This window comes from Micrasema longulum, unplaced genomic scaffold (genome assembly GCF_059751315.1).
Source record: "Micrasema longulum isolate JH-2025_06_02 unplaced genomic scaffold, ASM5975131v1 h1tg001705l, whole genome shotgun sequence".
Lineage (NCBI taxonomy): Eukaryota > Metazoa > Arthropoda > Insecta > Trichoptera > Brachycentridae > Micrasema > Micrasema longulum.
The window spans coordinates 7,544-151,722 of NW_028278883.1; the positions used below are offsets into that span (position 1 = coordinate 7,544).

The 144,179-nt window shown below is 31.6% G+C and overlaps 1 protein-coding gene and 1 non-coding gene across 5 annotated transcripts; both read right to left on the bottom strand.

Moving 5' to 3' along the window:
• Positions 1 to 29,400: 29,400 nt before the first annotated feature.
• Positions 29,401 to 94,190, bottom strand: LOC148274272 (arf-GAP with GTPase, ANK repeat and PH domain-containing protein 3-like). Of its 4 annotated transcripts, XM_088237362.1 has the most exons (4): positions 93,962 to 94,190; positions 77,441 to 77,771; positions 30,837 to 31,069; positions 29,401 to 29,496 (listed from the first exon to the last, which is right to left on the bottom strand). In XM_088237362.1, the coding sequence occupies exons 2-4, from the start codon at positions 77,604 to 77,606 to the stop codon at positions 29,482 to 29,484; spliced, it is 414 nt and encodes a 137-aa protein (XP_088093488.1). In that variant the 5' UTR covers positions 77,607 to 77,771; positions 93,962 to 94,190; the 3' UTR covers positions 29,401 to 29,481. The 4 variants fall into 4 exon arrangements, with proteins under 4 accessions (XP_088093488.1, XP_088093485.1, XP_088093486.1 ...); XM_088237359.1 differs by lacking the exon at positions 29,401 to 29,496 and having other exon boundaries at positions 29,794 to 31,069; XM_088237360.1 differs by lacking the exon at positions 29,401 to 29,496 and having other exon boundaries at positions 29,794 to 31,069; positions 93,868 to 94,190.
• Positions 71,527 to 71,598, bottom strand: TRNAC-ACA (transfer RNA cysteine (anticodon ACA)). The gene has a single exon. It is a non-coding gene; the product is annotated as a tRNA-Cys (tRNA).
• Positions 94,191 to 144,179: the final 49,989 nt, after the last annotated feature.

The window sequence follows — 144,179 nt, forward strand, 5'->3', positions numbered from 1 at the left end:
CAACATTAATTTATAAAATTAGCGTTAAAACTAAAAGAAAACTAAAATAATCCTAATTATTAACGACGTTCTTACAAGGTTACACAAAAACGTTAGAGATGGGACAAATTGATCAATGTAAATTGATCGAGTAAAAAAATAATTCATTTCATGTTGTTCGTGAAAAAAGTATAAATGTCTAATTTTTTGTTGAATAATTGTGTTAAACACACTAAAACAGGCTTGTTTTTGCGTTTTTCATATAAATTTTCGGAAACAGAGTTTCATGATTGCATGAAATAACTGATAAAATCGATTTGATCAGTGATCAGTAATTTCCCATCACTAATAAAATTAGTTTGACAGCTGTCATTCTAATCAATCTATATTATAAGAAACGTCATTTTTATCTTAAACAGTAAAATATTTTGCTATGACTTAGGGTATTGCAAAATACTGCATAACTTTTGCGTTTTAAGAGAAATTTATTGTAAACATATGCTTTATTTGTACATTCAAATTTTATTAATACTTAATGAAAGTGAAACTTAAATTTTTTTGTTGCGTTTGCATACAAATATCATGTTTATACTGGGAAAGCGAGTGTCTAATACAATGTAAGTATAGATACTCGTTCGTATATACATTTTTTGTTGACTGTGAAAAAATTCGTGTAGTTAATGAATATGTGATAAGGGCATTACGATTGCTATTTTTTTTAAATGGAATCAACATATTACTAAAATACGTAAAAGATTAAGGACAGTTATAGGCAGCATGTCTAGAATAAAATATTTTGTTCCAATAAAAACATGAAGACTTATTTTATTTATTTTATTTTATTCAGAAAAACATACAGTCATACAAAATAAGTATTAAAAACAACAATTTTTTAACATAAAAAGACCAATTAAGTTTTCATAAATTAAAAATATATAAACATTTAATGTGACAAAAAAATAAAAAATAAATAAGAATTTTAAGTGAGAAAAGAATAATTGTTGACATTTGCGTTTTTCCGTGGAGGTAATAAATTAAAATAAATAAAAATACCGAATGTACACTTCGAGCCATCCACGAACGCACATGAACGCACATATAAAACATACACAAACATATACATTACATGCGGCATATATACATAGCATAAACCACTCAAGATGCACATTCAGCAACTATCCCAAATAATCGACCCCATGAAGAAATTTTCTGTACAAATGCAACGTGCAGTTAAAAATGTCTACATCACTACTGAGTCCGTTATAATTATCAATCATTATCGGAATCAATTATTAGGTATGGTATTACCAGTTAGGATCTTTTTTTGTAAAAACCAATATTAAAATGACTCAATTAATCAATTATTAGGTATGGTATTACCAGTTGGAGCCTTTCTTGTAAAATCAATATAAAAAAAATTAAATTATACAAAACTCAGCTCTAAAATTAATCAACAGATCAACTAGAATTGCTAAGGAAGAGGTACCTGAACTTTTTAAAAAGCAAGGGTGCCTGTCCGTAAATGCTATTTTCTGGTTCAAATTGTTTCTATGTATCGGTTTGACAGTACCTACAAGAAAATGTATATAAGTATATGTTTATAAGAATCCCTTAAATTAAATATGTGTTTATTTATGTTTTTACTTTTTTTTTAAAAATGTTATTACTATTTGATTTTATTTTTACATCTGAGCATGTTTTTCATTCTTTATTTCAATTCTTAATTTTTAATTACTCTTACAAATTTTCTTCATTTTTAATATTATTTCCATTTGCAAATACTCACTACAAACTACAAACTTTAAAATATCTTTTTTTCACTTAAATTTTAATTTTTTAACAACTTTCATTTATGTTTTTCTTTTTCCTTCTCTTTCTTATAATTTCATAATTAACCTTACATATAATTGCTTCATAATATGGAACCTTCACTGGTCCATTAGAATTAAGTCTAATTGTGTAAAATATTAAACTTTGTAACTGTACTGTATGTTTCCTAAATAAAAGAAAATAAATAAAAATATATACATAATACAAGGCTAGCACAACGTAAAGGCTTGTCAGTACCGAGGTTTTTAAACAGACATGGTCAAAGAACAATTCACTATACAATTCCTAAAATTTTCTATAAGATTCCTAAGCAGATTTTAAAAGAAAACGTTGAAAAAACATCTAAGAAAAAAATAATTCAATGGCTAATATGTAACAAGGCTTTATATTGATTATTATTTTATGTCAACTTATTATTACTTATTACGTATTATTTTATTCAACTATCTAATTTTTTGTAAATTGTGAAAATTGTGAAAAATACGTATGCCTATCTTTTAGTTCTTAATAATGTGTATATGACTTTTTAAATTTATATAATTTCGTACACTTTTTTCTTTGTAAAGGAAAAATAAGAAACCTGCTGGCAAGCCGGTTTCGCGGTTTAGTGGGTTTTATTATTTTTTCTTTTCAATTTTCTGTTCATGTACACCTTAAACAAAAATAAATAATAAAAAAAGTGTTTTTTTATACCCAAGCAAAAAAACTGTACTTGTCAAACTCAAATTGATATTTTAATTGTATGTTTTACAAATCATGCGAATGTTGGAATCGAATTGCGTAATGTAAGAAAACAAAATATGACATTTGATTCTAGAAAAATGGCGTCGTTTCTGCTTGCATAATATTATTTTTAGTGGTCTTAATTAGCGCACGGAAATTTCTCTCTTCTGTGAAGACTCTCTAAAGATAATATTTGCATGGCTGGCGAAATACCCGGCAAGAATGTGTGCAGAACGTGTAAACATTAAAATGAAATTGAAACTTGGCGCCGCCATTATGCACTCGTTATCAGACGCTTAGCCGGATCATTTCATTACAAATGAGTGCTGAAGACACGGCCATTATGGCGTACACTTGCTTATAATTATTTACAGAGTCATTATGATACTTGACTGTAGTGCCCATTAAAAAAGATAAATAAAGCCGTCAATTCTGTAATCATTAAACTGAATGGATGCGGAGAAGCAAAATTGATTGAGATTACAAACTATGTATAAACTATTATCTATAACTCAATAAAAACTTAGAGATCAACGCTAGTATAATTTAATATTAACGTACTCGTATTATGTATATAAGAACACAACGCATTTTAAAAATTCAGTAGAATTGGAAAAGAAAGTAAATTATGATATTGGAGATAAAACCGAATATAAAACCGAAATAATCTCATCGTCGGCCTCGTGGTGTAATGGTCAGCGCGTTTGCGTACCATGCGAGAGGTCTCAGGTTCGATTCTCGACATGGTTGATATAAAATATTTATTTAAAGGGTGTTTTCACACCAGAATATTATATAGCCCCTGGACTGGTACCTGAAGCGTAGGACTGATCATCTTACCTTCATGTAACAAAAAATTATCAAGATGCGCTACGGTTGGTGTATTAATGCAGTGCCCTATGCACCATTAGGTGTAGAAAGTGGATGATGATAGATTAAACCGGTTAGTTGCCATAAGCGCGTTAACGCGCTCTCCGTTTCTGTGCTCGAAGACCGGCCATACAAAAACAGCGCGTAAAGACGCGCGACTTTGTAGGCGCTTATTCAAGTTTTCCGAACGATTTTAGATTTCGTACACTCGATGATGTCCGTTAGAAGCTTGACAAGATAAATTATTCAAACTATCGACACGACAGCGGTTCAAGCGACAGTTTTTTAAAATTGCCTAAAATTTCGCGGCCTGTCGGGAACTGCCATAGCGATACCTAGCGACACAGAAAATGTTGAAATCAACATCAAAATGCACTCGATAACTTTACTAATCAGAGAAGACATAACAAATCGACCTAGTGATATGTTTATACAACCCTAACTAAAATTATAAATAAATGAATAAAAAAATAAAACAACATGTAAAAATAACATTGTGATTAGTAAACTAATATCAAACAAGAAAATATATTGTAAAAACACAATAATTGAAAAACAGAATTTGTCTATCAACAGTTTGAAGAACGGAAGGTATAGAACGGTAAAGAAGTTTAAATAAAAACAGAATGGTGAATGTTACACAGTGTGTAAAGTGGCCGCCTAAACTAACCAATAATAGGTCATAAGCCCTGTAAATGCCTAAACATTTATGTTCACTTTTCTCGAATGTTATCAATGACTGGTGATATACTTTTGTCGTAATAACTCGCTAAGGGGTTCTTCCAAATCAAGTTTTTGTCTATAAACTTTTAGACAAACTAAAAATATCGTTGATTAAACCAGCTAGTACAAGAAGAAGTATAAAAAATGTTTTTTTTATTTGTTGATTTGCAGGAATTAATTAAAACTTCAAGTACGTACCTACAATTATATCGGAATTGCATTTTTTATTTAAGATACGAAATGTTTTATATTTTATAACCTACGTAATATAATATATCTTATCGTAAAGGGTTAGTTATATAATCTAAAGTAGGTTAAACGCGGAGTAATTTCTAAGTAAATTGGTAAGGGACGAAGGGAGGGAAAATTCTACAGCGAGTACAATTATTAAGTCACGATACGATTTATAAAGTATGATAGCGGCTTATCGATAGACTAGACGGCGCGACTTGCGAGGACTTGGGAACGGTAATAACAGTCCACAATAAACGCGAATGAGGGAAACAATGTATGAAACTAAATTTCTAAGATTTCCTCCAAAGGCACACGCAACCAAAAACCAATGACACAACGCGTTTTATACAGATCAAATGCATAAAAATACAAAATCTCGAAATTGTCAAATATATGGTGAGATGCTTAAAAGAATAAAAATTATATTACAATATTTGAGTTTGTCCATATGTTCGTCGACAAAAGACTGGATTTCACCCCCTCGGGAGTCATTAAGATTAACAAATTACAACAGGGATAAAGAATACCCTTAATAAGGGAATATGGAAGTCAAGGCATTTACAGGGCTTATGACCTGTCATTGGCTGGTTTAAGTGGCCACTTTACACACTGTGTAACATTCACCATTTTGCCTATGTTTGAACATCCATATTTCTTCAATTATCCATTTGTTGATTTTAGTGAAGTTCAAGAGCTGAAACCTTTATTGTTGTGAAGAGATTCATCTGACTGAATTATTTCAGCTGACAACCTAAATAAATACGAACTAACCCCACTTTCGGACAAAGGGATTTTAAGTATTGTGAAATTAAAATCTATAACCGACTTCCACTGTCAATTAATACAATTAGTTACGGGAAAATGTTTTAAAAGGCTATAATAAAATATAAAATGGATGGTGGAGTTGGGTAGAAGTAAAATGGATTGTCTCATTCGCCTAAACCAATATTGAATGACCTGCTCCACAAATGTATAGTTTATGTTTTGTTTTTTTCTTTTATTGCGCGTTTTATAATATAAATAATAAAGGGATACATAATTAAATATAAACATAAATACATAGTGTTTAAAACTGTCTGAACATTTTGTCATTTCTCTCTGTATATTAAGCCTTCTTTGTATATTCTCACATGTAAAAATATATTTAAAAATAAATATTGTTAAGTGTTCTCGGCACGGGTAAACCCCAGTGAGGTCACATTGTTTGTATTATTAATCATTGTTTATAATGTGAAAAAAAAAAAAAAAAACATAATCCTTTTTTAAAAATTGTTTCCAATATCTAGAGATCCATAAGAAAAAACTCAGTGTACAACTCATATGACACTTATATGACACATACAGGTTTTATGCTTTAGAAACAATTGACATAATGTGCTTTTAACTATAATTACTTACAGTTTTTTTTTATTTCCATAAAGCTGATAAATACTAAAAAGTGTCATATCTCAAAATACGCCTTTAACAAATAACTGCCTTTTTGCTTTTGGCGGCAATATAAACCTTTAGCGTAGTAGTTGGGTAAAAACCTATGAATAATAATAAAATATTATGTTTTTATAGTAGGTATGATCGAAACCGATAGGGCGACCCTAGGTCTTTAAAACGGTTTTCGGGTATGAGGACGAAGTACTTTCACTGTTGTTTCTGTGAAGTTAAAGAGTTGAAACCTTTATTGATGCGGATGAGATTCATCTGAATTAATTATTACATCTACACACTAGGCACGCCTGAAATCCGAAACTAGTTCTTGTCTGCAAACATTTGGAAAAAACAAAATATTATATATTTATTTATTTTATTTTATTAATTTTTCACGCCCATAAGGCTTTTACTTACATGGAAGTTATATAAAACATGAGTATGTAAACAACATAAAATTCAAAAAATACAATATAATATAGTAAGCAATAAAAGATAGAACATCGTTAGATCATATAAAGTTGGTACAAAAAAAGCTATTGAAGCAATGTAAATGTAAAGATAGCGCAAATATTATTTTTTTTACCTGCAATGTTATATAAACTAACTAAATGAATAAATAAAAAAGTAACTCATATTTATAAATAAACTTGCGATGTTGCAATAAACCCACAGGTCGGAGTTTTCACTGCGTGCGAATTGCGAACAACACGCGACACAAAACGCAAAAAAAACCGCGCAAATCTATGAATTTTAACAGTTTTAATATTTGTTTAATCAGTTTTAAATTATTGCAGCTACAAACCGGGTTGCTTCGGTTATTTTTTTTACTTCTATAAAAGAATGCGACCTATAGCAGGCTGCACCACAATATGTAAGAATAATCTTAACATTGTTAGGTCCTTAGAGAACAGAACGAGTAAACTTAGTGAACACGTTGAGAATGTTGAAAATTCCTAAACGAATACGTGCAGGGAGAAAGTTTTTGTTTGTGGACAGATAATGCAATTATATGCTCCAAGGATGAATAATATAGTAAGAAACTACTGCTTTATTTTCCTTAAAGTGTTTTGTTGTTTATTTGTTTCACTACGTTTATTATTACTATTTAGTTACACCACATTTTACTATGAAGGTTGCTATCAACTCACCCACCGAGGGAACCATCGAGGGACATCTGGTTAAACCTGAAGATGTTAGATAGCTCTACCTAATAGCCCGATACTTTATGGATCTGGGCTTGGAGGGCGAGAAGTAATTTACGGGGAATCGTCACAATAGATCTCCACAGGTCGCAGTGACGTCATAAGCTTATATAATACTGACCCCCATTTCAAAGAATAAGAATAATCTAATAAGATTTGTGCTGAAATAAGGTAATCCAGAAGTACACAATATGTACCTCATTGGATTTAGAAAAAGAGAGAAGTGAATTCGTCACTGACTGGGATTAAAGTTAAATGGACATGATCAATTCGCCGAAATGATTACAAAACTGTTTAAAAGCCTTACAATTTCTTTTGAAAGCCTGCAGATCTGCATATTCAACAGGATCGACCCATATAACAGGGCCACGGGTACTTGCGAGAAGCACCATTTGGTATTCATAGAGAGGGCGAATGGGACAAGACCTAACAGCGAAAAGCGAAGAAGCGAGAAGACCTAATAAGCGAGCTTAACAGCTAGAAGAATTCGAACAATACGGTGGAGGAACCCAGTATAAGGTGAGTGTCTGTTGTCATTTTGTCTTGGAATTCAATGTTGACCCAGAACGTATGAACATGCGAACCAGCGACCTGTTAATTGGCGCCACAAAAATCAACACATGGAAAAATTGAAGGAATATGGATGTTTAAACAAAAGCAGAACGGTGAATGTTACACAATGTGTGTTATGCCGCCAGCCAATGACAGGTCATAAGATCTGTAATAATGTATAAATGGACTTTCATATTACCTTCTCTTAGAGTAATTTTGTCGGTCGTACCTTAAAAGTGTATTCATGGAAAACATAAGTTAATTCAAATCCTTTTTGGTATCGAAGCCAAATGGAAACGCATTTTTAAATCTGTTCGATTTTAGCTTCACCGGTAAACACATTCACAAACAGAATGGGGAAGATTTAATAGGTCTCATAGCATTGGCGCCCATGCAACATTAAGGGAAAGACACTTAAACAGTAATACGATGCTATATACAATTAAATAAGAATTTTTTTAAATTATTTAATACGAACAATACACAATTTTATTATACAAACGTTCCGTGTTTAGTCGGGATTCTTTTATACTAAAATCATTACATTTTCAAATGTTATGACACATCAACACACAATATGACAGTCAACTTCGGGGTGCAGTGGTTAGCGCGTTTGCCTACCACGCAAGAGGTCTCGGGTTCGATTCCTGGCATGCTTGACGAGAAATATTTTTAAAAAAGGTGTTTTTTCACTATAATATTTCATAGTACCTAGACTGGCACCTCAAGAGTAAGACTGATCATCTTACCTTCATGTGACAAAAATGATCAAGATAAGCTGTGATTGGTGTACCAATGCAGTGCCCTATGCACTATTAAGTGCGAAAAGCGTATGATGATGAAGCATTTACAGGGCTTATGACCTATCATTTGCTGGTTTAAGTGGCCACTATACACATTGTGTAAAATTCACCATTCTGAGTATATTTAAATATTTACTGTTCCATCTGTCGATTTTAAAATGAAAAAGATCTTAAAGCCTCTGTTGATGTAGGTGAGATTCATCTGGCTTAATTATTTTCCCTACTAGGCAACCCAAAGCTTGGAAACAGATGTTCAATTTTATTGATAAATCTTTAGAGAGGAAATCTATCTTGTCTACCAACATTTGGACGTACTCAAAACATTTTTGATTTAACTAACTAATATAAAATTGAAAAACTCTTTTCAGGCAATGCCTATTAGGTGAAATAATTCAGCTAGATGGATCACACCTACATCAATAAAGGTTTTAGCTATTTTACTTTTAAAAAGTCAGCATATGGAAAAGTCGAGAAAACGTAGATGTTTAAACACAGGCATGGTGAATTTTACACAGTGTGTAAAGTGGCCATTTAAACCAGCCGATGAAAAATCATACACCCTGTAAATGTCTAGACATCCATATTTCCTTTTCAATGATGTTTTCCCTCTTTGTTGCAAGAAATTTAGATATCAATAACTCCCTAGGGAATCCAGCCTGTCTACAAAAATTCAGACAAACTCAAAGCACTGTTGGTTAGTTTATTTATTCATAAAAAAATGAGTATGAAGAAAACTGACAGAAAAACCCTGGGTTCACTATTTCTTCATCATTAGATTTCCGCACCTAATAGTGCATAGGGCACTGCATTGGTACACTAATCGCTGGTATATTGATCCTTATTTCATTGTTACATAAATGTAAGACGATTAGTCTTACACTCCATATGGCAGTCCTGGGACTATAATATATTATTGTGTAAAACATAATTTCAAATTAATATTTTATGTCAGTCATCTCGAGAATCTAACTCGAGATTACTTGCATGGTAGGCAAACGCGCTAACCATTAGACCACGAGGCGGACACTATTTACGAGGCTTTTATTATTTATTTAAACACTTTATATACATATACAGTTTACAAACATATGCATAAGGGCGGGCATATTGCCTTAAGGCTATTTCTTCCTACCTACCCAAACGGTTTAATTTGAGAAAATGAGTGGTATATGAACATGATGTAATAACTTATATTTACATATAAGTTATTAATTTAAAAAATACTTGGTACACTTTATAACTTAATAATTTAAATGAAATAAGTATATGAACACATGGTTGGTTTATTAATAATTTAACTGATTTTTTTTGTTGATAAAATGCATATTTTTTAAGAAGTAAAAATTGACAAAATATCTACACTACACTATGAAGAAAGGAGGAGCTAAAGAGGGAAAGAAAGAGTGACATTTTATACATGATTAGAATGTAAGAAAAAAAGGGGCATCTCTGACATTAGTGGGTAGATTATTCTATAACCGAGTAGCTACTACTGTAAATTGTATTACTTATGAATCAAGGAAAATAAATATTTACGTACATTTTAAAACACTTTTTCAGTGAAAAAACCATAAAATGAATACTAATTTATTTAAAAAATCATATAAACAAGGTATTTTAATGGTATGATTGTTGATACAATAAAAAGCAAACATGTGTATAATGCTTTTATACTTAATATAAAAAAAAGCGCACGATGTTTTTTTCTGTTTAACGGATAAATAAAGTACTTATACAGAATACATTATAATGTAAAAGCTTCGAGAGTGGTTTTGCACCACAAGAAGCTAACTTTTGATGTCAGGATTATTTCAATTTTATAGTATTTGAGAGCCACAGTAACAGCTATGGTGCCGCCCGACGCCGCGGCGCCAACCCTTATTCCTACAGGGGTAATTTCTGCCAAGGGAGGAGGAAAGTTTTTTAAGGGTAGTTTCATGTGAAAATTGTATGGGATGGGCTATTATGTGAACAAGAGGGAGCATACTTCACTCCTCATACAATATGACCCTCAGAAAGCTTTCAATACACTAACGTGTACGTATACTTTTTTATACGTATATATCTATTCAAATATGCAAAGGTGTCTGTATACTATTAATTCACCCTTATGATATTTTTACGTACATGAAAACACACATACTACATACGTACAAATATGCACATATATGCCGAAAAGTTTATTCAAACATGTAAAATTTATGTAAATCAATATTAGACATAATTCACTCGTAATTTATGATTTTTTTAAATTTTTTTTTTCACTACAACAGACCAGGAAGCCCAATTACAGTGGTGAATTACAGCACAGAACACCCAGGCTTGAGAAAATCACATTTAATTTTTGTGTTCTCACCGGGAATCGAACCCGGAACCTTCCGTTGGTGAGTCAAGCGTATTGACCACTACACCACGGAGGCCGCCAATGTATTTTGTAACTATTTTTTTTTATAAAAGCATGGCAATGGGTTAATCGCACTCTTTTTATTGGGCAAGATTGAGGACAACGTGGACCTGGCAGAAGGCATACCGTCGTGGCTGCGCAATGTAATAGCCTGGACCGGAAAAAAGATGTGTGGAAGAGTTTTTTCGGCAGGGCAATCTAAAAAGGGGCTTTTTTAGATGTCGGTGACACCTGATTGGGCACAAAAAGAAGAAGTGATTTAATTGCGTATTTATTTTGTGTAAAATCACTAAATTAAGACATTGGTAGAGCCCTACAAAAGCTTTCCTGACATTGTAGCGCGAGTGGGATGTTTGCCGCAGCTAGATTTCCTCACTGTGATGGACTGCTGCGATACCGGATAGCAGGCCTCAGAGAACGGCTGGGGAAAAGCCATTACATAGTAATCAGCCTTCAAAAAGGGAATTAAGGTTGTGGCAGCATTCGAACAGAGCACTTAACTACCATTCTACTTAATTTTGTTACCCATTCTACTCAATTTTAGAATATTTTTAGTTTAATTTATTTATTAATTTCACATAAAAAAAAATATTTTTTATTTTCTATATGAACACCTTCTTGGGCATAACCCGTGTCAAGGCATTATTTAATAAATGAATTTTTTTAACACTCAAAGTACGAAAAATAAGTTCTTTGGCGGACTTATTGGTTAAAGCAATATCTACCAGCCAACCAAAAAACAGACTGGTCAAAAGAAGCGTTGGTCGAATTTTTTTTACAAAAAAACATACAACATATATAAAAAGATACATTCATAAAATAAATAATAACCTAATTAATCAAAACTAACAGCTGTTTTTAAATTGGGAGAAAAGACTTGCACAAATGAACTTTTAAAGTACATAATGTTATACATATTAAATTATGAGGAATGTGGAATCAGATAATGAGTTTGGAAGGAGAGAGAAAGAGGAACCAAGGAAAGAAAAGGGAATAAAAAAATATATCAAAAATAAAAAAAACAGTAAAAATTCGGGGAGTTCAGGTATCTGGAGATATATAATATTGTTTCAGGCGTTTCTTAAAGGTGGCTAAAATAAGGTGCATTTTTATATGAAGAGGTAGCTCATTTCAAAGAGTAGCAGCTGGAACAGAAAAGGAATAGTTGAAAAATGATGTACTATACCGAGGAACGGTAAGTGTTCTCTCCTGAGGAGAGCGAAGCGAAACACCATGATCAGAAAGGTAAATGAAATTCTCAGCAAGATATTTTAAAGCGCAAGGATTGTGAAGAATACTCGTATTATGAAGAAATGAGATGAATTGAAAGTTTATGCGCTGATAAAAATGAAACCTTTGGTAATATTTTATTTTACGCCTTTACAAAGGAACCGGTTGGCATATATATTTCTACTGAGTGATTTTACAAAAAGTGAACAAGTATAAATAAAACAGTAAAATTATTCAAAAACGATACGCCAAATAATAAAAATTATTAGGATAGAAATGTCAGGAAAGTTAAAGGTCTTCCGAATAATCCGGCAAATATAAAATATGTCGGTTACATTATAACATCTTACTTCTGTGCATGTTTCCATCATTTTCCATGCATACGTGACAAGCAGCAGCGATTTGACGAGGGTAGTTTTCCTTTGAACTTTCTGTCAAAGTAATATAGACAGCGCATAGAGAAATAACAGACAGGTCTTATTCAATACCGACCCAATTGAAACATTGGCGGTAGATTATATGCCACTCTCTTGTCTCTACATGGCACCATTTAAATAAAATATGTACGTCGAATATCAAAACATATTGAAAACGAAATAACGATACAAATAAACAATGTAATTTATTGAAATAACTCCAATTAAGAACTTACACGAGGTATTTTGAGTAAAACGTTAATAGTTGATTTCGAAACAAATAAATAAATTTCTGAAACAAAGAATAAAATATAATCTTATTAAAAGTTAATAATTTATATAAAAAATGTATTGAGTATGTTAAAATATCTGTAGACAGGCTGGAGTCCTCCCTAGGGAGTTATTTATTTATTTATTAACGGACATTGTCCATGTATACAATTAATAAGGTTTAAATATTACAATAAAAGAATAGTTTAAAACATTAAAAAAAAAAAAAAGAAAAGAAGCATTGACAAACATAAGGGACATCGAGACAAGATCTGGACTATTTATTTAGTGCTCGTTTAAATCGTTGTAAACTTAAACTAAAAAAGTCCAGATTTTGTCTTGAGTTAACAATACGACAACGGCAGGTCATTGGAGAATTTAGGCCATAGTTTGTTCTATGCTGATCGATGAACAGTACTTCATTGTTTCTCAATCTACGAGTCGGAATATTGAATGTTACTTGTCCCAGTAATAATGGAACATCGATTATACCATTTAGTATGCCGAACATATTTATGGAGTCAATATTAGTTCTACGTTTTTGTAGACTAGAAATATTTAACATTTATTAAGATATATATTATTGCAGCAAAGAGGAAAAACATTTTGGAGAGGGGAAGGCATTGCCCAGTAGGTGAAATTATTCAGCCACATAAATCTCACCCACATCTATAAAGGTTTCAGCTCTTATACTTCATAAAAGACAACAGATGGAAGTTGAGGAAATATGGATGTTTAAACATAAGCAGAATGGTGAATATGAAATAGTGAGTAAAGTGGCCACTTAAACCAGCCAATTATAGGTCACAAGCCCTACAAATGCCTAGTTTTCCATATTCCCTTTTTCAAAATATTTTCATTCTCTGTTGCAATAAATTAAGAATAATGTATATGTTCCGAATAGCCAAAAGCGAGATCTCAAACACTATTTTACGCTCCCAGAAGTCGTGCGAATCACCCAGTCAGATTTCACCCATTAATAGGGCAATTCTGCATATATTTTTTTCTGTTGATATAGGTAGTTTAGTAACTTCCCCTTTTAAAAAAAAATTATAGTCTTAATTGAATTTTTTTTTTTAAATCATAAAGTATTAAAAACATGTTTGTCCCGACAATAATAAACCGATGAACTATTAAATAATAAATTGTCATCAGGTGCTCAGGCATTAGTTTTAATTAAGATTCCAATAAAAGAGTACAGACGTAATATTGTACACTTAATATTGAACCTGTATTTATTTGTTTTTTTATGCTTTGGAAAAAAATAGTATAAAGAACAAAGAAAAAAAAAGCTCTAGAAACCCAAATAATTTTTTTTCAAGTATTGAATGAATGATAAGTAGAAAAATGAATAGGAAAAATACAATTAAATTAAAGAATAAACCTATCTACAGTTGAATATATTTAAAATTAAAAAAAAAATGTGGGTGCTCATAAATGCAACCAAAAAAAGATTTAAAAGAAAATAAGACAAAATAAATCAAAAAATTCAATTTGAATCTACAAAACAAGAATTAAAATTAAAAGCACATTTAATATTATTAAGATACAGAATATGTAAATAAAATAGGTAAGAGAAAAAGGAAAGGTTAAAAAAATAATGTAATAAAAGTGTATTTAAATGTATTTACGAGATATAAAAATAGAGTTTCTTAAATGAAAGTTTCACGTAAAAAATATATCAGTTCATTAGTAAAATACGATTTGGTAATGTTATTCTTTCCGAAATAAACAGTTTACATTACTAAATATTTAATCGAAATATATGGATCTAATAAGTTGTTCTCGAGATTTACAGGTATCTACATTTAAAAAAAACTGCAATGGTGACAAAGAAATTAATATTAACATAATAAATAGAAGTAAAATTATTGACAATTCAAGTATAGCTTTTCAAATTCGTTTATTGAAAAAAAACATTATGACAATAATGACACACGAGAAAATATATATCTTCAAATTAATGTGGTCTATGTTAATGGCGCACAATGTTACTAATCAATTAGTTAATTTAAATTAATATATTTTGAATATGAATACACACACACAATAGAACCTTGCACACAAAATGGGCGATAGTTGAATATAGCTTGCATTGTGCCTAATATTATTGCATAGAATTACGAAAAAACTATAACAAAGAATACTATTATCATAGAATTGAGGTTATCAAGAGAGGTCTTGGAATAATTTTTAGTATTGAACAATAATATTACGATAGTGAATAATTTTGTATGAAAACTTTAAATACTATACGCTATTATCTAACCTATACCGAATGATATGATGCATGTTCCCATTACAACACAATAAAATCAGAATTGATATTATCTTGTAGGTGAAATGATAAATATTGTAATAAAATAAATGCACAAGAACTTCGTTTTTAACCACTTTATTTTCTACCGAGCGGTTACAATTCGTATCCATCTCACTCCACACCTCCCATCTTTACAATGAGAAAAACATGACTACAAGACTTGACTTATTAGATCCAAATTTTTCGATTTAATATTTGGTAATCACTGTTAAAATAAATAAGGATAAGATTCATTTGTTAATTATATCTTGATAAAGAAGCTTTTATAGTTTTGAAACCGGCCGGTAGAAAAAAAAGGGGTTAAAAACAAAGTTGTTATAAACTTATTTTATTATAATGAATAACTACAAAATTAGTGCTTCAAGTATACATTTTATAGATGAGTATTGTATCTACTTTGATTAAATTAAGGTATGTTTTTAGCAAATTATGAACATTTTCCATGAACAATTGTTTTTAAATTTTGGTCCAGCAAAAGTCGTTATGATTTTTTTTTTTAAATACTCAGATTTTTTGTATCTTATAAAATATTCATTAATTTTTTTGTATAATTCGTACATTGGCGGGCTAGTTGCCAAATGACAATTTCTTTAAACCAACCAACAAAATGAAAATTGTTATTTATATAATTTTAGTTTCCTAACCCATGCGAGAAAAAAAGAACTGACAAAATGCGTATTTAAATTAATTAATATCCATACTAGTATTCAGTGGGAACAGAGAAAAGGAGAGAAGAAAAGATGAGAAATTAAGGAAGAGAAAGGAGGTGTTTCTTCAGGTGTAATTAAAAGAGATTTTTTGGAGATAAGTTTTACAAATATATATATCTGTACCTTAGAAGCAGACGGATGCAAATCCAAACGTCAAATGTTCAACACAAGCCTAAAGAATCTACTTTCTGTAAGTGATTTCTAATACTTTATAACATTAATTTGTATTTTTAGTATGTCAAAACATTGCTTCTGTCATTGATCATAAACTGGATACGAAGATCGAAATGTCCTTTCATCAAATTCTGGATTTGCATCCGTATGCCTCTGAGGTACAGATATATATATATTTATGGTGCGGCAATATGCTACCAAAAACATCTTCAAACTAATCATGTGCATTTTATGCACCATTCGGTGTGGAAAGGGAATGATGATGATGATGATGATGATGTGAATTCGTTTATAATTTAAAAAAAAAAGAACTGCTACTGTCAATTCTTAATAAAACTACCAAATATCACATTTGATATAACAATCACATAGCGACGCGTTTTAAGACAATATTAAAATATTTTTAAATTTTATTTCAGTGATTTGAACTCTCACATGGGATAATTTGAAATTTATATTCAGATTTTTTCTAATCTCCCTTATTCATAACTCAATATATTAAACCACCCGATGTGGAACTTAAGGGATAATTAATGGCAAATTCGAAATTTTCAAATGAGAACTTTTTTAACGAAAAATAAAATTATGGGATCTAAGTCTTATTGGCCACCCAATAAAGATACAGTGTGGCCAACCATAACAGCCTTGTCAATACAATAGCGTCAAGGCAAATAGTTATATTAACAAAACGTATGTATGAAAAAACTCAAGTTGTACTCCATGACCTTTACATTTTCTAATTCCACTGAACTGGGGTAGAAATTCATTTGGAGCAGTACTAAAAAGATCTGAATTACACGAACCTTTGGGAAGACTTATCCATTCCGATATTAAACTTTCTCGGTACTTTTCTCCGCCAATAAAATATTTTATTATTCCCATTTCGACGGTACCTAAGAAAAACATTCTACGTGTAATTTTGTTATTTTGTGGCTATGAATTTTGTAACATTTTCGGTGACGTGGAATAAATTTTAGTACGAAGGTTAATTTTTCTTGTCTGTCAATTAGAACCAGCATCTTAGACAAATGCTTTCAACTCGATGCCCGCTCTCAGGTAAAAATCCTGACTAACGAACTCGAGTGGAGATAAGTCCGCCTCTTTGTGTAGTGGTAGACGTTTTCGCCTACCATTCTTAAGGTCCTGGGTTCGATTTCTGGCAGGGTGGACATAAAATATTGATTTAAAGGGTTTTTTTAATGCAATATTTCATTGTTTCTGGACTGGAACCTGAACCGTAAAACTGATCATTTTATTTACAAAACAGCTCAACTGCCAATTATAATGTACACATAAGTAGGTATTTACAAAAACACATAAAAAAGTGCAAGATGTAGGCCATAAAAACTATGATAAACAATGAAAACTAAATCGCTAGTACACATTACGATACGTAGTTACAGAGTAAAAGTCTAAAACTGGTAATCCTAGCATGGAAAAGATGCACCTCTCTCCGTAGGTAATATTTTTTATAGAATAGAATCCTCCTTTACAGTGTATCGCCAACATACGTTTTCAATAACTTTGTTCAACTCTATTTTATTGAAATACTATGTATCAGGGGCGAATGCTCCTTATAATCGATTACATGCAGCTTACAAATATTCCTACACTTAAGATAATATTTAGTTTTATTTATTAGTTTATTCAGATATTACAACCAAATAAATTGTTTTATATACATTCGATACATATATTTACAGTAATATTTGCCATTACGTAAAAGAAAAAAAACATTCTTGTGCACATAATGGGAAATAATTTAATTAATGTTTTTTGTGCATATTTCTTGATAGAACTCCATAGTTAATGATTTAGATAAATTTTTAAATAAAATTATCAACAAAACTTCTTGGTTTAGTTTCACTTTTACTTATTTTTGACCAACGAGCGCTTTCGCCTAAGCCATCTTCAGGACTAGTAAATTGTAAAAAGGTGAAAACAATTTACCAGTCCTGAAGATGCATTCTTGGGCGAAAGCGCTCGTTGGTCAAAATTAAACAAAAGTGAAACCAAACCAATAAGTTTTATTGATAATTTTATTTAAAATTTTATCTAAATCATTGCAATATTTATTTTATTTTATTTTTAATTATACATAAAGATCATTACACTAAATAATATTTACCAATATGAAGACCCAATTAGAGGGCGAAAGCGCTTATTAGTCAAACAAATAAGTGGAAATGTACCAAGCATTTTTAATTTGTAACTTATATTAAAATTTAAGTAATTACTTAAAAAAATTTCAATAAAATAAAGTTATTAAAAAAACCGCATTTTAGTAAGTATTTAAATCATTTGTGGGCTAAAATCTTGATGTTACTGCATGGATAGGTATTTAAAATTTGATACACTTACGGCTAATTAAATGTTGACTAGGTACGAATTAATGAATAACTCAAAAACGACAAAATGTGAGTTGAAGCGGTTTAAGTAACAGTAAAGATTGAAAGATACACTCACCTATGCAATATCTTCATACTCCATAACTGAGAAATACAGGACAAACACGCATAATTATTTATAAGGGAAATAGATACCCAATTTTACAAGCCCATTCCTGGAATTTATCGATTCACGGTTATAAAAACATTTATGAGTACAATAGTTAGAAAAATGATTTATATTTGAATAAATCATTTTAAAATTGTTATCTTATCGACGCGATAAAATTGATGGCATACAGTCTAGCCAACATAACGTAGTGATAAAATAAATAAATAAACGAATACATTTATGATACTGCATGACTTGATGAAAAAAAATAATCACAAATTACATGATTTATTATAGGAAAAAATATTCTAAGTAGGTACTAGATATTGCTATTACAGCGCATATTTAGACCAAAACAATGGCTCTGGCAACACATTTTTTTTACGATTTTCGGGTTCACTTCGAAAAAACTTGTATACCATAAACAAACTGCCATGTTTGCGTCTTTGAAAATTCATCAAATGTCTTCCGAGAGAGTTGTGGTCTTATTCTGTAACTAATTCGTTTCGTAGATTCATCGTATCGTATAAGAGGGAACGAAAGCGAATTACGATTTGATTGCGTTAGAGTGAGTCGGATATACATATGACGAAAGAACGAACTTACGAAACGAAAATGTGACCGAATAAGCCTGTTGTTTTCACTTAACATTAAAGCTTAAGATTTCATTAATTTTTTTGCTATATAAATAATAATAATTATTGTTTATTTATTTATTTTTACTAAAGTATTACAACAGAGATGGAGAACATTTATACGAAGAAAATATGATTATGTAGACATGAAAATATGAAATATATTTTATCATCAAACCTTCTTGCGCACCCGGTGGTGCATAGGACACTGCATTTTTTAAATCAATTGGAGTGTATCTCAATCGTCTGTTACATGAAGGTTAAGTGATCAGTCTTATGCTTCAGGAGCCCAGTTCAGGGACAATGAAATACTTCAGTGGAAAACTAAATTTTTTTTTAAATATTTCATGTCAACCATCACAGAAATCTTTTCTTTTTTCCTTTTCAGGATTTTTACCTGGGAGCAACCATCGAATCTAAAACACTCGTTCGGAATTCTAGTTCCATTTCACACAGAGAACGGTATTATTCATACGCCCGGACACAGGTAAGTATTACAAAAATATTTCATTCATCTTCATACTAAAAAGTTTTTTACCCCCCCAACCGTTGTTTTAAAGCAACTTTAAATATTTGTAAAAAAAAAAAAACAAAGATTCCAGTACACATAAATATATGGTTTTTATTTATTGAATCTATAAAAAATCAAAAGGATAAGAAACGGTTCATTAGAAATTATTAATTTATTCGGTATCGTGGTATTAATACAACAAACTGAAAAAGTTTTTTTTTTATATAAAAGAGAAATATGTAAGACATTATTTACTCAAAAATTTATATTTTTAGACCATTACCTATACGTACTAATAGTAGATAGAATTAAGTAAGTAATAACTTCTGCTGGAAAAATGGAAATCGAGTTGTGGTAGAGTAGGATTTAAACATCTGACCTTTGACCCGAGAGTCCACAATACCATCACGGGACCACAACCCGATACATGTTTATAATGCTTACCACCATAATTAAACGTTTAATCGCCTTAGTGATAACGGAAAGTCTTGTGCCAAATTTTATTGCATGAATTTTCCACGGATTTTTAAATGATATACAAAGACTTTTATCTCAATTTCGACAATAAAGCAGTGTTGGTTTTCTGTGATTAAAGATAAAACAAAGCAATGTAATAAAATAATATAACAAAACAATGAGCTGCTGCGGAATTAAAATGTTATAAACATTGCGCGAAGGAATTTAAATCTGATTCCCAAGACATTGTGAGGTGACTTGGTAAACGATACGCCATATTCTTTGATGCTTATTCTTAACATACCCACTCACACAATGTGGGAAAAATTCTCAATTTTAAGTTTTATTATTTGAGTATTCATAACCAAGGCGAATTCAGCGACATTTCTTTCCTCAAGAGCAAGGGCATGTGTACCTTACGTATGTACCTACATAAATATGAATTTATTATTTAAAGTTGAGCATTTAAATGCACAATGTAGATTTTGAATACATTTTGTACGTTACGACAAGGGCGCTTTAAAAATGCATCCTTATACTCGGTCCGCCGATTTTCAAATATCTCTTCAATTTTTACAATACAATGGCATTTACATTATTAAATATTTAACGTAACATAACATATACGTTTAATAAACGTACATGATCTGTTGTTGGGAGAAGTATACTGCTCTCATAGGCAAAAAGACAGCTTCGACAAACAAAAATCACAAATTAAAATAAATTTGAGGTAGTATTTTTCGAGGTGGAGTTATCTCCTCTAGACTTTTTTTGGGATTTTATTTGAGAGTCAAAAACTAATCGAAGTATTAACTTTGGTATGAGATATTTCTACAGGGATAAATAGCAAAGGATCAAAGAGTGCTCTATCAACTTGCGGAAGTGAGAACTGAAAAGAAAAGAAAATGATCCAAGTCCTTAACTCGTGACTGAAGGGCCCTTCGTCTCAGTATATCCTGTGGAAGGATCACAGGAAACGAGTATTTGTCATTTCATGGAGAAACTGAGTCAGGACATTTATAAAACAATTTAATCGAATGAATCATTTTAAATTTAAAAAACTGTGTTTAAGTTAACACTTACATTTTATTAATTTCAGTTTCAAGCCAAAGCAATAATTTAGCTCATTTTCTTTTGATTTAAGAAAAAAATGATTATCAATGCAAAATAGTAAATTAAGAACTAAGAAAGTTTTTATTGCATATTATAGTAAAAGGTGAGGTGATTCAATTTTTTTTAAATTTTTCTTTAGACTTACATACATATAATATACGAGTATTTATGAAACATTTACGTCCTTGGAGTTGGACTTTAATTTTTGTTTGATTGTTATCTTTAAGTATTTGATATATGTAAAAATACATATTTCAAATACTTAATTAAAGGCCATAAAACTGTAGTAAAACATCGTTGGGTTTTTGGTACAAGTAACATTTTATAAGTTGTGAGATATTGCACCTTTAAAATTAAAAGCTCACCCCAAATCAAACCAAAGTAGAAAATTATGAAATATTATTTTTTGTATTTATAAAAAACGAAATATTTTAATTCACTTTTTAAACAAAGATTATTTGATTCCATTTATAAAGACATCTCATTTTTCTAAAAATTGTAGTCACCAACTTGCGCCAGGAACCCGACGATATCTGGTTAGTAAACAAAATGAAAAAGACAGACTGATGCTGAGAAAATAAGGATTTAAAAACTAAAGCAGATTTTTAAGAGCCAAAAAGAAAAAGAAAAAGGCGATAACAAATGCTGGACAGTCAAAAATACAAAGGAATTAACATTACATTAAATTACCATACATCTTTAAAAAGTATATCGGAGACAAATTGATGAAAATATAATTTTATTTATTTAAATATTTTCGATAAATTTTAATCGATTTTTTCTATTTGATGTAGGTACCATTATAACTACTTTGTACCATAATTATTAGAATTATTAAATATTATAATTTAAAAAGCAGTGAGATAATGCAACTCGTTAATTATATAATAAACGTGTTTAGGCAGCAGAGGTAAAAAAATTCAAATAATGAGGAAATTTTAAATAAACGACGATGCCAAGCCAAAAAGTAGAATGATAAAATGATAAAAATAATTATGGATAACTTATATAGCGCCATTTTCGTAATATAATACCTCAAGGGCGCTTTACAAAGTGATTATATAAAGATATAAATTTAATTTTAACATTTTAATTTAAGAAAAATAATGTACTTTTTCATATTACTTTTCCACCACATGCTAAGAATTTATTCAAATGATTAGAGAACAAGTGGGTTTTAAGTTTCTTCCGAAATATCACTTCACTCTCACAGTTTCGAATTTCTGCTGGGAGAGCATTCCATGCCGTAGGGCATGCGACCGCAAATGCACGTTCGCCGAATTTAGTGCGCTGTTTGCGTAGAGGTATAAAACGAACATATATAAAACAATGGAGTACTAAAGGCGATAATTCGAAACTGATAGTTAATATTTTAGTGAAAATAGTAGTCAACAAATTTATGAAAAAAGAAAAAGCGGTCACAGTTGAATAATATGAGTATACTGATTCTGGAAAAAAGGGGTAGACAGAAAAAGTGCAGAACGGTACTTATACCAAATACCACAAACAGTTATACAAATATAAAACACGATAAAAGTGGAATTTCTATACACTACGGTGGGGGTAGGGAGGTTTATTTAAAGCAGTGATTCCCAAAAATCGACCCCCAGGGGTCTATGACAACCTGCAAGGGGTCTACGTCAACGAAAAAAAATTTGGGGGTTCATGAAATTAAAATGGGGGTCCACGATAGTGGATCTCAACATACACTGATAGTACTTCTGTACTTCTGGCTGCAAAAAAACATACCCGTTACTTATCCTGTATTATGGAATATAGCGAGCAAATTTTTAATTTCCTTTCCATCGTCATACCTAGTGGAAAGGGAGTTCAGCGCTGTTGCCAATCTTCAAACGAAAAAAAGAAACAGACTGGACATCATTGGCCGAGGAGATTTAAGATTAAACCTGACAAAATTGACGCCAAATGTTGATAATTTATTATTAAAGCATTAGGTTCATCCTTCTCACTAAAAACATTTACTTATTGCTTAGTTTATTTTATGTTACGTTTATTTTATATTACAGATACAAAATTTTATTTTGAGTGGTTTTAATTTAAAATCAATTAATAAATGTATAAAACTTAACATTTGTTTTAACTTTAAGTTTTTAACACTAAACTTCACTACAGTTAGAAATTTATGAAAAATCAATATCAGGTAAGTAGAAGTAGGGGGTCTACCAAAAACGGAAAAACATGGCAAGATCACGCTCAGCCACCGTACGGGCTGGGCGTGAAATATAGTTCCTCCCCAACCGTAGCTTATAATCTTATAATAAATCTGAAAATAAGTTGTTATATGTTAGAAAACAATGAGTTTATGTTTATAAATCATTAGTGTGTAGTAGTGTAGTCATGTTTCAACAAACAGTGGAAAAAAGAAGACTATTTATTTAATAGCATTGTTTTATACTTTATTCTTAACAAAATATGTGACAAATAGTGAACAATGGAAACTTACAAAAATAGTGCGTCTGTAACCTTAAAATCATAAAATTTTATATGAATCCTTTAAAACCGTTTAAGAATGCATCAGTTTTTGACGCGAAAGTACCTAAATTTTGCTATTTAGAACACTACACCCATAATTAAAAAATTACAACAGTGCTACTAAAAGTGAACTGACATTTATTGATAAATACATAATATTTCAAATATCTGCCTTCTAATAATATACAAAATTATAAATCAAACCGCTTATACACGCGTTTGTGTAATATTCATGTAAAGAAGTGAATTTGAACAGGAATGTTGCGTCTCATAAAACGAAATAATACGGACCAAAATGGACACCAAGTCGTTGGAACAATAGGCGTAATCCTGGGGTCTACACACGTGCGTTTCCAGAAATTCTCCAGCAGCCTAGTGGACCACATGGTGACGATATCTACCTACTGTCTACAAAAGATTCTCTTCGGACATCTGTCTCCCTTTGTTAACCATGGAGTTGATACAGTGCTTTATTTATTTAGTTTTTTATTGCTTACTTCTTGGTATGAACACTTGACCAATTTACTACTATACTCTATTTTTTATAGATTTATTGATATTGTTTTAACTTTGCTGGAATTCCTCTCATCCATGCGCTTTGTAGCTGCACGATGATTGGTTATCTAGCTTTCATATTTCAACTTTAAAATACCTTAATTTTGTAAACGGGGTCTAGAATTCCAATCGTCTATGCGCTTAGTAGCAGCAAGGCGTGTTGTAATCTTACTCCTTTTTACTATTCATATTATTATTATTTTGTAATACACTAAATTTATTTGTCAATTTTTAAAATGTGTAAATGGGGGCTAAATTTCTAACTGTCTATGCGCTCTGTAGCTGCAAGACGTCCTGTAATCTAGCTCCTATCTATTATAATTTTTGATTGATCTTAATTGAAAACGAGGAACTAGAATCCCAACCGTCCATGCGCTCTGTAGCTGCAAGACGTACTGGGATATTTATTAATTGTACAGCGCCCTTGAGGTGATTTTCACAAAAATGGCGCTTTATAAATTATCCAACTATATATATAAGGGGTCTACGACACAAAAGTTTGGGAACCTCTGATTTAAAGGGATGAAAATAGCACGAATCTCGATCACTCTTCATCCTCTGGTACGGGGAGTGTGGGCGACATATAAAAATCAGGCATTTTAAAGGGTGAAATCGGAAAAGGCTATTGACCTGTTGAAAAACATCCATAAAACTATAAAAGGAAAATTTAAAATCCTAAAATAGATGTGTAGGGCGGTAAAATTGCTTATCGTTACCACGAATATTTAGCTATCTGCGCTTTTGATAAATATGAAGTGTTAGAATTTAGAATAAATTAATGAATTCAAATAAAAGGCAAGAATAATATCTAATTTAGCGTTTTTGTACAAGATATTAAATGTTTAGTTTCGATGTTCCTGATTTGATCAACTGCATTAGTTTCAACGTACCTAGCAGGAAAACGAAGCGTCATATTCATGTAGATATTATTTCTTTGTTCCCATGACGTCACTTTTTTGGGGAAAAAAATAATATGGATATCAATTTATTTAACGTGACTTTTAAAATTTAAGGCAATTTAAAAAGGAACTTTTTTAATTTTTGTTGGAAATTTATTAAAGTTATGATATGAGTAGTTTTGAATAAAAACTAGCCTATCTTGTTCAATTATTAGATAGATTTTTTATGTATTTTAAAAAATAAATATATTTCTTGTAGATTACCTATCTGTGCAATATTGCTGTTAAAATCACACATTCGAATGAATTTTTCATGTCGACTTTGCCGGGAATTAAACCTAGAACAGCAGCCATGGCAGCCAAAGCACTAACGGTACACCGTGGGCGTGGGGCGGACAAATTTTTGGTAGATTTTATTTTTCAAAATTTTTAGCACAGAGTTATTAACATTCGTCTAAAGTTTTAGTTACGTTCCATACACAGTTTCTACACCACATCTCATCACATAACAGTTTCTACATCAAAACACTTTATATTATAAAATAAATAGCCAACCATCAAAAACGCATGTGCTGATTTGAAAACTAAGAGAACAGAGTTGCATTGAAAGCTAATTATATAATTTTGCTAAGTGGAAACAAAGGGTTAGAGGAAAAAAAATCTTTGTAACGTTAATTAATCCTACGTTTTGTATACAATGTTCAAGAACACAATTTGTACCGTAAAAAAGGCACAATGAAAACTTTGTCATCAGTGTCAATAAAACCAAAATTGGATTAGATTTATATCACTTACCGGATTCAAAAATAATTAGTGAGATATGAAATAGGCGTTGATTCATTTTTCGCATTGAATTTGATTGTGATGATAATATTTTTTTAATTAATTGGTGAAGATTTGTAGATTATTATTTGATAATAATCAATGCGTAGAAATAAGACGTCAGGTTTACTCATGATTACAACAAAGAGATAGTAAAACAACGTCACCTTGTGATACCTACTTACGGTAAACATACAAGGTAATATATATTTTTTTAATAAAATACAGAGGGGGAGGAGCGTTTAAGACTGGATTTTAGAATAGGTACTCGTATAAATAAGTTACATATACAAAAAAAACACTATTACATTAACTCCCACAAAAAATCTCACAATAGGCAATTGGATTTTTTAAAATGTAAATCCAACGTTTGTCGTTTATTGTTCTTTTTATATTGATGTGCTTTGTGGTTATACTTATATTTTATTCGTTTTTAAAATAGATATTTACGTTCTTATGATTTATAAACACATTCTGTTTTGGGACCATTTTCTTTAAGTCGTAGATAACCGTGTTAAAAAATGGAAGACGAGTTGTAGTAGAGCCGGATTCGAACCTCGAACCTTCTGATCCAGAGTCAGCGACAAACTGTCTCTATGATGTTTTGTTAAACTTTGTGTTTGTAGTATATTATTATTCCCCACTAATCACAGGACTTGGGAGTCACATGGGATTTACGACCTATGTAAATGAATACGAATAAATTATTTGTGAATGTATAAAAAATAATATATTAGGATTTGGAAAATGTACTTTCAAAACTTTTGAAAATACCAATATGAAAAAGGAAATGGATTTGTTAAAGGAAATTTATTTAATCTTTTTAATATTTTTTTAATGTTAACCTATTTTCATGAAGAGATTTTTAATTTTTTAAAAATGATTAACCAGCTAAACCTCTAATTTGGAGGCTTGTCAGCAGGTGGGAAAGAGGGGATATGGAGAGAGGTAATGAAAAATACACCACAACACCCAGACAAATCAAGAAAAAAATCTTTCTTGAATTATTTTCTTGCAACTGGCGGGAATCGAACCCGCGACGCCAGTTTCACAGTTAGCCGTCTAACCAACTGCGCTACGACGCCTGTCATGGTATTATCAAATCTTGGTAGTGATTTAAAATTAAAAACAGCTCTTTTCAATATTAAGGCCCAAAACAATACATTTTTTCAACAAGATATGTACAAAAAGCAATATGCAATTTAGGTAGCGATATTTGCTTCATAAAAAGTACTGTTGGTTGAACTACATTTTATTTGTATGTTTAAAAATTAGAAGCACATTTAAAAAAAATTCTACGTAAAAAATATAGCGTATCAGTGGGATACTTGGTCGTATTGTTAACTCAAGACAATATCTGGACTTTTTTGGTTAAGTTTACAACGATTTTAACGAGCACTAAATAAATAGTACGGATCTTGTCTTGATGTCCCTTATGTTTGCCAATGCTACTTTTTTTTTAAAAAAAATTAACTATTTTTTTATTGTAATATTAATACTCTGTGAATGGTATAAATTGACAATGTCCGTTAATAAATAAATAAATACTGAAAATAATTCCGGAAGAAAATTCCACACCCTCACTAATTAGGACTATTTTCATAAGTGTGTCTGCAATGCTAATGGTAAAAAAGCTGAGGGAATATGTAGGTACTTCGTACATAAAGTGAAAACGCGAACGTGAGCCTTATTTCGAGAACCGCAAAGAATACAATGGAAAATCCCAGAGATCGTAATATGACGTTATGTAAAATTATATATCACGCAAGATGAGTGCTGTTTCATACAAACGCAAGTTCTATATTTTTTTATTATTAAAATAGCGCAGGTAACAAACACTACTGTAAACAAAAACTTTACCTACATATCACTATTTTTAATAATCGAAAATTTATGATTTCTTATCTTAAATCATGAAGTAAACAAATGACCTAACGTATAAATTATAAAGACTACGCTTTTCAAATAAATTTAATAGTAATATTTGAGTTTGTCCAAATGTTCGTAGACAAAAGACTGGATTTCACCCCCTCGGGAGCCATTAAGATTAACAAATTACAACAGGGATGGAGAAAACCTTAAATAAGGGAATATGGAAGTCAAAATGGTGAATGTTACACAGTGTGTAAAGTGGCCACATAAACCAGCCAATGACAGATCATAAGCCATGTAAATGCCTTAACTTCCATATTCCCTAATTTAAGGTATTCTCCATCCCTGTTGTAATTTGTTAATCTTAATGACTCCCGAGGGGGTGAGATCCAGTCTTTTGTCTACGAACATTTGGACAAACTCAAATATTGTAACGAAACCAACTGGTCCAAGAAGAAGTGTAAAAATTGAAAATTTGTTTTCAGGCGTTGCCTAGTAAGTGAAATAATTCAGTCAGTTGAATCTCTTCACAACAATAAAGGTTTCAGCTCTGTAACTTCACTAAAATCAACAAATGGAACAATTGAAGAAATATGGATGTTCAAACATAGGCAAAATGGTGAATGTTACACAGTGTGTAAAGTGGCCACTTGAACCAGCCAATGACAGGTCATTAGCCCTGTAAATGCCTTGACTTCCATATTCTCTTATTTAAGGTATTCTCCATCCCTGTTGTAATTTGTTAAATTTAATAGTGTTTTAAAACAAAAATTTTCGTACAAAGAGATAGAGATATACATGCAGATATTTTCAAAACGATGTTTATATTAAAATGTAATTGCCTAGCTTGGAACGGGGTATGTACCCTTGTTAGCTGGGCAAAGTGAATATGGAAATGTATTTTGATAAAGAGTGTGAATAAATAAATAAATAAATAAATTAATTAATGTTTTCGCCATTTCAGATTGATTTCTGTTAATAGGCATATATTTTAAACGCATTTCCGTGGAAATGTGGCACGTCACAGATCCCAAGAAATCTCGTGTGAGATTCGATCTCCGCTTCACAACAAGTACTATTATATACATATCACACGATAATGATGGCAGAAACATTTTAATGTTTATTAGAATTAAAAAAAAGGTATTAAAAAAAACGGTTATTTACACTGCTCTTATGCCTACATAATGATGTGTGCCTGTTAGGAGTAAAGAATATATAAATAATTAAAATTAACGTAAGTTTATAAACAAATAATGGTGGTTGAGTAAATCAATGTGAAAAACTCTTTCATGAAACATTTAAAAACCTTTTTTAAATTGCAATTTAAGCTGTAGGATTTATCTTTTTTTCTGCGTTGAAATGATATTCAATGGCGTTTTCCAGTATGTACTTTAGGGGACAATACAATGCACGGACATAAGTGGCGGGGGTTGATGCAGAGAGGATTTCACACGCACGTGGTGATGCCTCCCAGCCCCCAGCCCCCAGCTCACCACCTTCCATCCTCCCGGGCGAGACCCGGAGTGTGACTGACTAGTGCCAGGGGTTCAGTAATGAGAAGCCAAGAGAGTGGGGGGGGTACTTCTCCATATTTAAAATGCAATCAACGACAAAAATGCACACTTTGTATATGCATATGTATGGTCGGGGTCTACGTTAAAGGCGCACGGGAGGAATGCGGTAGTGCGTTGTGACATTCTTGAATATCGAAGGACCAATTTTTATCGAAAGGCTTCTCCATAATGATGAGTTACTTCATTACGCAGTACTGCACTAAAAACACCCATTTCGAAAACGTAAGAAATAAAAATAAAAAATGAAAAAACATTAGGGGTTTAAAGTATGATATAACTTGTAGACCCGAAATCAACACACAGTAATAATTTATCTAAAGGTGTGAGAAAATTAATTTAAAGAAATTTGATCACCATATAGCACCTGTAAAAAACAGCGCTATATAAATCATCATTAATGATAACATGAGCAAGGACAATAAAACTGTAACCTTTATATAAAAAAAGTATACATTGTTTGCAGTGCTTTTTTTTAAAACTTTTTCTAGGTTTATGATTTTTTTTTTATTTTGAAGGAATAACGCGCTTAGCTTCAATTTTAGAGGTTTTGCAGCAGGTGAAAAGGAGAAGATAAAGAAGGAAAATTTGAAAAATACAACGACACTTAGAATAATTAATAAAAAAATCTTTTTTTTAAAGCTGGCGGGAGTCGAACCCGTTTTTAAAAACGGAGTTTTTTAAGGTGAAAAATCAAAATAAAAATAATGCAACGCTACGTAAGCTAGTCCTGTCATAAATTCTGTTACACGAGTTTGAAAATTCATAAAATTAATGTAAACAATAGCAGTTAAGAGATCTATAACCTCTTTTCAGGTAATGTCCCATCCTTTGTGATGTTATAATAATTAATCAGTCATTGAACGGTGCAAAGTAAACATAGGGTCGAACGATAAAAAAAAACCGAATCCCACAATTCGGTTTTGCTAGTTTGTGTTTCGAACTATCAATCGGTTTAAGAATATTCAGAGAGTTGAAGATCGACAGTGAAGAGGTCGTCTTCAAACTGTGCAGACATCGGAAGCTATCAAGACTGTTAGCAGAAGTCATAGAAATCCGCTCCGGGAAGAATAAATCTTGTCCAGGGAGATGGCTTTTTCGACTCCAAGTATGTAGTATGTCTTACAGCATTAAATACGACCTTACGATAGGAACCTACCGAAGAAGTACTGTTCATTTGCTCACTTCATCTTAATGGGACATTAGAAACCACATAGTAAAACAACTAATTTACCGATACGCAACCAATTTGCATCGTAAGATTCTATTTTCTGATAAAAAAATATTCAACATCGAAAAAAACTTCAACAAGCAAAATGACCGGGCTCAAGGCTCCCAAGAAAAAATATATTAAAGAAAAGAGGAAAAGAAGAAAATAAAACACTGAGTATACTATTATATTTACTGTTTATACTATACAGGTACCTAAAGCGTAAGACCGGTCATTTTACATTCATGTAAAAAAAAAAAAATTGCATTGCGACCAATGCAGTGCAGGGGATGATGATGATGATACTATTATATTAAGGGGGATTTCTCTACCTGCAATTCTGGGGGTCCACCTTCGTCCCTGATAAGGAGCAGGTAGCTCTGGTTGTCAACCTGGACTTCCTTCTTGAACCTTCCTCCTTCGGGACTCTCCTCCTGCATGTATGCTCCAGTCAGGTACCTGTGCACCAGAGCTGATTTTCCGCTGGACAGGGATCCAACTATACCCAGCCGCAAGTCCGGCACAGCCCTCGACATGGTCCATTCTTGGCTGTTGACGAAGGAATCTGAAAATAATAAAAAATAAATTATTATTATGTATCTTACAACACAGTGTGTAATACGGCAGGATTTTGTTAAAATATTACTATTTTTAAAAGACGTAATGTCTTTTGTGTCTTGTCTGTATATGTGAATGTCTTTCATATAAACTCGAAAGATGATAAGTGACCAATAGATGAACTGCAAATAAGCAGTTCAATGGCCTTATTCTGTAACTAATTTGTTTCGTAAATTCATTCGTACCGTATAAGAGGGAAAGAGAGCGATTTTGATTGCGTTAGAGCGCGATAGATAAATTAATAAACAAAATAAATGACTAACGAACGAACTGACGAAACGAAATTGTGACAGAATAAGCCTGTAGACCCCGTACCACGTCATGCCTTCGTTTCTAAAGTTTGTTAGTTTCCCAATTATCTATCTCACTCAAACGCAATAAAAATCTATTTTTGCTCTCATTTCACTCTGTTACGCTTATAGGACAGGTTATAAATTGATAAAATGTAAAAAAAATATATTCTTATTTTTTAAAATTAATTATAAAGGTAAATAAACACAAACAAAATTAACTGACGCATGTTCAACAATAGGCAGTATGGTGAATGTATCTTTCTACACACAATATAAAGTGAATCAAACTCAAACTCAAACCCGCCTATGATGGGATAAAAGGTTTGTAAATAATGCCTAGATTTCTATATTATTTCTCAAAAATAACATCCTTGATATCATGTACATATTATTATAAAAATTATGTTCAAAACTTTTTCAATTACGTGTTTATTTTGTGAAATCACAGAAATCAATTTTATAAGCCGATTATTTTCAGAACACAACTCCTTTTTAACAACTTTCTTTTGCAGCAGTTCATGTTCGGATATGGTGGTGTTTGCATCCCTTTTAACTCCGCATGTAGTTTTTTTTTTTGTTAATACTATGTATACTACGGAGACGAAGTGGTGAATAGTCATACATATTTATTAACATTATTTTTTTTTAATGTTTCAGTTTATTAGTGTTTTGAAACCGATTGTCACAAAAAACATGCAATAGTATTTTTTTACAGAGAATTCATAAGCCGCTAAATAATTCAAATGAAAACCTTAAACGTTTGAGCTTCAAATTTTAGCTTATATAACTATTTGTCCAATTCGATCGACTAATCCACAACTTAAAAAGTATGATTTTTGTGGTTTATCTCAATCTAAAAAGAGCCATAACAGTCTAATACAGGCTGGCTGGTTTTTTAATAAAGAAATATGGATTTTGTAAAAAAAAGCTACTTAATTTATTTGCATTTGGGTATAAGAAGGAAGTCAAGTGTAGTTGGTCGGCCTCGTATTTTAGTGGTTGGCTTATTCGGCTACCATTCTTATGGTCCCAGGTTCCATTCCTGGTAGGGTTTATGTAAAATATTCAAACATTTGTTAGTGTCATAAGTTTATGTTCTTTTAAATATGTTTATTTTATTTTATAAAAATTTTGAATTGGTCAAATATTATGAAAATCCATCTCTTCCACTCCTCTACTCTATTTTCTCATCCCTTAACCTTCTTACGAGCTCTTTTTTTCTCATGTCTTATATGATATATTATTTTTCTCTTTATTGTGTAACATGTTCTCTCATTATATCTGTGAAAAACTTTAACTGGATATATGTACTTTTTTTAAATATTTTGTATTCTTATATGTATTTATTATTTTTGTATATTCTGTTGTTTTTCATTAATAAATAAAAATAAAATAAAAAGGTGATTTAACACTGCAAGACTGACCTTAGATGCATATGATAAATGATCAAAGAACGATGTGTTTAATGTTTCGATGTAGAGCCCTATGCACCAACGGGTGCGGATAGGAGGGTACGATGATGATGATTGAATTACTTTTACTTATTAATTAAAATATATATTAATGAGTGGTATAACTATTAACTGTCTTTTGTATGCGGATGATGCCGTGCTTCTTGCTAGCAGCAAAAAAAAACCTGCAATTCTTTGCAACAAAAGTCTACGATGTATGCAAGAAAAGAGATTTGCTTATGAATGTTGATAAATCGAAAGTGATGGTTTTTGAAAGGGATGAAAATATAACTTAATGTTAGATCAGTGTGAACGGAGATATTCTGAATCAGATAGAAGAATTTGTGTATCTGGGAAGAATGTTTACTAGGGATGGAAAGACCGAGAAAGATATTGAAAGGAGGGTGAGTGCCGGGAACAGGGTGAACGGTACACTGAAATCTACTTAGGTAAACAAATGTTTATCGCAGGAGGCTAAACTAGCAGTTCACAACGGATTTCTAGTGCCAACTCTAATGTATGGGAGCAAAGTATGGAATTGGAAAAATGATGATGAAAGTAGGTTGAATGCTGTCGAAATGCGATACCTCAGGCAAATATGTGGTAAAACGATGTATGATAGGTGCACAAATGTCGAGATCCGTGAAGTGTGTAAGGCTGAGACATGCATTATCGACAGAATCAAGAAAGGGGTGCTGCGTTGGTTTGGACATGTAGAGTGAATGGACAGCGAAAGAACGGCTGAAATAATCTACAATCCGAATGTTGATGGATGCAGAAAACGAGGAAGACCGAGAAAGACATGGCACGATCAAGTCCATCAAATACTTTAAGATGGACATGTCAAAAGTAGGAACAATCGGCGTGCGTACATGCGAAGATGTATGAATGTAGAGGAAGCGAGGTCTGTATGCAAAAAATATAGTGATATGGCGTTATATCTTATCTGCCTACCCCTACGGGGAAACGGCGTGGCGGTTTGTTTTCTTATTTTTTTTGTTATATTTCTTGTATTTTTTTCATAAATTTAGGTACATTTTAGTGTCCAAGTTTATTAAGCACTGCGTGAAATCGCTTATTACTCAATCAATCTTGAATTGAAATTAATTTCTAAAGTAACTCATACGTATGGTAATATCACGCTTCAAGAGCTAGAATAATTGAATCTTTGATAGAAACGCAACACGATTAGGATTGGAAGATAATTTGGATAAGTGGAAAACGACATGGCAGCATAGTGGTATAAATTTTTGTAGATGATATGCAGTTATGATCATTTTAAAATATATAAAATCATCTAGTTTACAACATACAAAACTTAACAAATAAATAGTGAAAATATTCATGTTTTAGCGGAAAACTTTAGACTTTAAGAATGGCGAGAACCAATGGTTATCGTGTTTGAGTTTGAAACATTATTATGTTATTAGAATTATTACTTTGTATACTTTTAGAGAGTTATTTTTTAATTATTTTTTTCGTTAAAATTTTAAAGAAAATACATGTCCATAAGTTATTTATTACAGGAGTTTTCATTACAGTTTTTAATATTATGATTGTAGAATGTTATGTACGTAAAATCATATCAAAATTACGATGTTTTGAGTTCGGCCAAATGTTTGTAGACAAAATATTGGATTTCACCCCTTAAAAAGTCATTAAGATTAACAAATTAACTGAATGTTACACAGTGTAAAAAGTGGCTACTTAAGCCAGCCAATGATAGGTCATAAGCCCTGTAAATAACTAGACTTCCATATTTCCTTCTCAATGTTCTCCATCTCTCTTGTGATTTGTTAATATAAAAATTAGTCAAAAAACGTGAATACGTCGTGTACATTTTCTTAAGCAATCAATATTGTCCAAGAAAAAATCTCAAACAAATTAAACCAATTTTTAAAGCTTTGGAATGAAGTGACTGCTTTAGAATATTCAATAGTTTAAATTTTTATCTATTCTATCCCACGAGATATGTAAAATATGGACATTACTGATAGAATCGAACATTGATCCAAGTAATATAATGACGCTAAACCATCACGTGCCTTACAAATATATACATTCATTGTGTGATGGGGAATCACGCTAGGCAAGAACTAGGGGGCGGTATTTAATAGAAAAGTTTATGTCTTGAAAGAAAGAAGTTTCATTTTAGGCTAAACCTCACTTTACATATTTGTTGCACTAGTATGGTTATATTACTGAATTTAAATTTAAAAAAATATTACCAAAATGATTTTGATTGTGTTTGTCATTGTGTATTTTTTTCTGACTAAAAGGACATCCCGAGTTTTTGGGGAATAGTTGCAACAGTAAACAAAGGGTAAGTTCAACTAGACCCCTAATACAGGACCGGGTGTCTAAACGGTCGATCGGCCATAACAATAAAACAGAGAAACTTTAATTAAACTTGAAATCGGACACTGATTACACGAGGGGGACAAGGGGAACAGAATGAGAAAGAAAATTATATTACCCCCTTAAGTCTTGCATATAAAATAACATGCAATATCAAAACATTTTACATCAACAATTTATTAATTACCAGATACCCCTCGAACTCCGCCTCGATTTCAAGTTAGATTTCAGAAAACAATTTGTTTTGTTGAGAATTTTGTATTCTACCGAATTCAGTGAAAACACAAGACAATAAATAGTTCTTACAGATAATCAAAAATAAATCATTTCCTTCTATCTACCGATGTATTTTATGCATATATAACTTTCCAAACATACCTCACATGACGGAATCACATTATTTCTAAACACAGAAATTACCAATAATATTAATATTACTACAATTAAGTTTTACTACTCAAATGCAGTTCATATAAGTTTATCTAAAATTAAAAAATATTTACAACCTTCACTTCACATCGTTTACCGTCTCCGGATAGTAAAGTTTTCACAAACAAATTACAAGAATTCATTAGAGATACTGTTTTTTGGGATTTTATTTGTTATTATTTTAAGACTTTATTCAATTGAATACACATGTCATTATAATTATTAATACATTATGAGAAATAAAATAATAGTCTGTCTTCGGGTGCTCAGACATTAGTTTTTATTAAGATTTAAATAAAAGAGTACAAACATAATATTGTATAAATATAAAATAATGAACATATATTTATTGAACAATGCTATGAGTTTATCCTATTTTTTTGTAGACAAGGACTGGATTCAACTCCCACAGAAGCTGTTAATATGAACAAATTACAACAAACGCGAAGAACATTTTACAGAAGGGAATGACTTCTATATTCTCTTCTGTAAAATGTTCTTCAAAATAAAAATAATGAAAAACCTATTAAATTGAAGAATAAACACTGTACCTCAGAGGCAGACGGATGCAAATTCAGAATTTGATGAAATGACATATCGATTTTTGTATCCTGTTTATGATCATGTCCATTGATTTCGAAGAAATCTAAGTCTTATAATGAAAGAACCATTGTATTAAGATATTAAAAATACATATTAATGCTATAAAGTATAAGACATCACTTAGGGAAAGTAGATTCTCTAGGCTTTGGTTGAACATTTGAAGTTTGGATTTGCATCCGTCTGCCTCTGAGGTACAGAACATATAAATAAATATATTTAAAACTTTATTTAAAAAAATATTAAGTAGTGGGTGTTCATAAATGCAACCAAAACAAAAATTAAAAGAACCAATTAAAATTCAGATCTAAAATATGTAAACAAATAAGAAAAGAAAAGGAATTGATTTTTTTGTTGTTATTTTAGGTTTTTTTTTTGTTTCTTATAGAAAAATATTATTACTGTGTATTTTTATTGTGTACGTGCTGTAACGTAAAACGAATAAAATCATGTATACACTCACACACAGGTTGCCGATGTGGTATTTTTATTCTTATTATTTTATTCTGTTTTATGGTTTGTATGTATCTTTAAAAAAATATATTCAAAAAATCCGAATAGAGATTGTTCAACTAATTCGAAATAAAGCACTTTATTTTGATCGACACTGCTAATTGCGGTTAGCTGTATAAAAATTCGCTAAGACAAATGAGCTACCGAGAATCAGAACGCGTTAGAGGATGTGTTGATAAGTAGGCAGGTTGTTTCTCGAGGTTTGTGGAACACAAACGAATACACGACTACGAAAAGTTATCGGAAACAAAAAATGAGGTAAGAACAAAATAATGTATCCAGGTGTTATTGTACACGGGTAATTCATTTGATACACTCTTCGTGGTCATTTCTCACGTTCCACTCATTAGAAACACAATAAAATAATGTATATTAACGCCCGTAATAAATATTTCTCCGTGAATGCGTATCTATGAACACGAAGAGATCTCGTCTTTGACCTCAAAAAGAGTAGACTCAATTAAAATTGAGCTTTAAAAGTAACTCATACTCGTTATAGCTTGGGAGTACTCATATTATATATATTTTTTTATTTTTTTTTATTTTATTTTTTTATTTGAAAATTTATTTATAAACCCTTACGGATTATAACATTCATTTTACATAAAATAATATATACATTTTTCATTTATACTCTGTTCTTCAAAATAATTTTTTTTACATCTTTTGTAAAGTTTGTCTGAGTCTTTTGTTTAGTTTTGTCTGGTAGTTTATTGTATAATTTCAGTCCCTGGTTCATTAGTCTTGATTGTCCTTGTCTTGTTTTAGAAAGTTGTATATGGTATTTGTCTGATATTCTCGTATTATGTCCATGTTGACTACAATTTTTTATTAGTTTTAGTTCTTCGTCTACAATTACATTAGTGGCTAATTTATGGATAAATTTTAATGATTCTAGTTGAAAGAGTTCAGTCATATTTAATTGCTTAGTTTGTTTAAAAAGTTCTCTAGTTGCAGTTAAATAGGGAAGGTCATATACTAACTTTAATATTTTATTTTGTTGTCTTTGTAGTCTGTTTATGTCATTTTGATATCCTGCTCCCCATAATAGTTGCGTATAACATATTTTAGTTTTTACATAGGCTTCATACATTAGAATTTTTTCCGTTTTTGGAACATAGTTTTTGATTTTTAAAAAAAGACTCGATAATGTCGCCACTTTGCTAATTAAATTGTTGATATGAATTGTCCATGTTAATTGTCTGTCTATTGTTAGTCCTAAGTATTTAACATGTTCAATTTCAGTAAGTCGTTCATTATTTATGTAAGCATCTACTTTATGACATTTTTTTCTAGTTTCAAAATGGATAATATTGCATTTTTTTTCATTAAGTGTAAGTAAGTTTGTGTTTGTCCATTTAGTCAACATAGTTATTTATTTTATTTAGTCTTAAAATAGTACAAACATAATAAATGAATGTCTTAATATTACTTTGATCTAATTTTGGGTTTGTCTGAAGTACGAATGCGTTAATTCATTCGAATGAATAAAAGAATGAACTAAAAATGCTACCCAAATACTAGATTCGGAGATAGTGCTTTTGCCGTTGCCGGCCCTATATACTCTAAACATTGAATTATTCTGTCTAACGGAAGAGATCATTGCAAAATTTAATAAAAATCTGGACGACACGTTTAGTAATAAATAAATCAATGCAATGTCTCGCAGCAGTCTCCTGCAATGGTTCTTAGACAAAATCCAACTTCGTACACTTCTCCAGAAAATGGCAAACGTTTTGGAGAACTTAATATGTTCATCCAGGATATTGAACACCCTTGGGGCCACAAAAGAGAAATTTCTTTGAGCAAAAGTCGTTCGTATTTTTGGTATAAAATAATTCAAATTATAGGAAAACCTCGTACTAGCAAACGTAATGTTATGTTTTTGTACAAAAAGTATTGACATAATAATGTTATTATTCATATTTCTGTTCTGTAGAACACTCGCTATTGCATAGTGCTTATTTACCGTATTAGTGTTACGAATTATGCAATCATATGGTTATTCTACCTGTAAAGGTGCTAAGAAGTAGTAGTTCTCATCAGAATGGCTCCATTCTTCCTGTTTCCGTAGATTCCGGAAGTTGGAGTCACGTGCCTGTTACATCGCACACGTGCTACTTCCGCTATGATATAAGACATAATTAAGATACCAAAATGGATAAGTGATTTGAAACAGGATTTGTAAAAATTACATCCTTTAAGGGAAACATGCATTGGTCAATCAAGTTTTTTGGTTGAATTTTTCTAAAATAAACGCAATAGTCTCGTTTTCTAGTTAATATAAATATTTACGTTCTTATGACTTACTCAAATGTATAAATTTTCAGACCATTTCCGAAAAGTCGTAAATAATTTGTGCTGGAAAAATGGGAATAGAGTTATGGTACAATTGGACTTGAATCATGGACCGTGGATTTCCGAGTCCGCAACAATACCACGGGACCACAGCTCGCTTAAAAAATATACGTATGTTAATAATAATAATGTTTCTAATTTATATATATTTTAAATACTATTTTTCAACGGCAAGGGAATTGTCATGTGATAATTTGAGATTTAAGAGTATCTATAAAAACTTGCATAAATATAAGCTGTTAAGTTCGTTAAATAACAAAGCTTTAAGTTATTTTGAAACACGAATCATGACATAAAACAAAAATATCTGTTATAAAATTCTATGAAAACAAAATATTTTTTTGTCAGTTTTTCACCTAATAACTATAGCCCATTTGAGGAGATCATTAAAAAAACATGGGACCATGAAATGATATATAATGTGTTTAATTTTTAATATTAAAAAAAATATATTTGGCATTATACAAAAATAGGAATCAAGTTGTGGTAGAGCGGGGATCGAACCTTGGACCTCTTATTCGTGAGCCCGCGACACTAGCCACGGAACTACAATTCAGTTTTTTGCATTGATTTATAAATATAATTATTTCAATAGATTATAACAGAGATGAAGAACATTTTGGAGAAGTTAATATAGAAGTCTAGGCATCTACAAGGTTTATGACCTGTCATTGACTGGTTTAAGTGGTCACTTTACACACTGTGTAACATTCACCATTCTACCCATATTTAAACATCTATATTCCTTCAATTCTTTCATCTGTTGATGTTTGTGAAGTTAAAGAGCTGAAACCTTTATTTATGCGTGTGAGATTCATCTAATTGAATTATTTCACCTACATACTTGGCAACGCTTAAGTAATTTTTTTTTTTTCAATTTCTATACTAATATTCATGGACCAGGTGGATTTATCAACAATATTTAGAGTTTGTCAAATTTTTGTAGACAAGGACTGGATTCAACTCCCTGGGGAGCTGTTGATATTAACATATAACAGAGATAAAGAACATTTTAGATAAATATTGTTGAGAAATCCACCTGGTTTGGGCAGAATGGTGAATGTTACACTTAAACCAGCCAATGACAGGTCATAAGCCCTGTAGATGCCTAGTCTTCTATATTAACTTCTCTGAAATGTTCTTCATCTCTTTTATAATATGATAATGTAAACAGCTCCCCGGGGAGTTAAATCCAGTCCTTGTCTACACAAATTTGGATGAACTCAAAATATTGTTGATATTTATACCGTTTATTTCATGGCAGGAAAACGCAATAACCAGTACACCATGAGGCCGAATAATATCTACTAAATTTCATTTTGAGTGGATTTAACTTAAGAGTAAGCGCTAATAAAAATTGAACAACCCTAATTTTACCGCGTCGCGTCGTGAGGATTTGTACGACCGGTGTGCAATTGGCCTATGAATCAACGCTGTTACCGACTACGATATATTTTATATATATATATATACTTGGATAATTTATATAGCGCCATTTTTGTAAAAATCACCTCAAGGGCGCCATCTACCATCTACCATTTTACCATCTATCGTGCTACGAAAATGGAACCCTAAACATATTTAGTGTAAATTGACTTAAATTACATACAGTACTATACATTGAAGGTCGTCGAAATCTAAAACCTTCAATTGTTGTAATGTTCTCAGGTGATTATCTCAAGATCACTAATAACAAAAACCGTGCGAAGGAGATAACAAAACAGAATAAAGCTTATAAATGGCGTGACAGCCGTGGTCGAAAGAGAAAAACAGAATTTAAAAACGAGCGAAGGTAAAAACGATGAGAAAACGACAACTTTGAGCACAGTTTGGTAGAGTGATTTTACGTTTTGATGATTTGAACTAATCACCAAAACGATTGACCATCACGTCTGGCGGGACGGAAGCGGAGAAGGTTTGCCAAGATAAAGAGTTCGGTATCACGACACGAAACGTCGCCAATACAAAATTAACTAACAATTATTTATGATGGCGTAACTTTTAGCCGATTCGAAAAATGAAGTTTAAATCTTCGAATACAATTGCTTGAAGTTTAAGAAAATATTTGTTTGTACTTAACATAAATCATCTAAAAAATTAAAAGCGCCAAGTTTTATCTGCTGTCTTTGGACGTGCGGTATATAAATATAATTAATATTTTTGAAAAATGCAAAAGGTACTGAAACAGAAAATTTAATTCTGATACTCCTAAAAAAAAAACATAATCGGTTCATTGGGGTGCGGAAGTCGGAAATGCGAGACCTCGATTTTGTCGATTTTAGTTGGGCATAATAATTGGGCATAAACTTTGAAATGTTCTTTCCTATACCCAGGATACATAGGTATGGAAATGAATTAGAACAAATATTTGATATCTTCAATACAAATTTTGTTCATTAATTAAAACGAATTCTCACTCGGTATTTTTTAGAAAAATAGTGGATTTATTTTTAAATATATTATTAAATTTAACTTTGTTTCCTAGAATAGGTGATTTTTTATTTCTTTATTTAACATGTTAGACATAATTTTAAATTGTACATTGGTGGATTTATTGCCAAATGGCAACTTCTTTCAACCAACTGATGATGATGATTTCACTAAATAGAGGTATTATTATTTAGTAATTTAACTTTTTTATTTTTGTTAATTCTCAAAAAACTTATATTTTTTAAGTACCAATGTTGTATTAATTTTTTTATTATTATTATCTAGTTATTCTCAACTTTACTGTGTTATATTTATATTTAGTACGTAAGATTTTCTCATGGTTATTGCTATCTTTATTTAGAAATGTTATGTTTCTTTTTAACTTTTTGTATTATATGTTTACTTAATTGTTAAGTTTTAATTATTCTATTATTTCATACTATATACTGATTACTGTGCACTGCTGTGATTATTTCTGTAAATTATTATTTTTTCGTAAAAGGTTCTCTGAACCGTTGATGTATAAATAAATAAATAATCAGTCTGACGTGCAGTTGCCTTTTTAACACAGTACAGGGGAGGCGTCTGAGAGAAACAGAAAAAGTATGTTTAAATACTTGTACATCAAACTGCTCTTCCACTTCACATCCTGTTAAGTAACCACCATTTGGAAAACATTGCTTTAAAGCGGTTTCCAGTTTGACTTTCGGTGATATTTGAAAAGACGTGCGTGTCGGATTGAAGATATAACCGGGACCAGGAATGACTTGTTTTTTAGAAGATAAACGTTGAACATCATTTTGTGCAGTATTTTTTGAAGATGTTGTTTTGTGGGTACAATTATTCTGTTACGGTACGATGACGACCATTTTACTAAACTAAGGATTTATGTCAGTAATTACGCAATAATTCGAGCGGTTGCGATCAAGATTAATCGCAATATCTTCCGATCTCACCGTCAAATTAAAAATAATTGAAATCAGAGATAAATACCTTTTTATTTGTTGCATCGAAAGATAAAAGTGTTATTGAGTTGTGTAAAACATCTTACAAACATAAGTCTAGAACTTGTCGGGCCTCAATTATAAACCTGGTATTAAGTCACACCTAGGCATAGTGATAATACCATCCTTATTCTACCACTATAATAAGGATGGTATTCACATCCGTATTCTACCGGCCAAGGCATAATTTTATTCTAAGTTTATGAGTAAGGCCTATCATTCTATCATTCTGGGTGACAAAAACGTTGGAACTCTCTGGCAGGCTATGTCTATTTCTTGGACCCCCGACCAGAGAACCAAGGTGCCACCGTGCTCCATCATACCGCTTCCCCTTTTCTAGCTCTCTGTAACACACATTATATACTCATCACATCACACTATTCGTTCACCTTGTCACCCATGCGTTCATTCTATATCGCAATTCTACATTATTGCGTCTTCCTCCACTGTGCGTCCTCTCGATGAATGTAGAGGAAGCGAGGTCTGTATGCAAATACATATTGATATGGCGTTCTATCCTATCTGCCTGCCTTTGCGGGGAAACGGCGTGATGTTTTTTTTTATTTTGGTAATATTCGAAATGTTAAAGTTTCTTTTTAAACGTGACATAAATAGGGCACTATCTTTTTATCTCAATTACACTGTGAATTGATAATTTATTACATTAAAACATTAAGAAAAAATGATCACGTTTCGAATGTCCGTTCAGAAATAATGTAGGAAATATTACACACTTTTGTATAATTTTTTGTCGTGTTTCGAAATAAATCGGCATAATTATTTTTAGTAACAAAGTTATCGAAACGGTAAATTACAAAGTTGGCATATTAAAAACTAGCGTATTTTTCGCAACTTTTCGGTTAAATATCAAATTAACATATAAAGGATGTGAGAATATCGGGGCCCGTTACTATCACAATGGGAAAAACACAGCTATTTTCAATTGTCCATAAAAAAAATATAAAAAATCTGTATAAATAAAAAACATTAAATATTTTTTGAAACGATATGTTCAATCATAAGTTATCGACGAAGATGTTTAATTTTTTTTAGAATGTACCTAAATATCATACAAAAAAATAATTTTACTTTATAGACAGTTAACCTCCCATTTGTAATCGAGGCCCGGATAAAATATCAACATTACGTTGAAGAATTTTTGCAAGTATTTTTTTTATTCTTACTATATTTGTGAAGCTAACACAAAGTCAAACGACATCATTTCAACTCAAGCACTAAGTACTAAAGGGCAATGAGCAGACAAACATTCCAGGTTCTGAGTGCTCTTGATCTTCCAAGTATCTATTGTACGACCAGATACATGGCATCTTAATGTTGCTTTATTCTATAAAGGCAAGAAAAGGTTTCGAGATAAATTAAGAGTAATATTTCTTTGATGCTGAACAACAAACGTTCGGTAAAGAGTAACTTGTATGAGATATTAATGAAGAGTGAAGTATTGTACAAAAAGAAATACAAAATTCACAAAGGAAACAACATGAGAACAACATAACATTTATTTTTAAAGTAAAATATTTTTATTTTCGCGTAGTGCAGCGCTTAATAATTATCAATGGTTTATTCCGTTTTTGACCATTTGAATTTTTCATACAATAGTAAAAGTTTGTACTGCGTTATCAAAAATTCAAGTAACTTATATCTATTGTTGTGTAATGAATACTGTAATTTTTGCCCGTATTTTTTATGTTTTCGTTGGTTGGTCGATTTTAACACAATAGCAAGAAACCTAGATGTGTTCTGGGCCTTACGTATAAACCTGGTATAAAGTAATGCCGAGGCATAGTGGTAGAAAACCTCATATCTTTATAAAATGTTGTATTTATAAATGAACCGGGTTGTGGTCCCGTGGTAGTATAGTGGACTCACATGCCAAAGGTCCGAGGTTCAAATCCCTCTCTACCACAAAGTGATTTCCATTTAGAAAATAGTCTGAAAATTTAAATGTTTGAGAATGGGATTCGAACCACGGACCTTTGAGCCGTGAATTAGCCACGGGACCACAACCCGAATCATTTCAGATAATAATATGGAGTATTCATATAAGTCAATAAATTATGAAGTAAAAGCATATTATGATTAAAACTCCATAATTTCATTACATATTACAAAAAAAAACACAAATGCAAAATTTATTTACAAATATTTCAGTTATTTAAAAAAATATTTTATACTACTAGAAAGTCCAATTATAAATGTGAATCGCAGCACAGAAAATCCAGGCTTGAGAAAAATAACATTAATTTTTTGTGTTCCCATCGGGAATCCATCCGGAGCCTTCCGTGCGTGGGTCAAGCGTCTTAGCCATTACTCCACGGAGGCCACCATGGCATACACAATGTTAAGTCAAACAACCGAAGCGGTGTGGTATATTCTACAAAGAAAATACGATGTAAAAACGTATTAAAACTACCATAACAAATTTAAGTGTTTTCTTCAAATAACACTGAATAAGAATTATCGGTAAAAAATATCAAAACAGATTACAACTTTAATACTTTATGTTGGTGTGTATTTTCATATTTTAATTGGATATGTTTATGTACGATTGTGCATGATAAAAGTATTGTAAACCGCTAATGGTAACAGATGGTCAAAATTCAAAGAAGTATGGGTCGCTTCGGGCACTCTCTCACAAGATGTTCCGGCGTTCCGGGACGCGAGTGGTCATTTACTATTATAACATATGTATATAGAGATGCTCAGAATCAAATATATATATCTGATAGTTTGATTATTTTGGTAACCGAATAAATCAATTATACTTGTAGTCGTATGGGTCAGATAATCCGTTAAGAAACTACGGTTCAGATAATTGGTTAAGTTTATAAAAGTTATACTTATAATCAAAGGTGATTGGCAATATGTATTTTAAAATAGTTAAGAATATGTATTCCTGCAAGTACATAAATTATTACGAGAGCAAAACAATATTCTTAAACTTAATAAAATATAAGCTGTGCTGGAAAGTATGCAAATAACTAATAAGTGATGTAAATAAAAATAAAGTAAAATTTGTTTAAAAAATCTTTTTCTTAAATTCTAAGTTTAGTAAGTAAGAAAAAAAGGGGAAACCAAACTATTTAAAACAGTGCTAAAAAAAGTGTTTGTTTATTATATTTTATATATTTCGGTATCAAAAAAGACTTAATTTACTTGTATTTTTTTTTAAACTTTTGTTTTATTGATATATTTAAAAAATATATATATTACTATGAAAACATTATTATATTGTGTTACCAAAATATTTAAAGAGAAATCCTTGCAAAAAAACTGCCTTTGCAGTTTGGCGGGAATAAAATACTCGTTCAAAAGAATGCTTATGTATAAAAATTTCAACAAAATTATTTATTATTAGTAAATGCAGACGCGATAAAACAAACCCGAAGAATCAAAAAATCTTCATAAAAACGGTCCAAAAAACACTGATTGTCAAATCGTTACTGTTTTCTCATAATAACTGATAATTCTAAAAGAATAACCAATGTTAAATTATTAAATTGTTTTTATAAATCAAGAATGCACAACAATAAGTATTACCATATGCATTAACATAAGGAGGTGTGTTTAAAAAAATACTAAAGAAAAATTATCAGCACAAGAACACGAAAACAAAACCTTTAACAGAAAAATGCGATATAGATTTTAAAAAGGCATTGAAGGCGAGTTGGCGTCGTTGAGATAAAAAGTTTAATGACTTGGACGACGTTCAGGATTTATTGAAAAAGCATTCGAATCATTTAACAGAAAAAACTTGATATAAAATACTTAAGTTGGTATGTAAATGGGAGAGATAACCAAATACTTTTAACAGGAATAAAATTCGAATAATTCAATATATTTTGTATACTATGTTAGAACTAAAATGATGCATGTTAAAATTCCACACAGCAGTCGTAATGAGGCCATTTCTATGTTTCTTGTGATTATTGGAAGTACGGTGCTCGATAAACGGGCATGTTTTGTTGCTGTAAAGGATACGAAGAATGTGGACCAGGAGTCGTGTAGAGATTTTTCCAAATCGATGTGTCGCGTTCTTACAAGACTGTTAGAATATTTAGTTACATTCATGTTGGATTTGAATACTGCATTGGGTTCATCATTCTACAAATTTAATGATAGATTTCATCCATTTTTTAACGAACTCTTGTAATTTTATGCCATAAATTTCTTGTTCTACAATATTATTAATTTTATTTTATTTGGAAAATCAACATTTACTTGTAATATTCGTAGTTTTTGTTTCTTGGGTGAGTTTGAAAGTAAATGAGGCGTTATGTGTGTAATTTTTTTATTATTTGGTAAATTAAGCCCATAAAAAAATAATTTGATACATACATATTTAATAAATTTATTTATTTATTTATTTTTACGGTAATTACCGTCATTTTTGTGTAGTTTGGGTTACAAAAAACATAATGTAAAATTAAATCGTTTTTACTAGTAAGCAGTCATATTTTTTTATTTTCGAATCTACTGAAGCAAATGTTTTAATTATTTTATGGTTAAGTACTGCATGGCCGTTAAAAAAACACACCTATTTTTATAAGCTACTTAAAGCAATTTGCGTATTGATTTATTTTATTTAAATATTTTATTTTATTTTGGATTTTTACGGCAATTGCATAAAATATAAGTAAAATTATATTAACACTTCTAGAGCCAATTGAAAAAATCCACTGTAAATCTAATAAAAGATATGAAAAGAGTTTACATAATTGTATGTGTGCGACGTCTGTATTAATGTGTGTGTATGTGAATATGTGTTTATATGCGTGTGTGAATGAATGTGTGGGGGTGCGTGTGTGTGGGTGCGTAAGCATAAAAATATACATAATTTAAAACGTGTATTAATATTGAAAAAGGTATGGGATTTGTATTGATGTACTGATTGATACAAGGTTTGCATATAAAAAATAAAAATAAAATAGTTTATACCTACTTTAGAAACCTAAAAATCATTAATTGATTTTACCATTTCCCGCACCTAATGGTGCATATGCATTTACACACCAACTACAGCGCATCTTGATCATTTTGGTTACATGAAGGTTATGTGATCAGTCTTATTCTGCAGGTGCCAGTCCAAGGACTACAACATATTATAAAAACAACTTTTTAAATATTTATTTGTGCCACGTTGGGGATCGAACTCGAGATCTCTTGCATTGCCTGCTATCACGTAAATGAAATAGCTATAAAACAAAATTGATATTTTCATTTGACAATGATGTTTTATAAAAATACTACATTATTCATGATAATAAAGTCAACATATTATATATGAATATAACATGAATATGTATAGTATTTGTCATTTAGGAGCCGGGAGAGGGAAATAAATGGGCAAGTCAACAATTGTCCGTCAAAGGGTTGTATAAATCTTAAGTCCGACTGAGCACATGACAATCTCTCAGCCACAAGATCATCTATATAAATTAGGGGAAATCTCTAACAGCATCCCTTGGGCGTACCGAAGTCAGGTCCTTACCCCATTTCTAAACAAACACGATTAACATAATAATCTCCTCGTTTCAATAGCCCGTCCAAATAGCGAAGGTGCCACTTCAAATTAATGTGCGCAAGAAGGCTAATTGCAGAGTTATATCATAAACCAACCCCATTAAAGGTGAGGTAGCCGCGGTATAATTTTATGACTTGGCGAGGTACAGGAAATGTAGCGTGATAAGGGGGTATATGTATAGCTCAACCTTGACCATGGATTGGACGCTGTTTCTTGGTTGCGAAGGCCATTAGATTTAACCCTTACGCTGCTACGCAGTTTTTCAAGAATCTAATCAGAAATCCTCTTATTTATACATTTCAAAAATATTTTATCGAATACGTTGTTTTCCAAACACACTACTGTTTTATCAATTAATAGCAATTCCAAGAAAAGTCTTCCATTTCATAAATATCTAGTTCAAACCCAATGGAGTGAGCAAGATAGAAAATTCGTGCCGCAAATAGACAATTTTCGTACAGCGGTTGTAAACCCTTTCTAAATTGAAAATTAAAACAAACAAAACTGATCTCGTACTGCAATCTTACGGCGCATTGTTATTATTGAAACGAAATAATTGTGATAGTTTTTTTGTTGATTGCGAGGCAAAATGCTCTGTTATATATTATCAAACCTACCACTTCCATAAATGCATGCTAAACAAAAATTGAGTAAAATATATCTTGAAATTTGTTGCAACAGAGAGGGAAAAACATTTTTGCCAAGGGAATATGGAAGTCTAGGCATTTACAGGACTTATGATCTGTCATTGGCTGGTTCAAATGACCACTTTACACACTGCGAAATATTCACTATTCTGGGTATGTTTACACATCCACATTCATGGTTATTTTTACATTACCCCAACTCTTCCAACTGTTAACTTTTGCAAACTAAAAGAGCTGAAACCTTTATTGATGTCGGTGAGTTTCATCTGGATAAATTATTTTACCTCCTAGGTAATGCCTAAAAATACTTTAAATTTTTTATGCAAGTTATTTTAATCAACAATATTTTGAGTATGTCCAAATGTTTGTAGGGAGTTATTTAGATTGCAACTTAAAGGTAACCGGTAAATGTACTAAGTGATATTATTTCTTGGTAGTTGTCATAATATAATTTTAATTTAAAAAAATTATGTTTTTGTACAACTGTCTCACAAATTGATATCTCTTCTAAGAAAATAATGGATTGAGTGAGATAGACAACAGTTGCCGAAATTACAAACAGCTGAGGTAAATTACATATTTTTTACATTTATATATATTTTTAATCTTACTTTGTTACTTTAACTAACAATTTAACTCTGCAAAGCGTGTTTTTTATTATGAATAAATTTACAAAATATATCATTCAAAATGATAACGGATAGTAAAAGTGATAAAGAAATCATAGTATCTCGCCGAGAAACTCAGAGACTTAGCAGCTGAACCTATTCCGAAAGTGAATTAGACAATAATGATATCTTTTTAAGTGATAGTGATAATAATTTATAATATGAATCTTACGAAGAGCACGAAATCGAAGAAGCTTTTTCTGAAGTATTTTTGGATCAATATCGAGCTGATATACCTCATTTACGTTTTCTTTGTAGAATAGTTTGTAGAATAGAGTTTGTATAGTAATAATTACGTTTTGTTAGTAGAGTAATAATTACTACCTAATGAACAGCTAAAATATTTTGATTTCCCATTACTGTGGGTACCCATTATAATAAATTAACAAATGATTTTTTTAATATTCAAACGTCCTAATTGACAATCATTAGGTTCCATGGTGAATTATTTTTATGTTTTATGGCTCTTTACTTATTTGTTTATATTCATAATTATGGGGTTTTCCGGTGATATAGGGACCTCACTAGATAAGAACTTTTATATTAAAGGTAAAATATTCATTACGGAAGTACATCAATATTTTTGTAATCACTGAATCGGATTTAATAGCGGGGAAAACACCGAATATGATTATTTTCCTCAAATGTCATATAAGTGATAAAAAATCTTACTATTAACAATGATTTATTTTTTATTTCACTGTTTCTGGAATGTAAAAAAGTTCACTGTTTCAGGTCCCAACTAGCTAGAAGTTTCCTGTGTTTAGTTGTTTCTTTTTTCTTAAAAGCACTGTGAATTTAAACATCATAAAAAAAAATTATAATTAGGATGTTTAGTGGTTTAAAAAAATAAAATGGTTAAAATACGAAGCTTTTTTTCTTCAATTTTTATGTATCGTATTATCAGCGCTACGATCTTTTAAAGTTTTGTATTTCTGACATTAATCCGCTTGTGACGTCGCAAGGTCTCATCCCCTTCTTCTCGGTTAGTTCTGTTGATTGGTTTATTGACGATTAGCAAACCGAAAATCTTAAACAACCCTCTTATCATTGGTTGATTCATATGAACAAGTGACGTCGTTCAAAGTTGTTCGTTTTCATTAAAATACTTTAAATTATTTTTTATTCATTTTCAAGAAACTTTGCTGTACAATTTAATACTTAAATTTTTACTGCGCGTAAGAAAATATTTTTTGTATTAAATTTTCCGTAGGCCTGAAATAGGTACGAAACTAAATAATGAGCCGTCGAATAAGTAATTTTTATGTTTTGAAAATGTTTTATACCACTGACGGTTAAGTGCAACAAGCAGTTCCTGAATTCATTTACCCTTTTGGGGATTATGACGTCAGCATCAGTCTAGTTAGAACTTTATGATAGGGATTAACAACAACGATATATCGTTGTTTAGCAGTATAAGGGTTAATAAAAGAAGTAAATTGAAAACAATCAGATTTTTCAAATGTTGCGGAAAACTTTCAAAAACGCTATTAAAATTAATAAAGAAGGTTAGATTGAATACAGAGCACACACATATAAATCTAAAAAATAATTTATTTAATAAAGTTACAGTAAAAATCTACAGTAAAAATCTTAGAAAAGAAATGTAAAATTTTACTACCATAAAATTTCTCTTTTACACTTTATGATTCATACCATTAATTATTGTAGTGTTTCCATGTAGTTTAAAAAAATATTTGATATTATGGATAGGATTATTGCTTTGTAACTAAAATTCGTAAATCAAAAGTTATTATTGAAATAATTTAGCAAGAATTGAGAATATTAAAAAAAATAAAAATGTCGGTACTATGTTTGACCTAAAATATCTACATCTAAAAAGCTAAAAACAGCTCACTTTCATGTAATTTTTATTGTCGAAATATCTAAAAAAAAATATTTTTCTGTTTTTAGTGCACAAATAATTTTAAAAAAACACTTTAGACTTATTTGTGAATTCGATGATCTTATAGAAAGTTAATGTTTACTTCACGTAGGAAATTAAATAGGCAAGTTCAGTGCTACGTGAAATTAGATAGAAAAAATATTTTCGTACACGCGGTAAAAAATAGAGCATTTAATTGTACTGTGAAGTTTCTCAAAAACGTATGAAAAAATAATAAAAATGGTTTAAATAAAGAACTACTTTGAAACGTCGCAGGTTCACGTGAGCACAAGTTATGGCGTTGTGACAGATTTCCAATTTCGACGGGTACGGGGTTCAATTTTGAAATGTCAGGAAAATTCACCGACTTATTTAACTTAACTTATTTCGTTACCTGCGGCGTAATCTCAAGATCACAAAACTTAAAAAAATCATAGCGATGATAAAACGATACACTAAAATAAAAAATGATTTCGTTTGATAGTTAATCAATTATTAATCAATAAATAAAAAAACTCCTCAACTTGATTTGTTTTCTAATGTGGAATAAATTTATACGCTAACGATAATTAACAACTGAATTATAATTATGACTTCGTATAAAATTTTATAATTCTGATAGGCAATCGCTTGGAGGCATTCACACACCCAAAATGTAAGACATAAGTTCTCATCAAATTGTCTAGGGACTGTATTTGTGCGAAGGGGAGCTAGATCGCAAGCAACCCTCCTTGAATGAGGTAACAATGAGGAAAGAAGGACGATTTATGTCTTCTGCGCTGACCCTGCAGTATATATATCACTTTTTATAATAGACGAATGTGGAGCAAAACGAATGAATTCTGATTGTATCTATTTTGAAGTCGGCTGATAGGGGAGTTTTTCAAGCGCCTCCGACAATATTGCAATGGAATTTTAGATCTAATACGCGCGCAGTATTACGTCTTTAAAATACTTTATGACCCATTTTTGATAATCCCCCAAAACATTAGCTCATATTTTATAAGATAAACTGTGATTTAATCAATAAAAATTGCAAATTTCGAATTCGTTAGTATTTTGTAACAAAGCAAACTATTTAAAACAATGAGATGATTATAATACGTATTCATATACAATATTATGTTATTAGTCTGTGCTCTGTTATAGGCACGTGTATTAAAAAAAAGACTATCCGGCCACATTTGCTTTAAAAGGATAATTAAAATATATAATTAAGATAATTAAAAAGATATAATTACTTACGGACTACGTATTGTAAAAAACATGATTGAAATTCTTAGATTTTAAGAGCTTTCATATGCGCACATGTTTTTTTTGGGTTATTATGTTGGGCCTTGTAGCGTTTGCAAAAAAAAAACGTGCAAGAAACTTTAATTTGGTGTTAATTCAAATATGTATGAAAACATAGCTTAGTTATTTCATTTAAAAATTACCGATAGAGTACTTGTCAAGTAGTTAGAGGAGTTTCGCTCCTTTTCGGCGACCCTTAGCATGAATAGGATTGAATATAAATTTTATTTATTTTTATTACTGTCATAAATGTAGACTTCTTTTGGCAAGGAGTACTTAGATCGTAAATTATGACGCAGTGTTTTCCTTACTGGGCTAGATCAGGTTTTATTATGTTACCACCACTAAAAACATTTCGGAATGATAATAAATCATCATTGATGACAGTGGTTTGATAAATTGAATGCTAAGTTGGGTCAAGATATTTTATCGATAAAATATGGTCAAAATAATACCTTATGCTTAGAAAACTTATGCTAAGATACTCAAATTTACATTACTAACAAATTATAATAAAAATAAAATAATAAATATAGATAGTTTTATGGGTTTTTGCAAATAACTCTGAAACTAACACTTACCAACCAATTTATGTGAAAAGCGAGTCAACTCCGAGCGGATTAGGGCCGCAATTACAAACGCTATCTTCATCGGTATTTTTTTAAATTTTTTTTTTCTTTTATTCAGGAAACATACAGTACAGTTACAAAGTTTAATATTTTACACAATTAGACTTAATTCTAATGGACCAGTGAAGTTTCCATATTGTAAAGCAATTATATGTAAGGTTAATTATGAAAGTATAAAAAAGAGAAGGAAAAAGAAAAACATAACTGAAAGTTGTTTAAAAATTAAAATTTAAGTGAAAAAAAGATATTTTAAAGTTTGTAGTTTGTAGTAAATATTTACAAATGGAAATAATATTAAAGATGAAGAAAATTTGTAAGAGTAATAAAGTAAAATCGAAATTTTTGTACTTAAATGTGAATATTTGTAAGAAAATTTAAAGTATCTTCGTCGGTAACCTGTAATTGAACATGTTTCGAAAAAAAAATGTATACGTATTCTATTTTTATATAGAAAACTTAATTTTACTTTGTAGATAAAATTACAGATAAAATCCCTTCATGAAATGGCATCAAAATACCCTTAGGACCTTTGTATAAGGGAAATACATGTCAAAGAAAATCTACTCTTAGGTCAGCATTCGATTCAGGCAGAGGAAAATTTGTCAAAATCCGGCGCTCCCCAAACACTAGATTCGGAGATCGTACTTTTGCCGTTGCTGGCCCCTCTGCCTGGAACCTATTGCCTTCAAACATACGAATCATCGACACTCCCAGTCAGATCAGATCCCAACTAAAATCTCACTTCTTTAGTTTATCATACCCTCAATTTTAAATCAGAAAATATAATATGTCAGTTTAGCTTAGTTAGAATGTAAGTTTAAGTATACAATTGTAAAGCGCCCTTGAGATGATTTTTCACAAAAATGGCGCTATATAAATCAGCCAATTATTATTATAATTATTATAACGTCCCGTTGTAATACGGGTCCAAGGTTCGAATCCCGCTCTTTCACAATTTGACAAACATTTTGTAATATTAAGTTTTTTACAACGTGTTGAAAGTGGCGCATAAAATTAAAATATTTGGGAATCTCACAAGAACGCCTCTATTTTATGTTTTTTCAAGTTTTTAGTGCAATAATAAAAAAAATATATTTTCACTAGGTCTTAAATTTTAAGTATTGCGCTCTTGTAAAGAAATAAATATGTCGTAGACACCAAAAAAATAAACATTTCGTATAACTATTTAAAAAGTTTATGGTTTAAAATAATTAATAACCTAAAGCTAGGGTTTCCTAGGACAGCGGTGCCCGTATCTTAGCGGCCGTAGTGAACGGTGATACGGTGGACAGCCGTCGTAACAGTGACTAGAGAGTGTTTTTATTTTATAACCATGTTATCAACATCGTTTTCCTAGGAAACCACTCTCTAGTCACCGTTACGACGGCTGTCCACCGCATCACCGTTCACTACGGCCGTTTAAATACGGGCGCCGCTGTCCTAGGAAACCCTAGCTTAACACACAAGATACATAATTATTGTAAGACGTCACTCCCCATTATGTATGTAATAATTGTTTTATCTTTTACGTTATGGGAAACGTTAATGTAAATATATGTATTAAATTGATATAAAAATTGTATTTAGTAGTAATTATTTTGTGCATTGAAAAAATAAAATATATCGCATATACTGTCTTGAGTCTAAATTTGGCAGTTTTTTTCTGAATGCAGTTTAATAACATTTTTTTTCTCTTTCTTATGTAAACTTTTACGTATCTCTACGTTTTTTGAGCGATAGGCATCACAAATAGCAGTATTAATTTTAATCAATATTGAGTGGAGTAGGTATAGAGAGGAACATTGCAGTAATGCAAATCTTTTTCTCATTTTTTAACGATTAAATTAAACCACATAAAATACTAAGGATTATAATGTCATTTACGAGCATTAATACATTTTAAAAAGTTTGTTTTACTATGCTGCAAAATGCCCGATTAAGACATACCACACTCAACTTCTGGGGGGCCGATGTGTACATATTTAGAGAACGAAAAGCCAAAATCTCAATTTATTCCGTGTGAAATAGGTATCAAAAAATATATATGTAGGTGTCAGTAGAAGTAAAAACGACTACCAATGAAATAAAATCAGGAATTTTAATTCACAAAATTAAATTAATTGCAGAACCATCTTTATTAGTATTAATAAATGGATCATACGATAAAGGATTAATATTGATAGGTAATTTTGTCCAATATACATAAAATAACAATGTGGGATGCTATTCCATAGAAGTAACATGCCGTTACTTGAACCTTTGCCTCCTTCACAAGTCAAATGAGCCTAGTCGGTTAAATTTAACCACAGAACCGTGATCTTTGATAATAATCGTCCCTTTATTATACTATATTTTCAATACCGTATCGAAAACAAAATGGATATCGCTGTGATTTTAACATAGAAAAATCCACAAAATGAAGAAATGTTATTTTGGTATTTTATTTCATGTAATAAAACCAGAATTTGTTATTTCAAATTACTATTTACGCATGTGGTGAGAGTTTTTGTACAAGAAAACGGTTGCACAAAGCAATACATATACAAAAATAAATTTAAAATAAATTATACTTCATGTGCATTTCCTTTCCGCACCTAGTGGTGCATACGGAACTGCATTGGTACACCAACTGCAGTGTATCTTGATGGTTTTACAGTCCAGAGACTATAAAATATTCTAGTGTAAAAAACCTTTTTAAATGAGGTAATATTTCATGCCGACCATGGCGGGAATCGAACCGAGACCTCTTGCTCGGAAGGCAAACGCGCCAACCATTAGATCACGAGGCGTAAATAATTACAACTGCATTTTCATCTATTGTATTCGAGAACGCAATTTCGACCAATTTCACATTCGTGCAAATTACGAGACTAAACATTGAAAACAACTGAAATTGTCTAGGAAGTATTTTTAAAAAGTGAAACGAACTCCCTTTGTAAACATAAGCATCTTTCTAGATAAAAAAAAATTGGTGTGTTTTACAATAACTACGGTGAATAAACAAATAAAGTTATAAGATAAATAAATGATTTATATACGAAGAAAATAGATTTTTTAAAAAGTAACACCAAACATTTTGAAAATAGTTACACAAACTGTGTTATATAAAGGAATTAACTTATTTAACAACTCGCCTCACAAAATGAAAATTATAAAGGTCTTTAGTAAATTCAAGCAGAAATTAAAAATATTTTTCATCCATAAACGACTGTAAATAAATAATCTCAAGTACAAGAGGTTGTCACTTTTCTAGTGCGATTTTCGTTTCGTTTTTTGTTATCATGCTTAAATACGTATTATTAATGTGAAAAATGTATCTGCTGATACAAAAAACAAAAAAATATAAATATAAAAATTGGGATATAAATTTCCAGTTTTCAAATGAAAAAAATTCTCCCAGTTTCATTTAAATTCACGGAACATTTTCTATTACTCTGAAGGAATCCAAATTAATGATGAAAGCTACATCACATTTTTTAAATTGAAAAATTTCCCAGTGAGTCAATTCGGAGTTTTTGCACGCACGAATTCCTATATTAGTGATGAATTTATGTCTTACCAAAGTTCTTTCAAAATGTTTTTTCTTCTTTCCTTAGCGTTTTTTGGAAAGAACGAGTGAGTGTATGAGTTGTGTGCAGGTCGCAGGTATAGAAATATTGAACCGACCTTTTACTTTTAAATTCATCCCCAGAGACACCCTTCTACTTTATATAATATATAATACATACATACAACAGTCACCCTTTAGGGCCGTTAGAATTTCATGCGCCATAACCTTCATGGAGGAAATTGATACCGTACATTAAGATTTGATGTTGCTTATGATATTTAGAAAGGCGTGCAATTGATCCATCCTCTCAATTCCATCTTTGGATATGCGAGCATGTTACAAACAACCCTATCAGAGGTTTTAGAATCTCAAACACGTGAATGAGAACATTCGATGATTTTTAAAAGATAATTTCTGATCGAAGATAGTATCGCTAAATAGTCAATTATTAGGCCAAATCTGATAGGTTTTGAAGGGTTTAATGCACTAAAATACCGTTTGTTACTTATTTGAATCCTATTGATAATATATCTATTATGTTCATCTTTATACATATAGAAGCTGAAGAGATAAAAAAAATCTACATTACAATGAGTTAGTCTAATATCTAGATGTCTGTAAAAAACAGGATATACTCAACTTATTGTTGATGCTATTTCCGTCTGCCTTGTTGTCAGTGACAATGTAGGAAATTTCAAACTTATTTTCAAAGGATTAAATAGTAGTTCGCGGTCGTAAAAAAAAAACAATACTGCAAAAAATCGACAAATTTCGAATCGTCACTGTTCTAATAAAGGTGCAAAATGTATAATATTTGTGTCTGTACTATTTAAATATTAGGTAAAAAAAAACATTCATATTACATCGGCCTCCGTGGTGTAGAGGTTGAGATGCTTAACTCGCACACGAAAGGTGAGAACACAAAAATGAAATGTGTTTTTTCTCAAGCCTGGATTTTCTGTGCTGATATTGACTACTGTTATGGGCCTCCTGCCCTGTTGTGGTGCAAAAAAATATACTAAAATATGCTTATTAAAATACATACTATGGTGGAAATACATAACTTCTTCGGTATAATAATGTAATAAATGTATTTTTTAAAAATAAAAACTGTGAAATAGAGGGTTATATTATATCTAACAATCAAATAAAACTTTTTTACTCAAGTACATTTGCATATTATTTATGATAATATCTAGCGGAATCACTTTTTGATGTATTATATTTTACTGACATTTCTTGATGGAACTGCATTTTTATAATTATAAATATTGTTTTAGTATTTATCACAGTGATTTTTTTTTAACCAGTGACCGGGTTACTTCGTAGCCGAAATCAGTTTGATGATGTCTGCCACGATGAAGCTTGGTGACTGATAAACTATTCTTAATCAAAAGTGGCCTAAACTAAAACCCGTATTTAAATAATTAAAGTCTAGTTTCACGTCAAGTACATAAAATAATAATTATAACAATTTACGATCAAAAATACGAGTTCTTAGATTTTCTTTTTCCGCTGACGGAATGCAAATAACATTAGCTGCAGATGTTGCAAATCTAGATGACGTTTTACATACACGGCTATATAGATGCACTTTAGCGGAGGATTCCAACGTAATGGCTGGACACTATAATCACAGAAACAGGTTATAAATACTGACAGGGCATAGAACTGGGTACGAAAGGTAATAATAGTCTTAGAATATGAATTAAAATTAAATCGCGAGAAGAGTTATCGTATGTATTATTATGTAATGTAGTACAGTTGAACCTGGATATAAGAGATATTCTCTCTAAAAAAAAGGCTCTTTTACATCCACTATTTCTTTTAAAGAGGTCTACAAATATAACCAGGCTTCTAATTCCTATTATTAATTAATTATGGATAACTTATATAGCGTCATTTTCGTAATAAAATACCTCAAGGGCGCTATTATGTATGTAAATATGTACAGGTGGTACAAAATAAAAACGAAAGTACATGACATATGCTTTCTGATATGTGCTTCTTATTTAAGATCTTGAATAATATAATTGAAAGTACATATTTCTTGGAAAAAATCAATCTAAACTGCCCTACCAGATTTACCAGACAAGTCCGATTTTTTTACAATCCTGTACCATTCAATGACTTTGCTAAAAATTCCTTTATTAACCGTAGATGCACAGAATATAACAAAATTTGTTCCTTTCTTGATACATTTGATTCAAGACTTTCTCATTTAATATTTTTGTTATTAAAACTACTTTCATTAAATATTTATAACTATCAAGTTATTCTCCTGTCTCTATTCTTTATAGGCGTTTTAAGGGTAATTTCCTCAACATAATCCCTCCTTTTTTCTATTTTATCCTAATCTTTTCTTATCTTTTTCATCCCTCCTAACGCTTTGGGAACGAAAACATTATTATTTAATTTAACGCTCTCGTATGATATTCTTTAAATATAATTATATACTTTTAGATATTTTTCATTTTTAATCTGTTCATTAGTGAGCCTACAAAAAGTATTATATAGTCGAGAAAAACTTTAATTGGACTCATACACTATATTATAGTATAAATTGTTTATAATTTTACTGTTGTTTTTCCTAATATATAAATAAATATGTATGTATCAGGTAAAGAGGTAGATAAAGAGATACACGTATATACATAATACAAATTATCAACTTGTTATCACGTGCACAAGCAGTGACACTGCGGCTATAAACCCTCTTTTACAGAGATCACGATTTCGGCTCTCTCTTATTTAGAGATTAGTTCAGATAGAAAGACTCTTTTATACAGAGTTTTTCCCGCTATCTTCTACAGAGGTTTTTGGGGGTAAAATGACAGGACCTTAAGCCAGTTCTCTTTAAAGAGGTTTCTCTTATGTCCAGGTCTCTTAGACCCGGTTCGGCTGTATGTAGTAATAGTATCTGAATGTATAACCACATGCTTACATAATAATGAATATAAGCATCAAAATGTGTGATATGTTTACTTGTATTTAACAATATTTTGAGTGCCCAAATTTCTGTAGCTATTGCTGGATACAACCCCCCGGGGAGTTATTAAGATTAAGAGATTACAGCAGAGATATTTATTTATTTAATAAAATGTAATGTGGAAGTTTAGGCATTTACAGGGTTTATGTTATGTAATATATTTATTTTAGATAGTCGTACAAACAAAATTTTAACACCTAGTTGCCTTAACTGATAAACAATATGTACGCAGAAATAATTAAAAAAAAAAACAAAACATTCTTAGAAAAAAAAATGTATCATATATTCTTATATTTCAATGGTTATGCCTGTTGGAAGGGCTATCTCTATGTTGAACAATATTGCTTTGGACATTGACATTTTTTACTTCTCTGAGGGAGTTTTTCGTTACAAGATTCTCTTACTTTTTTAACATATTATTCTCTGGATATTGTGTATACTTATGTGTTTTTTTTTATATACACCTAATTTCACCTAATTATTTTTAAATGTATGAATTAAGATATTTCATTTTGTAATGTACATAAACATGAATAAATAAAATTGGAATTGAAAAATTTAAATTGAAAAAATTGAAAAATGACCTGTCATTGGCTACCTTCTCAAAAAAAATATTTACCTTTACTTTGGTACAACTTTATTTGACAACGTGTGTTGCGTTCCGAGCATAAACTCAAAAGATAACATGATTACAACACCAGCGGTGCTATTCTGAATCGCTCTCGCGGCCGTAGAAAACACTTTTATCTCGCGTGTTTTGTGTGTTTTTTATATATTTTGTTACAGCCGCGAGAACAATTGGAATATCATCCCAGGTTTACTAGTATGTAAAGGCTAGCTGTTCCTAGATATTGTAAAAAATATGGCAATACATTATACTTAAAATATGTAACACATTACCAAATAATATTAAGAGTAGTGAAATTAATACAGGAGTGAGACGTATGCTCAAATTATGGCTAGTGGAATTTTTTTATTTTATTAATAAGTAGTCTATGTGAAATTATTTATTTAACAGGGAAAAAAAAGCACTGCTCAAAACACGTGATAACTCTTGAATTATTAAATAAATAAAAATTTAATGAATAGTATGGTGCGTTTATGAGAATCATAAAAGCATGATTGCATTATTGAACATATTTCGTGGTTCTTGCCAATGCGTCATGAATATATTTTTGTTTGTTTTTAATTCCCAAACGTTTGGCATTAAAAACAAAAGACCGAGGAAAATGTTATCTTGAGAATTATAAACGTGACTTTCATTTGTTTAGACAAAACCCCTGAACCATAAATTAGGGGGAATGCATACCTGCTAGGACAATAAAAATAACGCTTTGATGATTTTTACAAACCGAGTATTTATTTTGTCTAATCGTTCTGAAATCTGGTAGAAGATATGTTTAGAAAAGCGCGATGACCGGTAAACATTACACAAAAAACCGAGAAGAGAGAAACAGTAGAAAATAGTCATAACAAAGCTGTAATTAAACCACGTAAGATAGAAAATAAACGATATGTTAAAAGAAAAAGGAAAAATTAACTTGACTTAACGTTTTCGGCTATTATACCAAGAAACATTCACGTAACAGCATGGTACAATAACTCATATAAATAATACACGAATTTTGCATATTGGAAACATCATAATTTGATTTTATTACGCTAAAACTTCAGCCGATTCACTGTTTAATGGAAGCAGTAGGAAAAATATATATAATTTGATGCCATTAAGCTCAGGTATCAAGCTGTTGTATTTAGTTGAAAAATTACAAGAATTTTTTTGTTTCCAAACTTAGAGAATGTTGTAAATAAGATAGTTGTTATGATATTTTTTAAAATATTGATTAAATAAAAAAAACTCGTACTAAGACTTACCTCTAAGGGGCAACAATCGTTTCTAATATCTATTATAAAAATATTATTTGAAAAAAAAAACAAAAAAACTCACTCTATTTCAATTTGGATCTTTGATGAAAAAAACATACTGAAGCAGAGAGGGAAAATATTTTCGGAAGCAAATATTTAAGTCTGAATTTACAGCGCTTATGACCTTTAATTGCTCAGACTTCCATATTCCCTGCTCAAAAATATATTCGCCCTCTGATCCAATTAATATCAAGTCTAATTACTTCCAAGGGAGTGAAATACAGCCATGTCTACAAGTATTTTGGCATACGCCAAACATTGTTGATTACTGTAAACTAACTAGCATTAAAAAAAGCATCAACATTGAAAAGAATTTGCCTTGCCTTGTTGGAGAAATAATTTAGCCAGATTGATGAATCTCATCTACGAATACGTCAACAAAGGTTTAAGTTTTTTTTTTTTTTTTTAAAGTCAGCAGATTAAAGGGTTGGCAATATTTGGAGGTTTAAACAAAGTCAGAATGGTGAATGTTACAAAGTGTTAAAAGTGGCAGATGAAACTAGCCAATATAGGTCACAAGCCCTGTCTATGCACAGACTTCCATGTTCTAAATTTTTTTTTTTCCTTCACTCTTTCAATAAATAGAAATCATAGTGAGTGAAAGGAGTGAAATTTAACCTCGACTACAAAAAGTTTGAAATCTTCAAAATATATTTGAAAAAATACACTCTTATATGAAAAATTCACAAATAACAGATTTTATTACTTTTTCTTTTTAATTCATTCAGCGTTCATTTTGTAATGATGGAAGTCTTATTCTACCTTTTCCATAAGCACGCATAAAAGCTGCCCTGAAGCTGGACAAAACCCAACCTTGCAAAACTACTAAATTAATACAAAACATTCCGAGTGATGCTAGTGAGTTTAATAACAACATAATTAAGAAATTTTCACCGGGCGTGTTGTGTGAATTCCACAAGACAACGTTATTACAGGAAGATAAATAATATCCGATGCATGACAGTTGACAGTGTATGCTGAGAAATTCCCCCAACAGCCGAGCAGGAACTCTGCTTTAGAGCAAACAGCTTTATGCCCCCCCACTCCACATCGCTCGTGTCACTTCTTCCCTAATCACATCACGTCCCCGGAGGACTAAACAGGTTAAACGGTGGGGGAGTCCATCGTACCATGAAGCAAAAAGAAGACAAATTCGGTTAGAGGTTAGATGTACAAATATACAAGTACAAAACAACGAAATGAAAAAAATACAAATAAGTCACAAACACAAACTAATTATTATTATAAGTCAATAAAATTTGACACGAGCAAGCTGATGTGCTTAAATATATTTTAACTAAAGTTAGCTGTTGGCGCACTTAAACTTTTCCAAAACGAATCCAGTTCATTTTTGAACTTATTAAGACTACAGGTTGAGTTGATTCCAACCATCAACAACCCTATTGCTCAGAAATGCTTCCGTCGGTTAAGGCGGTAGTCTGGTAAAACGCGCGCAAAATAAGAAAATCATACGATTTTGCTATTTTAAAACGAATATTTTTTTTTAATAGCGCAATAATAAAAATAATAAAAAAAATAATTTTAAAGGTAGTTCTATGAAAAAAATATACTTAAAAGTTTTATGTATCTAAAATATAATTACTATTAAGCCGGCAGATCACGCCATTTCAAATTTAGACTTAACTTTGGTATCTGGGATCTCAATAAAGACTCGGTATTTAACTAAAATTTGTTTTAATAATTTGAAGATAATAAATTTAACATGAAAGTGTTTTTTTTTTGTTTTTGAAAAGAAATACCAAAGTCTAGGCGTTTCAGGGCTTATGACCTGTCATTAGCTGGTTTAAGTGGCCGTTTTATAGACCGTGTAACATTTAATTTCCTCAATTCTTCCATCTGTCAACTTTTGTGAAGTGAATGAACTGAAACGTTTATTGATGTGGGTGAAATTCATCTGGCTGAATTATTTCACCTACTGGGCAACGCCTGAAAACAACTAAAACGCATGAAAACACTGAGAAATTTTAGTTCAAAACAATCGAAATGTTTTATTAATTTTTAATACAGAATGTTTTCTGCGATTAGTGAGAAAATAATCCAATTCGAGTTATGCAGTTATTGTAAAAATCATTCAATTGACCCGGGGTATTCTGTGCAGTGAGCGGTAAGTTACCATTGTAATTGGGTCTCCTGGTCTATAGTGGTAAAAAAATAATCAATTTACTCCTTTTTTTTTTTTGAAATTTGTTTGTATAACCCTAGCGGAATACTTTCATTAAACAAAATATATTTTACTTTTTAAATTCATATTCTACTTGTGATGATAATATTTTTAACATCTTTTGTAAATGTTGTCTGAGTCTTTTGCTTAGTTTTGATTGGTAGTTTATTATAAATTTTCAATCCCTGGTTTATAAATCTCTACTGTCCTTGTCTCGTTTTAGAATGGTGAGTATGATATTGTTCTGATATTCTCATATTGTGTCAATATTTAGAACAATTTTTTCTAGTTTTAGTTCATCGTCTACCGTTGCATCAGTGGATAATTTATGAATAAATTTTAAAGATTCTAGTCAAAAGAGTTCAGTTATATTTAGTTGTTTAGTTTGTTTAAATAGTTTTTTAGTTTCAGTTAGATAAAGGAGGTGATGTACTAACTTTAATATTTTACTATGCTGTCTTTGTAGTATATTTGTCATTTTGATTTCCTGTTCACAGTAGTCTATAGTAGTTGCATATAAGACATTTTCGTTTATATTCAAACATATATAAGTATAAATCATATTAAGGTGGTTTGTATTACTGTCAAATCCCCAGTAACGGCTTTCTTTAAACAATGGCCCAATTTTCAAAGGCGATTTATAAGGTTTAGAAGAGCAGTTATGCTCTATACGGCTTAAATTGTTTGCATCCCAAAAAAGAGCCGGAGTAACACATACAAATGGTGTTTATGAATAATAGCGCCTAAATTAGTGAAGCAATAAAACAGTACCACGAACTGCCACAGATAACAAAAGGCATCATTTTTGAAAAGGATAAAAATACGGTTTGCATGGCGTTCATTTTGGATAAGGAAAAAGGACCCCTTAAATCTTAGTTGGAATTAATTGTATGTAATATGGAGAATTTAATTTGATACACATGTAGAGTAATAAATCAAGATATTTTTATCATAATCTATGAAATTCTAGAAAGAAACTCAAACAATCATTACATTTTTTCAAAATACAGGTATTCATATTAAAGATAAAGGTTTTTATTTTAATTTTTGAAGAATATTTTAAATACATACATATAAATTTTGATTTTATCAAAAACATTTCATAAATAGCTAAAAAAATAGCAATAAATCCTATTATCTGGTTAAAATATAATAATGATTAGTATGGTAATGTCTTAAGGTACTAATAAATATGTTAATCTAAAAGAAATGCGAGTATTGCATTTACATGCTCGAAGTAAAATTGAAAAAGCGATAATCGCGAAGGGACTCAATAGATGATACACGTCAGATATAGTATAATCAATCAGGATACACGGATTTATGGTAATCAGATAGTATTGATAGGGTGCTCCACTTTCAGACACAATACCAAATTGAAACACATTTCATTCTGTACGAATTCTTAGCCTGAGGACTTTGCACTCCATTATGAAGCCTAAATATGCCATAAATTACACAGCACAGAGCGTGGAGCAAAAAATGATATGATGGATGGGTAGAATTAGTTCTACAAAGGCCTAGAATCAAAATTGCGAATTGGGCTGTGACTTATTCAACCACGAAATCTTAAATAACAAAACGTTAAGTAAAGCGTAATCTGTGCGAAAAGAATATTTAGACCGCAATAAATGTCTTTAAAATCTAAAAACGAATGATAAAAAAATCTTTTGAATATTTAGACAAATTCAACAAAAAAACTTTCGTCCGTAAATAATTATGACTATGAGAAATAATTATGAATAAAGACGGAGAGTTAAAGGAATCTACCGCGGCAAACAATAGACAAAATTATAAGGGTCCACAAAAGCGAGACAAGCGTAGCTGATATTTCAAGATGTAGTCATCAGACAAGAGGTAGGATTCCAACTGAGGTCCGAACAGTAACAAACAAAAGGTCATTCATGATCTAAATGCTCCCCCGCAAGGCGCGCAATTCGTTTAAATCCATAAAGGCACGTGCCCAAAAAGGATATCCATTGAAAAAAAAATGGGAATAAAAGATTACAAAAGAAACGGACGCGACGCATTCAGCTTCTCCCACATCAATTTGAAGTAGATACAGAATGTCAAAAAATAAATAAAATTGAAAACTAAATGGGATCATGTCAGGAATGTCTCGACAATGTCACAAATTGGATATTAATGTCGCAGTAAATTTATCAAAGTACGATTAAAAACGAAAAACTCAATACTGCCCTGAAAAATAAACTGATTTAACCAAAGACAACCCAGCAAATATTATATTTTGAATAGCTTAAGAAAACAAAACGTTTTAACAGAAGATAACATTAATACATTGATGTAATTACCAGCACTCGGTAACTCTTTCACGATATGAAAATGTTAAGAAATGTGGTGATTGCAGTGCAAATGACGGAAAATAAAAGGCGAAAATATACAAATATGGTTTAGGTATTTACTGCCAGGTTTTTTAGTTTCGGATATCCGTTATCTTTAAAACCAGCTGTTTACCTATTAGCGCTCTAAATCTTAGGCAGCGTGTTGCTCCGGATTACCTGTGTACACTGTACTCTGTATAGTGTAGGTACACCGATCTTGGCAGCTGCTACACGGTTCACCGTTCATATCCCGGCGATTGTTCGCCGAAGACAAAACCCTCCGATTTGCCATCCAAAGGAACGGCGCGCTCCTCTGCTATTGTCAGCAAATAAAATATAGAGCGTGTAGCCGTTATTCAAAAATCCATGTTATACATGAGTGAGGGCCCAAATACAAAACGGCGAGCTATCCCGAATTCTTTGCCCAGAAGATTAGATGCTAAACAAAAACCAAATTGCATGACGTTCTCGTTCGTCCGAGCATGGTTTTGTATTTTCGATCTCCGAACAGCTGATGTGTTTTTTTCTGTCTTTTTCTATTAAAAGAGATTCGAAATCTTTTGTGTTGCATTATTTTGTTTATATTCTTGTCTTAGGATTCGGAAGAAACTTCCAATACCTTGGAGCAAGAAAGAAAATAAAAACTGTACAATATCTTCCGAAATAAATTGATAATTTTAAATGAAAAAAAAAACATAGGTACTCGGAATGGATTGATCCTATATAAACAACATTAGTTGTGGAGATTAGTTTTAATTAACGTCTAATACATACGATTAAAAATTATTTACATATTGTAATTTTGGTGTGCGATAATTTTATATTTAAGTTATGCTACGTATGACAATTTTTCAATATTGTAAATACCAGTTCAATTAACGAGAATGTTGTGTATAAAAATCAATCATTATTCATCACAGATCTGTTGCAGGTGTTAATAAAAAGTTAAAGCTACTACGTCTCGGCGATACTGGAATTAATTAAATGAAAAACTATTAATAATCAAACGGAAGCCATAATATACACAGGTGTTACATAAATGGTAGAAAAAAGGACAGTGTTGCTTAATTTGATAAAATTAAATGACTCAATAACGCATTTGCTGGCGAAATTTTGCATAATTTTTAGACATATCTACAATTCATCAACTTTAATACATTATCAAGCATTACCTTGCACATGTCAACACTAAGTAGGTTTATTAAAAGTATCAAAAATACAAGAACAATATAGAGTTTTATTGTTTTTAGTTCCCCTAATCATGCATCTAGACACTACAAACAAACGTCTAGGATCTGAAAAACATGTTCGTTGAATTTGTTATTTTTTCGTGTAGCATATTGTTAGAGAATTTCCTTGTTTCCTGATCAACAATTTTATATTTACAGAACGAGACACCCCTAATTGGTGCAAACGTTAACTTAGAATTTCTTTCACAAGAATATTTGAGCTTCGAGTGTGAGAGAGAATGAGAAGCTTAAGAAGTGTCAAGAAATCTGTTAGGCAAATAAATATCCCCGGGACTAACACTAATCCCCTCATTTTTATTCCGTTTGTACTAGTTATAAAACGTTTCGCAAATAACATTTTTTTTCAATATAAGTGAGGAGGTCCGCAGAAAAGATTCACATTGCGATAAAAACCTAGCGTTGCCGAACAAATAACAGAAAATTTTTAAACCTACAACAAAGATAGATAATAGCGACAAAAAATGCTGATTTAATGAAAAACAGAAGCTACGCGTTGTTGATCAAAAACATATTGCGCAATGGTACTAGAATAAAACTGTGGGGAAAAAATCTGATGACAATACAAATAGCTTTGTTTATTTATGTAAATCTAAACGCTCGCAATTGTCCAATATATTGTACAAAGGATTTCAAACGAGTCCGATTTATTTAATTTGGAAGGTCATTGAATTTAAATAAGGTTACAGTGTTCGCATCGCCGTTCCGCCCCCGGCCCCTCGTTGAAAATGTTTTTAAAAAACACATATTGTTGATGTTCACCCCTTTCGTGGCAACCGCAAGATAATAGTCCTATCATCATTTGGTCTCCGCTTGATCGATGAGGATTCAAAACAGTTCGGAATGTCAAACAAACGGTGACACGAAGCTTGGTAAATAAACTACTGTTTGCATTAGTGCCGCGGGCGAGGTTTTGTGTATTTTTCTAAAACGCAGCGCCGATTTGACGAGCACAAATATGTCAAAGCCAAATTATAAGCAAAGCAAATATACCGAATTCTCCACCTATTAATATTGTGTGAAAAAATAGAACGGCACGTCAATACAAACAAAACTGCGATAGAAATAAATTTATGGGATAAACAAAATTGATCGCACTGCGCTTTTAATGGTAAATTCAAAAACTTTTTACAGCATCATTTTATATCTGGTAGATAGCATGTTTGAATGAAACTTGAAACTAAAATCTTTTTTATGTAAACCTTGCGAATATTACTAATCGATTATAAACTTAATGACAAAATTGTTTCCGTTGTAACTTCAATAAGAGATCTCGGGGTGATTGTAGACAACAAACTAAATTTTCATGAATACATTGACTATATCATTAACAAATTTCTTAAATTATTTGAATTCGTTAATAGAGATACATCCGATTTTGAAAACATATTAACTCTAAAAACACTTCACTGCTCATTGGTTCGTCCCATTCATGAATACGTCTCCGTAATATGGTATCCTTTATATGATACTCATATAAATCGCATCTAATCAGTTGAGAATAAATTTATAAGAAAAATTGCGGAATACAAACAACAGTACAATAGTACAAACTAGGAATCACTATAACCATACCGACATGAAACTTTTCCTAAATATATCCAGTCTCTCACAACGTCGATTTAATGCAGACTTAATTTACATGTTGAAGATACATAATAGTTTATTTAATGTCCCGACTATTCTCCAGCAAATGTCTCTTAATGTTCCTTCACGTAGACTCAGAAATAATGCAATTCTGTTCCTCGGTCATCATAATACTAATTATGGTGTCCATCCTATAGAGATTTATTAGATTTGTAAATGAAAATCAAGATCTAAATTATTTCGATTGTAAATTGAGTTTTTTTACAAATTGTCTGAAGAAATATTCCCGATAAATTGAATGTATATTTGTAGAATTAACCTGGATTCCAAAATGCCTGTCTAATGTATTAACTTGTCTATGCTTTTCTTTGTTATATTCCTTCTATTATTTTTTACTGTATTATTAGTTCTTTTGTTATATGATTTGTTTAAATTGGACATAGTCCATTAGTTTGTTAAATAAAATAAAATATAATAAAATAACAATGTACGGCATCGAACCAACTTTTATCACGAAACCAATAACCAACGGGTGCAGCATTTGTCGTGTATATGGAAGGTGTTGGTCATCGCACTTGACCGTGGGTGTTATTGCGAAACCAATTAAGGCTTCAGCAGTCGAAGTGTATTAACATTTAAAACCAGTCCTCGAATGGACGTGGCTTATAGCTCCAGAAACACGGGGCAAACTACATTAACCCCTCACGGATTCGATAAAAACCGTTGTGATTTCTGAAGCCTCGACTTCCATTAAAAGGCAGACACCATAACGAGAGTCTATTGTCTCAGTCTAGCAGTGGACGAGGAGAGGTAATCAAAGGTGAATTTAACATCCGCAACAGGCAATCGGACTAGTAACCCTAAAACAAGAATGGTAACGATTAACACAGAAAAATCAGAAACTATTGTATTCGTAAATTCAGTTACCCGCCAAGAATAAACGCAAAAGAAAGTTTCATCAGCCCCATTAAAAACATTCTATCTGACATCGCTTTTAATTTGTTAATGTCGCATTAATCTTGAGCGAAATGTACTTTTAATATACAATTGAACGTAATTAAGCAGAAAGCAGCCAGCCATAGAAAAGTGAAACTGAGATAATAGCACTTTTGTGAAAAAAATAGCACTTTTGTGAAAAATCTACACAACAGTTGGAATGTTTTTGACTTGTGAAACAAATGATTAACAATGAAAACATTAGTTTTTTATATGAAAAACAAGAAACTTATTATGTATTTGACCAGTTTCAATGATTTTTGAAGAACCGTAAGATTTTTCTAATGCTGTGGGTGTTTTTAGCAAATTGAAAAATGTCATTTTTGTAACCGACACCATTTTCAGAAGGTGATTAAAAAAGTTTTTTGTATGAAAACGGTCTGGCTGTTTTTAGCAGAACATAGAATTGACCTTACTGCACCTGATAACATTAATATCTAATTTTTTCAAAATTGTAGACTGGCTGCTTTCTGCATAACTACGTTCAAATGAAACTAGGTTAATTATATATCGTTACAAAAAAAATGTTGATGTAGGTGTGAGATACGGACTTGTGTATACACTTTACACTAAATTCACAATAAAATATATCTTGTATAAATTTATTTACTTTTGATTTCTGGATTATTAGCTGACCTCCATAAGAGCGTCTGTGTGACTTATACAAATCAACTTACGTACATAAATACCTTCTTTTTAAAACTGTCTAAATATTTTGTAAATTATCTCTGTTTTTTAAGTTAGTCTTCTTTGCTTATTCTCAAATGTAATTTCAAAAAAGTATATTGTTAAGTGTCCTCGGCACGGGAAACCCCAGTGAGGTCACATTATTTTTAGTATTAATTATGGTTTGTAAGAGAAAAATATGAATAAATAAATAAAAAATAAAAATAATCCAATACGTGAAGTTGAGATCAAATAAATGTAAAATAGCTCCTAAATTCGATGAGAAAACGGCCACGCTAATAAATTCAATTCCATTAGTACTAAAAATGTTAAAATCATAATTCGTCAATTGTAATTCATTAATTAATTTATCGGCATTCGCTATCAATCAATCGTTGGAACGAAATTATACATATGATTTATGTGATTACACGTACCTTGATATTTCAATTTTCGATACTAACCTGTGTACACAATCAGGGACAACAGTCCTTGGACAAATTTAAATATCAAATGACTATACAGATGGTTTTCATTTTGCATTGAAAAGAAAAACTAAAATAAACAAAATAAAAAAACGTGTTTTGTCAAACGACAATTTAATTACGTAGGTACTGAGATAATTAAATAATCATCATCATCATTCACTTTCCCCACCTAGTGGTGCATAGGGCACTGCATTGGTGCACCAACCGCAGCGTATCTTGATGATTTTTTGTTACATGAAGGTAAGATGATCAGTCTTACGCTTCAGGTGCCAGTCCAGGGACGATGAAATATTTTAGTGTGAAAACACCCTTTTAAATAAATATTTTATATCAACCATGCCGGGAATCGAACCCGAGACCTCTTGCATTGTAGGCAAACGCGCTGACCATTACGCCACGAGCCCGACAATTATATTACTTCGGTTTTATATTGTTGATGCGTAATCAGAATAGGGGTCTTTTTATGGCTTGAAATATATTGTAAAAAAACTAAGTATTATTGATGTAACGAAAATTTTATTGTGACGCATTTTTTGCGCTTAGCTTGTACACTAATATAACTTTTTGAAATATATTATACATTTTTTAGTGAAATTATTATTGCAGCAGTTTATTTGTTAAATCATCTGCAGCGCGGATAAAGTCACGCGTTTAAATTTTGATGAGTTATAAAAATGACACAATAGTAATGCGCAATAAATTTAACGCGTTGCAAAAAACAAAAAACTTTTTATGCATGGGTTCAATTTCGGTGATGGCGGTGTTCACGTACGTTGCAAGGACAAGGGAGCTATGCCAAAATTTAAAAAAATGTTGATAAGGACTTAAAACAGCGGGAGCATTCTATCTGATGGCGGGAAACGTGATCAACAATGGAATTTTACACCCGCTTAATGCGGAAGGGTGAAGTCTCTTTATTATCGCGACGGCATCCCTCAATAACTCGGAATTAACCGCTGAAATGTCAAATCGCTAATCCCAAAAAGGGGACTATTCATCAGATTAGCAATAATAAAGATGTACGGCGATAAAACAATCCGCCCTTTTTGCGCAGAGTCACAATTCTATTGTTCGAGATCCTCACAATTTTGTGATACTTTCTAGACAAAAATCAGAGAAAAGCATAAAATTTCAAATCGGGATTTTGAATTCAACATTATTATATTACTGTAAAATAACTCTAATTACCTTTTTATGCGACTATACATGTAAACTGTAAATATTTTGATGAAGGTGGTCTGCATCTCTTTTACGAAGCTCACGAATTCTATAAAAGTATGTAAGAATTTGTAAGAAGTTCATATCAGCGTATCATTGATTTATTTTACACAAATGGCATAAATTGCCTTTAACAATGAATATACAAATAAATTCATTTAAATTGCATAACTTTAATAATGGTAAGCAATTAAACACACGAGTTAATAAAAATATTTAAAAACATTTTAAAATATAAAGAAAAGTCTATGAATTATATTGTGAGTAAAAAATTGCAATCAAACTAGATTCAGAACTAGCAAATCCAGAACCAAATATATCAGCTTTATCTTCGTACTCATTGTCATATCTATGGAGTCTGAAGACAGGGATATATTTTTTTTTGTATCTATTTTTATCTAAGAAGGTAAACATTAACAGAAAAATAATGACACCCACTAAACCGCGAAACCGGCTTGTCAGCAGGTTTCTTATTTTTTCTTTACAATGAAAAATGTTAGAGAAATTATATAATTTTTAAAAGTAATATAAACATTAAGAACTAAAAGCATACGTATTTTCACAAAAAAACAAATAGATGATTTTTAACATAAAATAATAAGCCTTGTTACTTATGAGCCATTTAATTTTTTTTTTCCTCAAAAGTTTTGTCAACATTTTCTTTTCAGATCTGCTTAGGAATCTTATTAAAATTTTTAGTAATTGTATAATGGAACAAATTCATAATGAAGTGTTTTTTGGCCATACTTGATAACAAACCTCGGTACTGACAAGCTTTCACGTTGTGCTAGCCTTGTATTGTGTGTATGTATATACCCTTTCTGGTAATTACTATAAAATCGATATCTAGTAACGAATTTGAGCCATAGAATAGCATTTACGGACAGGTACCCTTGCTTTTTAATAAAAAATATTATGTTAAGTATTCTTTTCCTAGTAATTTTTATCAACACTTGTTATATAAATAGGTATTTACAAGCGTATGTTTGCTGATATTCAATGAAATTTTTATTTTACATAATTGTAATACACCCAATGTTACTTAATTGTACATTTTCACTGTTTTGTAAATGGAACACATTGTATTATTTACTTTAATAAAAGTCGATTTTCGGCACTGAACTGACCAAAACTGAAATACTAAAAAAAGGACAATTAATAAAATACGATAAACAAAGGTGCCGCTGACGTACTTAATAATCACAATTGTGAAAACATAGATAACCAGTCAAGGAAAATATTTGAACGTATCTGAATTAAAATTAAATTACAGCGCATATGTAAATGTACCTAGGTTAATTATATAAAGTAAACGTTTGATATATCATTAGATCCGGATGGGCATGTGTAAATAACATCACGATTAGCAGCTGATTACGTATAATTTAAAATGCATAAAAGGTTTAGATAGGAGTGCAAAGAAAGCGAAAGGAAAGTGAATATTGCGTATTTGAATAAAGAGAAAGTCGGGTAATCACCACTCTTAATGTGTTGCATGAAATCTAGCCGGTAAATCTTTTTGCGGGTATTTTTTTTATTCGGTGGCGTTGATCGCTGAAGCGTATTTCAGATGAAATATAATTAGTACCGACTGAATTAATGAAATGGGAAGTTCAAATTTATGGTCCAAACCGCTCGCTTGTGATTCTATGACTATTCTGCGAGGCAACAGCAGAAACGCAAGCAAAAAATATTTATTAATGTAACAAATAATAAACTTTGAAAACTGTAGTTCCAAAGAGAATATGATATTATGCGGTATTCAACTAAGTGCTGGAAAAGATGCTAAAAAGCAACAGTATTATATTATTTTTTAGGTAAAACAAATCAAACAGCACAATAATAAAATATTTTGTCTAAAAAAAACTGTTTTATTTTCAAAATACCATATAGGTACGGAGGGATAAATCTTTAAAAATAATTGTTTTAGTTATATTAAAGGGTATGTCGGGGACGCTACATTTTCACATTTAAATAACTATTTAATGTCAGTTTCTGGATATTTCAGTTTTTCCTTTCCCCTCCTTTTTTCTTTCCTACTTTTGCCCCCTATTCTCTCATAGTAAAGTGTAGTTTTTTACTTGAATCACTTTTTTTTATATATTTTTTTTATTAAAATAATTGTATTATACCTATATTATGTTCGTATTTGCCATTTGTTATCTCAAATAAAACAGTTTGGGTAAATAAGAAGAAATTGACTTGACCCTTTCCTGCCTGACGGGACTTTTATGTAGAAACACTTTTAATATTTTTATATAATTTTCGGCCTGATGGGACTTTAAGGTTCACTTACACACCTTAAATAAATTTTCAAAAAGTCAAAATATTATTTCATTCAAATTATTTATTGACAATTCTTGATGGAATTCCATTGTAATGATGTAATAACTTATATTCACATATAAGTTATTAATTTAAAAAATACTTGGTACACTTCCACTTATTTATTTTAACCAATTAGCGCTTTCACCCTCTAATGGGCATCTTCAGACTGGTGAATATTATACAGTGTAGGGGTAATTTATATAAAACTAAATATTATCTTAAGTGTAGGTACATTTAAAAATAAGTTGAAAAAGATACAATACGCAATATTATAATGGAACAGAGTGAGACAAATTATTACAACACATGTTTCAATAATTTGTCTCACTCTGTTCCATTGCAATATTGCGTATTTTATCTTTTTCAACTTATTTTTAAATGTACCTACACTTAAGATAATATTTAGTTTTATATAAATTACCCTTACACTGTATAATATTCACCAGTCTGAAGATGCCCATTAGAGGGTGAAAGCGCTAATTGGTCAAAATAAATAAGTGGAAGTGTACCAAGTATTTTTTAAATTAATAACTTATAGGTAAATATAAGTTATTACATCATCAAAATATTATGTTTTTTTGTGTTCGACAATAAAACGTTTTTTCGCAGATTTTCTACTAGGTAAGTGCTTCAAAGTTGCTTTAATTTGTTGTTTACTGAGTTAATGATGCATTTATTGTAATATTTATTAGTAAATTTTATATTTGTATTTATATGTGTTGGAGACGCCTCGAGGAATCGCCAAATGTATTATACCTATATTATGTTCGTAAAGGACTGATGTCCTGTAGAATTCAGGCTCGAAAGCGCAAGTCGTTACCCACGACATCAGATCTGAACAGTTAACCTATTAAGAGAAGAAAGATGAATAGTATGTCTGTTCAAAATTATGTTTGCCTAGGAAAAAGAGGAGTACATTGGCCTGTATTCAGAAAGAAAAGAGGTCGATGCGAAATGTGTAGATAAAAGGAAAAATAATTGAGGCCTTACTCATCGTGCTCACATTGTAAAGTGTTTTCATGTTGCAATGGTTAGAATAATTGCATGAATGAATACAATAATATTGTGTAAGAAAGTTCCTTTGTTAAAAAACTGAAAAAAAAATCGTAAAAATACTTTTTGTCTTATTTAACCTTAACCAAACGAAAATAGCGAAAAAAAAACATATAAAACAACGTTGTTGGGGCAAACCTTGGGTAGGAAAGGGTTAAGCAATATACCTAATAATAATAATGTTTGGATAATTTATATAGCGCCATTTTTGTGAAAATCACCTCAAAGGTGCTGTACAATAAATAAATATCCCAACACGTCTTGCAGCTACAGAGCGTATGGACGGTTGGGATTCTAGTTCCTCGTCTCCAATTATGATATATTACAATTATGATATATATGAGCTAGACAACAGAACGTCTTGCAGCTACAGAGCGTATGGACAATAAGAAATCTAGCCCCTATTTACATTTTTATTTTTAAAATTTTTATTTGACAATGAAGTTTAGAGTTTAAGTGATATTTTAAAAACGAAATAAAAAGCAAATTTATAAAATTAGAAGTTAGATAACAACAAGTCTTGCAGCTACTGAGCGCATGGACGGTTGAAATTCTAGACCCCATTTACTAAATTTAGATATTTGATAGTTGATAACATTTACATAATACGATAAAAATAATATGATAGCTATCATCACAAAAAGTATTGCAGCTTCAAAACGCATCGACAAATGGAATTTCAACAACATAAGAATGATTTTAAAAAGTAAATAATAAAAAATAATTTTAAAAAAGCAATAATAATACATTGAGCAAAGAACTAGTAAGTATGGCAATTAAGTTAACATGTAACAGCACAAAAAGTAAAATATAAAAAACTAAACAAATATAGCATTCCTTAACTTATTATTAAGGTTAACAAGACAATAGACGATACTCAAACTCAAACTCGTCTCTGTTTTATTTTGATATGCAGTAAACAGGCTAGCATTATATTATTATTATTATCATGGGTAACTCATATAGCGCCATTTTCATAATAAAATACCTCAGGGGCGCCTGACAAAGTGATTACATAAATAAATAATTTTAATTTTAACTTTTTAATTATATGTGTGCAAAATGTTCAAATTATAAATAATATAAAAAGTATTTAAAAAAGACATGAACCGGAACGAAATAAACGCTTATTTCTTATTTCAATCTTATCAAGGAATATACGTCACTTCGTAATACAATTGTTATAAATATCGACGGTGGAAAGGCAAAAAATACTAAACAACTTGCAGCCAACTTTACAGAAGAGAAGTTGTTTTTTTTTTCTCATAAAAAATCTAATATTAATTTATTAATATAACATTTTTATTTAAATTAAGTAGGAGTCAGGCCAATATAACAGGTTGATAATGAGATTTTTTATTGATAAAAAAAACTAAAATTTAATTGGCTCTTCTGCAACGTTGGCTTCTTGTCGCTTAGTAATGTTTGCCTTTTCACCGTCGATATTTTTAATCAACAAAAAATATAAAAATACGTGTGACACAATGAAAACTGAGTGAGTCGACAATCTAACCTGCCGAAATTCCCCGAATAAGTTTACGCAGCGAAAATAAATTGTTTACACGACATTGATAATTGTGACTCAATCCGACTTTCATTGTGTACACGAAAAAAACATTGAACAATACGGTACCACTCTAACTCACCAGACTTCCGTTTCTCCTGGACCAGAACGAGACTCTTGGTCCTCTTGGCTCTCAAGGAACGTCTCCTGACGGACCTCATGAAGGCCTCCGGCATCCTGGAGAATCGAGGAGTCTCCAACTTCTTCTCCGAAGGGAGAAAGAAATTCTTCACAGCGAGCATCGTCATCTTGGTATTCTTGTTGCGTTCGAATTTACGATTAAAAAAGCAGCTTACAAAGACGTTCCGAACCAGGCATTTTGGTTTTTTATTAGTCTCATTTATTTTATCAAAACCACTAAATCACTTTTAAACGTTCGGTGTTATTTTAAATGTGCATTATTTAAAGTTAAACTGTAAAAAAAAACAATCAAATATAATATGATAAGTACGTAAGGGTCCAAATGTTGGAAATATAAGAAATTCCTTAACCGATGGGGTGGATTAAACAATTAAAGACAAGCGAGAGTGGGTACAAAATACTATGCAGCAATTGCTGTTTAACAATTGCAGAAATGGAGAGAAGATATAATAGATACCAGGTAGTGGTCCCGTGGTTGTCGCGGACTCACGCATCAGAGGTTCGAACCCCGCTCTTCCACAAATTGATTTCCACGTTCAAGTGATTTATTTTGCAACTCGATAAAAATGGGTTTAAAAATATAAATATTTGAGTATTTCACATATTATTTGTAAACAATTGCAGAGGATCACTATTCTCAGTTACAAGCATGATCAAAACATGTTTCGATACATCGCATAATAACAAAACAAAGAAAGTCAAATATATCAAGAATAATGTCTTGAGCTGGGTGCGAGGTGCAAACGGCGAAACATCGAGAAAGTTTAACATTTTACAAAGGTCAGAAAAAGAATCAAAAATATTTAAACGGGGCTTCACAAGCATGTAAGTTGCCAATTTTACGAATAAAATAAACAAACGTTCTTCTTTTCTTATTTTTAGCCAATGACATGCAGATCACAATTAAAATACATCAATTGCAACATTTTCATCCAGATAAATTTTAATATTAATGTTTAGACAGTAATTTAAGTGAGTTTAATATTGAAAACCCAGGAGAATAATCGAAGTGAAAACTACTTATAAATAGGACACTGCATTGGTACAGACAATGCAGCGTGTGTTGATCGCCTGTTTCATTAAGGTAAGGATATAAGTCGTACGCTTCCAGGAAAATGACACCTATTAATCAATATTTCATGTCGACCTTCCCAGGAATCAAAACCGGAACCTCGAGCATGGTAGGCGAACGGGCCAACCACTACACTACGAGGCGGACTATATTTACTCAATTTCCTTGTTGCAGCCATTGAGTCGAAAGAACTTGCCCAGGATTCTGGTTCAATTTCACGCACAGAACTGTATTCTTAATCCGCCCGGCACAGATGTTTACCGGATTAATAAAATTAATTATTTAAATTTTATCAATACGGTTACTTTATGTTTACCGAATTAATAAAAATCACACCTGTAATCCCGTAGCCCTCGAATAAAACAAAAATACGCGTGGCGAGAAAAAATATGTACAAAACACAGGTCAAACAACTCTAAATCGATTTGAATGATACTGATTATTCCGCAGGTACACTGGGTCTTCAATCTGAAAACAAGATGGACGAATGATTTAAGAATCCCCATCTGAGCCAGGAGTTGCGTAGGTTCAATTTCTGGGTGTGTGACAGATAAAAATAAACGGTAGGTACGTTCGAAATTCAATAATACCCGGAGATCATCTGACCGTAAAGTCGTGTTTGCGCTCTTGACGGTTTATCGCTGGCGAAGGTGGGGCATCTGTGCAAACAGGGCCTAGCCTTTTTTGCCTGCGTAATGAGCACTTTTTATCGCCAGCCATTGGCAATAGCAATCCTAAAGTTAGACCGCTACTACTCCCGTTTGTATCAATACAGTTTCCTGTCAGCTGGTGCTCGTTCGGCCAAGTCGGACTTAACGATTCTGGGACCGCGGCTTTGTGCCTCGGGACGTATAGCTTTACGGCTAGCGGATGCGCAAATGACCCCAACCTGTCTCCTAGGAAATGTATATCGCGATATGCGGAAAAAATTCCCATCGTAAATTAACGAAAATACGAATGTAGAATGTATGTACTAATGCGAAGATAGAATGCGAAGATGCGAATGTGAATACAAAAAAATATCTTTGAAACATAAAGCAATAAAAACCTTAATACAAATTCCGTTATCTAGCAATATTGGCATTGCCGCACTGATTTATTTATAAATACTGCAAATGTTTTATTTTATTTTAACTAGAAGAGGTTAGATTTAGAGGTTAGGTAAGATTTAAAAAAAAATTAGATGATAGCAGGGTGGTCCGTTGTCATTCGGGTGAATATAAAAATATTAAAGCAAGGGGCCGTGGATTGCCTTGCTGTCGCTTCTAGCTGAGTTGCCTGCGGGTGCGATACCCTACCGTTACCACATCATAATGTACAACTTGTATCTACCCTGATACGGGTTTACCTACGTAGATAGATGCAACAAAAAAATATTGGAAATATACAGATAACATTGTAGTCTTAAGGGTAGTATATAAATATTTTTTAAATATGTAAATGTGATTTTTTTCTTAATGCCCAATAAAATTATAATTATTATTACAAAACCCTTATGAATTGGAATATAAACAGGTAATTAATTAAAAGTATACAACGCCTGGCCAACTCATTGCCTGGGTAAGCTGTTAAGGTCGGCTCTTCTCGTTCTTAAACTATATAATATTCATTATATTGATGTTTTTTGTAGATATTTCTTGATAAAACTTCTAAGTTATGATTTATATAAAATGTTAAATAAAATTATCAATAAAACTTCTTGGTTTAGTTAAAATGTTATTTAATTCTGACCAACGAGCGCTTTCGCCTAAGAAGGCATCTTTAGGACTGGTAAATTGTAATATGTAATACTGGTAAAAAAATAATCTTCGTTTCTGGGTGTCACTTTCATCTAGGCTGTTTCTCTGCAGGATTTTGGAACATTGAGTTATCCAGGAGTTCTTCGGTCTTCCTCTAGATAACTGACGGGGAAGATCCATGGACATTGCTTTATTTACAGTATGGTTTGGTGGTCTCCGTCTTATGCGCCCGCACCACCTCTGCCTTCTCTCTTCCAGCTTATATTTACGTCAGTGATACTCAGGATACCACGAATGCGTGAACTCTTAATTTTACATTTTAATGATAATCCTGCCGACCACCCGAGCATTAGAATTTCCGCTGTTTTAAGTAGCCTGAAGTTAAAGGTATACAGAGTTTGTTCAAAGGAATATTAAACTACATACAAAAAAATACACAAAGAGTTAAAAGAATATTTTCTCAGAGAGACAAGACATTGCCTTGTCGGTTCATCTTTCAAAAACTGAGCTAATTATTTCCCTTTAGTATAACTGTTTTTGCTGTAGGAATACATCAACTCAGCTGTCTTTGGACACTTCATTGTGAAGTCTAAGCATTCTTGGCATTCTATAAGCCAAAATGTAATATGCTGTGAAATATTGTTTATTACCCACGGTTTTAAATTAATTATAAGTTATCGGCCTATTCTTTTCGGTTTTCTTTCGTTAACAGTAAGTTTAATTTATGCTCTCTATCTATTAGTAAATAAATGAGCAATGTCTAAAATGGGAGACGAAATAAATTAATATTTATATTATGCATAACACTAAACAACGTTGAAGTTTATGGTCCAAATTGACTCATAGATAGTGGATACATATTTCTAATATGATAATGATAAAGTTGTCATAAATATAATGGCTATACGCCAAAAAATACATGGCTTTACCAAATTATGTATCTGGCTAATCGTTTTGACAATGAAACTCGCATCTTCTTCGAAAAATCTCCATAATTTACAAGAAATATTTAAAATACAATGAATTAAAAATCAAAATACCAAGGAGCGCCATCACTTCCAGGGCACGTAGCTAAAATCAATGAGGTGGTTGAAATGTAGACATTTGTATTCAGAAGTTGTTCCAAAAACCTTTGAGCATAACTCAGAGAACAGATACTATTGTTCCTTTATGGAATAGAGACCTCGCGTGATAAGGCTTCATTGAAATTTTAAAGGTAACTGCGCAATGGCAGTCGATAATAATAAATTTTATCTATAAAGTACCAAAGAAGCTATGATTTTTGACGCATATGGAAACAAAAATTTTGGAGAACCTAAAACAATGTATAAAATAGTGTCTATTACAAATAATGATATCATTTCATTTTTTTAAATTGCGAAAAGTAGAACATATATTCTCACAGGTAAAAAAAAAGTATATTGTCAAGTGTCCTCAGCACGGGTAACCACAGTGAGGTCACAGTATTTTTATTATTAATCATTGTTTATAATGTGAAAAAATAATCAAAGAAATGAAATAAAAAATAAGATGGTGAAAATGCACACGGCACTATAAAATTACGTAGGGTGAAGAGATTTATTTTTCAAAAAAGAATAACCCGCTAAGCATCAATTTTAGAGGTCTGCCAGTAAGTAGGAAATAGAGGATACAGAAGGAAGTTATGAAAAATATACTACAACATCCAGATTAATTGATAAACAAACCTTGCATTTCTTTCTTGCAACTGCGGCAATCGAACTCGTGACGCCAATTTCACAGTTAGCCGTCTAACCAACTATTTATTATTATTAATATTATTATCGATTATATCCTTCTGTAGGATTTTTTATCAGAGAGTATCCACTGTCTACTAAATAAAAAAAATAACCAATATCAATCCACTTTATTTTTACCGAGTCATGTGGACGATAGTAGGAAATGAACTTGAGGTTGGAGGCTCTCAAATATACAGGAAAAATATTTATTTTTATTATTTTAAAGCGTATGAGCCAGCCCAATTTTAGAATTAGTTTTTTTTAGAAAAAAAATATATTTGCGATCTTATAATTTATCCAAATATTTAATTTGAAGGCCATTTTCAACGAGTTGTAAATAACTTACTTTTAGAAAATGGAAATCAAGTTGGGGTGGAGTGGGATTTGAACTCGATTCTATTGTTATATTTCTTTGATAGGTCAATGTTCAATTTGTGCTCGTTATGAAGAAATCGTGATTGGCCTATTTTTGATAAAGCTTCATGCGTGCCATCATATTGTGAATTTCTAAGCATACGATTGTTCGTAAATTTAATCCGTTTAAAATCTAAGCTTTCGATGTGATAAAGCGTAAATAGGTACGTTTGTGGATAAGTTTATATTCTAAGTTTTTTTATTCGTTTGTATAGTTTTGATTGAACGTTTTGTTATTGTTTTGTACTTTTAAATCAGACTGCTGCGTTAAATCACTTTGATCAACGATCAGATATTTGATCTGTGCTGCACGATTCAGACATCTATTCTGATACGGTGAGCAAAAATAGGTTGTCAGTACACAGATCGTTTATTCAGCCATCGTAAATCATTTCGCACGATTCCTTAGTACAAACGGTAGAAATTCTTTAATGGTCAAATAACAATACACAGTACGTACTGACCGCGGCTGATACCTTAAAAGGAATCAAACTTATCGACTCTTGCGTTACCGTTAATTACCACTTATTATACCGATGGACTACAAGCCTACTTATGTGTTAATTATTTGATACATTTGTATTAAACGTGTTGAAATAAACATCGAGTCAAAAAAACACCACTGAATACAAATACTTTCAATTACACAATTTTAATTAGTAATGCACTAATTTACATCTGACCAATAAAATACAAATCAATGTCACGATTACTTTACTGTTTTTGTTTGTAATTATTGTCCGTGGATTGGTACCTGCAGCCTGCACCATCAGACTGATCATCTTTCCTTCAATGTAAAAAAAATGATCTAAATACGCCGCGATTAGAGTGCATCACTGGGTGTGGAGAGGGAAATAATTATTATAATTATTATTATTTTGCCACTAGACACGATTGCAAGTAAACTAAAAACACAAGTGATTAAGTTTAGATTTATAATGTTTGTTTACAGTTTTTTGTTCTACCTCAGATATTTCTGACTACATGTAAATGTTTTGTTTTAATTAATTTATATTATATACTGAACTTGCTTTGTTATTTCAGTTTTATGTATATATTACCTATTACTATATTATGACAGTACTACTAATACTACTACTACCATCGCGCCATTTCCCCGCAGGGGTAGGCAGAGAGAATGGACCGCCACACGCGTCTATCCAGGCATACATTCCTAGATTCTTTCACATTCATAAATGCTCTTCGGTTCTGTCTGCTTTTGACATGACCAGACTTAAGATTTTGGTTTATCTGATCAGGCCACGTCTTCCTTGGTCGTCCTAGTCTTACATTATCGTTTATTTTCGCCACATATACTTGTTTTACCATCCTTTTGTCGTCCATTCGTTCAACATGACCAAACCATTTCAGAGACCCTATTTTAATCTTATCAGTTATACTTAACTTAGATTTACACTCTCGCCTGATTTCATCATTCGTATACATTGATTTCCCACATATTCGTCGAAGAAATCGCATTTCAACCGCGTTCACCATACCTTTATGTAAATATTTTTCCGTCCCAAAATGAGTTTGTTGTAACTCCTGGGAGTAAAAAAAAATTGTATGATATAATAATAAAAAAATATATAAATGATCCCCTACGTTTGCCAACTGCCTTAGTGATGTCGTTAACCAGCAGTGCGATTCTGAATGCTCTCGCGGGAGTAAAGAAAGCGTTACTGGCATGTAATTAGTACGTCAATTCTTCTTCTTTTCTTCTTTTCCACATCCGCTCATAAGTGGAGCATGTGGACATCACCAGTTGCCTCCAGAAGACCCTACCGCCAGCCAGAATTTTCGCCTCCTCCCACGTCAATCCAGCGCCCTTTAGTTCCGCCGAATAAAGTCGAAAGATCGTCATCGACGGCCTTCCACGATGGCGTGAGCCCGCAGGTTTAAAGAAGAGGCAACTTAGGTTTAGGTTTTCATGAGGCATGCGCAGCACGTGTCCAAGCCAGGTCCACCGCCGCATCCTCAAGACGCTCGTTATAGGAGGCTGCTGCGTCCGTTCTCGGACTTTAGTGTTAGTTATAAAATCGAACCACCTTTTAACGTATATTCTTCTCAAGTACTTACTCTCAAAACTCAGAAGTTTGGTGTTTTGAGCTTTGGTAAGGTGCCAAGATTCGCACCCATATAGGAGTACTTGCATCGAGCAAGAGTTGAGTACGTCAATTACGTGCTAGAAACGCATTCTGTAACCCCCCTAGAGCGTTCAGAAAGATGTTTGAAATGAAATATAGAGATCGCCGCGAACGACGAAAATGATTTACATCTTCGATTGATCAAATTCATAGTAATCAAGTATGCATATATACGAGATACATATCAAAATAAAATATAACTTTACACGTTCAATCTAATATTGAATGTAGAATCATTATTCAAGATTTTTTTGACGAAATCAGCTAGGCGATTGGACTGAATATTTTTTTTTAAAAATCATTTCGAGTTACTAATAGGTGTTCTTTAACATTTTTTCACAGAACCATTCTAGCTCGCAAGTTTAATTTGCATGTGTAATAACGGTGCATGTATGTTCTTATCGGGAGATTGCAAAAAATAAAAACGCTGATGACTATGACAAAAGACAAATGGAACAAAGCACAAAATAAACAAAAACGAAATCTCTCAGTTTATCTGATTAGTAATTGCTAGAAATAAAGCATGACGCGCTATCATTTAATTGCAGCAACGAGCAATAAAAATAAAGTAAAACGTTAAACACCATTTTGGTCATCTTCACGAATCATCAAGTAGAATCGTGTCATGCAAAAAACATCATGATGTAAAACATTAATAAAAAATATTAATATAATGGTTATGTGTACATGCTCACGTTAAAATATCGATAAAAATAGATTAATATAATGAGATTAAGTGTAGATACAACAATGTTTTGAGTATGTCCAAATGCTTGCTGACTGGCTGGATTTTCTCCCTAGGGAGCTATTGAAATCTAAATTTGTTGCAACAGAGAGGTAAAAAAAACATTTTTGAAAAGGGAATATGGAAGTCTAGGCATTAAAAGGGCTTACGAACTGTCATTGGCTGGTTTAAGTGGCAACTTTATACACTGTGCAACATTCACCATTCTGTTTTAACATCCACATTTCGCTCAGATGGAAGAGTCGAGGAAATGTGGATGTTAAAATATAGGCAGAGTTATGAATTTTACACAGTGTGAAAAACGGCCACTTAAACTAGCCAATGACAGGTCATAAACCCTGTAAATGCCTAGACTTCCATTTTCCCTTTTTAAAAATGTTAACTCTCTCTGTTGCAATAAATTGAAAGTGTAGGTACGTCTATTTCTAATTTTAAAGATCTTTTCAATTAACAGAAAAACGTGAAAATATACAATATCTTTTACGTCATGACAGAGGAACTAAAATGAGAAGGTGTTTAATTCCAAATAAATCTGAAACAATATTTTAAATGAATTAATTGAGAAAGAATAATAAATAAATAAATAAATTGAGAAAGACTATTTTAGGTAAAATATTATACGAAGAAAATTTTTACTCTCCACGCACAGGATTAATGTGGTCACAAATCATAACAAGGCAAAAAATGGTGCCTTTCTTTACGAAAAATGTTTTCATAGATAAATGTAAAAAATAAATTAAATAAAAATACGTTGCCAGAAAAACACGACGTGTTTGGCCTTGGTTGTTGTAACATCAAGATTCGTGATAATGTTTTAAACAAATTTCAATGGCCAAGAACAAAAAAAACATGAATCGTGACGTATCAGGGGTGTTGCCAATGGAATTACCGTTTTTGGGGGAATTCAAAATTACCAATTTTAAAATATTTTTTAAGCGACTAATAATTAGCAAAAAAAAAACATTTTTACTGGACAGTATTTTGTAGACTTTTATTACATTAAAAATGTTTTTAAAAAGTGATATTTCCCTACTGTAGTGGTTTTACACTTCACACTTACATATTACGCAGTCATAGTAACCGAGTTTAATTAATAACACTAATACACTAATATAGCATGACAGATTTTCACCCCAATAAAATTGCAAACGTTTTGATCGTTTGATAACAGAGTGGAAATTTTATTTTAAAATATCAGGGCTCCAATTACAATACGAATTTAACAAAGTTAACTTTAATTATTGTCTATAAAGTAGTAATGATTTTTTTGTCTGAAAAATTGTAATTTTTTTTAAACTTCAATAAATTACAGGTTACTGACTCATCATCAATATATTACATGTTACTGACGAGGGTACTTGAAATTTTTATACAAATATACACATTTTCGAAATAAAAATTCAATTTTACATTAGAAATTAGAAAACTGAAGATCTCTCAATTAATTTCCCATCGTAATAGGGGCCCAGGGCTGCGATTACAATCGCTATCTTCATCGGTACATATCGAGACGGTACAAACTAACATATATTTTTATGTACGCAAAATATGAAAATTCAAAGTATCTTCGTCGTTAATCGTAATTGAATATGTTTAGAAAAAAAAATGTAAACATATTATATATTCACAAAGAAAACTTTATTTTACTTTGTAGATCAAATTCAAGATAAATTTTATACATATACTCGTATGTTTATCAATCAGCAAATAGCGTCTTAAAAAAAAATCTTTAAAAAACGGTCATTAATAATACTGAATAGTTATCGATTTTATAACCGAGCGAATAGAAAAATTTCGTTTTTAATTGTTGATTTTTTTGGTTGAAATAATACGAAAAACATAAGATCGAAGTAGCATTAATATTATAAATAATAACCAATACATCATAATATAACAAAGATGAACTGTTTACTTGAGACATCTATAATTGTATATTATGGTTAAGATAGATCTAATTTAAAAAAATAAAACGTAACACGCTGTCATTAAAACCATATTTTTCAGTATGTTAAATGACAGAAAAATGCAATCGTCGGCCTCGTGGTGTAGTGGTCAGCGCGATTGTCTACCATGCAAGAGGTCTCCGGTTCGATTCCCGACATCGTTGACAAGAAATATTTATTTAATAAACCGTGTTTTTACACTAGAATATTTCATAGTCCCTGGATTGGCACCTAAAACGAAAGACTGATCATCTTACCTTCATGTAACAAAAATGATCAAGATATGCTGCGATTGGTGTACCAAAGCAGGGCCGCACCATAGGTGCGGAAAGGGAATGATGATGATGATGATGATGATGAATTCCAAACTCGTGTAATCAATTAAGAATCTAGACATTGTACGGTTAATCAATGCAGTTTGGTTAAATTAATTCAACGAGTTATTAGCACGTAGAGCCTGCTGTTTTGAAAGTGGGAGTTAAATTAATAGGCTTGTTTTAATATAACCGTCGTACAAGATTTGGTCGTTGGATATTTTAAATTTCAAACCAAAAGAAACGTTAAAATTCAATTAGATGTCGTTACTCACAATACCAGTGTCGTGCGGAAAATGTTATTTGAATAATTTTATTTAAAAAAAATTAACGTAAAAATGTTTTAGATACAAACATATGATTTTGATTCAACCATTAATAAAAATACATCAAGTTTATCAACCGCCATTCTGCACCAAAAAAGTGAACTTTTGAACTATTTTGACAAAAATATAACTTATATTTTTTTCCGTTTTCGATGCAATTAGTCCTAAATAATTACAAAATGTAAATTTACGCATATTAGAGTTTAAAAAGAAGAAAAAATACATATTTGTATTCTTATTCGAATATTTCGATTTTGGGGGCATTTTCTACGACTTGTAAATAACTAAAGATAAGAAAAAGCGATTCGAAATGTAGTAGGTAGCCACGGAACTACAACTTGATTTATATCATGCAACTATTTTGACTACCTTAATCCGAGAGCAAGAGATGAGTGTCCGGGTGGATAACGAATATGGTACAAAAAAAAAACAGAACCCTAGACTAGTGTTTTTGAATCGATAGCTACTCCCAGTTAAAACTTCTGCATAGGGCAAACGAGTGGAGATAAGTTCGTCTCGTAGTTAAATGTTTGGCGCATTTGTCTACCATGTTTGAGGTTCAAGGTTCGATTCCGGTTCGGTAGGGGAATGTGAAACATTAGTGTTGCTATGCTGTAATATTTAATTGTTCCTGGACTGGAACCTGCAGCGTAAGATTGATGACCTTACTTTTCATGCAGAAAAAAATATCTAGATACAATGCAGTTGAAGTGCCAATGCAGAGTCCTTTGCACGAATAGGCGGGGATGGGAAAATAATGATTAAGTATTGTTTAACTATTCGATTACGAATTCCTATCATCAAACATTGTCCGTTTTTTTCTATTCGCCGCCACTGTGTTCTTTATTTTGAACCGGTTTGCATAGAAAACACGAATAGTACAACATTATGATATGATATTCAAAACAAGCCGAGTACCTAACTTCAAAGTTCTGGATTATAAAGAGTAGCCACACAAACCACGTGGGCGAATACATTAGGGCTTAAAATAATAATAAAAAATCACTGTCAGAATTATCTTAAATTATTATTGTAAGGCCTTCAAATGCCCCCATTTTATGAGCGATATTGAAATAAAAGGTACCCACGTAAACAAGTATATTTTTAATATATTTTGTTTGTAACATTTTATGCCTAGTATAACCAATTTAAAAGGTTGATTTTAAAATAAAAAACGTTCAAAACAATAATGGGGAGTGACATAATTTAATAATTTTATAATTACATTTTTTTATAATTACTTTTTTACTTCTTGTTTAGTTTTTGTTTAATTATTATATTCCTATGCTAGCATAATGATGTCCATTTGTTGTTTTTAAATTAGAAATAATGTTTTAATCATTGATTTTACAAATATTTTGTGGTTTCATTATATTAAAATAAACAAATCAACTTTGTTTTTAACGGCCAATTTTCGGTTGGAAAAAAATACGAAATTAGTGGTTAAAAACGGTTTTATATTTTAGTTTAGGAAAATTAGAATTAAAAAAAAAAATACCCACAAACGTTAAATCTTTGCCTTCTTACTAAAAAAGGCTCTAAATTTTCCTAGTATTTTTTTCCCTTCTGATTTGTGTTATATTTGTACTAAAATATATGTAGTAAAAACAGCGTAGCAAAAAAAAGGGCAGGTTATTAAAATCCAAATGGATTCTAAATGGAATATAAATATAACTTTTTTCGCTCTTTTTGTGGAACTACAGAGAGTATTGATTTAGTACAGTATTAAACTTAGCAATAATCTAAAAACTAAGGTTACTAGTCTCACGATTCAAATGGGTAATCTATGGTGACGTATGTACTTTTTTCGTTAATTCATTTCGTGTTTACTATTAGGAGAAGCATAATACATTTGGAGCAAACAAATGAAAGAAAATTTCAAAGGCCGAGGAAAGACAACATAATAAGACGTCAAATATTTTGATAACGAATAACCATTACTTTTATATCATCTTAATCACCATCATACAGTCGATGGCGCAAAGGGTACTGCTTTATTGAACAAAATGCAAAGTATCTCGAACATCTGTTACAGAAAGGCAAGGTGATCAGTCTTACGCTCGTACAATGAAATTTTTCTGTACAAAACCGCATATTTCATGGTCATTATACCTGTACCTCAGAAGCAGACGGATCCAAATCCAGAATTAAATGAAATGATATTTCGGTTTTCGTATCCAGTTTATGATCATGTCCATTGATTTTGAAGATATGTAAGTCTTATAATAAATGTATTAAGATACTGAATATACAAATTAATCTTATACATTTTTATAAATCACTAAGAGAAAGTAGATGCTTTAGGCTTGTGTTGAACATTTGACGTTTAGATTTGCATCCGTCTGCTTCTGAGGTACAGGTATTATCATCCTCCGACGGCCTCCGTGGTGTAGTGGTCAAGACGCTTGAATCACGCACGGAAGGTTCCGGGTTCGATTCCCGGTGAGAACACAAAAATCAAAATGTGATTTTTCTCAAGCCTGGGTGCTCTGTGATGTAATTCACTACTGTAATTAGGCCTCCTGGCCTGTTGTGGTGCAAAAAAAAAAATGTAAAAAATCCTTAAACATCAATAAATATTTCAAGAGACACGTAGCTCTTTTTTTTTCAAAGCATTTTCAAGTTTATTACCCTAAGGAATGAAAGGTACCAATTTTCTTAAAACAAGTATTAAAAAAAATATATTCAAAGAAGAAGACAGTTGAAACTAGCCTCTGAAGACTGAAATAACCAAAGAAAGACGTAGATGTGTTTGTTGCAAAGAGTGATTGATACTAGAAAAAGAATAACAAAATTTGAAAATACCATTTTATAGAAGTTAAATCATTTACGGGGCTATCTCTATGTTGAACAATATTACTTCGGACATTGACATTTTTCACGTCTCTGAGCGAGTTTTTCGTTACAATATTCTCTTACTTTTTTAACATATTATTCTTTGGATATTAGGTATACTAATGTGTTTTTTTTTGTATATCTAATTTTACTCAGTTGTTTTAATTATTTCTATATGTATGAATTAAGATATTCCATTTCGTAATGTACATATATATGAATAAATAAATTGGTATATGATAATCATAATCATAATAATCTTCTAACAAACAACATAATTAAAAATACACTAGTTCTAAAAATTATTTGAATAAATCCGTAGCACGTGATGACAAAATAAATTAATTTTCTGAAGAGATTTACTCAAATTTCAATCGTCCAGTTTATTAGTCAGACATCTCCGAATTACAAGTTCAGAGAGAATAAGCATTTCAATGATAATTTAAAATCAAATATTAGCGATTTGTGCATGATTTATGAAATTTTTTTCAAACGATGTTTAGTGATTGCGTACATAAATATGTCTAATTAATAATAGGATATTTAAAATATTTTTAAAGTAACACGAGCCATATCAAAATTCAATTCTGTAGAAGTTTTCACCCATTTAAGATTTTTTAATAGCATTTTGCAGTCATCTGAGAAAATGTTATAAACAAATTTTATATACAACTGGATACTTAACGTGAATTTCATCTTCGACAGGATGATCGCTTTATCAAATAAAATTAAATATTGCAGATAAACACTTTTATAAAGAGCTACTACTACTACTACTACTACCATCACGCCATTTCTCCGTAGGGGTAGACAGAGAGAATGGACCGCCACACACGTCTATCCTGGCATACATTCCTATCTTCTTCCACATTCATACATCTTGTCATAGATGCCCTTCGGTTCTGTCTGCTTTTGACATGACCAGACTAAAGATTTTGGTTTATCTGATCATGTCACGTTTTCCTTGGTCGTCCTCGTCTCACGTTGCCGTTCATTTTTGCCATATATACTTGTTTTACCATTCTTTCGTCGTCCGTTCGTTCTACGTGACCAAACCATCTCAGAGACCCTTTCTTAATCTTATCAATTATACTTGACTCAGATTTACACTCTCGTCTGATTTCATCATTCGTAACCCTGTCAAACATTGATTTCCCACACATTCGTCTAAGAGATAGCATTTCAACCGTGTTCACTCGGCTTTCATCCTTCCTCTGCCAGTTCTATGTTTCACTTCCATGCATAAGTGTTGGGACTAAAACTCCGTTGTGCACTAAAGAGCTCTTGAGGATATGTCGAAAAAATCGCTGTATAAATAATTATTCGCAATAAAAAGAGGATATTATGCATTATGATAAAATAAAGAAATAGTTGATGGAATATTTCCTGCTATAATATCATAACAATTTCGTGACATAATACCTATGGTCGCACCGCACGTACATTGCGTGATGAAGTTACCTTACCTAGAGTCGTCACATTGCACTAACCTAACAATAATATTATGCATTCATTTAATAACCTTCAAAATATATACTAAGCGCATTCATTCGTGTTCACTATCAATATTGAACATACCTGAGTACATATTATGTGCATACATCTGAGCATAGCAAATATTTAACACAGATAATTATCTATAATATAAAAACGTTTGATTCGTATAAGCAAAGGTACGGTAACGATCAGTTGGCATGAAATTTATGATAATAAAAGCCTAACATTAAGTCAAAACAACCAGTAATCATCCATCGGAATAATTATCGTCGCTTCGAGAATGTGTAATGAAAATCGATATACATATATCGCGCATCGCACATTGCAACGTTCGTGTTTTGTAAAACACGTTTAAAAAAGAAACCAAAATTATAATTTAATGTCGTATCTTGACACAGCACCCTATGATAATTAAGTTAAATAATTTAATATTCATAAATAATTATTGCGCAAAATGATGATCAACCCTGATGATGGATGCGTTCCGAAAAGTCGGAAAAGAGTGCGAACAACACACGGCAAATTAACTAATTGTGCATCTGAACCGACGTGAAAATCTAAGAAATTCTATCAATAATAATTGTTGTATTCCTCTATTATTTTGTAAAATTAATGTTTAATTAATATCAACTGTCAATGAATAATATTCCGATTATTTATTGTAATAAATAATCAAATAAGCGCTCGTAAAAAGAGTCGCATATAATAATAATTCTTTATTAATTAATCATTTAAATATAGTTATTAAGATAAAACATTAGAAAACAAAGGTATAATTAATATTTAAATGATCATAGTTTATATTGATTTGTTTTTTGTAATTAATCCCATTAAAGAAAATATTCACGTCAGAATAAGAAATAAATAACGCATAAAATTATAATGTTTATATGCAGTCAACAGCTGTACCGAGAAAATGGTATAAAAATAAAAATAAAAGTTTTTAGTCGTTGCGTTTTGAAAAAAGAACAGGTTGCATTTCCTATTGAAACCGGTCATCGTATTGATTCATACAATATTTAAACGAAATAATAATGATTTATTGAATTTAGTGTCGGCCTCGTTGTGTTATGGTCAGCGCGTTTGCCCACCATGCAAGAGGTCTCGGGTTCAATTCCCGACATGGTTAAAATGAAATATTTATTTATCAATGTGTTTTTACACTAGAATATTTCATAGTCCCTGAACTGGTATCTGAAGCGTAAGACTGGTCGTCTTGCCATCATAAAACAAAACGATCAAGATACGCTGCGGTTGGTGTACCAATTCAGTGCCCGATGCACCACTCTGTGCGGAAAGAGAATGATGTTGATGTTCTAGCTCACAAATTAGCGTATTTATAATGTTACAAATAGTAAAATGACGTTTCAGCATTATATTTATATATACTACTTTGCATCGGCATCAGAAGCGTACGACCGATCGGCTTACGCACTTTTATTATTTACAACTAAGATAAAAATGCAATTGGTGTATAAAAAATGTGCCCTACGCACCTGAGTGCAGAAAGGGAATTGATAAAATGATTGAAATAACTATTTGATAATGGACCCAGCAGGGAATCACACCCAAGACTCACGCTAAATATTGAGCTGTAGAAGCGGGAAAAAAAACAATAATATTAATTCACAACGATAAATATTTTTTTACGGTTTCACTAAAAATGTTCTTACGATTCACAAGATAATCCAATATTGAGTTCACTTAAATTTCAAACTAAACACAAAAAATTCAAAACAAAAGTTGAGTTTAATACAAAAACAAACGAAGATTGAGAAACTGGGTTTTTTTATTTGCAAATTTTCAAAAAAGTTCGATTCGAAATTTAAACTGACGAGACTGCGCAAGGCGGACGCGCGCGCAACCGTCCTTCCGCGACAGTACACAAAAGTTGACTAAACATGCGCGCCGGTTATTGCATACAGCGAGTAGTAGAATTAAATGCCACACTATGGAAATCGAACCGAACGCGCTCTACGCATTTTTATCAAAGGGGAAAAGAAAATCAACATATCGCAATAAAAGTACTATAATTTAATATTACCCTTTTTAATATGTGAGTGTAATTTACATGATTTTAAATTACGATGTTATGATCATAATAAAATTATTAGGATGCGTCTATATTTATCACTAAGGTCGGTTCACATTATTTTTAGAACATTGTCTCCCAAGAAGGCTTATTTATGTTTGTTTTGAAGCAAGAAAAATTATATTTTAGCGAAACGCGTGGTAGGTACCACTGGCGGCCATTTTGTCTTATAACTATATTAAGTAAAATAATATTTATAAAAATATGATAAGTCTGACATGGTAAACGAGCGATAATAATATGACGGCCCGCGCATCAGAACAAGAAACGCTAACTTCGCTATTGTTTTTGTTTGCATACTGCTTTATATCCACTAACCTTATACGCACATTTTACTTAACTAAATCAACTAAATTCACACTAAGAATATGTCATTACGCATGGTCAAAGTAACGTTACAAACGATCTTCATGTTTTAAATATGCGCATGCTTTAGCGATGCCCGAAGTATATTATTGTCTTCTCCATCTAACGCACGATTCCCAAGTATGAAGCGTAGTCTATCTCGCTCAAATCACAGTTTTAGTAGATCAGGTATTTTTCATTCAAATTCAGGGTAAAATATTGCACTAAACAGAATATGCACGTTGACGATTGCGCTTGCGTAGACCAGATGAGAAAATCGTCCGCTAGAGCCGATCTCGCTAGATCTTTTTGCGCTAGTATTGAATATAATGCTGTAAAAGTATAGTAATGCACTGAATCTCGGTTTCTCTGTATTACATATTTTTACTGTAAATCACTTATTTATTAGTACATATTTTTACTTGGCAGTGCACTGCACTTAAGCACATACTAAGGAACCGTTTCTGGTGGATATCGAGTGCTAAGATTAGGTATTACATAAAAATATGTAGGTATATTTTGGGTAAAGGTAAATGTCCAAACGTAATGTTTATCTGCACATATTTATCATACGTTTCAGATAAAAAATCTACAAAAAAATACAGTTGAGTCTTGATTAGTCCGCCTCGTGACGTGGGTGCACTGGTTATTGCGTTTGCTTACAATGCGTGAGGTCCAGGGTTTGATGTCGAATTGCTAGGTCGATGTAAAATATTTATTTAGTAGGTGGTTTTTTACCGCTATATTTCACTGGCTTTATCAGATGGGTTTTATGCGCCTGAAGAGTAAGACTAATCTCCTTGCATGAATGTATTTTACATATAATAATAATAAAAAATCCAGTATAATGGCGGAATAGTACAAAGCTAATTTTACCTCGTGGTGTAATGGTCAGCGAGTTTGCCTACCATGCAAGAGGTCTCGGGTTCAATTCCCGACATGAATGATGTGAAATATTCATTTAAAAGGGTGTATTCGCGCTAGAATATTTCATAGTCCCTAGACTTGCACCTGAAGCGTAAGGCTGATCATCACCATCGTTCCCTTTCTGCACCTAATTTGCACGATCATTTTTGTTACATGAAGGTAAGATGATCAGTCTTACGCTTAAGGTACCAGTCCAGGGACTATGAAATATTCTAGTGTGAAAAAATCATTTTGAACAAATATTTCACATCAACCATGTCGGGAATCGAACCCAAGACCTCTTGCATGGCAGGCTAACGCGCTGACCATTACACCACGAGGCCGACAAAATCAAAATCAGGCTGATCACCTTACCTTAATGTAGCAAAAATGATCAAGATACGCGGCGATTGGTGTACCAATGCAGTGCCCTATGCACCATTAGGGGCGGAAAGGGAGTCATGAATTTTACCATAATATAAACCAAAAAATATAATATTTAATTTTAATAAACAATATAAAAAATAGATGCACAAAAGAAATATAAATGTTAAATATTGAAAAAAAAATTACAAATTGGAACAAAATCTATATATGTAGTGGCAAAAATTCGAATATGTGCATGGATTACAGTGCCCATTACTCAAATGTGTTGGTGGGGATGAGGGAATGAGGAACTTTAGCCCTACGGGAAATCGGGGGATAAAAAAGTTTTCTTAAAACTTAAGCATTGAATTATACAGAATAGTTTATTGAAAATGTACGAAAAAATATTTTTATAAAAACGAACTACTTTGAACGACGTTACTAGTTAAGAATATGAATATGAATCAACCGATGAAAAGATAGTCATGAAAGATTTCCGGTTTACTAACCGTCAACGGACCAATCGGCAGAACTGACCGAGAAGAAGAGGAAGAGAACTTGAGACGTCGCGCGTACACGCGGAGTAATTTCAGAAATACAACACTTTGGCAAAATCATGGCGCTGATAAAAAAATTATTAAAAATTTCATTTTTTTTTCTTACTTAGATCAATAGTCTATTAACAAATAATAATAAAAACACAGTACTTCCTTACTATATTTATAAAAAATCAGGAAAAAGTCAATTTTGTTATCAATGTAGTGAAAATAAACTTAACAAAATTGAAATGTTTTTAATATTTTCTACAATATTTTAATTCTTAATTAGAAATCACCAAAAAAATCTTGTATCTGCTGAATCTGGTAAATAAGATGCATAAAATATTTTTTTACAACTCCCCTTATTTAGGATAAATGATGAGTATGTCCAAATGTTTTAGACAAGCACTAGATTCTACCCCCAGGGAGCTATCAATAATGCAACCTTCTTAAAAATGTCCTTCGTCTCGGTTGTGACGTCCTTCAGACATTAAATTTGATAAATAAATTATCATAGAATCGTTTGATGTGATGTTCACGGCGAAATTTATCGATATGCACATATTTAGATATTTTATGATCAAAAACTGTTCATAACTAACGTGGGTTAACTGTGTCACTGTGTTTTAGTAAAAATATAAAGTATAAAACTATTATTTTGAGAAGCGTGTACCTAAATAAATAACACATAGTAAAATGTCATAACTTAAGGTTGTATGCTTTTACTTACACCCACATGATTATGTTATTAATTAAACACTTACTTACATGTATTTTCAAAAGCTTGTTTGGCGTCCACGTACTTATTCATATTTATTAAATGATTTCACAAAGTAGACTCACAAATTTTACGAGGGACTATTTATTAATCTCGGCGAGTAAACTGAGTATATTTGTTCGAATCGGGTTGTGATCCCGCGGTAGTGTTGTGAACTCACGAATCAAAGTCCCGAAGTTCAAATCTTTCGAATATTGAAATATTTAGGTAAATAGTAAGAACTAAAAAATACTTTTTTCAAACACTATTGAGTCGGAGGATGCACAGGAGCTAGCTGGATACGGGGACACTGCGAAATCCTTGGCAACGAAAAGGCTCGGGAAGCTACGCTCAAGAAGGCAGCCCCCGATTTTGCCGATTTCCCGCTCAGCTTTGCCAAAAGGAAAATAAGAAGCAGTACCCTTCAACTCTGGAACGATCGTTATTTAAGTGAACCTACCGGAAGTATAACTAAAATGTTTTTCCCTACCATTTTTCATGCCTATGATATCAGGAAAATGCAGAGTGTTGGCTACGAGCTCACCCAGATGCTTACGGGTCATTGTAGGTTAATGAGCTACCTGCATCGCTTCAAGCTCTCCGAGATCGACAGCTGCTCATGCGACGATGAAACTCCTCAAGATGTCCCTCACCTGTTGATGCATTGCCCCCTTTTCAGCTTTCAAAGACAACAGCTGGAGGCGCGATGCAGAAGCTTGGGTGAAGATCTATGCGACATCCCATCGGTGATAGGTAATAAAGAACTCACACGAGAGGTAGTATTATACATGGTCAATATAGTGCAGGCAATTGGTAAAATAAACCAAAGTAGGAAAGAAAATGCCGAACACTCGTCTAGTGGAACGGAAGGCTTGTTGACTACTGCTAAAAGGCCGGCTTCTCCTGAAGAGTTTTAAGTGGTTTCCTCTCCACATGAGCAAATGCTGAGAAGTGCCCGATTGGCCCACATTAGTATATCCCTCCTGATTTCAGTAGTTTAGATAAATTTAAAGAAATTTCATTGCAGAAAAATCCACTTTTATAAAATAAACCTTGTATATTATAAGCAAGGCAAATAATGCAACTCCCATATAAAAAAAAATAAACAAAAGGAGCTAGCAGCTGATAGATGCCTGGAGGCTTTTTGTGGATATAATATGCACCTAGTATACAACTAGCTGACATGGAATGGTGATGAAGTGTTGTCAATATTTATATAGTAAGTCACTATTAATTCAATGTTTATAAAAATATAGTACAGTACAGGCAGTTTGCTGATTTGTACAAGTTACGAGTACAACATACATCAGTTGCTTGCATTGATGATTGATTTTGCAACAATTTAAGCTGTTTATTTTTTTTACGATACATTCGGAATACAATATAACCATTATACACGACATACTTAACAGCACTTACCACATTGCATTGGTGTAAATAATATACCGTTAAGCAGATGCAATATCAAAACTACAATTGGATTAAATAATAAAGGATAATTAAAATTGCGTAATTGTATAATGAATTCATAAGTAATCATATTTTGTTATTATCTTGCTCTACACATAAAAACAGGTTGTACCTAATTAGGCAGACTACGTATAATCCAGAGAAATCTATTGCCAAAAAAATGTAGGAGATAAAGGAATTTTTATATTTGTTAATAACCCATCACTATATTCAGGGGTTCAATTATGAATCTTGTCTATCCCCTAGAGAGTGGTGAATTCGGGGATATTTATTTTTTCTATGCGGCTAATTTTTGCTTCATATATGGCCACACTGATGATTAAACGTCAAAAAATATGAACACGCGAAATCAAACATGATGATTTTCATTTAGAACATTATTGCGACTAAACCGTATTAGTTGTATTTTAGTTTTTGAAGCAGTTTTATACAACATAGCGAATATTGGAATTTCACATTATCATAAATACTGGATCCATTAGAAAAATACGTTTCACTCTTTCGAGTTAAGACTGAGATAAACGAATATCATTCAAAGACAATTATTCTCACGTAATTGTTTAAAAGAAACAGCAATTATTCATGGAGATGTTAAAATGCACGGAATACTCAATTACTTGCGAGTAAATAGAAAACTCACGAGAAATTAATTGTCGAAGACCACCATTGAAGCATGATTCAATATATTATCGTACGAGTTCAGATGTCGTCTGCGTGCGAACTCTGCGGTGCGATAGATGGATAAATTAAGACAAGAAAGTAAAAAGACATTATCAAGGCAATGAACTTTCTTAGTCGAAAGTGGTGATAATTAATAGTGTAATTTACTTATAATGTTCTTGTAAATGAATGATTGGAAGAAAAGACCAATAATAAATGACTTGTAAACATTGTACATACTTATTCATCATGCAAAAAAGAAAACTTACATGACATTACCAATTGCATTTATTTTTAGGGGTTTTTTACTATTATTATTTATTTTATTTAGTTCTATGGTAAACATAGTCTAATAAAATATTTACAACACAACATTTACATCTATACTTATTCTAACATTATTTACTACTATTGTAACATTACCATCCTAATTTGTAATATACAAACTGTTTTGTTATATGTACACTTTTATTAACTTACGTATATTCACTATATATTTATTTATTTATTTATTATATATATACGGCCTAAGCCAATTACAACAGTTACATGAAGAAACATAAATGCAAGAAACTGAACAAAAAGAACATAAAACTATTTAGCAAAGACAAACAAGGGCAAAACAATAATTGTTTACAATATATTAAAAAAAAACGAAAGACCTAAAACTTTGAGCTAAACCATGCCAATCCAACTTCATCCCACACTGTTAAGTCGCGAAGAGATCTACGAAAAGCCGGAAGATCTATCCCAAAAAATTCCAAGTCGTGTGATGAATTGACTAATCTACACATTCTGGACATTGGGGCATAAAAACCAAAGTTGCTCTTAGAAGATTTTATAAATAGCAGATTTTGACTTCTGGTGACACGGTTGGGAACATGAAAAGAAATTGATTGCAACAGAGATGGGACATCACTTAAAGCATTGAGTATTTTGAAAATGCATATAAGGTCCATCTCAGTTCTACGTATAACCTAGTATTTTTTACATATGCAGGGTGTTCGTTAAATCCTGTCAAATCCGAAACCACGATGATCAGTATGAGCAAGAAGACATATTGGCACATTAAAATAAATTTTTAAAACGAATAAAGTTTAAAAAAATAAAATATTAAAAAATAACAAATGGTAGCTAACTTCTGCAGGAGGGAAACGGGGTGGGGGGAGTCTGACACACCGTTTTACCGCGCGTTAGCGCCCTCCTCGCTTTTCCCCTGCAGAAGTTAGCAACCATTTGTTCTTTTTAATATTTTATTTTTACAAATTTTCTTCGTTCTAAATATTTTTTTAAATATGCCAATATGTCTTGTTGCCCATACTGATCATCGTGGTTTCGGATGTGACAGGGTTTAAAGAACACCTGTATACTCCTTCGAATAGCATTTTCGATTGCTCTAAAAATACGACAAGAAATAAGCTCTGGGTGAGAGGTTCAAATTTTCTTATTTTAATTTATTTTGATCTTGCATTTTTGAAGTGATGACCAATGGATTGTAAATTAAAACTACGTGTACATTTTTTAAAATCATAATTCATAATTCACTTTTCTGCGTCAAGATGGATGAAGAATACACTTCTGTGGATACAGAAATAGAACCAAAACCCTCGACTAGTGTTTTCGACTAGATGACTACTTTCTGGAGGGCAATTACAAACATTATCTTCATCGGTACCTACCGATACGGTATACTAAACATCGCTAGTATCTCTATCTACCTCGGACTAGAATGCTCTATCGACTTCTTATCTCCGACGTCATACGATTGAATTCAACCAATAAATAACGCCGAAACATTACTCCGCGTTTTTTACTCGATTAAAATTTAAAATTTTCATTAAAATTTTAAATAGGCTTCGATTGCAACATCTGTAAATCTACGCCGCAGAAACGTTTTTTTAAAAAAATATATTTAGAATATCTCAACGTAAATAAATATTATGTGAATTGTTGCATCGATAAGTGATAAAATTATGCAAATATTTTATGACCGATTTATACGGATATTGAAAACAATAGGTTGAAAAATTCATGGACGTTTTCTACAACATCGGCATTGATGATTTAAAAGAAATGATTTTATCCAAATTGCTCACAAATATGGCAAATATGGTAAGCATGAAATATTTTATTAAATAAATAAAGCGTTACTCAAGGAAGTGTCTTGAGCTTCATCTTATTATATATATTTAAACAAATTACATTTATTTTATTTCATTTATTAAACTTTTTGTACAAAATGTTAATTGTACATTGGCGGGCTTACTGCCAAATGGCAATTTCTTCTTACCAACCAATAAAATAAAAGTTATTTTTTTAAGATTCATGTTAAAAAACATTCAATAGAAAATAAAGATAAAAAAAAGCTTGAGATATTTAAAAATATAAATAAATGTATTTGTGTATGTATTTATGTATATGAGGAATTGGTAGACATTGTAACGACTTTATTGATTTTACAGTCCTTATACAATGACAAAAAAGGTAAGTACACAATACTGATATTGATTGATTCATATCTAATGTACAGAAAAAATAAGTAGCATTGAACTGATTTAAAAAATATATAATTTTTTTTAAACAATGTGTGGATTTATCGTAAAAAACGAGTTTTAAAAATACTTGGATAACTGCAACTATTGCATAGATACATACGAAAAACTTAATAATTTTGTTTAAATCTGTATGGTAAAAAAGAGTCCTTTGTACTTTGTGAGCTTATTGTATAAAGGTAGACTACTAAGGATACTTTACTGAGCAGCTTGGAAGGGAGTCATTGAATTTCTGGTCATAAATAAACATAAGGTAGGTGAGGAACGACATAAAAATATCTGTGTGTATACTTTAAGATCACCTTCGCCCAGTTCGGAGCTTCCATATAAGGGAAAGTACCTTTACATTCGAATGTTTCACTAAACAGCTCCATAATCACAAAAAATCATCCGTTTAGACGGTATGCAGCTACTGGATATTTTTACCAAAAACAGAAAAAATATTAGAAAAAAAATCGTACGTATTCAACGACCTTCCTATTTGGGTTAATATCCGTTTATATTAAATATATCTTATCGAGAAAAAGTTTTTCGGAAAAATTAATCGGTAAAAATAAATTTGTTATTTTTAAAATGTTTCAATCGAACTTCATTTCGTGTAAATCTCTTAACAACAATATACAAATTGCATTCACAGAATTTCATAACAAAACGAGTCCAAAACAAAGGTACTGGGTACCGTATAATAGAATATAAACACGTGTCAAATTTCAGTTAAATTACTAGGTTAATATTAAACGTGTTTTTAAAAAAAAAACCGCACACGTCTTTGTAGAAAAATATGTTTAGGACATAGAATTAAGAATAGTCCGGAAGGAGCGTAGAATCATATTTGAATACATCGGACTGTGTCCAATGATTCCCCCACTATGCCTCATTTTCGCTGCGCGCATTTGTGATGTCGTCGCGTAATGTTCCACGATGGGAAAAAATAAAATTATAACCCAAATGTAAGGTAAAAAAAAGCAATCTGTTAATTTCTCTAAAATTTAATTGTGCATGCGGAAATATTGATCGACACAACAGATAAGATAAGTAAAGGGTCATTTATTAAGAGTAATTGAATTATTGAACTTTGAACTTAAACTACAAAACAAACTTTATTTTATTTACTAAAACGGATATTTTTATATCATGTTGAATAATATTTGATGTTTTAAAGATAATGTCGGTCAAATGTCCACCACAGAGTTGTTTAATCCGAGGTCCAATTTTCATTTATTTTCTTATTAGATGAGCAAAGTAGGGTAAAAAAATTTACTACCCTGGCAACTCTAACGAAATACCCATTTTGTTTCTTCGACAACCTGACCGATGGAAAAATAATTCAAGTTTTAAGTAATTAATTTGCTAATTAAAGATTCGTTTGCTAATTATACATGAAATGTGATACCATCCTATTTCTTTAAGATCCTAGCAGTATTTCTACACTTTAAAAGGACACAACACGGCATAGTTGAATTCAAAACAGGAGTTGCGTACTGAGCGACATCTACAAAGAAACTAATGGGTCAAAACGTAAACCTACTCATTTATGAGTAGTTGAGTCACCTTCTGTTTGATGTGCGTATACGGTTTTTGGACTATTCTTAATTCTATGGTTTAGGATAAGAAAACTAGCTATTTTTTTTATTTAAATCTTAAAATAGGGCACACATATCATACATATTGTTATGTGTGTTCTAATAATAACATTGCAAATATATTAAATTTATAAATTGTTTATCACATATGTCTTGACCATTATTTTAAATTTTGATATGTTTTTTTCTTCATAAATATTTTTTTCCATTCCAAATTGAATTTTGTGACTTTGCCTTTTTCCTAAATGGAAGTCTAATTTTGTTCTTTTCTCTAGTATTGTGATTGTGTTCATGCTGGTTCCGATCAATTTTTTTCCAAAATTCTGTTTTATTATTAGAGTTTATAATTTTATGAACAAATATCATTGTATTGTAAAATATTCTTTGTTTATATGTTAATAATTTCATTTCATTTACCATCGACTTTACCCTCGTATATCTGTTTTTTTTCAAAATGATTCTAAAGGCTTTATTTTGTAATACAGTTAGTTTATCTATGTTTTCTTTGTTTGATAAAAATAAAATGCTACTACAGTAGTTAACGTGTGGTTCAATAATTGCTTTGTAAATAGTTTTGCAGGAGTCCTTATCAATAAATCTTCTGATCCTTCCCAAAATTGATATTTTTTTTGCAATCTTATTTATTACCATCTTAGCGTTTTGGTGAAATGTAAGTTTTGAATCCAACATTACACATTATTTCATACTAGCGTTTTAACTAACGAATCGATCATTTCATGTAACCTACTTTTTTATGAATTACCACATTTAGGTCGGAGTTTACAAAGAAGTACAGTTTAAATTTGCCGCATGTTACAAAAACTAAACAAATAATGTCATTAACTGTATTACACAACTGGACCGAATTAAAACGGGAAATTTGGAACAAATGAAGCTTACAGAAATACGTAAGTTATCGATAAACCGCGTAACTAATTTCTAATTGATAAGACAAACGAGAAACGGCCGGAAGTTTCCCGAAAGATAAATATTTATCTATTTTAATATGTAAGCATTATGCATGTATGCAACAAAACGCTATATTGATTGGTTTATTCAAGTACGTAGGTTTTACGAATGTTACAGGGTTACCAGTCGACCGGCCGTAATCTAAATACATATTATGTTTGACAATTAAACTGGACTTCCATTTGAATCATAACAGTAAATGTAAAATAGTTTCAGATATTTTGTAATTTGGTGCAATCGCAGTGCACAACACTCTATTAAATGCGGATAAGTGGATTCTGTAGCTCAATCACAAATAACTATCGACATGCTTAAAAACATGCTAAGCATTTGAGCGATCACAATGAACAATAATGGACATGCTTAAGTTATCGCAGTCATATATATTATATTATATTATATGTTTATTGGATTCTTATTTTTAACTTTAAACTTTGTAATTTTGTATTTTTTTGTTCAATGTTATTATGATGAATAGATAAACCTACCTGTCGTTTTGTTTAAATACTTTTAAAAAAAAAAAAAAAAAAACATTTTTCGTACTTTTTAATTTTTATATTCCTTTTGATGTTTTTTTTATTTTTAATTCTTATGATTACTTTTTATTTTTTTTACACAATATGTAAGCGTGTTCATTGAATGAAACCATTGTGATGTAATATGTACATATAAACTCTTTATGCCTCTTTTATCTACTGTATTGAAGTGCTAATTTCTACACAATATATATATTTTAGTAAAAGTAAAAGGCACTACGTGCCGTGTATATAAATAAATAAATAATAAATAAATAAATAAGTCAATGCGTGTGTAATCTCGAAGTCAACGCTCGTCTCGGTTTGTTTTTTGTTTTCCTAGTAAATTATATTTGGAAAAAATAAATATTACATTTGGAAAACAGTAAGGAGTATCGAATACAAAAAAGTTAAAATTAAATTACAATTACTATGGCGACTGCTTTCCTTGGCATTTGGCTTGCCAACCGCCGCGCCGGCTAAATGCAATGAATGGCATGATAAATAATAAATAAACAAATAAAAATAGCAGTTTTGGAATATTTCCATATTTACACCGGTAAAATTCAAATATGTGATTGCGCAGCAGGATTATACGTCTCGAAACGTTAATATTTTGACATTTAATATAAGTGTTCACAGATGTTGCATTGAGATCGCAAATACGATAAACAACCATGGTGAGAAATTGTTATCACGTCGCTTACTAGCCCGTCGATAGTTATTTGTGACTAAGTTACTGGCGCACTATTTAACAGATACAGAGGACAGGGCAAAAACATTTCAAATAATCATAAATTGAGGGTTAAAGAACATGATCATTATCATTATTAGGCATACTTTCTACTGTTTCTTACAAGAAAAATGGAAATATGGAGGAATTAGTAGTGGAGAGAAGAGTAGCAGGAATTAGTAAAAGATGTCACGATGTCATGGCATCACTTCTCTACAATACCGCAGAGTATGTGCGGACCAACTACTGCTTCACAAAATTATGACAGGAATAGTTGACTGTACATAACTACTTAGTTTAATAACAATACATGTGCCAGCCAGGATTTGTAGACGGTACCACCTGTTTCATGTACCAATAAGTAAAACATCGTATTGTTAAAAATGCTTTTTTTCGTAGGACTTTTTCAGTGTACAATACAAAATTTAAAGATATATTTTACACAAACATCACTCTGTCAGATTTAAAATTTACACTAAAAATGCATTATGTAACTTAGTAGACATTATAATAATAAATATGTACATCTCCCTTCCTCTCCTTATCCTCTCTTTAAGCATTCTTGTCCTAATCCCGCCCAGTTTACAATAACTTACTGTTCTTAAAAAAATATTTAAAAAATCTTTGATTATTGAAAAATATTTACGAGTACATGAAAATAACATTTTTATATGTATGAACTTATATGTATTTATTTAATATGTAATATGTTTTCTTTACTAACTTTGTATACTTTGTGGAAATCTGTTATTAGTTCTGAGTTTATACACTATATCTGTTTGTATACTATAAATATGTATGTAGAACTGTTGATTTCCCAAATAAATTAAAATAAATAAATAAATGTCTTGTAAAGCTAACTGATTTATTGTTGGAAGCTGATGGCGTCCCTTTTGGAAGTTTGCAGAAATGCAGAAGTCAAAAACAGGTGAAGGCAGATTCTCATGACTTATTTTCCCGCTACTACAATGATAAAGACTGCTATGTCGAGAACAAATATTTTTTGTATGTGCATATATATATTTATATATTTAATCAAATTTTATATATTTAAATATATATATATAACTAGGGCTATAACTGTTTTTCTATTTCTTCAATATTATTTTTATTTATAGGAAACATGTTCGATATTCATATTTGCCGCAACAAATCGGTTTTTTAGAACAGGCGTGTTCCCATATAGGAACCGATTGCAACATTAGGCATTCCAATATTTCTGGCCAGACCCTTCATATACTGAGCCTACCCCTAGTACAAGCAGAAGTTTATTTTATTTTTTAATAAAGGAGTTGTATATTTGTTGCCTTGCTTATTATGAACAAGGGTTATATTAACTGCTATAGGTATGTTCCTTCTATTTTTTTAAACTATAATGTGAGGATCTGGTGGTGGAAACTCATACAGGAAAAGCCGGACTATTTACAGGCATAAGCAGATCTTCCGATCCACTTTGAGAGCGTTCGGCATTTTGTGTCCTATTTTTATTTATTTCCACCATCACCTTTACTATTTTTTCCATGTCTGATATTACCTGATGCGATAAGTCCTTATGACTAATTACTGTTACGATATCTTCTTGGTTTTCATCCAGACTTCTGCATCGCGCCTCCAGCTGCATTCGCTCTGAGCTGAAAATAGGACAGTGCATCAACAAATGAGGGACATCTTGGGGTGTTTCACCATCACATTGACAGCTATTGATTTCTGAGAGCTTGAAACGGTGACGATAGCTCATAAAACATCCGTGGCCTGTAAGAATTTGAGTCAGTTCGTAGCCAACTTACTGCGTTTTCTTAAAATCAAAAGCATGAAAGACTGTTGGAAAAAATATTTTAGTTACCTGTCCAGTAGTTTCACGTAAATACCGGTCGTTCCAGAGCTTAAGAGTTCTGCCTCTTATTTTCTTTTTGGCAAAACTTAAAGGAAATCTGTCAAAATCAGAAGCTGTTTTCTTGAGAGTAGCTTCTCGAGCCTTTTCATCAGCTTTTTCATTGCCTTAAATTCCGCAGTGACCTCTTATCTGAATTTTAGTTTTTGTATATCTGTGTGAATGTCCACAATAAGAGGGTTGACTGTACTAGTACAAGCAGAATTTGCCAGTGTTTTTTTTTGTGCCATTTTGTAAAATGTGAAATGTACGTATAAATTAATAAATAATAAATAAATAAATAAATAATTAAGAATAATCTTAGGAATTTCCACTGAAATAGTCGGTAACCCTAATGTACATAAAATGTATGTACCTATAGCATTCACGATACATTATTATTTTGTGAATGTAGGAGGAAAGATCTGCAGTAAGACCGGATGTGTACGCAGTTCACAGTTATGGTAGTTTTAATAACACTAATATTATTTATACTGTCATCTTGTTCACTCTCACACATTGTGTTTGAATGAGTGAAGTATGTTTGAATATGAATGTAACTGTTTGAATATACCGCCAGATGGTAGGAAGATTACTGGTGTAATTATATGGCGGGACGTTTGTCGCAATGAGTTCGGTAATTATTATCACACGTGAAGATTATACTAGAATGATCATATCACTAAGGGTGGGTTGGTTTGTGTATTCAATTGTCGTTCACGTACGTGTAAAAATAAGAACTGTGGAGAGATAAATTTCAATAGTAAAATTCAAAAACGGTAAAAATGTATACAATTTTTCAAAATTGTAAAAATATATAGATACCAAACATCACATTTAAAAAAATTAAAAAAATTTATTGAATCGGCATTCACTTCGTAACACTTCATTGTAAATTATTATGAAAATAAAACTTTGTTATTAGTGTTACATAATTTTATTCTTCTACAAGAACACTACAATAGTTTCGGGGAGCACTCCTCCCATCGACGGGTAATATAAAACTCATATATATATATAACTGATATAAAGTTTTATATCACCCGTCGATGGGAGGAGTGCTCTCCCGAAACTATATTAGTATTCTTGTAGAAGAATAAAATTGTGTTACACTAATTAATAACAAAGTTTTATTTTTATAATAATCAAACATCACGGTTACGAAAATATAATATTGACATCATTTCTATAATTGAAAACATGTTATTTTCGAAATGAGTTTATTTATTTATACATTTTATCATATTTCCATTTTTTTGTAAACTTTGCCCAGCTAACAAATTCTGGCACAGAAATTCCATACATGACTTCAGTTAAAAAGTAAGGAGTTATCATACATAAGCATTTAGGGTGGCACGATCAGGTTAACGAATAAACTTTATAGCAGTTTGCTCTCACCTAAAAGATTGCAGAATTTCTTGCCAATTAATGTTAAGCAAACATAAGTCCAGAGCTTACTTTTATCACTCCTTGATTATGCAGATGTATGTTATCCAGATGCTAACTCTAATTTGCTTGATAAGTTGGAACGATTACAGAATGTTTGTATACGTTCTATATTTAATCTTCGCAAATTCGACCAAATAACCGAATATCGCACGCAACTACACTGGCTCAGTATCAGGCATAGAAGAAACATTCACATTCTATCACTTCTTCGCAATATTAAAAATAATCCCACTACGCCTGTTTATCTGAGAGAGCTCTTTCAACCTCTATCACAACATGGACTGTCTCTTCGTTCTAGTAACGAGAGAACCCTTTTAATACCCTTTCACGGCACTAATTGTTTTGCCTCCTCTTTCACAGTAGTAGCCGCTCGGTTGTGGAGACGCTTCTTCTTTATTTACATTTAAATGAAGATTGAAATGTCATTATCAAAATATTTGAGTTGTTCCTTTCTCCTTCTTCTTTCCTTCCCATCTTCTCTCCTCTCTTAATAGTTAGTGTTAACTTTTTTAAAAGTTAATTTTTGTTTTTAATTTTGTCTAAAATTATTAGATAGAGTGCAATTCCTTAGAATATGTCCATGTACTTATAAACAAAAAAACAAACAAACCATCACCTCGTTTCCCCGTAGGGGTAGGCAGAGAGGATAGAACGCCATAACACTCTATCTTGGCATACAGACCTCGCTTCCTCTACATTCATACATCTTCTTATGCACGCACGCCGATTATTCCTACTTTTGACATGTCCATCTTCAAGTATTTAATGGACTTGATCGTGCCATGCCTTTCTCGGTCTTCCTCGTTTTCTGCATCCATCAACAATTGCATCGTAGATATTTTTAGCCGTTCTTTCGCTGTCCATTCGTTCTACATGTCCAAACCAACGGAGCACCCCTTTCTTGATTCTGTCAATAATGCATGTCTCAGCCTAACACACTTCACGGATCTCGCCATTTGTGCACATATCATACATCGTTTTACCTCACATTCGCCTGAGGGATCGCTTACTGATCCGTAAACTTATAATTTTCTTAAACTGAACGGTTTGCGTAGGTAGGAAGAAATTGCTTTAAGGCAATATGCCCGCCCTTATATGTATATAAATTGTATATGTATATAAAGTGTAAAAAAATATATTTAAACAAGGATACATACCCCATTCCAAGCTAGGCAATTACGGTCACGTCATATTTGACCGTGTCACCACGCCACCAGTCACCACTAACATCACATATTTCATAATCTTATTACTCCGGTGACATTTAGATATGACAGTTCGAGGTAAAGCGGGGCCCTATTAGCGGCAACCCTAATTCCTTAACAGTATTAAAACCCCTCGCATACTACAGAATTATATTAGAGGTAAACCTGGAATGTAAAATATCGGGTCAAGATTATTTACGTCACGTTAATTATTGAACAAATTCTGACAAAGCTTTATAGGGTGAATTAAAGAAATGCGATTTCATCGATTACCAACTAATTTTGTCCTGATGAAAGTGGCCCGTATTAACTGCAATAGATATGTTTCTGGTAGGTACCTGCTCTATTGTTTCATTATGAATCTGGTGGGATAGGCTGTGGCCTTTTTTAGCAACTTTAAGTATGTAGCCTAAAAACTGGGGCTAGAATAAGATATTTCTATACGTGTTCTCTATTCCATTTTCTTTGATGTACTTGTCCATGGGAATTTTCTTCAATTCTCTCGTTTATTTTAAAATTCATTTTAATTTAATTGTTTAGTCTGCACAAGTCAGTAATATGGCTTTCTGATACCGCCCTATCTAGAATGATAAAATATGAATTTTAATTCAGTCTGATTATTTTTAAAATATTTTTTTTATTTTATTAATTTTTCACGCCCACAAGGCTTTTACATACATGAAAGTTATATAAAATATGAGTTTATAAACAACATAAAATTTAAAAATATATATATAAAGCAACAAAAGATAGAACAGTGTTTAGAAGTTAAGTTGGATATAAAAAAAGAAGATGAGTATATAAAAAATATAAATTTAAAAAAAAATACAATATAAAGAAATAAAAGATAGGAACAGTGTTTAGATGTATAGTTGGTATAAAAATAAAAATAAAAAGATGAGTGTATTAACAATATAAATTAATTTTAAAAAATATAATACAAAGTAATAAAATAAAGAACTGTCTTTAGAAGTTTAGTTGATTTAAAAAAATAAAATTTTTTTTTTTTTTAAATAAGCTAAAGAAATGCAGTTCAAGGTTTAAAGCAGCTAGGTACATAATGTTATAAAATACAATATGAACAGAATATTAAGTTCTATTTGATATGAAACATTTACATTGATATTTAAAATTTACAAGACTCACGTTAAAGACATCGATGTTGTTAGCATATTGGTTCGCGAGTTCATGCATCCGCATTACTGTAATTCGTCGATGATGGACCGCAGTAGAACAGAGTACTACATCGGGTAACTGGACTTTTATTTTAGTTAGATGTTCTTACAATTTTTCTTAATCTTAAAAATATTTCGAAATAAATAAAGGTTTACTTGGAAGTGCAAGTAATGCATTCAAATTTACGTTAAAATATTTTATTGAGTAGTATTTTTAATTTAAAAATAAATACATTGAACCCCATAGGACTGGCAATTGCAACCTAGATTTTTCATAATTTGCTACGCCCGCCCTTTTAAAATAGACATATTCCTTTTATTTATCCTGTACCTGTGTGTAATTTGTGCACCTACATTAAAACTATAATATGTTAAGACCAAAAATAACAGGATACACATTATTGTTTGCTAATTTTAGATAGCCAAGTCTAAATCTGTTATTGTTGATTAAGCAAACCGGCATTAATTCAATGAGAAATCTAATAACAACAATAGAACGAAGAGTTTTATGAAGCAGATAATAATTGTGTAGGCTTATTTACATTTAGTTATGCAATAAAGGTCACGTGAAGGGATAGAAAGCTATTGGTATTTGAAACCATAATTGGTGAATTTTTTTTTTTATTAATTTGCCAGCTTTCGTGAAAATAATTAACAATTATAAAAAGTATAATGAATATTAGAATACCTATATAATGTGTAAATAATTTATATCATAACGTTATAAAAGAAGATGAATACATAATTTCGCTAATTTTCAAAATTGCTTTGACTAACATTGAACTTATTATTAACGATGCAATTGTGTCAATTCTGAGACAGGTTGTGGTCCCGTGGGTAGTCTGCGGACTCCGGATCGTGAAATCCAAGGTTCGAATCCCGCCCTATTACAACTTGTTTCTCGTTTTATAATACGTTTATTTACTACTTAAAGAAAATGCCCCGAAAATTGAAATAATGTTTATGGAAATTTAGCATACAAAAACATATGGTGGACTGAACAAATATTACAGAATATTTGAGTCAATAATCTGGTTAAAAATTCACAGAAGAAATAATACAAATACATATTTTGAACTGATTTGTGGTTTGATGAGTAGTGTTGCGGACAAACGGATTAGAGGTCCAAATCCCGCTGAGGCATAATTTGGTTCCCAAATACTCAATAGTAAGTTCTAACTAGTACTAGAAAATAGAAACTCGTCGAAAATGGCCCCAAAATGGAAATATTTGGGATAAGAGCAAAAATACGTATTAAAAAAAAATATATATTCCCGGATTAAAACGTTTAAATATGTCTTTTTGTGATATGTCATTGGCTGTTTTAAGCGGCTTAGCCAATGTCAAAACTATTAGCCGATCAATGTCATGTCTTTATCGTCTTTATTTCCTTTTCGAACCTAATTGGTACACCAATCGCAGGGTATCTTGATCATTTTTATCACATAAAGGTAAGATGATGATCTTCGGTCATACACTTTAGGTGCCAGTCCAGGGATTGTGAAATATTCTAGTGTAAAACCAACTTTTCAAATAAATATTTCATGTCAACCACGTCGGGAATCAAACCCGAGACCTCTTGTATGGTAAGCGTACGCGCTGACGACTACACCACGAGGCTGAAAAAATGACAGGTGTTAGACCTTGTTAATGACTAGACTTACATATCCTTTTCTTAAAAAAGTTCTCCGTCTTTAGCGATATACAATAAAAACATTAAAAAGTTATTGAAAGCATAGTAAACATAAAAACGAAAGACGTTATTTATTACCCAAAATACCTGGATATTTCGGCCTGGTGATCCCTGCAATATGATCAGGTGAGTCACATGAAGAGGTAGGTGTTCTTTGTTGTTGAAAGTCAAACCACCCACTCGCCTTCACCTTAGATGTTTTGTTTACTAACATCATGAAAGACATTATGACTTGTGACATGTTTCGTGATTCATAATAATTAAATCAAGCGTCTGCAATGACCGGCATCTCACACGCGTCATAAAACAACCTCCCCGATTCCCGTATCGAATCGAGCCCTTCAAACAACATTTCCCATTATTACACAGACAATAAATTACTAAAAAAACCTTCATATGCGATTTTTTTTTACATAATTCTAGCTTTATGATTTATCCGCCCAATGGTTATATAACACTTATTTGTACACCGCCACTCCGTTCTCAAACAGTGTCACATTTTAACTTTTTTTTTTATGACAATTGAGGTTTTAAAAAAAACATTACAGCATTTTTTGCCAATTTAAAATATGTATGACACATCAGCATTGCTTCAACGGGTGGAAAGATAAAACAAAAACTCAATGAAAAATACACGGTTTTAAGATACCATGTTAATTTCATTTTTAGACTTTCGTATAAATTCTGTTTTTTTTAGTTATGGCTCTATTTTATCGGGTGTGCGATATATTTATTTTATGCATTCTAATTTTCCAAAATTGAACTTGATAAATATTCTCATGATTTAAATTAAATATCTACACCGGGGTTTCCCAAATCAGTGTTCAGTAGAACTTAAATAGGTGTTCTGCAAAAAAAATGGAGTATACGGTGCAACACATTTAAACATCAACAAATATGGCCATTGTACACACTGTGTAACATTTAATACAATGTGTGAACATTTTTGTTTCTTCTATTATTTTATTTGTTGGTTTTGGTGAGATTAAAGAGCTGAAACCATTATTGACGTGGGTTAAATTTGTCTGATTAATTAACTTACTAGGCAACGTCTGATGTTCGAATATAGGCTGAATTCTAAATTTCAAAGTCGCCATTGTAATGAGTGTAAAGTGGCCACTTTAAACCACCCAATAAATAATTATCTATCTCTGTTTCACTACGTTATTATTATTGCTTTTAAAAAAGTAATTTGGCTACAGAGTAGAAAGAAAATAAAACATTGCTTAATAAATTATTAAAACTAAAGTTTACAATTTTGATTGGAAATCAAAGCTATTGAAGCAGATCTATGATGAACGGTACCCATAGGTACTAATTTTTCAATTAAGGTTTTGAGTTTTAAAATAAACAACTGGATACCAGCTATTGTGGTATATCTAATCTTAGTGTCTTTCATTCGGCAATGACAAAGACATTATAAGACAGCATGATGGAGGAATTTAAACCATAATGCGGAGCGATCATGTACAAATCGGATTCGAGATGAACCGATGTACAAAACTAAGTCGTGCTTCGAATGTTTCGGATGAATAATTCATACTAAACCGTGAGACAGCAGTTTGGCTTTAGCCAGCAGATTAATACAAAAGAGAACGCTGGAAAAACTTTTCAGACAAACCCTTTGATAGTTGCGGGTATTTTTAAGCGTGATGCAACTTAAAATTGAAATAAACGAAGCAAATATTTGTTGAAATGAGTTTGATGTTATTGGGTTCGAAATAATAAAAATACAAATTAAAAAAAAAAAAACGACATATACCTTCAGCGACCAGAAGTTACGTAGCGGTCTAGTAGGGAAATTTCATTTTTTTTAAAAACATTATTAACCCTCCCTCCCCGGCGATGTGTAGCTAGTACACATTGCGTCTAATAACTAAAATATCTTTATAAATACAATTAATATTGGGTTTAGATTTTCAGTATTCCTCCATTACACATTTACGTATCGACTGAAATAATTTGTTGTTAAGTAATAAGTACTTATTAGGCACAAAAAAGCATTTTATCGGAAATCGGGGATAAATTACAAATATCATCGAAAGTATATTCACAGTATACTAATAACACCTGGCGTTACACGTCCACTACATGTCCAGTCACGTAGTCCAGTACTAGCTACTTAGTAGCTCTCGGGAAGTTGGCGCGGGAGCACGTTTCGCCCGAGTCATTGGCGATACTCAATGGTTTTTTCATGCTTTCAGCAGTTAGATTTGAAATATTATCATCTTTGAATTAAATTATGGTTAATCAAAGCCATTCCCTATAAATATTTTTTTCCTTTTTTTAATGTGTAGTGACTACACAGCACCGTAACGCGCGGGTGTTTTTAGGACAGTAAGGGAAAGGTTAAAGCATTAAGGTCTATGAAATACAGTCGAAAATAAAAAAAAAAATTGCTACTTAGCATAAAAAATATATTTTAATTCGTGATTTTGAATTCTCGCAAAAACGGTCATTGCATTGGCCACGCCCTTAATACGCCATGATTCATGTTAATTTTCAACTTTGTTCCTAACCGTTGAAACTTTTATAGAACATCGTTACGAATCTTGACAATTATTAATGCCAAACATGTCTCGTTTTTCCGGTGACATATTTTTTTATAATTTATTTTTTAAAGTAATATATGAAAACATTTCTCCGCAATATCCATATTGGTTTTCAAAATACAATTAATTATTCTAAATCCATTTCATATATTTATATCGGTATTCGTAGTATGTGGTATTTCTCCATTACGTTGGTCCAATTATTATACACATTTTCCTTACAAATCCGGCGCTATATTCGAAATGGCGCGTGTTATATTGGCTACCAATGCTTCAAGAATAGTCATGCTAGCTATATTTTTTTTGGTTTTTTTAAATACGTAATAAAACAAAAAACACATTTCATTTTAATTGGTGGTTAGAAGAAATTACTATTGGGCAATAAGCCTGCTAGTGTGCAATTTAATTGTAAAAAAAGATAAACAAATTCATATTCACAGTTAAAGGTATTTATTATGAGAATTTGTAATTCGAGGTTTAAAAAATCACCTTGTTGAGGAAAAAAATAGGGTAATGAGGAAGTTCAATGCAACGGGAAATTCGACATTAAAAATGTTAACTTACGCGCAGTAAAAATAAAGCAATTGTGCGGTGAAGTTTCTTAGAAATGTAAGAAAAAATTCATTAAAATGATTTCGATAAAAATGAAATACTTTAAGCCACGTCACTAGTTCTTCGAAATCAAAGAATATCAACCAATGACAAGAGAAAATGGAATTGGAAATTTCTTTGTATATTAAAGTAGGACACCCATACAACCAAAAACCATATTTACAATTAAGACAGAGAGTGAAAAAAAATAGAAAGTTAAAAAAGATAAGAAATGAAAAAGACGTAAGTATCTTGAAATACACAAAACCTTTGTAGATGTTTAAAGTATATATTTATATCTTTATCTTCCCTGGTGGATATATTTTATTTCCTCGAACCTACGAGGGTTCCCTCTCCTGAATATTTACCTTTATTTCTGGACGTGTCGAAACTAGTTTCAATGAACTCTAACTGCACTGCTACAGTATAGACCGAGGAACGTGACCAGCAGAGAACTGAATCGAAAATTCAGTGCAGACTTAGACGCTTCAAATACAAAATGAAGCCCCAAAGGTCAAGGATCCTCGAGAGAAAAATTAAGAAACCGAAAGTAAAAATTGAATAAAGTGATATGAACTTATTTTTTATAAAAACGTCAATTAAATTTCTTGGATTAGATAAATTATTTTGTTTATTGGCCAATCAATGAGCGCTGTCGCCCAAGTAGGCATTTTCAAGACTGGAAAATATCGATTAAAACATTTTAAACTAAATGTTTTAGGAAATAAAAACATCAGCTAAGTATTTTTATTTGGGTATATTATTTATTGCTTCACTTTGTGGGAAAAGATTTAAAATTTATTCAAATTAAAACACTCGGTATTTTTTACCACATGGGAGTTCAATAATTAATAACACATATTTTCAATTATAGACATTCATATTTTAATGCAAACGAGTTCATTATGTCAGAAAAGTTGGCAATTAGACTAAAATTGACAATAAACCAAATAGTAAACCTAAAACAAGAAATTTTATCCATATTTTTATCAAAATTATAATAACTTTGGGGTTTTATCAAGAAATATCGACAAAAAAATAGTATTTTTTAAAAAAAATATTTAATTATGGTAGGATGGTATGTTTTTCACAAAAAACTGTATCAAAACAAATCAATATAAAAACCATATGCATTTTCAACAAATACATAATTAACAATGTTTTGAGTATATTATAACAATTGAAGACACGCTGGATTTGCTCGATATGGAGTTGCTTAACATAGGCAGAATGCGTCAAGTGGCCACTTAATCCAGGTCATAGGCCTGTAAATGCCTGGACTTTATATTTCCTTCTTAAAGGTATTTTCCCTCTCTGTTGTAACAATTTTGGTGTAAATACGTGTTGCGAGATAATTTCGCAGTGAAAACACGATTTTTTAATTTTTTAAATGTTTATTAGCAGTAATAAATATAAGAAATAATTAATTTTAACCTAAGAAGAAAAAAGTTGACATAAAAAATGTAATTAAATAATAAAAAAATATAATAAACAACGGTAATATTTTTATCTTAAAACAAGTGAACTCGTATTATTAATGAACCATTCATTGATTAATAACTGTATTGGATAATGCCTCATTCAAAATCACAAAACGATAAATTTTTGTGCATAAAAATATTTGAGAAGTTTGAATGATATTCCATAACAAATGACTTTTAGCTTGTAAACATAAAAAATATTCTCATAAGAATAAAATAAATATTCGCGCACGTTTCGTCAAAATGCAAGTAATGGAAATGGAAGCAATGACCCCAACAAGATAGAAAACATCTCAAGAATAGAACATCAGACGTCAGGCGTATGATATACATTATAATAATACGCGTATAAATATGCAGTAGAATGCATAGTAAAGAAAACTTTGTATTTCGCTGAAATAATAACGTGACTGAATTAATTAAAACACAATAGGAACAAGGTTAAATGTTGGAATAGGTTGTTCATCATTATCCAAGCGCAATGCACTGTTGATAGAAAACGATTATGCGCTATTACACCTTGTTATTGACAGGTAAATGAACGCAATTATATATACTCTAGGTGGCATTTATAGTTGTAAGATTTCCGACCAGATAGATAAGCGAATCCGAAACTAAACTAATAGATACAACGCTTTAACCACTACACCACATAGGTAAACAAACTGATAACTGATAACTATTAAATAATATGCTTCTCTCTTTAATTAAAGATGGATTGGTTTGCAGCTAAGGTCTGCATCTCCTCTGCCGCTCCGGTTGGCCCTCTTTAGGAATCCTGAGGTATCCTCGGACAGGGCGTCGAGAGGCTCTATTACTTGTAGAAGACCCTCGTGACGCACTTTGTGTCCAATCCATCTAGCACGTCTTTCAGAGATCGACATGCTTAAAATGACTAAAAATTAGTGATAGATGAATAATATTATCTGAACTGCGGTGCTATTCTGATTCTGAAAATACTTTTATCTTGTGTATTTATTTACAAAATACGCGAAATAGACGTGTTTTCTACGGGCGCGAGTGCGTTTGAAATATCACTTCTGGTTTCTATGTAAAAAAATTGTAAATAATATTTTTGATGTTCCTGATTTGGTTAAATGTATCTATTTTAATGTGCATCAGAGGCCAAAGAAGCCTCATATATTTTTTTTATATATAAATGTCAAATTCGCACTTTAATTCTCTATTTCTAAGATTTCACTCTCTCGGGAACAAACACACTCACGATCAAAAAGTAGATGTATAAGCCATAACTTTAAAAACTACAAGAACCGATTATTCTAAAAAAAAATTGAAAAATAGTTTAATTTTTAGTATTTTAATTAGTTTTTTTATATATTTACATATTTTATTCGTTTTGAAGAGTATTTGTAAATTGTTCATAACCTCTGAATATGTAAAAGCTCTTTGTCTAGTAAATAAATTAATCATTTTCTTCATTTTGATATCAACGAACTTTTGCATCATATAATTCACGGGAGTGCTAAATCATGTCAGTTAAGTTTCAGAAATTTAAAAACTGACATCATGATCCGGATTTAAAAAATTGCTCTTTAAATCATTAAAAAACAATCCGCGGTAAAAGCAAAATGGGTCCTTTGTACAAGGCGAAAAAATGTTTCTAATTAATACGTGATGTATTGGCGAATAAATTTATTTGAATTGCATTTAGGCCAAATATTCAGATCAAGATAAATATCAGGCGAATTTATTTCCCACAAATATTTTTTTGGTTATCGGCTGTGCTATTTAAAACTGATGTATGAAGCTGTGACAAAAAACTACGAACTGCGCCACAATATACTTACGAAGGACACTCTTTCGGAATGAACGCATATGGAATGATGGCATCGCGAATGATATCACACGATAATAATATATAATTTAAAATACTGTTACTTCGTCTTAGTCATAAATATGCTAAATAGAAATCACCGGACTGCAAAAAGTGGGACACAATAGTGAGAAAATGGCCAGCGTCCTGCGAGGGATGATACGATTTGAATTTAGCCCCATTTTTATGCCGAGATAATAAGGGCAAAACTGCGTACGTAATAAATATAAATGCAATTTCACACAAATCTTTGTTACGCTTGGTGAAATTTTCCGATATTCGATCAGGCGGATAAATCTGTACCAAGTCAGGGGATGTAATTGTTGGGTTTAGCATCTTAACAGGGGGTGTTTCGGCTGCATTTTATTCATGTGCAATGGTTATTTATGCAGTACAACATTAGGATTAACGGTGAGGGCTGTCAAATAGACGAACCATGAATAGATTTGATATCAAATTATCATACAAATTGCTTGGTGCCGTTTTTTTAGAATATTCGTGCTAATATTAAAGCATTTTCAACTATCCTTGGGGTGATTTTCACAAAAATGGCGCTATATAAATTATCCAACTATATATATATATATCCTTATATTGTTATATTATTATTATTATTCATAATAAAAATTGGATCATAATTTATATTACAAATAATAAAAAGAGTACACTAACACAATCCATACAATTATTTTTTTATTAATTTAAATTCAATATTTGTTGCAATACGAGACCTATAGTTTACTAAAATATTTAGTTAAGATAATAATTAAAAATTTAAGTTTAGTCCGCAAAAAAGCACATTAAATTAAAATTGATTTAAACTACAGCCGATATGGAAGAACGATAGAAAAATTGAAAGACAGAAAAACATATTTTAATGAATTGAAAATATTAATTATTATTTTTCATTAATGTTATTGGCATTCTTTTCATACTGATATTATTGATGAACTGTGAACATGTTTAGTACAAAAAGTTCAATTGCAGACAATATTTAATAAAATGTTAATTTATTTACACATCTATTGCTTATTCACGCAAGAAATCTATACAACACTAGTGCATTTTAACATGAATATGGAATGCCCTCTGGTTTGTTTAGTCTCTATATAACATAGCTCAGCTATTTCTACGATGGAGTTGGCATTTAATTCGATTTGTTGACAATAAATTAAAAGATTTAGCATAATTACCTATAATATGTCCATTTAGTAGTAATTTCTTCAAACTGAAAGGTTTGGGTAGGTAGGAAGATTCTTTAAAGCAATACGCCCGCCCTTATATGTATATAAATTGTATATGTAAATAGAGCGTTAAATGAAATTAATAAACAAATAAATCATTAACAATCTAAAAATTGGGTGATTATTGTAGTTATTGTCAGGTTAATATAAAAGAAATTGAACATATCAAGCAAGTCGGACATGAAAAATGATTTCTTACACGCGGAAAAAAACAGAGCATTTAATTGTATGGCAAAGTATCTCGAAAATGTTTGAAAAAAAACAAAGAAACGAACTACGTCACAAGTTCTTTTGAATCAACCAATGATAGAATGTTGTAATAAATTTACGGTTTTCGGTAAACCAACTCACCAATCAGCAGAACTCACCGACTAGAACTTGTCACATCACCGGCGGAGTAATTTCAAAATTACAAATTATAAAATTGAAATATTTTTTTGGCTTAGTTTGATAGACTTTTAACATAAAAAAAAACCACTAAATTTCCTCATTACCTATCAACTTCCCATTTTCAAAGGAAACATTATGTATAATTACTTTTCTGGAATATTAAGGATGTTTAAAATAATTTATGTTGAAAGATACCCAATACTTAGAGCTCTTAAGAGCAGGCAAATATCAAACATTATAAATAAACGTAAAAATGTCGGTCTGGTGAAATAATGAACCGAGAGAAAATTAGGCTCAAAATAAAAATGTGGTTCGCGAAAAATGAGCCTTCCAGAGATAACAAAAAATAATTAACAAACAAATTCGTTTCGCTAAAAATGACAATTCAGGGTTACCAAAATTGCTGTAGTCCCAAAACAATAATCAGTTTCATATTTATACGCAAATTGGACTTGAAAATAATCTTTGTTTTGCTATAAGCACTTTAGAGAGGCTAAAAATAAATAAGATTTGGAAAAAGGGCTTTCTAGGAAAACCAAAAACAAATCCAAGCTAAAATAAACTTTGTATCAAAATAAGCGTTTCGAGATTGCTGCTTGCTTACTAAATATTTATAAAATAGACAGAAACGAAAAGTCTGTGTGGCAAAAAAATAGCATTACAGGGTTGCAAAAGAAAACAAAATATGTAAAAACTTTCCCGGGGAACACAAAATTAAATGTGATTTTCTTCAAGCCTGGATATTTTGAGCTGTAATTCACCACTGTAATTGGGCCACCTGGCCTGGTGTGGTTAATTTTTTTTATTTAAATAGTAAAATAAGCATAAACAATTTTTTTTAAAAACATAAAAAATTACGTTTCAGGGGTGGTATTTTAAACGCAAAAGCATGCGTAGAAAACGCATTTTAACGCGTATTGACATACACGCTAACAAGGCGATCTCTTCACACGCAATTCCGATCAGTTTACCAGCCCAGGGTTATGAAAAGTTAATAATTTGAAATCGGAAAATATATTAAGTAAAAAAAATATATTTTATTGCTAAAAGTAAAGTACAAAAAAGGCATTAAAATTCTTTTTTCTGTGGTAGAAAACGGGAATTTCTAGGTTTGCTTAAAAGTATCTACATAAAATAGCGACAAACGGAAATTCTGTTTAGTAGAACAAGGACTTCAGGGTTACCAAAAGTAAATAAGGCACAAACGGAAAATGAGTGCTGGGTTATTAAATTTACCTGAGTTTCTCGCAGCAGGAAAAGTGGAAATGAAGGTTGTTTATTTTCCGCAACGGAAAAATGACAGGAAATTACCGACAAGCCTCGCACGTATTTTCTATTTTCTTGCACATTTCGTCGTCGTTCCCCGCACAAATGGCGGCACGTGAAGATGTACGGGTGAAAAGAAAAAGTTTTCAACAGGAAACAGGTGAAATGGCTTTAAGTTTTCGCGAGTGAACATTTACAAAAAAAAATTTTCACATGTCGTGGAAATGCTAGCGTGGTAGTTGTTTTTAAACTCCCTTTAACTTTTCAGCAATTTTCAAGTTTTAACAACTTACAAAAAACACGTTTTTTCACAATAATAATTTTATTACTATTATCTTTAATATTTAACGAGTAGTATAATACAGTTAAGATATGAATGTATTTATATAATCTGCATAATAACCGATATTTTTTTATTAATGTTTTCATCATCATACCAATTTCAACACCCAGGGGCACTGGGCACTGCATTGGTAAACCAAATGCAGCGTATTGTAATCATCTGTTGCAAGAAGGCAAGGTGACCAATTTTACGCCTTAGGTGCCAGACCAAGAAAAATTAAATATTACAGTTCAAACACACTTTAAAATCAATATTTAATGACTTCCCGGTTAGGAATCGAACCCAGGACCTAAAAATGGTAGACAAACGCGTCAACCACTACAAATGTGGTGGACTTATCTCTACTCGATTTAAGGATTTTAAATTGAGAACATCAAGTCAAAAACACTCGTCCAGGGTTCTGGTTCTTTTTCACACACATAATTGTATTCTTCATGCGCCCGGCACGGTTTATGCTATAGTGGAATAAAAACCGTTTTTCAATTCGATTTCTAAAAAATGACAAACATACGTTTAAAATATGAAACAGACGATTGTTTTAGTTCTTCTAAAACTCGATTTCCGATGCACTCAAAATTTTGTATAAATCAATATTTCAGAAATGGCAATAACACAAAAACCACATAAAATTTGTATTAAATATTCTTTTTGACTTTAATGACTGGTACAAAAAAACTGTGCAGTAAAAATTTATAAAAAATATATATTTCTACCTTGACGAATATGGAAAAATCGTAAAACTTATTGATAAACGAGTAACGCTCCATAAACGGAACGAAATTATAGCAGATATAAAAAAAACCCATCAAGCGCGTTGTAATCGTTTTTTAAATAATTTATTGGTATCTTTCAACCGGGCTGTCCTTTGAGCACAAACTTGGAACGAGGTTTTAAAGTATTTATTACCGCAAACACAAATTCAATGAAGGGAAAAATATGAACGAATCAATCTTACGGGATGAGATGTGATCCCAGCAAACGGGGAAACTTTACGAGGGAGCGATATACGACTCGTACTATTTTTGGGAATTTAAAAAAAAAACTTGAAAAAACAAGACAAGACACGTTGGGATTCATAAAAAAACATCCCCCTGCAAAAGTTTTAAAAGAAATTTTATTTATTTCGTTTTAGAAATGTTTATAGGGGGATCTAAGTAAATAGAGACATTTTGTAAAATTTATTGAGTTTGTTTTCTCGTTTTTAAGACACAAGTTATACAATAATTGAGAAATATTATCAGTAAGGGTGGAAAATTGTACGAAGCTTGCAAATACATATTAACGTTATGAATTGATCTTGCTTTAGTCGCTGCAGCAAAATAAAACAAGCTTTTAATATAAAATAATTGCCATTTTCTAATAATTAGTCATTAGAACTTGTTGAAAATAGCATGAAAAATAAAATATTTTGGTAAATCGTAATAAGGCAAATGTTCATCTTAAATAATTTATGTTTAAAGAGTATACCTATCATAAAATAAAATATCTTTAGGAATAATAAAAAAAAACACATTACGTTTAACGTTAGAGAGCCTTTATTTACCTACGCCCACGAGTATATTGAATAATTAAAAATACATACTAAAATTACCGAAAATTAAAGACACGTAAAATAAATACATTTGTGTTAAGCATTAATCGTGAACCGTACAAATTTATCGCTTATCCTAAAATGGTATTGACGATAAGTGACTTTCTATGACTTGTGATAACAAAACCAATTGTTTTAAAAGTTAAATCTTAAATGCTTCATATAATCACTTTTGTAAGGCGCCCGTAAGCCCAAAAATGTCGTTGTATAAGTTATAATACTTAAAACTCACTGATTGACAAAAAAGAAAATGCGGAACATCCAATTACTACAATTTTCAATTAAGTGACGGAAAAAACATTAAAAATGTGGAAATAAAATTTTAATTTCTTTTGAAATTGATTAAACTTATAAATATACTAGCGGACCCGACAGACGTTGTCCTGGCCGAACGTTGGCAAAATACTTTTCATTGATAATTAGGTACCTAGGTACTTGTTTGTGATTGAATTCCAAAACTAAAAATTGTTTATATTGAATTCAAGTAGGTACCTAGGTACTTGTTTATGGTTAAATTGCAAAACATAAAATAAATATTTTTTCAAATATGGCATTCTTTTTGCAAATGTCAAACTCCGGTCGTCTCACCAACAAAGGGGTGTACTTATGTCGGAATACGATTTTCAAAAATGTATTGAATTTAATATTATTTTAGTGTTATCAAAAATCAAATAAAAATAAGTAAATGGGTAGAAATCATAAGGAATTTAAGGAAAAAATCTGATTGAGATCCACAAAAAACAAATGCTGTTTGTAAACATTCAAAAAATTACCTATTATTAAAATTACATCATTACCTAAACTATTCGAATCAATTATTACAAAAAAATAACACCTATATTTAAAAATGTGCTGATTGAGGAGCAGCATGGATTTAGGACAGCCAAATCAACGACGACCAATTTGCTTTCTTTTACTGATACTATTTTTACAGCGTTCGAGAATAATCTTCAAGCTGATGTACTGTATACAGACTTCTCCAAGGCCTTTGACAAAGTTGATCACAACATTTTATGTGCTAAACTTCGTGCTGTAGGCATTAGAGATCCCTTTTTATCGTTTTTAAAATCCTACCTCTCACATAGAAAACAAAGTGTAAAAATCAATAACTTCATATCAATTAGCTTCCTAGTAACTTCTGGTGTACCACAGGGTGCCCACTTGGCCCCTCTTCTATTTAATCTGTTTGTTAATGATGCTGCTAATGTTTTTTCTTTTACAAAATTCTGGCTTTTTGCTGACGATAACAAGATACTTAAGCTAATTAAAAATATTGATGACTGTGTCAGACTCCAAGAAGACATAAATGCATTTCATACTTGGTGCAAAACTAATAACATGGAACTTAACATCGATAAATGCAAAATTATTTCATACCATAAATGTAAACATCCTTTTATTTTTGATTATAAACTTAATGGCCAAGTTCTTTCGATTGTCACCTCTATAAGAGATCTTGGAGTGATCCTAGATAATAAACTAACTTTTCTGGAACACTTTGATAATATAGTAAACAGATCCTTAAAAATTTTAGGCTTTATTAATAGAACTACGTCTGATTTCCAAAGTATGCTTACACTTAAAACACTTTATTGCTCTTTAGTTCGCCCTATTCTTGAATATGCATCTGTATTCTGGTCCCCTCATTATGCTGTTCATATCAAGCGCCTTGAATCAGTTCAACATCGTTTTATAAGAAAAATTGCATGGAAGATGGGATTGGAAAGAGGAGACTATTCATATTCTGATATGGAGAGGTTTTTAAGCATATCAAGTCTTGAAAAACGCAGATGCATTGCAGATATAATCTGCATGTATAAAATTATGAACTGTCTCATTGATGCCCCTGAAATTTTGCAAAAGATTCTTTTTAACGTTCCCACCCGTAGACTAAGAAATAATGAAATGCTTTTCCTCGGTCACTACAGGACCAATTATGGTGCACAGTCGCCTTTGCCCAGAATGATCAGGCGGGTGAACGATCATCAAGATCTTGATTATTATGGTGTAAGGATGTCTTTCTTTACAAATCAGCTAAAGAATCTGTATAGTTAGCCTATGCTTTTTACTTAATCTAAAAAATCTATCATCTGTCTTTGCTGCTTATTTCTGTTCCTTATATTTTTTTATTCCTTTGTAAAAATTTCTTTTAATTGTAATGTTTATAATGGACTTTGTCCGTAAATAAATAAATAAATAAATAAATAAATAAATAAAAACAAACTTTTTTTATACACAAAAAACATTATCATTCCTTTTTTTTGCAAATACATTCTCCTCGAATACAACCCCGGTAGATCGATGAATAAAACATTTATGCTCCTTACTTATTTTTTACACATTCGATTGAAGATTTTAATATCTACGAACACGCACGGCGCAAAGATGTATATTTCTCTGAAAACCGCACGTAAATCGGTTAAGCCGTTTAGTAGGAATACAGTGACATCACACGTACAGAGGAATTATATATATAAAGATACGTAATATCTTCTCTATCACCAGACTATTAAAATTTAGTTTGCTAAAATACTTGTCTTACATAGTTAATAAATCACCAGACTATTAAAATTTAGTTTGCTAAAATACTTGTCTTACATAGTTAATAAATTACTGTGTAAAAGTTTCTCGCAGAGAGCAGAATTTTTTTCTTCCTATTGTGTACGTTAAAGTTTCTTATAAATACACAAGTTCATTTAAAGTTCTAACTGCTTTTGTTATCGCAATGTTTTTTCGGCTCCTTAAGCGAACCTTCAAGGTTTTTTTATGTTTTCCCATTAAGTCCAATTAATTAACATTTTCCATGTTTATATTATACTTTCTTACGAACTGTTTGTTGCGCAGTTGGTTAGAAGGCCAACTGTGAAACTGGCGTCACGGGTTCGATTCACGCCAGTTGCGAGAAAAATATCAAAGGAAGATTTTTTTCTCAATTGGTCTGAGTGCTGTGGTGTATTTTTCAATATCTCTTTCCATATCCCCTCTATACCACCTGCTGACAAGCCTCAGAATAGAGGCTTAGCGGGTTATTTCTTATCAAAAAAAAAAAAACTGAATCATTATTCTGTTGAGCATATGAATATGATAATAATTGTCAATATTTTATAAGTGTACTGTATATTATTTTCTTAGATGCTTGACATCTATTTACAATTTATTTATATTTTTACTATTTTTGTTATTTTTAGTACGTTGTTTCATAATAGTGAAATTAAAAAGGTTTTGTTATATATTTCTTTTTAGTTCCTTGTTAATTTCATATATACTCACCATTGTTAATAGTTTTAATTTTTTGTTAATTTACTTTTTAATTATGCACTTTTTATCATCATCATTTCCTTTTCGCACCTAATGGTGCATAGGGCACTACATTGGTTCACCAATCAAAGCGTAACTTGATAAATAACTGTTCCATTAAGATAAGATGACCAGTCTCACCTGTCGCTTCAGGTACCAGTCCAGGGACAATGAAATATTCTCGTTTGAAACACCATTTTAAATCAATATTTCACATCAACCACGCCGGGAATCGAACCCGAGACCTCTTGCTTGGTAAGCGAATGCGCTGACCATTACACCGATACATGCACCTTTAAACACCATTTAATAGTAGTATGCAAATACGTGACAGTTCCAATATATATTTAAAATATATACATAATTTTAAAAAAAAACTAATTTAATTAATATTACATAAATAAACTGTATGATGTTATTAAACTATACGTGTTTGATTTTTTTAAATGAATCATTGAACATATAATATTTATACTACTAAAATATATGTAGTACATACGTCACCCACAATAGCCGCCATTAAAGGCCAATTCCAAATGGTGTGCACTACCAAAGGTAGAAATGGGCCAATAAGCATCATTCTGATCAGCACTATAGTACAATGTCTTAACCAAGGATGTTTTAATAAATAATTAAGATAAAATAAAAAAACAAACCATCCCTTACACTCAAACTTTTTCTAATGCACGTACCTCGATTATTCCGGGTTTTGGTATGTCCATCTTCAAGTGTGGTCATGATACGTCTTTCTCGGACTTCCTCGTTTCACTCATCAAAAATCGTGTCGTAAATCTAATTTGTGATTCATTCGCTCAACATATTTAAAACAAAGCAGCGCTACTTTATAATTTTTGTCGATAATGCTGGTCTCAGCTTTGCATACAGTCCGGATCATTTGTACACATATCATTGTTTTACCACATTATTATAGGGCACTTGAGTAATTTTTTCAAGTGCATTTCATGCACTTGTTTGTCAAAATACAAATATATAATCTATATAATCAGTCTAAGTATTTGATCTTTTTGGAAATGCCAACGTTTTTTAGCTCTTACGTTCGCATATAAAAATGAGACGAAAGAAGCTATAAATAAATTTATGTAAAATTTCGCAAACACGCTTTGATTTTATTCGCGAACTAGAATACTATTGACTCATGAGTATTCTTTGATGTATCATTCAGGTAAACACGTACCATCTTAATATTGAAATAATGTAAGCATTGTTTAAAACGCTTCTCAGTTTTCTAATATTGGATGATTAGATTGGTTAGGAAAGAGGTTTACGTACATTTATTTTTACTTTCCTCGCTTCAACCCCATATAACTTGCTTACTCTATTGAACAAATGGAGTTCTCATTAAACGCTCCCCTCAATTTAACTCAAAACGTATATAAGTCAAATCCAGCAACCGAGTTTTAAATGCGATCTCTTGATGGGTTAATGGCTCTATGAGTTGTCTTACCACGAAGCCGACACTACAATCGTTTCTGATCATAGGAAAAATCCCCAACGAGAACGCGCATACAAATTCTACCCTGGGGGTTGCAATTCGTGCACTATAAAAGTTTTTTGACCAGAGGTAGCATTGAAAACTCAGTTGGTGGATTTTCTATTTTGTTGTACCCCTACTCAACACAAGGCTCATGGCCTCATAGAGTTAGGGATACGTCATCATGATTTTTCGTAATGTGTATCTTAATATGAATAAATAAATGGAATAAAATAAAATAAATACAATAAATATTAATAATATAAATAAAGCAATATTTTAAGTTTTTCAAAATTTTTGTAGAAAAATACTGGATACAACTCCCTTGGAAGCTGTTAATATTAACATATTACAATAGAGTATATTGTTGATAAATCCACGTGGTCCATGAAGAAGTATAGAAATTGAAAATAAAAATAAAATTAAAAAAAAATTTAGGCGTTGCCTAGTACGTAGGTGAAATAATTCAATTAGATAAATCTCACCCGCACAAATAAAGGTTTTAGTTTTTTTAGTTCACAAACATCAACATATGAAAGAATTAAAGGAATAAAGATGTTTAAATTTGGGCAGAATGGTGAATGTTACACAGCGTGTAAAGTGGCTACTTAAACCAGACAACGGTAGGTCACAAGCCCGGTAGATGCCTAGACTTTTATATTACCTTTTCTAAAATGTTCTTCATCTCTGTTGTAATATGTTAAATATTAAATAAAACAACTTTGTTTTAAACTACTCATTTGTTTTTTTTTCTACCGACCGGTTTCAAAGCTACACAAGGTATACTTACGTAATGAATTCTGTTCTATTTTAATCTATCAGTAAGTGTGTATAAAAGTAATAAATCAAGTCTTTTTGTCTTGTACTGTAAGATGGATTCGCTCAAAACTAGGTAGGAGTAGACAAAAGGAAATATGGTGTATTTGGTGATTTATTTTATTTATCTTATTGTGAATAGCTTTTTTAATTTCTAAGATTCACAAGTTGTATTTATTTTGCTTATACACGTTCAGGGCCAAGTTGAGAGTAGCGTTTCATGAGGACCCCGTTAGTTCGATAATTGGTAGATTTTGCTTATATGCCCTAGGACATGCAGGAAATGAGTATCATGCATCTAGTTCCCGAAGACCACGACGCTCATCATTGAGTATGAAGACCAGGAAAAAACTGATAATAGTACTAACATGTGTTATATGGAAATGTCTGTTAATGCAGGTGTCTCGGGTTAACGCGTCATCAGAATAAGCCACGAGTGAGGGCGGACTGCTGCACGCTCCGGTGCGTTCAGAACGGTTCAGTGGACAGAGGGGGCAAAATAAAACCAATAATGGCCCTGTTCATGTTAAATTGAAAAATCTAAATTAAATTGTATATGACGATCTGACGCAGCTATGAGTTATATTCTTTGCACGTATGTACGCCGATGTCACCAATTTATAGAGAGCTCGTTCGAGTAGCTTTTCTCGAACGTCCAGCATTTTATATTTGTAAGTGATCTCCGCCTAGGAGATTTATAATAGTCTTAAATTGGGCGCGCGCTAATGTGGTGGGCAAACTGTACGAGTATAATATAACAATAATATATATTTCATAATAGTACTCTGAGAAGATCATTACAATGAAAGCATCCACCCCTTTCCCGAAACTGTTCATAAAGACTTGAGTCTTTCTTCAGTTTCGCATATCAATATCAATTTTTTTTTTTAAACTAATTAAGCGAAAATTTAATATTTCTTTACAATCAAACCGCGAAAATAACAAAACAAATAAACTTTAAAAACTTTCATTGTACCCCTCACTGCAGTTTTGTCAGTTTGTGATCAATCAAATACACATGGTCAGCACAATCACCCTTTTCTAATTTCCCAGTATTACAGTGGAGGAATACAGTGTTAGTTCTAAATTGAGACCGCGGCCGTACGCTCCAGATCCCGCATCGGAAAGGAAGAAGAACGTAGTAATACAAACAAATCAATCAAACGACACGAAACCCAAATACATATAGGAAACATTAGAATAATTTGCCCTATACAACATGCACTCAATCAACAGAAGAAAAACAATACGTATCTATAACAAATCACAGTGGAACATCAAATCATTAAGACACTACCGGCAAAATCCTAACACAGATCCTAACACGATCCCTATCGAACTCAGGCGAAATTACTTTTCTTCATAGTACTGATTTCCTCGCAAAAACCATTTTCCTAATACCAACAGTAGAAACAATCCTATGCAAAGACCTTAATCGTCCTAACAATCTCACAGACCTTAAAGCAGACGAAACGGGTCCTAGAGCATGGTCGGCGCGTGGTTCTCTTGAGTTAGTCTACTATTTAAATTTGTAATTTACCATTTCCCTTCTATGGGACAGAAACAACACAGACGGACAAGAGTTCAGTTCAGACAACCAATGCTAGTACCCAAGTATGCATCCCTTCATCTTAAACTGATTTAGTACTCATGGTAGGCCTTTACCCAGTTCCTCCCATTTTTCTACCCATTCGCTCACAAAATGAAAAAATGCTTTGACGTTAGTTGGATTAGCCAATAAGCTTGGATTCCACATCGGCCTCGTCACCTCTGTCAAGCCGTTTAGCATGTTTTCCCTTTCAGTATCTAAAATCGGGCAATGCCATAGGATATGTTCAGCCGTCTGACGGGGCTCCCCGCAAGTACATTCAGGATCTCTTACTAGTGCGAGGTCATATAGTTTTGACCTAAACTCACCATGTCCAGACAACATCTGGACAACACAGTGATTCAAGTTAATTTTCTTAAGGCTTAGTCTTTTTCGTATGTCCGGAAAAAATGTATGCGTCCAGCGCCCCGTCAGAGATGCATCCCACCTAATTTGCCACTCGTCAATAGTTTTTTCTGTTATTCTTTTTGTCAATGGTTTTAATCTACTACCCTCTCGGTGTTGAACACTGATGTCAAAATATGTAACCAACTCACCTTTTTTTAGTAGTTTCACCGCAACAGATTCCATTACCTCTAAGTCTGCCGGAAGTTCCCCGGCCAGGACAGGTAAAGCGGCTGTGGACACAGTTCTATAAGCACCCGTGAGTGCAATTAGAGGGGCTCTTTGGCCACTCAGGAGGGTCCTGTAGACGCCACCAGAGGATGCACGATGAGCCCAAACTTTAGCAGCATATGTTAATTGTGCGACATAAGTTCCTCGGTATATTAGTCGGACCCCATTACTTTTTATTCCCCACGTTGCTCGGCTCACCCTTCGTACTTTCATAAAAAGCGAAGACGCCTTTGAGGATATCATTTTGGCATGAGCCAAAAACGATCCTTGGGTATCCAAAAGGACACCCAAGTACCTTACATCTTGGAAAAATCGTATTCCCCGCCCACCCATCCTGATTGTGGGTTTTCTTCCTCTGTCAGAGATACCCTTCACCATGAGTCCCATAGTCTTTTGCGGTGAGAATGTTAGTCTGTTCCTATTTCCCCATTCTAAAATTAGTTTAAGTGCCTCACACCCCCTAATTTCCAACTCCCTTCTAGTGTCTCCTGACAAGAGAAGAAGAGCGTCGTCTGCGTAAGCCACCATATCGCTGCCTGCCGGAAAAGGAGATCATTAGCTTTAAAAGAGAATTAAAAAGACATACGATGCCAGGCAATTTTGATGAACAGCTATTTAAGCATTGTTTTTCTGTCACTGTCTCGCAAATGCCTCCTCGATACTGTGCAAAAAAGACAACTGCACTTCGAACTAATTTTACCTAACTTAAATTGACAAAATCGACGTTTCGCTCTCCCGTTTTCCGCACCCCAAAACTGAAACGATTTGATTATTTTTTTAAAGAAAGAGTATCAAAATAAATTTTATTATCAACCATATTTTCACACTGTATGTCCGAAGACGGTAGATAAAACTGGGCGCTTTTTTGTGTTTTTGAAAGGTCCTAGTTTCCATTAAAAACAGTCCATAGAAAACAAAAAATGATAAAGACACGCCAATGGTAAATAAACAGGGTGTTCTTTAAAACCTGTCACATCCGAAACCACAATGATCAGTATGGGCAAGAAGACATATTAGCATATTTAAAAATATATGTAGAATAAATAATTATTAAAAAAATATATGGAAAAAAAACAAACGGTTGCTTACTTTTGCAGGGGAGAAGTGAAGGGAGCGCGGCGTATTATCAGATTCCCCCCTCCCCCTCCTCGTTTCTCTCCTGCAGAAGTAAGCAACAATTTTTTTTGTTTTTGATATTTTATTTTTTTAAATTTTATTCGTTCTAAAAAAATATTTTAATGTGCCAATATGTCTTCTTGCTCATACTGATCATCGTGGTTTCGGATGTGACAGGGTTTAATGAACACCCTGTATGGTGTGTTAAGTAAAATTTTTTGCTCTAGTGCCATAATCCTGGAAGAAAATATGGGAATACGTTCGTATGAAGAAAAGTTGGACAGCGTTTCCACTTGAACATTTCCGTCGAAATACTACGGAGAGAAATATATTTTTTTTTGGATTATCTGATAGCGTCTCTCAAATGCGTCTTAGAGTAATAATTTGTCATGTATAATATTTCAAACGACTGGGATTGCCGAATCGTCGTATAAGTGTCACCACGTAAAATATTACACTCAGTCCAGTCCGTACGCGTACGTAATAAATAACGGACTCGTTACCAATTCGATGCAGAAATATTACTATGCCGCCAATAGGAATACATCGTTACGCGGGCAACATGACAGTGGAACTACATAAGTGAACGAGATAAATCATAGGGTAGGAACTAGGAACATGGCAGGTACTAGCTTGCATAGTGTTGTAGTGTTTATCGTGTTTGGCTACCATGCATAGGATTCAAATTTTTTTTGGTATTTATTTTTATTTAAGAAGGTAAACTTGAACAGAAAATATAAAAGGAAAAATAATGAAATCCACTAAACCGCGAAACCGGCTTGTCAGCGGGTTTCTTATTTTTCCTTTACAAAGAAAAAAAGTGAGAGAAATTAACAATATTTTGAGTTTGTCCAAATTTTTGTAGACAAGGACTGGATTCAACTCCCTGGGGAGCTGCTTATATTAACATTTTACAACAGAGATGAAGAACATTTAAGAGAAGGTAATATAGAAGTCTAAGCATCTACAGGGCTTATGACCAGTCAATGGCTGGTTTAAGTGGCCACTTTACACACTGTGTAACATTCACCATTCTGCCCATATTTGAACATCTATATTCCTTCAATTCTTTCATCTGTTGATGTTTGTGAAGTTAAAGAGCTGAAACCTTTATTTATGCGGGTGAGATTCATCTAATAGAATTATTTCACCTACATACTAGGCAACGCCCTGTAGACTTCTATATTACCTTCTCTTAAATGTTCTTCATCTCTGTTGTAATATGTTGAGAGAAATTATATAAATTTAAAAAGTTATATTAACATTATAAAGAACTAAAAGCATACGTATTTTTTACGAAAATTTATTTACAATAATTTCAATAAATGAATGTTAACATAAAATAATGATCAATATAAGGCCTTGTTACATATGAGCCAGTTAATTATTTTTTCCTTATAAGTTTTGTCAGCATTTTCTTTTAAGATCTGCTTAGGAATCTTATTAAAAATTTTAGTAATTGTTTAATGAAGTGTTCTTTGGCCATACTTGTTAACAAACCTCGGTACTGACAAGCTTTCACGTTGTGCTAGACTTGTATTGTGTGTATGTGTATACATTTTCTGGTAGTTACTATCAAATCGATATCTAGTAACAAATTTGAGCCATAGAATAGCATTTACGGACAGGCACCCTTGCTTTTTAAAAAGTTCGGGTACCTCTACCTTATCAATTCTAGCTGATCTGTTAATTAATTTAAGAACCGAGTTTTGTAAAGATTGAATTTTTCTTAATTTTGGTTTTACAAGAAAGGCCCCAACTGGTAATATCGTACCTAATAATTGATTCCGCTAATGATTGATAAATAAGTCTTAATGTTTTTATTGGTACAAAATAATTTATTCTAAATATTGAATACATGATTCGTGACAAGATCGACATAAATAATATTTTTATGATTTACCCAAAGATTTTAATTTTGGTGCACATTTTTAACGAGTTTACAACTTACTATTGGAAAATACGATTCAAGTTGTGGTAGAGTGGAATTCGAATATCAGAACTCTGATCCGTGGATCCGCGACACTAGCCACGGAACCACAACTCGGTTCAATAGTATTTTATATTTCTCGCTCATGTACACCCTGTTGGCTGACAATTAGTTACAACCCGAATACTCGTTATTATAACTCGCAAATCTAATTATGCGTTACTATCAAAAACAATATTTATGCGTTTTACTGGTTTTTTTTTTGCAGACATAGATCTGCCCTTAAACAATGAGGAAGGTCAGTGTTTTTTAAAAAATATTTTGTTAAAAGACTGTTAAACCAAGCCAAAAATATTTTTTTTCAATTTTTATGTATCGTATTATCAGTGCTACGATTTTTCAAAGTTTTGCGTTTCTGAAATAACTCCGCGTGTGACGTCAGAGGTTTATTTCCGCTTATTCTCATTCAGTTCTTCTCATTGGTCCAGAAACAGCAAGCAGACCGGAAATATTCCATAGCCCTCAAATCATAGGTTAATTTATATGAACCAGTGACGTCAATTAAAGTAGTGCGTTTTTATTAAAGTATTTTTTTTTTGTTTTTTTCGTACATTTTCAAGAAACTTTGCTCTAAAACTTAATGCTCTAATTTTTACCCCGCGCAAGAAAACATTTTTTGTATCCAATTTTCTGTAGGGCTAAAGTTCCTCATTATCACATTTAAAATGGCGTGGCAATTAGATGGGTTACATTTTGTGCCATGAAAATCTAATATATACTATTTAGAAAGGAACGGTAAAAAAAGAAGGCGTTTATTTTAAATTCTGTAATGTCCTCCCGGTAAAACAACTTTGTGACTACAAATTGATTGAAGATCACTTTGCAGATCCGGAATATAAAATAAAGTTTTTCACACTCACAACACTAGATTGAAAACTAAGGGCTCCCTGGTCGTTCCCCGAATCACAAATTACTTTGGAGAACGAACATTAAATTGCGTAATTCCAAGGTTGTTTATGATCTCCCGCAAACCATCATTAACATGGAAGATCTTCAATTGAAAAAAAAAAAACTGAAAAAATACCTCCCGAATATATAGTGACTGGGAAAAGGTAATAAATAAATGTATATAATACGTAATTGTGTAAAATAAACCTTTCCTAAACAATTGTCCCGCCGAAAAGTCTTCACCCTTAGAGGGTAATTAATTATAATATGTTATCAAAAATACCAAATAAACGCTAGTCTATAGTACTGAAACAGAAATCCAGTTAAACAATGCCGTTATGGAGAGTGAAGAACGAAGAAGGAAAGGCTGGTTTTTCCTGTAAACCAATAACTAAGAATATAAAAATTACGCTTCTCATTAATTATACGGTTGTAAATAATTATCTCATAAGCTAAATAATTATAATACTTCACTTATTCGTAAGCTTAATCTAATTTGGTAAAAGCGATTGATGTAGAATGGATTTACATAATTAATCCTTCGCGTTGAGGATCACTATTTGTGTAGGGTTCGATTTGTTGAGGGACTATTATTACATACTAAACTCTCGTACAATATATTATACATACGTAATTGGCAGAGAAGGGTTGAAAGCGGGTCAAGGAGAATAGGATGTGAGCGGGAAATGTATCAACTATCGCAATACTAAAGGAACATTATGAATCATAGATGAATTTGAAATATTACTTAGCTTAGGGCCAGTTGCAACCAAAAAGGATAATCTAGAGTTAAATAATTGCTACGTTTTCGTCAAAATAAAAAAGAATTTGTACTATGGACATACTTAAAATATTATAAGATATTTACAATACTTTAAAAATCAGTGTTCAGTTCGCCAAACATACAGAGCTCTTTGTGAAACCATTGTGATAAGATTGCTTAATTTATTTAGTTCTTAATTGTTTACTTTTTATTATGAACACTTGACTAACTTACTACTCTGCTAATGTGTGTTTTTTTATTTGAATCATTGTCATAAACTATTAAATAATTTCAAACTTAAAATTGATAAATAGGGTTAAGAATTCCAACTGTCTATGCGCTCTATAGCTGCAGGATATGTTGTAATCCAGATGTTATTTGTAAACTACTACTACTACTACTACCATCACGCCATTTTCTCGTAGGGGTAGGCAGAGAGAATGGACCGCCACACACGTCTATCCTGGCATACAATCCTAGCCTCTTTCACATTCTTACATCTTGTCATACATGTCCTTCAGTTCTGACTGCTTTCGACATGACCAGACTTAAGATTTTGGTTTATCTGATCATGCCACGTCTTCCTTGGTCGTCCTCGTCTAACGTTGCCGTTCATTTTCGCCATATATACTTGTTTTACCATTCTTTCGCCGTCCATTCGTTCTACGTGACCAAACCATCTCAGAGACCCTTTCTTAATCTTATCAATTATACTTGTCTCAGATTTACACTCTCGCCTGATTTCATCATTCGCAACGCTGTCATATATTGATCTCCCACACATTCATCTAAGAGATCGCATTTCAACCGCGTTCACTCGGCTTTCATTCTTCCTCTGCCAGTTCCATGTTTCACTTCCATACATAAGTGTTGGGACTAAAACTCCGTTGTGCACTGCCAGTTTAGCTTCGATTGACATATTTTTATTAGAAATTACTGTGCTTAGTGCTCCGTTCATTTTTTTGCCCGCATTCACTCTTCTTTCAACATCTTTTTCTACTCTTCCATCTCTTGAAAACATGCTTCCCAGATACACGAATTCTTCTACTTGCTCGAGACATTCGTTGTTTACATTTATTATGCAGTCAGTAACCTCACTATCCCTTTCAAATACCATCACTTTTGACTTACTTTCGTTCATCGCCAATTCGCTCTTCAGGCATACATCATACATTCTAGAAACTTGATTTGTAAACGATTTTTAAAAAATAATCAGAAAAACAAAAATTCATTTTTTTATAATGTAAACAGGGGCTACGCTTCATACCGTCCATGCGCTCTGTAGCAGCCAGACATGATGTAATCTAGCTCCTATCTGTTATCTGTTATTAAATAAAATTATAATTTTAAACGAGGAACTTGAATTCCAACCGTCAATACGCTATGTACTGCAAGACGTGTTGGGATATTGTAAAGCGCCCTTGGGGTGATTTTCACAAAAATGGCGCTACATACATTAACCACAATTATAGTAGCTGCTTCAATAGGTAAATGTTATCAACTATTAAATCTCTAAATTTAGTAAATGGGGTCTAGAATTTCAACCGTCCGTGCGCTCAGTAGCTGCAAGAGTTGTTGTAATCTAACTTCTATTTTAATACATTTGTTTTTTATTTAGTTTTTTAAAATATCATTTAAGCTCTCAACTTCACTGTCACATAAAATAGAAAATGAAAATAGGGGCTAGATTACTTAATGTCCATGCGCTCTGTAGCTGTAAGACGTGATATAATCTAGCTCCTTTATATCAGAATTGTAATGTATCATAATTGGAGACGAAAAACTAAAATCCCAATAGTCTATGCGCTCTGTAGCTGCAAGACGTGTTGAGATATTATAAAGCGCCCTTGAGGTGATTTTCACAAAAATGGCGCTATATAAATTAGCCAAATATGTATAAATATCAATATTATGTATCTTTTTTGGGTAATACCGTGTATGTTGGATTTGATCCGACAAATTACTAGTACATAAACATAATTATTCTTTCCTACAAAACTAGAAATGTGCCTACTGCTGACTGTGACACGGTACAAATTACTAGTACATAAACACATACATTTCTTTATAAAACACACAGTTTTCCCTGAAGATGGCTCCTGCAATGGTAGCCGAAACGTCGGATCAAATCCAACATACACGGTATTACCCAAAAAAGATACATAATATTGATAACAGTGACCGTGAAAACCTTCGCACCTATTTATGTATAAATATATTTATGAATTAAATACGTGACAAGTTTGAAAACATTATTTCCAAAAATGGTCCTACTCATTGGCCTCCACTATTTTGTGATTTGACGGTATTGGGTTATTTCTTATGGAGCTACATTAAGTTCAAGGTCCATGTCTGTCAAAATAAACCAGCAAGCATTGAAAGCCAATGTAACGTGCACACCGTTTTAAGCTCTTAGAAATCATTAGTTGTCCATGTTATGATGAAACACCCCAAGATGTCCCTCATTTGTTGATGCGTTGTCCCATTTTCAGCTTAGAGCGAGTGCAGCTGGAGGCGCGATGTAGTCTGGATGAGGACCTAGAAGATACCGTTACAGTTATAAGTCATAAGGACTTATCGCATGAGGTAATACCATACACGGTAAAAATAGTAAAGGTAAATGTTGAAATGAATAAAAATTGGACACAAAATGCCGAACTCTCAAAGTGGAACGAAAGGTCTGTTAATGTCTGTCAATAGTCCGGCTTCTCTTGAATGAGTTTTCTGTGTTTTCCTCATCTCAAAGCAAATGCGGAGAAGTTCCTTAACAAGGCCACAGCCGATTATCCCACCAGATCCTAACACTATAGTTAGAGTAATTAGAAGTAAGATACAAGCCTTGTACATAATAAGCAAGGCAAAAAATACGCAACTCTCATATAAAAAATATAACATGCACCATTTCGGATATTGCCCCGAATTTATTTTTAAAAAAGATAGCAAAAATTGGACCAATATGAAACTTTACGTAACTCAAATGACATTTTTGTCGAATATTATTTCCAAAAAATATATGTGTAAGTATTTTTATTCATTCGAACACAGTTAGAACAAACTTGTTCTAGTAAATATTTTCTTTTGTTTATTCAATTCAAAGGAATCACGCTTAAAACACCCAGTACTCAAATCATGTGGTTTTTTTTAATTTAAAAAAATATATATTTTTCAAAAATATTTACAAAAAAGTCTTAAACTAAAGTCCTGCTGAGTTGCATACATACAACTCGTCAGCAGGTTCCTATAAATTACATCGATTATTTACACTTAACCTACATTAACAATAATTTTACTTGAAAATCATTACATATTACATTATGAAAAATTAAAAACTATCACTGTTACAAAAAACTTTTTTCTAATAACCATAATTTGAGCAAACGTCTCACTCGTGTATTTAACTCAGTATTTTCAATATTGTTTGGTAACGTGTTGAATATTTTAGGTAAACTGTATTACAGTGTCCTTTTGCCATATTTATTGCAATATCTATGAACAGCTAGCCCTTTCATACTAGTAAACCTGGTGTTGTAATCATGTACCAACTTGTGTTCATACTCGGAATGTGACGCATGCTGACAAATTAATCTGTACCAAAGTAGAGCCCTAACAGATAATTTATTTACAGATTTATACATCAATGATATTGAAATATTGTGTCTCTGGCGGTATATTTATGTAGTAGCAATTTGATCATAGAATTTTGCAAAGTTTGAATAAAATAAATATTAGTTTCACTTGATAACCCCCAGGAAGTTATAGCGTATCGTATAATTGATTCAGAGAGAGATAAATAAATAATTCGTAAAGTATTAACAGGGACATAATATTTTAATATGTACATTCTATTACTTATTGCTCTTAATCGCGTACACAATTTTCTAATATGTACAACCCATTTTAAATTACAATCTATAGTTAAACCTAAATAAACATACTGCTCAATAACAGAAAACAGAAAAATAAATATTATCCAAATTGATACACATAAGAAATATTTTTAAAAAAATCTGTGTTTTAACACACCTTGACCGTAAATCAGACAAGACGCGAATCGTGTAAGTTTTCAGTTATTTTTTCAACTGTGAAAATAAACGATTATTGAAGACAACGAACACGACCTGGAAAAAAGAAACTCGTACATTTAGCGAATCCGTTAAACTGGAAAATATTTCAAAACTACAAAGCTGTTATTATACAATTTCTTCACTTTCAATTGAAAGTAATAAATAACGAATTCGCATGACAAGATGAAAATTGGCAAAGAAAAAATACAACGAGGAAGAAAGTATGGCATAGAATTAGACGCGCTTCAGCACATTTTGGTCCCATAAATAAACGTACTTACATTGTTATGTCGCGCATTTTGCTACACCAATAAGGCAGGATCGACAGTAATGGTGACGTCACGCAATAACAATTATCGCTGAATCCTCTCATCGGGACTGCCAGATCATAAATCCTTATTTTAAGGATATGGATAAGGGGTTGATAGAATCCTATCTTGTATTTTTTTCCTTTTTATGCATACTGAGTTATTTTATTTTGTCGAAATAAACGGCACTAAGTGCCTTTTATTGTTTATACTGTCATTTTCCCTGCAAATGTAGGAACCGAATAATAATCGATAGGAGTGCCAAAGACACAAAACACTTCGAGGAAAGAAATAGCTTCTTTTAGAAATATTTATTGAAAATTTACGAGACAGCAAAAACGTTAAATTGTCTCATAATATCGTTGATTTCACTGAAAAAATCATTAAATAATAATTGACCACCTTTATTCAAAATATAACTACAGATTACAATTAATTTACGCGTTGCCACTTTACACACTGCGTAACATTCACCATTCTGCCCATATTTGAACATCTATATTCCTTCAATTCTTTCATCTGTTGATGTTTGTGAAGTAAAAGAGCTGAAACCTTTTTTTATGCGGGTGAGATTAATCTAATTTAATGTTACAGAGTGTGTAAAGTGGCCACATAAACCAGCTTTCGACAGGTTATAAGCCCTGTAAATGCCTAGACTTCTATATTACCTTCTCTAAAATGTTCTTTTTCTATGTTGTAATTTATTAATTAGCAATTCTTGTTACATTTTTCTTAAACCAACTAACCGGTAAACTACAATGAATTTAGTTTTGAAAAACGACTGTAGGTCATTTTGCGTTCTTGATTTCTATAACCTTCCTGTACAAAAATCCTTCATGTTATGTTTGATAAATAAAAAATGTAATTGACTACTTAGGTTATGAAAAAAAAAGCATTTTCTTAGAGTATAATTTATATTCTCTAAGAGCATTTTTGACCATGGTACAATGTCCTCCAATCCTAGCAATTGACGAACTGGAAAATTACATTTAGTTTCGCACTATGTTGGTAAAAGATAATAAATAGCTATTATTTTGCTGCAAATAGTACTATACAGGGCGTCCCAAACTTATGGAACATGAAGGGGAAATACCTTAAATATCGTAGATAGTGTATTTTGCTGAAAGAAGACTTTATGTTACTTTTAAAAGTTAGTAATTCTGCATTCATAGATTTTCTAAAAATTACTTGCTTCGTCTGGGAATCGAACCGACTTAAATGTCCAAAAAAAATCACCCTACTTTTATGATGCCAATCGAAAGAATAGCTAAAAAAATAATAACTTTGCTTAAGTAACATAGTATTTTAAAAGGAAGGAACAACGTAAAATGATTGAGTCAAATTTCAAGAAAGTTATTTATTGCCGACGACGAAGTTCGAAAAGTAGCGATATTATCATTCCAAAGATAGCATTGATTATTCGTAAATAAGTACCCACTTCATAAATTTGGTTCTTAAATTTGAAAATGGAACAGTGTGTGCGAGCGTTTGTTTTTTGGATATTGATCTGTTTAGTCTTAATTCACTTACACAAGCGTTATCGTATTAATTTATTGCGAACATGGCATATCAAGTAAGTTTTGATCTAATGGAAGCATATTTTTTGAACGATAAAGATATCTCTAAAAGTTTGCGGTGGTATAGCGTAAAATATCCTGATAGACAAATACCGTCTCGTAAAGTTTTGAAAAGGCTTGTGGACAATTTGAAAACTCTGGGACGTTTCGATAAACGCCCAAGAGAACCACAGCAAGAAAACCCACATGATCAACGACGAAGAACTTTTTCTATCTATGAATGAAATCTATGAATGCAGAATTACTAACTTTTAAAAGTAACATAAAGTCTTCTTTCAGCAAAATACACTATCTACGATATTTAAGGTACTTCCCCTTCATGTCCCATAAGTTTGGGACGCCCTGTATACCGTCAAGGAGAAAATCTGGACAACCATGTGGTAATTGTTAATGTTTACCTTACACCTCATATAAATTTAGTTAAATGGGAGTCAAAACCATTGTGTGAGCCAAAAATTTACATTTGTCAAGTATAAGATGTAGGATAACGATTTTTCATCATTAAAAAATATTTTTTTAAATATACGAGCATTGTCAATTTAATAATGTATAAGCGAAATTCAAAGACTTGACCTATGACACCGATTAAACATTTTTTAAGATCAATATATTTTAAGGCTTGATGAATATGCATTATACTCGTAGTAAAAAACGTGTATGTTCGATGTATATTTGTATATGCTTGTTAATTTCGCTCTTTTTAATAGGCAACTTCAGATAGGTGAATGTTTTATTATATTACTTCGAAACGAGCAAATAAAAGCGGAAAACGCAGGTAATTTAAGAAAATATTGGATATAAAATAACTACAATCACGTTCAAATCATTCTATGAAATAAATAGTAAAAAAACTGCTTCAGGCAAAATTTAAAAATATTTATTAAGATGAGAGCAAAATGGCGCACCCATGTAAATATTGAAAGCATATTGATCATGAACCTACCTAAAATTCACAAAAGAAAACAAAAAACGATCATAATTAAAACATATTTATTGTTATACAAAATAGTCATGACTTATTCATATTTTTATGGGTTTCGATTCGATCCAAAGGTCAGTTTATTAAAAAACTATTAAACCAAATAGCCTTTAGTTTAGAAATAGGTCTAGTCAATCAAACCTAGGGGAACATTGATAAAAACCACTATTTAGAATAGACTTTTCAGTTGAACGTATAAAAAAGCG

Bases quoted from the DNA above. Each gene is read 5' to 3' on its own strand.
- LOC148274272 (XM_088237359.1), bottom strand. From the start codon at position 77,606: ATGACGATGCTCGCTGTGAAGAATTTCTTTCTCCCTTCGGAGAAGAAG. The intron at 31,070-77,440 runs GTGAGTTAGAGT...TATTATTTTCAG, and splicing joins CCAGGAGAAACGGAAGTCTG to ATTCCTTCGTCAACAGCCAA.